General features: G+C 53.7%; 44 protein-coding genes across 44 annotated transcripts in view; 21 read left to right on the top strand and 23 right to left on the bottom strand.

The window, feature by feature from the left end:
* Nucleotides 1-982, bottom strand: part of LY79DRAFT_555641 (iron-containing alcohol dehydrogenase) — a 2,068-nt gene extending 1,086 nt beyond the window's left edge. The window contains exons 1-2 of the mRNA XM_060557945.1: nucleotides 677-982; nucleotides 1-627 (exon numbers count right to left, since the gene is read on the bottom strand). The exon at nucleotides 1-627 is cut by the window's left edge and continues 412 nt beyond it. Of these exons, the coding sequence (XP_060413545.1) occupies nucleotides 1-627; nucleotides 677-706 (657 nt within the window). The 5' untranslated portion in view covers nucleotides 707-982. The remainder of the gene's footprint in view (nucleotides 628-676) is intronic.
* A 574-nt stretch (nucleotides 983-1,556) lies between these two features.
* Nucleotides 1,557-2,702, top strand: LY79DRAFT_516564 (peptidase family S58; the record flags this gene model as incomplete). Its single annotated transcript, XM_060554831.1, has 1 exon — nucleotides 1,557-2,702. One exon carries the CDS (start codon nucleotides 1,557-1,559, stop codon nucleotides 2,700-2,702), a length of 1,146 nt encoding a protein of 381 aa, XP_060413544.1.
* Nucleotides 2,703-4,874: 2,172 nt separating this feature from the next.
* LY79DRAFT_516771 (lysyl-tRNA synthetase) lies at nucleotides 4,875-6,949 on the top strand (the record flags this gene model as incomplete). The annotated part of the gene is made up of 3 exons (XM_060554858.1): nucleotides 4,875-5,143; nucleotides 5,204-5,250; nucleotides 5,307-6,949. The coding sequence occupies 3 exons, from the start codon at nucleotides 4,875-4,877 to the stop codon at nucleotides 6,947-6,949; spliced, it is 1,959 nt and encodes a 652-aa protein (XP_060413543.1).
* Nucleotides 6,950-7,244: 295 nt separating this feature from the next.
* Nucleotides 7,245-8,760, bottom strand: LY79DRAFT_516685 (cytochrome oxidase assembly protein; the record flags this gene model as incomplete). The annotated part of the gene is made up of 2 exons (XM_060554846.1): nucleotides 7,245-8,319; nucleotides 8,384-8,760. 2 exons carry the CDS (start codon nucleotides 8,758-8,760, stop codon nucleotides 7,245-7,247), a joined length of 1,452 nt encoding a protein of 483 aa, XP_060413542.1.
* A 449-nt stretch (nucleotides 8,761-9,209) lies between these two features.
* Nucleotides 9,210-12,071, top strand: LY79DRAFT_516701 (Utp14 protein-domain-containing protein; the record flags this gene model as incomplete). Its single annotated transcript, XM_060554848.1, has 3 exons — nucleotides 9,210-9,677; nucleotides 9,733-11,787; nucleotides 11,889-12,071. The coding sequence occupies 3 exons, from the start codon at nucleotides 9,210-9,212 to the stop codon at nucleotides 12,069-12,071; spliced, it is 2,706 nt and encodes a 901-aa protein (XP_060413541.1).
* A 570-nt stretch (nucleotides 12,072-12,641) lies between these two features.
* On the bottom strand, nucleotides 12,642-14,192 carry LY79DRAFT_516633 (calcium/proton exchanger; the record flags this gene model as incomplete). Its single annotated transcript, XM_060554839.1, has 3 exons — nucleotides 12,642-13,331; nucleotides 13,391-13,839; nucleotides 13,928-14,192. 3 exons carry the CDS (start codon nucleotides 14,190-14,192, stop codon nucleotides 12,642-12,644), a joined length of 1,404 nt encoding a protein of 467 aa, XP_060413540.1.
* Nucleotides 14,193-19,603: 5,411 nt separating this feature from the next.
* On the bottom strand, nucleotides 19,604-22,430 carry LY79DRAFT_516769 (family 81 glycosyl hydrolase; the record flags this gene model as incomplete). The annotated part of the gene is made up of 4 exons (XM_060554857.1): nucleotides 19,604-20,176; nucleotides 20,229-20,527; nucleotides 20,580-20,724; nucleotides 20,775-22,430. 4 exons carry the CDS (start codon nucleotides 22,428-22,430, stop codon nucleotides 19,604-19,606), a joined length of 2,673 nt encoding a protein of 890 aa, XP_060413539.1.
* A 1,055-nt stretch (nucleotides 22,431-23,485) lies between these two features.
* LY79DRAFT_633153 (OB-fold nucleic acid binding domain-containing protein) lies at nucleotides 23,486-25,124 on the bottom strand. The gene is made up of 2 exons (XM_060562209.1): nucleotides 24,706-25,124; nucleotides 23,486-24,641 (listed from the first exon to the last, which is right to left on the bottom strand). Exons 1-2 carry the CDS (start codon nucleotides 24,830-24,832, stop codon nucleotides 23,830-23,832), a joined length of 939 nt encoding a protein of 312 aa, XP_060413538.1. The 5' UTR covers nucleotides 24,833-25,124; the 3' UTR covers nucleotides 23,486-23,829.
* A 3-nt stretch (nucleotides 25,125-25,127) lies between these two features.
* On the bottom strand, nucleotides 25,128-26,495 carry LY79DRAFT_555624 (DnaJ domain-containing protein). Its single transcript, XM_060557944.1, has 2 exons — nucleotides 26,121-26,495; nucleotides 25,128-26,062 (listed from the first exon to the last, which is right to left on the bottom strand). Exons 1-2 carry the CDS (start codon nucleotides 26,254-26,256, stop codon nucleotides 25,275-25,277), a joined length of 924 nt encoding a protein of 307 aa, XP_060413537.1. The 5' UTR covers nucleotides 26,257-26,495; the 3' UTR covers nucleotides 25,128-25,274.
* Nucleotides 26,496-26,719: 224 nt separating this feature from the next.
* LY79DRAFT_580214 (cytidine deaminase-like protein) lies at nucleotides 26,720-27,256 on the top strand (the record flags this gene model as incomplete). Its single annotated transcript, XM_060560088.1, has 1 exon — nucleotides 26,720-27,256. One exon carries the CDS (start codon nucleotides 26,720-26,722, stop codon nucleotides 27,254-27,256), a length of 537 nt encoding a protein of 178 aa, XP_060413536.1.
* A 1,718-nt stretch (nucleotides 27,257-28,974) lies between these two features.
* On the bottom strand, nucleotides 28,975-29,298 carry LY79DRAFT_670191 (uncharacterized protein; the record flags this gene model as incomplete). Its single annotated transcript, XM_060563751.1, has 1 exon — nucleotides 28,975-29,298. The coding sequence occupies one exon, from the start codon at nucleotides 29,296-29,298 to the stop codon at nucleotides 28,975-28,977; it is 324 nt and encodes a 107-aa protein (XP_060413535.1).
* On the top strand, nucleotides 29,077-32,450 carry LY79DRAFT_555621 (piwi domain-containing protein). The gene is made up of 2 exons (XM_060557943.1): nucleotides 29,077-29,294; nucleotides 29,345-32,450. Exon 2 carries the CDS (start codon nucleotides 29,352-29,354, stop codon nucleotides 32,295-32,297), a length of 2,946 nt encoding a protein of 981 aa, XP_060413534.1. The 5' UTR covers nucleotides 29,077-29,294; nucleotides 29,345-29,351; the 3' UTR covers nucleotides 32,298-32,450.
* A 248-nt stretch (nucleotides 32,451-32,698) lies between these two features.
* Nucleotides 32,699-34,579, top strand: LY79DRAFT_555619 (lactoylglutathione lyase). Its single transcript, XM_060557942.1, has 5 exons — nucleotides 32,699-33,028; nucleotides 33,083-33,110; nucleotides 33,173-33,609; nucleotides 33,664-33,922; nucleotides 34,007-34,579. The coding sequence occupies exons 1-5, from the start codon at nucleotides 32,981-32,983 to the stop codon at nucleotides 34,168-34,170; spliced, it is 936 nt and encodes a 311-aa protein (XP_060413533.1). The 5' UTR covers nucleotides 32,699-32,980; the 3' UTR covers nucleotides 34,171-34,579.
* On the top strand, nucleotides 34,577-36,135 carry LY79DRAFT_555615 (SelR domain-containing protein). Its single transcript, XM_060557941.1, has 2 exons — nucleotides 34,577-35,260; nucleotides 35,327-36,135. Exons 1-2 carry the CDS (start codon nucleotides 35,023-35,025, stop codon nucleotides 35,725-35,727), a joined length of 639 nt encoding a protein of 212 aa, XP_060413532.1. The 5' UTR covers nucleotides 34,577-35,022; the 3' UTR covers nucleotides 35,728-36,135.
* A 1,218-nt stretch (nucleotides 36,136-37,353) lies between these two features.
* On the bottom strand, nucleotides 37,354-39,362 carry LY79DRAFT_227309 (uncharacterized protein). The gene is made up of 2 exons (XM_060551646.1): nucleotides 39,211-39,362; nucleotides 37,354-39,159 (listed from the first exon to the last, which is right to left on the bottom strand). Exon 2 carries the CDS (start codon nucleotides 38,988-38,990, stop codon nucleotides 37,371-37,373), a length of 1,620 nt encoding a protein of 539 aa, XP_060413531.1. The 5' UTR covers nucleotides 38,991-39,159; nucleotides 39,211-39,362; the 3' UTR covers nucleotides 37,354-37,370.
* Nucleotides 39,363-40,321: 959 nt separating this feature from the next.
* LY79DRAFT_670187 (arid/bright DNA binding domain-containing protein) lies at nucleotides 40,322-43,298 on the top strand (the record flags this gene model as incomplete). The annotated part of the gene is made up of 3 exons (XM_060563750.1): nucleotides 40,322-41,288; nucleotides 41,342-43,188; nucleotides 43,245-43,298. The coding sequence occupies 3 exons, from the start codon at nucleotides 40,322-40,324 to the stop codon at nucleotides 43,296-43,298; spliced, it is 2,868 nt and encodes a 955-aa protein (XP_060413530.1).
* An 814-nt stretch (nucleotides 43,299-44,112) lies between these two features.
* On the top strand, nucleotides 44,113-44,761 carry LY79DRAFT_555609 (uncharacterized protein). Its single transcript, XM_060557940.1, has one exon. The coding sequence runs from the start codon at nucleotides 44,126-44,128 to the stop codon at nucleotides 44,573-44,575; it is 450 nt and encodes a 149-aa protein (XP_060413529.1). The 5' UTR covers nucleotides 44,113-44,125; the 3' UTR covers nucleotides 44,576-44,761.
* A 693-nt stretch (nucleotides 44,762-45,454) lies between these two features.
* On the bottom strand, nucleotides 45,455-46,766 carry LY79DRAFT_580208 (short chain dehydrogenase; the record flags this gene model as incomplete). The annotated part of the gene is made up of 3 exons (XM_060560087.1): nucleotides 45,455-45,932; nucleotides 46,030-46,281; nucleotides 46,414-46,766. 3 exons carry the CDS (start codon nucleotides 46,764-46,766, stop codon nucleotides 45,455-45,457), a joined length of 1,083 nt encoding a protein of 360 aa, XP_060413528.1.
* Nucleotides 46,767-52,222: 5,456 nt separating this feature from the next.
* Nucleotides 52,223-53,121, top strand: LY79DRAFT_227159 (uncharacterized protein). Its single transcript, XM_060551645.1, has 2 exons — nucleotides 52,223-52,836; nucleotides 52,887-53,121. The coding sequence occupies exons 1-2, from the start codon at nucleotides 52,373-52,375 to the stop codon at nucleotides 52,966-52,968; spliced, it is 546 nt and encodes a 181-aa protein (XP_060413527.1). The 5' UTR covers nucleotides 52,223-52,372; the 3' UTR covers nucleotides 52,969-53,121.
* A 2,381-nt stretch (nucleotides 53,122-55,502) lies between these two features.
* On the bottom strand, nucleotides 55,503-57,518 carry LY79DRAFT_555589 (mRNA capping enzyme-domain-containing protein). Its single transcript, XM_060557939.1, has one exon. The coding sequence runs from the start codon at nucleotides 57,146-57,148 to the stop codon at nucleotides 55,673-55,675; it is 1,476 nt and encodes a 491-aa protein (XP_060413526.1). The 5' UTR covers nucleotides 57,149-57,518; the 3' UTR covers nucleotides 55,503-55,672.
* Nucleotides 57,519-57,696: 178 nt separating this feature from the next.
* Nucleotides 57,697-59,836, top strand: LY79DRAFT_555586 (26S proteasome subunit RPN7). The gene is made up of 3 exons (XM_060557938.1): nucleotides 57,697-58,284; nucleotides 58,341-59,152; nucleotides 59,207-59,836. The coding sequence occupies exons 1-3, from the start codon at nucleotides 57,826-57,828 to the stop codon at nucleotides 59,403-59,405; spliced, it is 1,470 nt and encodes a 489-aa protein (XP_060413525.1). The 5' UTR covers nucleotides 57,697-57,825; the 3' UTR covers nucleotides 59,406-59,836.
* A 376-nt stretch (nucleotides 59,837-60,212) lies between these two features.
* On the bottom strand, nucleotides 60,213-61,732 carry LY79DRAFT_670183 (aminotransferase class I and II; the record flags this gene model as incomplete). Its single annotated transcript, XM_060563749.1, has 2 exons — nucleotides 60,213-61,264; nucleotides 61,327-61,732. The coding sequence occupies 2 exons, from the start codon at nucleotides 61,730-61,732 to the stop codon at nucleotides 60,213-60,215; spliced, it is 1,458 nt and encodes a 485-aa protein (XP_060413524.1).
* Nucleotides 61,733-61,920: 188 nt separating this feature from the next.
* On the top strand, nucleotides 61,921-62,789 carry LY79DRAFT_555583 (uncharacterized protein; the record flags this gene model as incomplete). Its single annotated transcript, XM_060557937.1, has 2 exons — nucleotides 61,921-62,089; nucleotides 62,159-62,789. A coding segment is annotated over exon 2 (233 nt), but the record flags the coding sequence as incomplete, so codon positions are not given.
* A 1,641-nt stretch (nucleotides 62,790-64,430) lies between these two features.
* On the top strand, nucleotides 64,431-64,806 carry LY79DRAFT_670182 (ribosomal protein L33; the record flags this gene model as incomplete). Its single annotated transcript, XM_060563748.1, has 3 exons — nucleotides 64,431-64,443; nucleotides 64,527-64,643; nucleotides 64,760-64,806. 3 exons carry the CDS (start codon nucleotides 64,431-64,433, stop codon nucleotides 64,804-64,806), a joined length of 177 nt encoding a protein of 58 aa, XP_060413522.1.
* A 416-nt stretch (nucleotides 64,807-65,222) lies between these two features.
* LY79DRAFT_516739 (uncharacterized protein) lies at nucleotides 65,223-69,305 on the bottom strand (the record flags this gene model as incomplete). The annotated part of the gene is made up of 6 exons (XM_060554855.1): nucleotides 65,223-66,882; nucleotides 66,970-67,071; nucleotides 67,122-67,350; nucleotides 67,403-68,027; nucleotides 68,099-68,256; nucleotides 68,303-69,305. The coding sequence occupies 6 exons, from the start codon at nucleotides 69,303-69,305 to the stop codon at nucleotides 65,223-65,225; spliced, it is 3,777 nt and encodes a 1,258-aa protein (XP_060413521.1).
* Nucleotides 69,306-71,665: 2,360 nt separating this feature from the next.
* Nucleotides 71,666-72,211, top strand: LY79DRAFT_590677 (uncharacterized protein; the record flags this gene model as incomplete). The annotated part of the gene is made up of 2 exons (XM_060561187.1): nucleotides 71,666-71,864; nucleotides 71,931-72,211. The coding sequence occupies 2 exons, from the start codon at nucleotides 71,666-71,668 to the stop codon at nucleotides 72,209-72,211; spliced, it is 480 nt and encodes a 159-aa protein (XP_060413520.1).
* Nucleotides 72,212-72,397: 186 nt separating this feature from the next.
* Nucleotides 72,398-74,374, bottom strand: LY79DRAFT_670179 (WD40-repeat-containing domain protein; the record flags this gene model as incomplete). The annotated part of the gene is made up of 2 exons (XM_060563747.1): nucleotides 72,398-73,322; nucleotides 73,374-74,374. The coding sequence occupies 2 exons, from the start codon at nucleotides 74,372-74,374 to the stop codon at nucleotides 72,398-72,400; spliced, it is 1,926 nt and encodes a 641-aa protein (XP_060413519.1).
* Nucleotides 74,375-75,054: 680 nt separating this feature from the next.
* On the top strand, nucleotides 75,055-79,654 carry LY79DRAFT_516579 (mediator complex subunit 13 C-terminal-domain-containing protein; the record flags this gene model as incomplete). Its single annotated transcript, XM_060554834.1, has 2 exons — nucleotides 75,055-75,093; nucleotides 75,146-79,654. 2 exons carry the CDS (start codon nucleotides 75,055-75,057, stop codon nucleotides 79,652-79,654), a joined length of 4,548 nt encoding a protein of 1,515 aa, XP_060413518.1.
* Nucleotides 79,655-80,071: 417 nt separating this feature from the next.
* On the bottom strand, nucleotides 80,072-81,160 carry LY79DRAFT_516725 (methylthioadenosine phosphorylase; the record flags this gene model as incomplete). Its single annotated transcript, XM_060554851.1, has 3 exons — nucleotides 80,072-80,472; nucleotides 80,538-81,029; nucleotides 81,133-81,160. The coding sequence occupies 3 exons, from the start codon at nucleotides 81,158-81,160 to the stop codon at nucleotides 80,072-80,074; spliced, it is 921 nt and encodes a 306-aa protein (XP_060413517.1).
* Nucleotides 81,161-81,491: 331 nt separating this feature from the next.
* On the bottom strand, nucleotides 81,492-83,195 carry LY79DRAFT_688128 (tRNA synthetase class I; the record flags this gene model as incomplete). The annotated part of the gene is made up of 6 exons (XM_060564690.1): nucleotides 81,492-81,984; nucleotides 82,037-82,275; nucleotides 82,329-82,460; nucleotides 82,513-82,594; nucleotides 82,645-82,994; nucleotides 83,072-83,195. 6 exons carry the CDS (start codon nucleotides 83,193-83,195, stop codon nucleotides 81,712-81,714), a joined length of 1,200 nt encoding a protein of 399 aa, XP_060413516.1. The 3' UTR covers nucleotides 81,492-81,711.
* An 874-nt stretch (nucleotides 83,196-84,069) lies between these two features.
* LY79DRAFT_516690 (uncharacterized protein) lies at nucleotides 84,070-86,935 on the top strand (the record flags this gene model as incomplete). The annotated part of the gene is made up of 3 exons (XM_060554847.1): nucleotides 84,070-84,284; nucleotides 84,345-84,739; nucleotides 84,792-86,935. 3 exons carry the CDS (start codon nucleotides 84,070-84,072, stop codon nucleotides 86,933-86,935), a joined length of 2,754 nt encoding a protein of 917 aa, XP_060413515.1.
* Nucleotides 86,936-87,434: 499 nt separating this feature from the next.
* Nucleotides 87,435-88,590, bottom strand: LY79DRAFT_590671 (Clr5 domain-containing protein; the record flags this gene model as incomplete). Its single annotated transcript, XM_060561186.1, has 2 exons — nucleotides 87,435-88,284; nucleotides 88,475-88,590. 2 exons carry the CDS (start codon nucleotides 88,588-88,590, stop codon nucleotides 87,435-87,437), a joined length of 966 nt encoding a protein of 321 aa, XP_060413514.1.
* A 1,216-nt stretch (nucleotides 88,591-89,806) lies between these two features.
* Nucleotides 89,807-91,433, bottom strand: LY79DRAFT_580197 (PH domain-containing protein; the record flags this gene model as incomplete). Its single annotated transcript, XM_060560086.1, has 2 exons — nucleotides 89,807-91,219; nucleotides 91,341-91,433. The coding sequence occupies 2 exons, from the start codon at nucleotides 91,431-91,433 to the stop codon at nucleotides 89,807-89,809; spliced, it is 1,506 nt and encodes a 501-aa protein (XP_060413513.1).
* Nucleotides 91,434-93,799: 2,366 nt separating this feature from the next.
* Nucleotides 93,800-96,303, bottom strand: LY79DRAFT_226050 (arrestin domain-containing protein). Its single transcript, XM_060551644.1, has 4 exons — nucleotides 95,972-96,303; nucleotides 95,693-95,836; nucleotides 94,865-95,627; nucleotides 93,800-94,808 (listed from the first exon to the last, which is right to left on the bottom strand). The coding sequence occupies exons 1-4, from the start codon at nucleotides 96,034-96,036 to the stop codon at nucleotides 93,957-93,959; spliced, it is 1,824 nt and encodes a 607-aa protein (XP_060413512.1). The 5' UTR covers nucleotides 96,037-96,303; the 3' UTR covers nucleotides 93,800-93,956.
* A 3,252-nt stretch (nucleotides 96,304-99,555) lies between these two features.
* Nucleotides 99,556-100,518, bottom strand: LY79DRAFT_580195 (uncharacterized protein; the record flags this gene model as incomplete). Its single annotated transcript, XM_060560085.1, has 2 exons — nucleotides 99,556-99,980; nucleotides 100,500-100,518. The coding sequence occupies 2 exons, from the start codon at nucleotides 100,516-100,518 to the stop codon at nucleotides 99,556-99,558; spliced, it is 444 nt and encodes a 147-aa protein (XP_060413511.1).
* A 3,339-nt stretch (nucleotides 100,519-103,857) lies between these two features.
* LY79DRAFT_580194 (WD40-repeat-containing domain protein) lies at nucleotides 103,858-105,776 on the bottom strand (the record flags this gene model as incomplete). Its single annotated transcript, XM_060560084.1, has 5 exons — nucleotides 103,858-104,200; nucleotides 104,248-104,624; nucleotides 104,672-104,839; nucleotides 104,892-105,591; nucleotides 105,772-105,776. The coding sequence occupies 5 exons, from the start codon at nucleotides 105,774-105,776 to the stop codon at nucleotides 103,858-103,860; spliced, it is 1,593 nt and encodes a 530-aa protein (XP_060413510.1).
* Nucleotides 105,777-107,208: 1,432 nt separating this feature from the next.
* On the top strand, nucleotides 107,209-109,619 carry LY79DRAFT_608096 (EF hand associated-domain-containing protein). The gene is made up of 2 exons (XM_060561904.1): nucleotides 107,209-107,481; nucleotides 107,568-109,619. The coding sequence occupies exons 1-2, from the start codon at nucleotides 107,472-107,474 to the stop codon at nucleotides 109,439-109,441; spliced, it is 1,884 nt and encodes a 627-aa protein (XP_060413509.1). The 5' UTR covers nucleotides 107,209-107,471; the 3' UTR covers nucleotides 109,442-109,619.
* Nucleotides 109,620-111,378: 1,759 nt separating this feature from the next.
* Nucleotides 111,379-112,256, bottom strand: LY79DRAFT_516605 (short chain dehydrogenase; the record flags this gene model as incomplete). The annotated part of the gene is made up of 2 exons (XM_060554836.1): nucleotides 111,379-112,047; nucleotides 112,164-112,256. 2 exons carry the CDS (start codon nucleotides 112,254-112,256, stop codon nucleotides 111,379-111,381), a joined length of 762 nt encoding a protein of 253 aa, XP_060413508.1.
* An 812-nt stretch (nucleotides 112,257-113,068) lies between these two features.
* On the bottom strand, nucleotides 113,069-114,076 carry LY79DRAFT_555536 (uncharacterized protein). Its single transcript, XM_060557936.1, has one exon. The coding sequence runs from the start codon at nucleotides 113,887-113,889 to the stop codon at nucleotides 113,329-113,331; it is 561 nt and encodes a 186-aa protein (XP_060413507.1). The 5' UTR covers nucleotides 113,890-114,076; the 3' UTR covers nucleotides 113,069-113,328.
* Nucleotides 114,077-114,867: 791 nt separating this feature from the next.
* On the top strand, nucleotides 114,868-115,610 carry LY79DRAFT_555533 (uncharacterized protein). The gene has a single exon (XM_060557935.1). It carries the CDS (start codon nucleotides 114,881-114,883, stop codon nucleotides 115,241-115,243), a length of 363 nt encoding a protein of 120 aa, XP_060413506.1. The 5' UTR covers nucleotides 114,868-114,880; the 3' UTR covers nucleotides 115,244-115,610.
* An 802-nt stretch (nucleotides 115,611-116,412) lies between these two features.
* Nucleotides 116,413-120,020, top strand: LY79DRAFT_225983 (uncharacterized protein). The gene is made up of 3 exons (XM_060551643.1): nucleotides 116,413-116,625; nucleotides 116,820-119,348; nucleotides 119,404-120,020. The coding sequence occupies exons 1-3, from the start codon at nucleotides 116,620-116,622 to the stop codon at nucleotides 119,629-119,631; spliced, it is 2,763 nt and encodes a 920-aa protein (XP_060413505.1). The 5' UTR covers nucleotides 116,413-116,619; the 3' UTR covers nucleotides 119,632-120,020.
* A 1,261-nt stretch (nucleotides 120,021-121,281) lies between these two features.
* Nucleotides 121,282-123,394, top strand: LY79DRAFT_590664 (uncharacterized protein; the record flags this gene model as incomplete). Its single annotated transcript, XM_060561185.1, has 3 exons — nucleotides 121,282-121,393; nucleotides 121,465-121,576; nucleotides 121,639-123,394. 3 exons carry the CDS (start codon nucleotides 121,282-121,284, stop codon nucleotides 123,392-123,394), a joined length of 1,980 nt encoding a protein of 659 aa, XP_060413504.1.
* Nucleotides 123,395-124,509: 1,115 nt separating this feature from the next.
* On the bottom strand, nucleotides 124,510-125,515 carry LY79DRAFT_516705 (ubiquinone/menaquinone biosynthesis methyltransferase; the record flags this gene model as incomplete). The annotated part of the gene is made up of 2 exons (XM_060554849.1): nucleotides 124,510-125,176; nucleotides 125,238-125,515. The coding sequence occupies 2 exons, from the start codon at nucleotides 125,513-125,515 to the stop codon at nucleotides 124,510-124,512; spliced, it is 945 nt and encodes a 314-aa protein (XP_060413503.1).
* A 980-nt stretch (nucleotides 125,516-126,495) lies between these two features.
* LY79DRAFT_590662 (fungal-specific transcription factor domain-containing protein) lies at nucleotides 126,496-128,799 on the top strand (the record flags this gene model as incomplete). Its single annotated transcript, XM_060561184.1, is given in 8 exon segments — nucleotides 126,496-126,589; nucleotides 126,607-126,653; nucleotides 126,684-126,816; nucleotides 126,852-126,914; nucleotides 126,995-127,432; nucleotides 127,472-128,097; nucleotides 128,122-128,210; nucleotides 128,310-128,799. The coding sequence occupies 8 exon segments, from the start codon at nucleotides 126,496-126,498 to the stop codon at nucleotides 128,797-128,799; spliced, it is 1,980 nt and encodes a 659-aa protein (XP_060413502.1).
* Nucleotides 128,800-129,666: the final 867 nt, after the last annotated feature.

Below are 129,666 nucleotides of genomic sequence, written 5' to 3'. Positions count from 1 at the left end.
CTCGGAGCCGGTTCCCGCGGTAGTGGGCACGGCGATAAGGGGCTTTAGCGCTTTATCTACGGGACGTCCGTTGCCGAGGGGCGCGTTGACAAAGTCAAGGAAGGGGGCGTCTGGGTAGCAAGAGTACAAGTTCATCAGCTTGGCAGTGTCAATGACGGAGCCGCCACCGACGGCCAAGAAGGCGTCCGGAGAAAAGGGACGGGCCCAGTCAATGGCTTCGCGGATGCTGCTGTCCTTGGGCTCGACGCGGGTCTGATTGTAGACCTTGTAGTTAATTCCCTCGCTTTCAAGGGCTTCGCGGACCTGCTGCATGGCGAAGAGACCATCGATGACAGGGTCGGTGACCACAGCGACGCGCTTGGCGCCCATATTGGCGAAGTCCATGCCGACCTCCTGCGTAGAGCCCGGGCCGAAGCGAATAGAGGAGGCTGCCATCTCGAAAGCATACTCCTTCTGAGTTCCATCCACCGGTGTGGCAAAGCCGCGGCTGCTGTTCCTTGTTCGCAAGGGCCGCGGGGTGAAGTTCAATGGGTTATGGTGGTGGTGGTGGCCAGGGTTGGTGTGACACGGGCATGACGGGGGATGGGCCTGGATCGTCCGCAGAAGGGAGACGGCACGAGATGCGGCCTGGAGGCATCGTAAGCGAAAATCTGGGCCGGGAGTGGAAGAAACGTACGTTGGGAACGACTCGAAGTGAGGGCGTCATGTCTGAAGTAGATGCGTGTGATGGCAGTCAATGGTCTACGCGATATGTCAGATTTAGGTGTAAGGATTGTGGCCAAAGACTGCTCCCGGATTTGAGGTAAGGGACGAGAGACGAAAGGCGAGAGATAACGGCTCGAGGGGAATGTGAAGCAGCAACGCGCGATGAAAGGAGCGATGTCGGTCTTGACGCCATGCGCCTTCTCCGCACAGAGCGCTCAGACTAGTCGTGTTGGGACCTATGCCATGGCCAGCTTCCCCAGCTTGGAGCAGCTTCCCCGCATACTGACCCCACTTGCCGCCCGAGCGGTCAGTGTGGGTCTCCTTTGCCGAGGTATATATGTACCTCATTTCGCCCTGACACAAATCTCAACTCTGGGATAACATAAATAAGGCCTCCGAAAGCATACAGTAGAACTGTACGGTTCGACTCATTTGCATTACCTAACCCCGCTGGAAGCGCAAGCCGGTAACGTAATCAAAATTGATATCTTGTATCCGCAACGTTTCTCCAACCCACCTACCCAAAAGAGCTCGCCGAGCGGGTAAACTACGCGAGGCTGTTGTCCCCACGCCTTATTGGCCAATGGACCACAACGTACTCTCCGTGTGGTGATAAGCTATGAGTCAGATGTGGGTGTCAATTTGATCCTTCAGCCAGAAAAGTTGAGTTTTTGCAAGGAACGCGATGACTGTTCGGTGAGAATGAGTGGAAATCAAAGTATATATCGTACTGGTTGGTATAAAATGAGCCGCAACCCGACACAATTGTGATCGGAGGTTGAGGAGTTGAATTGCACGGCCATTTTCTTGCATCTCGGTATCTCAATATCATTCCAGCCAACAGCGTCAAAATGACCCTCCAGTCAACTCCCCGCGGCCGTATCCGCGATATCCTTCCGGATCTTCACCTAGGAACATGGCCAGCGGGACCCAAGAACTCCATTACGGACGTTCCAGGCGTGCTGGCCTCCACGCAGAGTATCCACACCGAAGACGGAGTCAACACCGGCGTGACCGTCATCGTCCCTCGCCGGAACTGGTTCAACCGGGCCTGCTATGCTGGTGTCTTTCGCTTCAACGGATCTGGGGAGCTAACCGGCTCCCATTGGATCGAGGAGACCGGCCTCCTTTCCAGTCCCATCGTACTCACCAACTCGTTCTCAGTTGGCGATGCCTATCGTGGCATCTACGAGTACGCCACAAAGCATTTTTCCAACGACAAAGGCGAAGTGGAGTGGTTCTTGTTGCCGGTAGTTGGCGAGACGTTTGATGGGTACCTGAACAACATCTCCAAGCTGGCGGTTAAATCATCCGACATTTTCAAAGGAATTGAGGCAGTGACAGATGAACCTGTTTCCGAGGGCAACACCGGCGGTGGCACGGGTATGATCTGCCATTTCTTCAAGGGCGGAACAGGGTCCAGTAGTCGTCTTGTTGAAGGCTTCGACAGCGAGGGCAATAAAAAGAACTACACCGTCGCCGCGCTCGTGCAAGCCAACTATGGAAGGGCAGGTCACCTACGTATCGGCGGCTTCCCTGTTGGTCGTGTACTCGAGAAGGAGAGAGCCAAGGCGCAGGCCGATGTGGCACGTCATAAGGACAAGAAGGATGGTTCCATCATCGTCATCATTGCGACCGATGCTCCTCTGACACCGATCCAATGCGAAAGACTTGCCAAAAGGGCAACGGTTGGTCTGTCGAGGGTCGGCGGCTATGGCCATAACCCCTCAGGCGACATTTTTCTTGCCTTCTCAACGGGAAATCATATTCCCGTTCAGAAGGAGATGGATAACCCTTTTAAGGCCAAGGCGCTGAAGATTGAGGCGATCGAGGACACCAGTATCAATGGACTGCTGGAAGCGGCAGCAGATTCAACGGAAGAAAGCATATATAACGCTTTGTGCTCGGCCGAGACAATGACGGGTTTTCGCGGACACAAGGTTGAGGCACTGCCTCTTGACCGGTTGAAGGAAATCATGAACAAGTATGATTCGTAAGATTCCATGGAGACTGCCTCCCAAAGAGTTCTTGTTCTTGAAGAAAGGAGACGAGGTTTTCCTGCCTCACTTCTAACTTCTTCCATGTTCTTCTAATTTATTATTTTGTTCACCCACCCTCTGTCATTTCGCATGCCTGAACATCGTCTCCTCTACCACCGCCTCGATTCAAGAATGTAACCCCCCCCCCTCCCCAGCTACTTGTGTCTGTCGACTCCTTTTCCCTTGCCGACGAGGCAGTCGTATAGCTCCTGGGCCATGAGAAGGAATATTCTCTGTCGAAGATGAATAACATCACTCATCAATTGCTCATGCCATGCGGCATCAAGGTGGTTTTCAGTGGCCGATGCCATGATGAGAATTGCATCAGCGACATCGTAAAAATACAAAACTTGCGACTTGAGGGCTTGGCGATTCGCTTTCCACACATCTGGAGCAGTTTCGTCGTTAGGTGGGATTGCTGTGACATTGATGTTCATGTTCAGACCGACAAGTATATGGTGAAGAACCCGAAGGCGGTAAGAGATGTGATTTCTGATTATTTTGTAAGACGGGACGTTTAGCATGGGGTATATTAAAGGTATCTCACAAAACGTGATATGCTTGAGCAATAAAGTCGGCAACTTTCTTTTCTTCATGGCTCTCAGACGGGCCGCAATTGTCTTGTTTCCTTTCCATTAGCAATATCTTGCTTTGAGGCAGTCTGACCGATGTCAGATGCTGTTATTCGGGCTGTGTGTTTTGTTGAAGTGTGGATGGCAATTCACATGGGTTGATCTGATTGAAAGATCCCTGGTTGGATAATATCTTAGAGGCACAGTTGTGAAGTTAGGCCTAGAGATGGATCGTTCTTTCCGGTTCTCTCCTCCACGTACCTACAACTGAAGTTGTTTCACAGTACACAATTTTCTCAATGAAGTAGTGAGGGAGAAAAGAGAAAAAGAGGAAAAAAAGTAGAGAGAGAGAGAGAGAGAGAAGAAGAAGGGGGAGGAATGATCTTATGTCTAGTGATGTGTCTAATATATGTTCCGATGAGGCAAGAGCTTCTCAGATGGTACTCGTATTGCAAAATCACAATTTTTCCATACTAATTAGAACGACTGTCATTCGAAAGTGACACTAAAAACTTGAAAGACCCTGGAACGGAATTTCTATTATTAAGGACGAGAGTTTCTGCCCCTTAGTCTGCGTCGTTCTGCCACTGAATCATGGATTGCTTATAGTTTACGTCTACATGCTCATTGAGAAGTTACTGTTGCTGATGGTTGATAGGAAGTTTTATCTGGTGTGATATATATTTGGCTTGATTGTGAAGTCCTAGGATCTGCGTGGCAGTAGAACTGAACAGCGAGCATCGGTAATAGTCCGGCTTTTATTAACCCCTGTACCAACAAAATCTGGTAAACCTTATTGTAACTTATCATATGTATATATCCAATTGGAAGATTTCAGCTCATAGAAAAAGCCCTTCTAAAACCGCAGTGGGAATTTGGGGTGAATGCGTGACTGGCATGCTCACCACTGTCCAACAGAAAATATGTACAGTGTCGTCCTTCTCAGCGAGAGATTTAATTTTGAAGTAGAAGAAATAGCACCATAAAATCGACACAGAAAGTCGTCCATTTGCTGGTAAAACTCTCTGATGATGACGTCTCGTACGACAAGTCTTTACGCGCAGCACCTCTTTGGCTTACACAGCAAGAAGCCAAGGTCGCTCGTAAGCAATGCTCTTTCAGAAACTAGGCTTACATAAGTTCAAGGTACAGCAAAGAGCTTTAAATAAAAGCCCTTGGCGGGTTGGTCGTTGTTATCACAGTTAGCTGGACCGGAATAGACATATTTCATCCCTCTCAAGTGGCAGTGCGAAAAAGACAGTGTCGTAGGAAGGACGACACGGTAAAAAGTACCCCTCCCCCACTCGGGTCACTGCCCCTCCATCCAGGGCGGTGAGTCAGGGCAAATGAGTCAATGGCACTACCCCGCTGTAACCAATGCACTGCTGCTGCCCCTCGTCCCAACTGGTAACTAATTTTTTTACAAAACTTCGACCGCGAGACGCAGGAAATTTTGGTGAGTCGATTCAATACCCGGGCATCCCATTCACAATACCCAACTTCTCCACGGCATCGTCTTTTATTGACAAGGTTTCCCGTGACACAGCAAATCGCAATCATGGCCGACCCCAGCGCTTCCGAGACCCCCACCGAGCAGGTCAAGGAGACCGTCAACCTTCTCAAGGACGATGTCACCGGCGAGATGGTATCCAAGACGGAGCTGAAGAAGCGCCAGAAGGCCCGTCAGAGGGAAGCCGAGAAGGCCAAGAAGGCCGCTGCCGCCCCTCCCAAGCCCGCCGGCAATTCCAAGAAGGGCAACGCCGAAGCCGACGAGAAGAACCTGGACCCTAGCCAGTACTTCGAGAACCGGTCTCGCGCCATCAACAAGTGCGTGTTATTAAAGAGGCCTTCGTGCTACGTGCATTAGGACTGACGATATTGCGACAGACTGCGCGAGACTAAGTCTCCCAACCCTTACCCCCACAAGTTCCACAGTGAGATCTGCGCAACGTGACCCTGGGCGAAGTTATATACTGATCCCAATACATAGCTGACTACGACTTGCGCAACTTCGTCAAGGACTTCGGCCACCTCAAGTCCGGCGAGCATGACAAGGAGAAGGTTATCCGTGTGGGCGCTCGTATCTACAACAAGCGAGCCTCCGGCAACAAGCTCTTCTTCTACGACATCCGCGCCGAGGGCGTCAAGGTCCAGGTTATGGCCCAGGCGCAGGAGGTTAGAGAGGGCAGCCCGTCTTTCGAGGACCAGCACATTCACCTCCGCCGTGGTGACATTGTTGGTATCATCGGATACCCCGGCCGCACGGCACCCAAGTCCAAGATTGAGAAGGGTGAAGAGGGTGAACTGTCCATCTTTGCCACCGAGTTCGTTCTCCTTACCCCCTGCCTGCACACTCTCCCCGACGAGTACTACGGCTTCAAGGACCATGAAGAGCGCCACCGCAAGCGCTACCTGGATCTCATCATGAACGACAAGAGCCGTCAGATCCTCATCACCAGATCCAAGATGATCACCTACATCAGAAGATTCTTCGACAACAGAGACTTCGTCGAGGTTGAGACGCCCATGATGGGCCCCATTGCTGGTGGTGCTACCGCTGCTCCCTTCGTCACACACCACAACGACCTGGATATGACCATGTTCATGAGAATAGCTCCCGAGCTCTACTTGAAGGAGCTTGTTGTCGGCGGTCTCCACCGCGTCTACGAGATCGGTCGCCAGTTCAGAAACGAGGGCATCGATCTTACCCACAACCCCGAGTTCACCACCTGCGAGTTCTACCAAGCCTTCGCGGATGTCTACGACATTATGGACTTGACCGAGGAGCTGGTCAGTGGCCTTGTCAAGCATCTCACCGGCGGTTACAAGACCAAATTCCACACCCAGCACGGCGAGGTGTACGAGGTCAACTGGGAGAAGCCCTGGAAGCGCTTTGAGATGATCCCCGAGCTTGAGAAGGCCACGGGCGAGAAGTTTCCCCCAGCCGACCAGCTGCACACCGCAGAGACCAACGATTTCCTCCAGAAGGTTCTCAAGAAGATGAAGCTCGAGTGCTCGCCGCCCCTCACCAACGCCCGCATGATTGACAAGCTTGTTGGTGAGTACATCGAGGAGCAATGCGTCAACCCCTCCTTTATCTTCGGCCACCCGCAGGTCATGAGTCCCCTTGCCAAGTATCACCGCGAGACCCCCGGTCTGTGCGAGCGTTTCGAGGCTTTCGTGTGCAAGAAGGAGATTGTCAACGCCTACACCGAGTTGAACGACCCCTTCGACCAAAGACTGCGCTTCGAGGAGCAGGCCCGCCAAAAGGATCAGGGTGACGATGAGGCTCAGCTCATCGACGAGAACTTCTGCATGTCGCTCGAGTATGGTCTGCCGCCTACTGGTGGCTGGGGCATGGGAATCGACAGAATGGTCATGTTCTTGACCGACAACTACAGCATCCGTGAGGTGCTCGCTTTCCCCTTCATGAAAGAGGAGAAGCAAACTGAGAAGAAGGCTTCTGCCGCCGAGGTTGTCGGTGTCAAGCCCGTCCCTGAGGAGGGAATTCGTGAGTCAAACCCCCACCCCTTCGTCGTTATGAAACCTCGACTAAAGCCAAGTTACAGCCCACAAATAGAATATTCGTCCGGAACAATGGGATTGGATGTCAAGACAGATCGTCTTGTATGATTGTCTACTCGTGAGAGCACATCAAGTAACTACCAGTGATATCCGGCAGACATTCCATAGTCTAGGAGTTGAGCTTCTCTTTCAAAACAAAAAAAAATTGAGATAGGATAGACAGGAATTGCATAAAGGCCACCTCAAAGGGTCTAGCCGTGCCCATCCAACGTTTGGTATTGCCACAGTGTGTTGTTATACATATTTACTTGTGTGAATCAGGTGCCATAATGCAAATGCTGTTGCTGCCAGAGTGCAGCTAGCCAAGGCAACTGTAACTTTTAGAGATCGCTCAAACGAAAGCTTATTGGGACTTGGCAGACTTGATCCGCCTCTGGATCATGGCTAGCGTGGACTTGGGCACACGTAGGCGGTGGCCCAGAACCAAGGCGCCGGTGAGCAGTGCCAGGGCGCCGGCCTGGTGAGCCGCAGCCAAGGGGACGGGGACGATGTAGATGAGGGTGCTGATGCCGAGTGCGGCCTGCATCAGAACCAGGTGAACGGTGCCCAGAACACCCTTCTTCACGTCCTTGGGGAGAGCGGCAGCGACACGGCGGGTACGGGAGTACGCAAAGAGGGAGAGGATGGAGCACAGGGTGGTCATGGCAAGGATGCGGTGGTCCAGCTGGACGGTGCTGGGGTTCTCGAGCATGTTGCGCCACCAGAGGTCAGAGCCATCCTCCTTGCGGGAGTAGAAGTTGTCCCAGAGCTCCTTGGACGGTGGGGTCAGGCCCAGGCCCATGTAGGGGAACTCGTTGTAGATGAGGCCAGCGTCGAGGCCAGCGACGAGGGCACCGGACATGGCGGTGGTGAAGACCAGGGCGACGAGACCAAAGGAGAGGCGGCGGAATGTCTTGATGGCCGGATTCTGTAGCGCTGCAAAGGCCTTGGTGGCGGCGACGGGGTCAGCCAACAGACGGCGGGTGCGGAAGATGGAGAGGGCCGAGAGGAGCATCCAAGAGTAACAGATGAAGGCCGTAGAGAGATGGGCGGTCAGGCGGTACTGGGAGACGCGCGGATGGGATCCTGGAGCGAAAAGGTCGTCCTTGAGGCCCGACTTGACCATCCACCAGCCAATGAAGCCCTGGAAGCCGATGAGGCAGGAGATCCCACAGAGGTTGAAGGCCATCTTGGGGGTAACACGGCGGCGGGCGATGAAGTACAGGGTGGGCAGGACAAAAGACATTCCGATGAAGCGACCCCAGAGGCGGTGGGACCACTCCATGAAGTAGATCTTCTTGAACTCGGCCATGTCCATGTGTGGGTTGAGGAGCTTGAACTCAGGGGATGCGCGGTACTTTTCGAACTCGGATTCCCAGTCTTCGTGGTTTCGGGGCGGGAGGGAGCCGGTTACGGGACGCCATTCGGTGATACTCAAGCTGCGTTGGTGTTAGCTACAGGTCGCAGAAGTCATAGATGGGCCAATTATAGAAGGAGACATACCCAGATTCAGTCAACCTCGTGAGGCCACCCCAGACAACAATTCCAAAAACGCTGATGGCGCTGCCAACAAGCCAGTAGCCAACGGACTTGGAATTTGTCTCGGGCCACGCGCTCTTCTTAATGCCCTCCTTCGCCGCCGCGGCAGCCTGCTCGGCAATCGGGGAGGCCTTCTCGGCGATGGCATTACTACTGAAGCTCAACGGCGCCTTGGTCTGGTTGAAGCTTCGGATCTGCTGGGATCGTGCGATGCTGTCGATGATACGAGACGGGGACGAGCGCTGCCATTGAGGCTGCTGGCGCTGGCATTGTCGGCATACAGAGAACGTGGGAGATGCCCTCAGTGCGAGCCTCCGCAAGCTGGGTGCGAAAGACGCCATGTTGGGTGGTTGCTGTGTTGTGTTGTTTGCGCAACCGCACAGAGAAATGCGCCGGTGGTGTGAGGTTTCTGGGCGTGTAGATGAATCATCGAACAATTTATTCACAATGGAAATCCAAAGCAGCCGAGTGGCTCGGGGCTCCCTAACCAGTAAGTTCCGGGCTCTTTCGGCCTGCACGCTGTGGAAAGTAGGCCCACTCGTTCGATCGCAGGGTCCCCTGAACGCCGAAGGGCGGAACAGACAGGGGTCATTTCTACCCCACTGTAAATTCTCGTTCACCGCCCTGGCGCCCACCACGGCAGAATCAGAAAAAAAGTTGCCCATGCTCTTCTCAAACGGGTATGTGCATTGCGTGCGAGCGTTTGTGGCGGGACAAGTCAAGATTGAAGCCCACGACCACCCAACACGACCGCCTCCCCCGTTTTCCTCTTTCATAACGCACACACAAAATGCCCGGCAGACAATCCCACGGGCGGTCGCTGCTGGCCTCGAAACCGGCGCCGAAGAACTTGCGCAAGTCGAAAGCCAAGGCCCAGGCCAAGGCTCTCGACGCCTTCACCATTGCCTCTGAGCAGTACCCGACTAGGGAAAAACGCACACCGCGGTTTCGCGAAATCGTGGCAGCACCAGATACTGGGAAGAAGCACAGCCGAGAGAACGAGGACGAGGATGAAGACGAAGACGATGACGACGAAGAGCAGCCTAGGCGAAAGAAGGTAAAGCCCTCTGCTGGTGGTGCTGGTGGCGACGACTCGGATGAGTACGGCAGCGACAGTGAGGGGAACGAGTGGCATTATGGTGTGAATGAGGATGAGGATTCGGAGCTCGACAGTGACGAGGCATTCGGAGAGAGCGACGAAGAGGACTTCCAGAGTCATTCCTTTAGAGGCAGCAAAACTGCCAGGAAGGGAAGCCAGGTTTGTGGCGATCTGGAATTTATGTCTGCTGGCATTTGACTAATACCACGACTAGGATGATTCGGAAGAGGAGGACGATGACGACGATGAATCCCTTGGCGAGGATGCGATAGACCTGGCGCAAGCCCTCGACGAATACGAGTCCGACGAGTCCATGGCCGATCAAGATGGGGAGGACTCGGACGGCTCCGACGAGTCTGATTCGGAGGCCGAGAGCCCGCCATCTTCAGACGAAGACGACGACGAAGACCAGGAAGCCGATCCATCGAAACTCGGCGACCTCCAAAAATTCATCGCCGGTTTCGGCGGCGAAGACGACAAGGACACGGCTCCGACGAAGCAGAAGCAGAAGATCAACCTCAAGGACCTCGGGCTGTCGGGTGTCAAGGATGCGCAGATGCGCAAGTCGGTCAAGCTCATGGCGAAGGAGGAGAAGGAGACGTCGCGGCCGGGCGCAGGCAAGAAGCTCGAGGTGCCTCTGTCACGCCGGCAGCAGGACAAGCTGCAGCGAGCGGCGGCGTACGACAAGGCCAACGAGACGCTCACCCGCTGGCAGGAGACGGTCAAGCAAAACCGCCGCGCCGAGCACCTCATGTTCCCGCTGCCGCAGACCGCCACTGACGCGGGCCTCGACAACCACGAGCTGCAAGCCATCACGGCCAAGAACTCGGCGTCGGAGCTCGAGCAGACGATTCTTGGCATCATGGAGAAGTCTGGGCTCGCGATGAACAAACAGGAGGAGAACAGGATGAAGAAGGCCGAGGCGGAGGAAGGACTCTCACAGGAGGCGCTCAAGGACCTCGTTAACCAGCGCCGGCGCGAGCGGGAGCTCAATTCGCGGGAGGCCAAGCGTGCGAAGCGCATCAAGAAGATCAAGTCCAAGGCGTACCACCGCGTGCACCGCAAGGAGAAGGAGCGCGAGGAGATGAAGCTACACGAAGCCATGGCGGAGAACGGCGAGATAGACTCCGAGGCGGAGCGCGACGCGCAGGACCGCTCGAGGGCCCTGGAGCGCGTCGGCGCCCGGCACAGAGACTCCAAGTGGGCCAAGCTCGGCGCCGGCAACAAACGCGCCGTGTGGGACGACGACTATCGCGCTGGCCTGCACGACATGGCACGGCGCGAGGAGGAGCTGCGGAAGCGCAAGGAGGGCCGCGCGGGCGGCGACGACGAGGAATCGGACCGGTTCGCCGACGAGGGCAGCGACAGCGACGGTTCGGACGAGGAGGGTGGCGAACAGCGTAAGCTGCTGAGGCAGCTCGACCGCCTCGAGCAGGAGGATGATGGCCCTGCGTCAAACCTGATGAAGATGAAGTTCATGCAAAAGGCCGAGGCAGCGCAGAAGAAGGCCAACGACGAGCTCATCGCGCAGATCCGCCGGGACCTTGACTCGGACGCCGAGGAGGGCGAATCGGACGCGGAGATCGCCGAGGTGGGACGAAAGAAGTTCGGCAGCGCTGCGCAGCCAGCCATCGCGGCGCCCGCCCTATCGGCCAGGAAGCAGCAGCAGAAGAAGGTCACACGAGGCGACTCGGACGACGGCGACGCCCTCGACAACAGTGTCGTCAACACGGGCTACTCCCTGACCGCAGAGCCCTCGACGACAGGTTCAGCGTGGTCCTCGGGTCCACGCAAGAAGTCCGCCAAGACGGGCGGCAAGAGCGGCGGGCCGCGCGTTGAGGACCTAGACAACACCGTCGCCATGACGGCGGCGACAGTGGCCTCGTCTGGCAGGTCCAAGCCCTCCAAGTCCAAGCCGTCCGCCGCCGCCACCCTCGCCGACGAGGACTCGGACGACGGCTCCGACTCTCCGGACGTCCACCTCCCCCTCGCGATCCGCGACATCGCAGCCATGGACAGGGCGTTCGCGGGCGACGACGTCGTCGTCGACTTTGCGAGCGAGAAGGCCAAGGCCGAGATTGAGGACGACGACAAGATCGTCGACAACACCCTTCCCGGGTGGGGCGGGTGGGTTGGCGAGGGCGTCAGCGGCCGCGAGAAGAAGCGCCAGCAGGGCCGCTTCGTGACAAAGATCGAGGGCGTCAAGAAGGCGGACCGCAAGGACGCCAAGCTGGACAAGGTCATCATCAGCGAGAAGCGCATCAAGAAGGTTGGTTCCCCCTCCTCTTCCCCTAAACCTTCGGCTTTCCTGCTTTCCTTTCACAAGTTCTCTCATCATTTTTTGTTGGGTCTTGCTAATCGAGGATCCAGAACGATAAGTATCTCGCCACGCAGCTCCCCCACCCCTTCGAATCCAAGGCGCAGTATGAGCGCTCGCTGCGCCTGCCCCTGGGCCCGGAGTGGGTCACCAAGGAATCGCACCAGGAGGCGACGAAGCCGCGCGTTCTCAAGAAGCAGGGCATCATCGCGCCCATGTTGAGGCCGACGATTTGATGGAATGGAAAGAGCTGTCAAAAGAATTGATTGCATGTTAATGTACACTGCTTTGAACTCTCGAGGTCGCTGGTGTGGATAGAACTCTTTACGAAGGTATTCAGCGTGGTACCATAGGCGCCGTTGGCAATACAAAAAAGGCAAAAGATTTCCCGATACTCAGATAATATCTTATTTTTACCCTCATGCTTGTTCACTCATTTGATCGAAACACCTAGTTGAGACCGAAACAAATCGTCGTGTTCCCTTTCTCGTCTCTCTGCTCCTACTAATTTTACCGTTTCGCAAAAGAAACCTGGAATATGAGCCTCTCCAAATCCAGCCGAAGAAGTATAGTACAGTTTGCACTCAAGTACACAAAGAAATACACGGGGGGTGGATAGCGCAATTGTGGTCTAGGGAGTGGTTTGTTTGCTGACTTCAATTCAACAACCACGGTTGATAGACGACTTCGCAATAATGCAATGGATGCCAAGGCGCCCTACATGGGTATAGTGGGCCATCCTTAGTAAGTTGATTCTTGAGTTGCAAATCGCAACCCTGTCTCATCATCCTCAGCCCTTGGTTCCTTCAAAGGCTGACAACGGACAAGACCCTGTCCAACGCATCGCTCGGGCTAACGTAGAAAGCCAAGGCGATGATGGCGTAGAGGCCGAGCAACATGGCTCCCTCGAGGTAATTGGACTTGCCGTCCTGCACAGTGTACGTAACTACCAGCACAGAGAATGCGAAGGCCACAGTCTCGAACGTCTCAAAGTGAAGCGTCATGGGCTTGTCGAGAACAGCCCATCCAAGGATGACCAGGAATGGAGTGACGAGAAGGGCTATCTGGATGCTGGAGCCGATGGCAACACCCATAGCGAGGTCCATCTTGTTGCGGATAGCCACGACGACGGCTGTGACGTGCTCTGCCGCGTTACCGACGATGGGAATAAGGATAAGTCCGATAAAGTTCTTGCTGATGTGGGCCGTCTCAACAATGGGGTCAATGCTCTCAACGAGGTAGTCGGCGCAAATCGCAACCAGAACAGTTGTGACCACAAGCACGGCGGCGGCGGCGATAGGACCCATAATAGGCTCCTCGGCCTCCTCCTCATTGTGGTGTTGGATCTCAGCATCAAAAAGGTTGGGGTGAGTGCGCAGCTGGAACCAGAGGTAAAGGACGTAAAGTAACAGCAGGATAATGGCAGTGCCACGAGACAGGACTAGAATGCTGTGCTCCTTCTCAAGGCTGTCAGCCTTAGCAAGTACAGAGTAAAGCTGTCATGCGCCGTTAGTTAATGAACCAGGGTAAGTGAGCGTATTAGGATACTACTTACCGTAGCAGGGATAACAAGCGAGGCAGAAGAAAGCGTCATCAGCGAGCAGGTGGTTTGCGCCGTGGCAGAGGCAAAGCTCTGCTCCATGCCCTGGCCAGTAACACGGTCGCGCATGTTGACAATGCCGCCAAAGAAGAAGCACATGCCCATGACGAGAAGCAGATTCGAGAGAATGGAGCCGAGCATAGACGACTGGACAACCTCGATCTGGCCCTCCTTCAGAGCAACAATGCTGACAATCAATTCGACTGCATTGCCAAAGGTAGCGTTAAGCAATCCTCCGAGGGCCTCTCCCAGCTTCATAGAAATTTGCTCGGTTGCGAACGACAAGACAGCGGCGAGCGGGATAATGGCAAAAAAGTTGATGGTGAAGACGGCAGTCGGGCTCCAGTGAAGCTTTCCGGCAACAATGCCCAAGGGAACCATGATAAGAAGAAAGTTGACATAGTCTGTGACAAAGAGGGAACTTGTTAGCAGTCGCGTCGCCATGTCGCCAACATCGCCAGGGCAAGACAAGATATGAACGAAGCTACTTACTGCTCAAGAGGGACACCTTGGTTACGTGCCATGCCTGGGAGGAGTACCTCACGGCGATATTGGGGCTGTCGGTGCCCGGGGTATGTGTCGAATTGAAGAGGAACTTGAGCGTCTTGTTGCCGCCGTCGCCATTGGCGACATGGGTTTCATGGCTGCTGTTTACAAGGAGCGGCGAGTTCTCGTTGACATTGCCATTGGGCTTGTTGGTGGTACCCCAAGAGCGGACCTGTCCGCGGAAATGCTGGTTGACTGAATTGTCGGACATCGCACCCTCATAATTAGCCAGAGCCCTAATAGATAAGGTAGAGAGATATGTCTCCTGTCGCTGTCGCGCGTCTCGTGGTGGGCAGGCGTATCTCAGGATAAGGCAGCCAGAGGGAGGGCGAAATCGAAGGCAAGGAAAAGGGAATGTACAGGTGAGAAGGGAATGACGATAGACGGGTAGAAGAATGTGCGCCGCAGTAGCCAGTGGGTGGGAGAAGAAGAATGGAAGAAAAAAAAAGTGGTGGGTAGTGGTTACGATGCCAGAGAGTGTGGCTTGGAGGAAAGAAAAGAGGTGAATGACTCTCTGGCTGCGGCAGAGGGAAGAGATGGCCCAAGACTGGGCGTGCCAAGCTCAGGGTAGGTACCCGGAGGTGCAGCTCTAGGACATTGGGGGACGAAAGGTCCAATGGGGTTTTGCCGGTGTCACACTAAGGCAGGTAGCAGTGAATGGTGGGAAAGTGGAAGAAATGCGGGTGTACGAATTCAAACAAGGCGGGCTCAAAGTAGATATGTACGAATAGGTAAGGCAGGGAGGCAGGCAGTGAGATCATGAGCGGGCGCAAGTACTTACACAACATATCGAGTGACTCGGTGCTTGTTCTTTTTGCTCAATATCACAGACGGGCGGCACACACGTACCCAAAGCTCAGGTATCTCCGATGATAGTCGATAAGGTAGTCTAGTCAGTCACCACGGACCGGACGAGGTTTACCGATGAAGGCCCTATGCCTGCGGCGCCTGACGGTATATAAAAGTGGGGTAACGGTCGGTCAGTGGACGATGTGGTCCAATGATGCGAAGCTATGAGGAGCACGTTGGGCGCCAAGTCCAAGGCACGAGGGATCTGTATCGAAAGGTGGTCCAAGTGGATTGGATCAAACGTGCAGAAAGGGCGCGAGGATGCTGTAGTAACGGTGCTCGAGGGTTAGCAGGTAGAGTGGAGTGAGCGTGGGAAGGAGGGAGGGGGAAGTTGAGGCGAGGGAGTATCGAGTCGGATTTGGATGCTTGCCTACAAGTGATGTCTGTCCGTTTGGGGAGATGGTGTGCGGGCGAACGCAAGGCCAGTTGGTAGTCTCAGCGCGGCGATATAGAAGAAGGGCGAGACAGGCTCCAAGCAACGGCGTAGTAAATTGCTGGTGGGATGGAAGCAAAAATAAGTAGCAACGGCAACGATCCGTTGGACAAAGCCGTGTTCCAGGAGTTCAGGCGATGGCGAAATGGGTGCAGATACTGGGTTGGAAGACTTGGGAGAGTGCTTAGACAAGAAACGAACACAGCCCCCTTTTCCTGTCAGGCGATATGGAACGTGGGACGGACACCGTGGTACCCAAGAGAGAAGTGGGTAGTATGGACGGGATGAGACGAGACTGGCTTTCACACACTCGATTGCGAGAACAGGAGGAAAGTGACAGTTTGGTGGGAACCACAGCTTTTGGGTGCGCGGGCGGCCTCCCTCCCAGAGTCGAAAGGATAAGAGGACGAACCGGATGGGCGGGCGGGCAGGCATGCGACGGACCAGTCACTTAGAGCACCGGTGGGCAGGGCTTTCAGGTTTATCCTTGGCTTTCAATGACAATGACTGCATTCAATTCCTGCCGGTACCTACTGCGTGTCTCTAGCGCTTTGCTACGCTGCCATGACTGCATCCAGCTGTCATAATGATCTACGGAAGCCCTCCACGTCCATGACAAGCAGCAAAGCAGGAAACACAAGCTTTAGAGGGGCCGCCCCTTCTCTCTTCTTTCTCTGCGAGCTCCTCCCAAACGTCATACAGCAACCCAGCCAGTCACGAGCAGGTTTCAGCCTTCGGTACGTACCTAAGTGGACTCTGTGATACCCAATGGGGAGCTTTCTGAGTGGTGCCAAGCGTGGCTGTGTTGTCTGGCGTTGCTTCTGATATTTCTCCGCTGTTTCCTGTCCGACGCTCGCTCGCCCACTCACCCACATGGGTTGAGAGTGCCGTCCCTCCACCTCCATCTGGATCTTTTCTAGGTACAGTATCCGTACTACAGGTACCGCTTCTACCAGCGACGCTAGTGGACGGAACACTTTACTCTCCCGACGCCGATAAGCGCTTGTCTGTTTGTCTGTCTGTCTTGCCTGCCTTTCTCATCTTGGAGGACTCTCGCCGTCATTCCGGCGTCTTCATACCTAATTTGTTTCTCCCTGGAAGAATTTGTCCCGCTCAGGTAATTGAGCACAACAGCGATCACACTTTTCTAGCTATGTCCGAACTCCACCTCGGTTTTTGCATAGTCGCCACGCATTGCCTTGGCAACCTATAAAGTTTTTTTGTTTTATATTATTTCCATCCAGAAAAAGAAATAGAAAAAATGGGGAGTGGGCGGGGGGAGATTGATCGCCTTGAGGTTTGGCTCGACAAACCTTCCCCTTAGAACGTATTAATCCGTCCTAACATTCGGCTCATAGACCGGACGATGTGCGACAAACAGCTCGAGCTCCTTTCTTCCAGCCGCTCATCACTCTTCCAGCACAGTTCCACCTGCTGTTCCATTTCTGGTATGCTCGTGTTAGGTTCTCTTCAAAATTCCAAACCGAGGGGCCGATTCCTGATCTCATCGCCCTGTCGCCTCCGACCAAACAATGAGTTGCCACAGCGCGTGCTTCGGGGAACTCTCAAAATTTGGTGTAAATCACGGGCCCTTATAAGTCTGCCTCCTTGCTCTCTCTTCAGAATGTCTCGCGACCGACATCCCGCAAACAAGCTCTAGATCAGAACAGCACAATAGAGCAAGAAGGTCCCAGAAACGGTGTTTGCAGTTATCCTACAAAACGCCTTACTGGCTTGCCGGGAGCCGGGGGCCCACTCTGTCCACTCGGGTTCCGAGCCCCATGCCCGATCTGCGGGCCCCTCCCCCCAAAACCACATCGATGCTGTGTGCCATGACCAGAAGTGGGGCCCTGCTCGACGCGCTACTACATTACCCCCCCCGCCACACCCCTGGACCCTTATCGACGTTGCTCTTATCGAAAGAAGCTTGCCTGCCGTCTCGTCTCTGTCCCTCTTTCTCACGGACCCTCTATCGCTCCGCATACCTGACCCCTTTCTGCAAGTCGTGAGTCGACTCGTGACCATTCGCGGATTTTGGCAGAAGCTGAACTATTACATGTGGCGTGCCTCTCTATGGCGAATGCGGCTATTGATACCGTAGATGTTCATTATTGGCCGTAGCCGCTACAAACGCCGTAGATTAGGATTTGCGTCAGGAGTGTAACCGGACTCCTCTGCCGCAACAGAGATTCCCCAACTCTGAAGTGCGGGGGGACAGGTACATAGGGATCTAGGCGATTCATTCTCAGCCAGCCTCCGAGTCATCCATCCTCTATACTCTGTTTAACGCGCGCGCGCGCTCTCGATGCGGGCGGCTTCGTGCGCTAGCATTTCACAGCCACCACCACCATGCAGCCATTCAACAGATCTAGCGCTCCCCCCACTGAGCCCCGACCACGTTCTCTCGCCCGACTCCGACGGCATCTGGAGGCTGTTCCGTCGGGCGCTTCGTAATACACACGTAACTTGGCTTGCTGTTTCACAGAGCAAAAAGAGGCGGTGGCAGCTTGAACGCAACCAACCGCCTGGGCGCGGGATTTGGCTGTTGAGGAGCGAGCACCTTGATAAGCTGAGAAGCCAAGTATCTTTGGGCTCACACATATTAGACTTGGCAAATCACTACGGATGGGATGTAGCCCCACACTCACATAAGATCGCAAAGTAATAGTCTACACTCTCAACAGGCTGACTGACTGTATCCGGTTCAAGTACCTAACGACAGTCTCCCGGGGTGGCTTGCGGTTGGGAAATGCTGCCGTTCCTATCCTCTGCATAGTACGTCAGCTTGAGCGCCGCAGCTTTCGTAAGCACGCGAGCCGCGACTGCTTGACCGTTAACCATTCGTCTCATATTCTACCCCAAATGCAGGTTGTCATCTAGTGTGGCCCAGCCAAAGCCTCAATGGGCTGAAAAGCACCGAAGTTTTTATTTTATTTTTTTATATGTGCCTGGCGCAATGCGCGGCATTGTACGGAGTACCATACCTATGCAAACCTGAAAACCGTCGCTGCGCCCTCCATGAGTCTCGGGCAGGCCCTGGGCGCACTGCATAAGCGCTAATCCAACAGGCCATGGCCCTTTCGTTTTCAACCATGGCTTCGGAAATGCTTGTGCCACTGTTGAAGAAGTGATACATAAAACTGCACGTCTTTGAGGGCACAGTGTTTGGTGACGGTCCGCGGGGTAAGAACACGGTGTTTGCTACCATCTCGGACAGTGCCACGCAACCCATATGAGAGAAGCCCTCGTCCCAACACCAACTTTTGCTGTGTTATTGATTCTGCTTATGCATATTGTCGAGATACCCCTGCCCTCCCCCCCCGTGGTTACAGACCTCGACCGTCCGCAGCCTGATTTTGATTAGCAGTTACAATAAGCATTTGTGGCGACCTGAAAGCTAAGCTTTCCTGGCCCCCTAATTTGTTTCGTTTGATTCTATTTTCCCCTCCCTCTTGTTTCGCGCCGCCCACCATACAAAACACCCCTCCGCTCCCGAGTCCCCCCCCTCTGAAAGGCGGCAGAGATGCCGGTCACCCAATGGGTGATGCATCATACAGGGACGCCAGAGACTAAACCACCGGATTCCTCCTGCGAGTTTCCCTTGGCCCCCTTAATTCTCCGGAGAGTGGTCTGATTGTGTCCGTGCTCTGGAAATGTCCGGGTTTTTCTTCATGTCTCGCTCTCCCCTCCGTATCTGACCCCACCCTCGAGCATCGAGCTAGCGACGTGCATCCGTCTTCTCTTGCATGGCTGAGCCTGCGGCCGGAGGCTAGGAGGGGTCGGGACACTCTGATGGGAAATGCAGGGTCGAGTGGCTACGTCGTTCTCCAGACGCGTCAGGTCACGAAATCTGCTAGATCAGACTCGGGGAAGTTCAGACCCAGAGTATTGGGACTCTTTGCGGGCCCATTGCATATCATCAGTTCACTGCATGGCCGTTTCGAAACGAATAGAAAGATTGGTCACTTGGTTGATGGGCTGAACGATGCTCAGGTTCAAAGTAGTAAACTCGCGTTTTCATTGAAAAATATGCTGTCCGATGGTGTGTGTTGTCGTTTTCGTAGGTGTTCAAGTGTTGTCGTTTTTGTGGTCGTGGTCGTGGTCGTGGTCATCGTCGTCGAAGAATCACTGTATCCTGCTCGTCGCGATTGTTCTCCGTCCCGTCATTACTCGTCTGCGTTGCAAATGGAAAGGAAAACCGAATACAAATGGTGCCACCTCCTAAGCTTCATGTCTCATCCACCAATCATAAGGGGTTCATAACAATCTTGGTGTTTCTAGTCGTTATAGTATCTCTTTGTACGCTCCTTCCTGGGTGGGGCATCAGACGTTGCCCATCACTAAACATCGAGGTCAGTAGCCGGACTTCTTGGCATGCATGGACTAGAACTCGACATACAAGCAGCGTACGTCAAGTACCACGTCAAGCTAGCACCGCCGTCGATCCAGCCAGGATCGAAGTTGGTACTGTTGAAAAAGTCCCACGCCGTCCTGCCATCAATGGTCGCCAGGTTTCCGTATATGATGCCCCTCCAGCCGCCCGCAATGCTGTCCGCGCGGCCTCCGCTAAAGTACACGTCCCACTCCTCGCGCACAAAGTCGGGAGTGCGGACAAAGGGCGAGGGTGCGAGGAGGGGGATCATATGGATGCCCTGGATGAACTCGATATTAGTGCCAAAATAGGTTGTGTGGTCGATCTTGTTCTCGAAGAGGATACCGGCCACCTTGTTTCCGATAAACTGGGGCGGCTGCACGACGTTGTCGCTCTTGTAGAGGTAGTAATTCTGGAGTGCGCGTGCGATGATAGAGAGCTGCAGGTTGCTTCTCATCGAGAGCATACTGTCTCCCGAGGCGTCTCCCCACATCTTGAGCGCGTATGCGTGCATCATATCCTCCGAGCTTGACTCTTGGTCCTATTTTCTATATGTCATTTGATGCTCTTCGTGCGCGGGCAATGATGTTTACCTTTCCATCGTACGAAGCGTATAGCCCATGCGCCCAGCTGTGGCCATGGTACCAGTCGAAGGCTCGCCACATAGGGAAGTATGGATCCTTTGTGCTGGGATTGGCGACATCTCGTACCAGTGTGTTCACATAGTCCCTGTTATTGTTCAACCAGCCCGGATCCAGGTGAGCAATGGCGGCCGCGGCCAGGATGTGATAACCGTAGTGGAAGTGGTGGTCGTTGTATAGCGTGTTGCCAAAATCAGCGCCATCGTTGCCCGTGACGTAGGTTGCTGAAGACACGACACCTCCCCAAGCACCTGCAATTCTGGTTAGTCCTAGGACTCATCTCTTATGCGAAACACAGCTCACTCTCATGTACTAATGGGTACGTCTGCTGGTTAGAAGCAAACTTTGCAAAAGCCGCCTTGAGTCTATTCAGACCCGACTGTGCTAAGGCTGGGTCTTGCAGAATGTCATTAATCACGACAATCACCAATGCAAATTTGGCAAGAGCCTAAACCCGTGTCAGTCAACATTGTGCAGTGTTATGGGAAGTACACAAACCTTTCCACTAAAATACATGGAGTCCAAGTCGCACTGGGCCATCATATCTTGGGACACCTCCTGGGCTGCTATCCCGCGGATCACGGCCCGCGCATTGTCAGACAGCATAGTCAAACTACCTCTATCAGGACTCCAGGGAGCAAAGTTCATGTCAATGGGCATGTTTGCTTCGGTCATTGTCCACCAATCAGCCAAGACCGCAGTCGCGATGCCCTTGGTAGGGGTCATCATCTGCACCGGCTGAACGGCGTTTCTTGTCGTGGAATCAAATGAGGAGATGTGATGAGGCAGCGCGAACATGACCAGCTTTCCCCCGGGGTGGCCCTCTTTGGAGAAATTGAAGCTGTACGAGCCTGTAGTACCGCTCACGGAGCCAGCCAGCTCGATCGTCGTTGGATAAACACCAGCAGCCTGGTCAAGCAAGGCCTCGCCGTTTCCCGGGTCCTTGGCAACTTGAATGATACCATAGAATGGCTGCGTCGATTGGGCAAGTCCATTGTTGACAACCTGCAAGTCAAGCTGGGGTCCAGTGGTTGCATAGGCATACAGCCGCCAGATTTTGCCATCTTCAAGCTGAAAAGTGAACTTGGCAACGCCGGGCTTTGGATCCTGGGTTACTCGTGTGACTGTCTTGAAGAACACCCCCGTTTTGATAACCGGGGTCCCGCCTGCGTACCGGGCTGTGACGAAGGGCATCCCTTGAACGAGGGGAAATGATACAGCAGGCACAGCTTGGGCGTTTGGCTTCAAGTGAACCGTTGCAGAGAAGGCCGTGATATTGTCGATTCCAACGGCGGTGTCTGGACCAAGCTCTTGGGCGCTGATGACCATTGATTGAATACCTACCGGGTTGATAAAGTAGGCCGCAGCACCAGAAGGCCCGGTAGGCCCAAAGACACGTTGATTCGCCTCGACGTGGGAAATGGTCATGCCGAAGCTGGCAGCGGCCCCTCGTCCTGCTCCCCATGCTATGCCGTAAGGGTAGGTATAGGTCGGCGCAGTCTGGTCCCCCAAGAAGAAGTTGGAGAAGAACTTGTTTGTCTGGAGCGGTGAAGTCGACGTGATGCCCTTCCTCGGAACGGGATGGTCGCTGCGAGCTGGAATAGAGCCAGGAGGCGCCCCCGTGGCGATAGGCTCTGCAAAGATGTTTCCAGATGGCATTGGTGCAGATGGAACTGGCGCAACTGTTGTGACTGGCGATGTTGAGTCAATCAAGCTGGTAGGAACCGGAATACTGTTTGACATAAGAGGACAAGATGTTGCCCTGCCAGAGGTGTCCAGACTACTGGGGATGAATCCGGTTGTCTGAGGGATCTTGTCAGTCAAGGAAGGTAAAATCACTACTGTTCCCGTGGGATCCGCGGTGGTAATAGCGGAGATATCGTCGATGGTCCCAGAAGCTGATGCTGAAGCTTGCTGCGCCCCTCTCGTAACTTTGACTGTAACGGTGAAATTTGCCGTTTCCGTGACGCAGGTGAGGTCGCGTCGGTCTTGTAGCAAGGAGTGGACGTTCAGCTGGCCAACAATTTCCGGGCCTGGGTGCGCGGGGTGAAGCCGAACGTGTTGCTGGTGGGATAAAGCGTAGGCACTCTCGCACAATAAGACCTGTATCAAAGTCAGCCCTACGATCGCCGATTTCAAGGGAAGGCTCGCCATTGCGGCAGAGAATGGTGGTGAGTTTTGTTTTCTTCGTTTCGGCAAATGTGTATTGAGACTTTCAAGCCCAACTTTGGCCCCTGGTACGTGATAGAGCGTTGTGAAACGAGGAGAAGTTTCTCAACTTGTTAGCAAGCACATGGGCAGTGCTCCTAGGTTCATATAAACGGCCATGTTGAGAGCTGGCAGATCAATAATGGAAAGTATCGGCGGCGTTGTGGTTCCTTGACCCGCATACCAGAGCCCAGGGCATGATAAGTTTGGCGGTTACCATGCAACACGAGAGTGCAGGAATGTGGGTGTTCCAGGAACAATAGAGAGGTCTCACCTGTCGAGAATGTAGAACGTCTTGCCAGGGAACTCAGCCAAGTTCGAGAGCAAATCGGGCAGTGCAATAGGGCAACGAAGGGGCTTAGGTACTGAGGAATCGCGATCGGGCAAGACAGACAGGCAGGCTTCCGTGATAAGTCTGTCATGTATCGGTATCGCTGAAAGACACAACGCCTCTTCCTAAAACTAGTTGGTGACGCTGAAAGAAATAAAAAAACGATACGAGGGGCGTGGTATAAGAAGGAAATTGAGTGTCAGCTGCTAGTACAACGTAAAGTTACAGGTGCTTTTGATGTCAGGGCTAAGCGATGAAGAAGCTGCGATGTGAAGGAAGTCCGTACACACACGAGTAATGTTGAACCGAGTGACCCTCTTTGGCTGACGCGTGCTTGCCCTTGGCGTGGGTACTCCTCGGCATCCAAGCTGCCGTTAAATAGCCCTGGAACACTGTTGAGGAAAATAGCCAATAGTGGGAAAGAAATCGTGCAATCGACAGAGCAACTGGTCACTTGGCCTCAATTGAGATCAATGGCATGCATATGGGATTAAGAGCCGTTAACAGGAAGTAGGTTGTCTCTTCCGGAGGGCCAGATTGCCAGCCATGGAGAGGGGGAACCCGTTGAGCCATTTGGCACTCGGGCCAGTGACGTAGGTACTGCCTCCTATGTCCAGCTCAGCTGTACGGATATAGGGGTGGTATTTGCAACTTCAAGTCATGTTCGAAAGGCCTGCAGAGGTTCTCTACCGGTATTTGATCAGCGACGATACCACTATACTGATATGCAGGCAGTCATTTTGATGCAACGAGGTCTTGCCAGTTTGTCACCTGTCAGTCAGACTCTTGGCGTGTTTCTCGGCAAATAAGATTTGGCTTGATAACAAGAATATGATGATAACAATCAAGATGAAGTGTGTTTGTGTGAGAGAGCAAAAGATGCCACAGGGCCGAATGAAGCTTTCGAAATTACCGGCTGGAGCACAACCATTGTTTGAAACGTATCTCAGAATCACCCTCAGGTATCAAATACAAAAGCCACCTCTAGAACGCCTATACCGTCCGCATCAGCTGTCAACGTCCCAAGGCGTCGACCTTTTCCCTGATGCTGTCATCGAGGACCTGCCGCAAGAGACCGCCGGGTGCACCTGTTCTTCTATCGAAGCTCCTGGCCCCGGACCTCCTCAACTTATGGATACGGTATCTATCCTCTTCTACGGTCGGACCCGTAGCTGCAGAAGCCAGCAAAGGCTTCGGCAGTCTTTGCGATTCCTTTCTCAGCTTGTAGGCGCGGTATTGGTCTTCTTTCGCGGCCGCCGCCACGGCATCGGCCTTTTGCCGCATCTCCTCTTCCACTTTCTTCCTCTCCGCGCGCCTCTCCTCCTTCTTGCGCCTTTTCTCCTCGCTATCGTCACCCGTGGTACCCCCCATCTCTTCCTTCTTGCACTTCTGCATTTGCTTCTGGCTGAGCACCCACGGCTGTAGAAGCACCTCGTTCCGGAACCGTGTACGGCGTTCCCATAGCGCCACCTCCTGCTCCGTGGACTTGAGGATCCTGACCTTTTCGACTTTAATCTGCATCTCCTCGCGGAAGGTCGCGAGCCCCCCCTTGACGTCGACGACGCTGCCCACGTCTACGTCCACGCAATCCGCGGGCGGCTGCGGCTGCGGCCTGTTGCTGCTGAGCCATCCTCTCGTGTCGGGTTTCGGAGCACTCGCGTCCGACGGCGGCGGCGTTTTCAGCGCGACGACGCATTCAATGCAGGCCCCGCTGCTGTCGTCAACCGTGTAGATGCGCCGGCCCGAGAAGTCATCGATGGCAACTACAATGCCGACGATGCGCGCCCATTTGATAGGTAGGTTCTTGTGAAAATAGAAATTCTGGACTGCAAGACCAAAGGCCTGTCAGCATGAGCTCGCAATGCCGTGCCAACTTTCGCTGCGGCTTACCTTCATATTCGGGCACGGATTCCAGGGCGTGGATGTCGGATGCGTACAGGAGGCACCATGTGTTAAAGGTTGGGGAGAGGTGAAGGCAGTATCGCGGATAGAGGCCTGCAGATCGGTCGTTCGTCATGGCATGGTCCGCCTGGGTCAGATGCGCCCTATCTATCCGGATCTAACCATGACCTCGATAATGAGTTGCTACGGATTACGGGTGGCTCGTCATGAGACTCGGGAACGCGTCGCGGCGACGTAGGGTGGCACTGGGGAGTTTACTGGTAAATGGTTGACCTGGGGACGTGTACATCCTCCAACACAACGCTAGGTGGCGCCCCGCATTGTGGCGCTAGGCAGCATTACAGGTACCTGAACCACCTGCGCCTAGATTCGGTTTAAGGGAGAAAGGCGAAAAAAGAAGAAAAAAGGGTAAAAAGAAAAAAGGCCGAAAAGCGCGGCCATTCTTGATAGTCAATTCACTTCAACTCCGTCATACTATTGGGTCGAATCCAGCCTTTCCCGTGACCCCTTGCCTAATGTGACCCAGTTCCCAAGACGCCAAACCAACAATGCCAATTCTACCGCTTCGATCTTCGACCTGCCTTCGCGGGTTTACTCTCCTCCGGCTTGGCCTTCTTCAATCGCGCAGCCGCTGCCTGGAAGGCTTCTTCTGACGGCTCTTCTTCCTCGACAGCTCTCTTCTTCCCCTTCCTCGGCTGACTGGTGGCTCCGTATTTGGCGGCGAGATCATCCAGGAACCCAGCACGCTTCTGCTGATTACTCTTGATGAGCGCCGCCAGGTCATCTTCGCCGGTGTCCTTGGCTTTCTTCTTTCCCTTGGTCTTCTTGTCGCCAAAAAGTTTGTCATGTACGCCTAGTTCCTTGGCGTACTCCTCGGCCTCCTGCGCCTCGCCCTTTGCTGCTGTGACACGGGCCGCTTTGGACAGTCTGCTCTCCATTGTGTATCGCTTGAAGCGTGGGACGTCTTCGTTGGCAATGGCATCGTCAATGATCTTACGGAAGCGCTCGTCGTCCTCGAGGACGTCGCTCAACATTACTGACTCGTAGATCTTGTCCATGTCACCCTTGTGCTCTTCATAGGCAAGCAGGACATCGTCCTTCTCTTCGTCGGAGCCTTTGTATTTTTTTGCGAATTTCTCGATTGCATCTGCAGATATCGCATCGCGGAACTGCTCGCGGTAGTAGTCGGACCAGTTGAAGCCTTCAGAGTCGACAATCGACTCGGAAGTTGAGCCGGTGGTATCGTAGCGCTTGCGTCTTGCCGGGTCAGAGAGGATGGCGTATGCGAAGGCAATGGACTGGAACTTTTCCTTGGCCTCATCTCTTTGGTCGTCTGAGACCTTGTCTGGAAGAGGAGAAACGTCAGCTACGACGCAAGATGCGAGCACACCTTGATAGCTTACCTGGGTGGTTTCTGAGTGCTGCCTTCCGGTAGGCTGATTTGACTTGGTCAGCCGTGGCCTCACGCTCGAGCCCGAGAATCTCATAAGGATCGATCACAGGGGGATCGCCGTCAGCCAAGTCATCGGAAGATGGCATTTTTCCAGGATACGATGTTGATATCAACAACGAGGTGATGGAAGACGGGAAGTGGGAATGAGCCCTGCGACGCGTTCAAGTTGGTAGAGACGCGCCAGCTAGAGTGGTCGAGTAGCCCGAAGGTGCCTGCTGCGCCAAACCCACCCAAAGGGCCGTGCGCCACGTGGGGTCTTGAAAGTGGATCATCGGTGGGACGGGGCGTACAGCACCAATACCTACATAGTACTCCGTAGACTTTGACGAGATCTTAAGTCAGAGGCTTCTCTACCCCTCCTACGCTGACCTCGTCGTAACACATATTTTGCCCACTTAAGCTTGTACGCCAGAAGTCTACAAACGTATCGACCAGTTTGGATTCAAAGAGAAACACGAACACAACGCATAGAACAGCAAACCCCTGCCAGTCTCATATACCAGGCAGGCACTTGCAGCGCTCGTGGCACGCTTCTCGAACAGCTCGAAGATGACATCAGAGGTCGATGACATTCAGCGTGTGTCGATAACATCCGGCGACCATTCAGCGTATCTTCAATATGCGCTATCACTCGCAGAGAGGTCGCCACCCAAGCCTACGAACTACAGGGTTGGGGCTGTGCTTGTCAACCCTGCCAACAATTCGATCGTGTCAACGGGGTACACATTGGAGCTTCCTGGCAACACACATGCCGAGCAATGCTGCTTCATTAAACTAGCCGAGAAGTACGGTGTGACCGAGGAGGAGCTTAATTCGGTGGTCAAGACACCTCTGGTTCTTTACACCACCATGGAGCCTTGTTCAACCAGGCTCAGCGGAAATCTGCCTTGTGCTAAGAGGATCCTCCAGCTACAGCCTCTCATCAAGGCTGTCTACGTTGGTGTTCAGGAACCGAAAGAGTTTGTCAGGGACAACACCGGGCGGGGTGCTCTTGAGCGGGCTGGTATCGATTTCGTTCACATCAAGGGTTTAGAGGGCGAGATCCTGAAGGCAGCTACGGCCGGCCATATCAAGAGTCCGTCATGAGAAACTTCTTGGAGCCGTCATTGGCCGAAGCTCCTCCCAAGTGGATATTCATCAATACCCGAGCTGCCGGCGTTGGCAAGTGCAACAGAACGTTTGTTTTGATTTACGGCATACCATACATTGTGGATTCTAGGGCAACTGGCTCAGCAGTAAACGAGTCAAACGGCTAGCGACTGATACCAATCTTTACTGACATGCACACTCTTCTCTGGCAGGAAGAGAAGGAAAACAGATTGCAGACACCGCAAAGGCGGGTACAGTTGGCATAGGCAGGCAAGGCAAGAGCAAACGGGGCAAGCGGCGTAGCAATCCAAGGGGGTTGGAGAAGTACGGCGGGTAGGACCAGAAGCCAGAAACTCTTTGTTGTGGTTGAGAAGAGAGGGTCTGTTACTTTCTGTCGTCCACAGCCGGTGCTGCTCCCCCATCCTCAGTCTGAAGGTGTTTTCAAAAGTGGAAAGTAATGCTCTAGAAACTGTTTTGCACAGGCCCGTCGTACATAATGAGTATCGTATGGTGAGTTGTGAGGGCTGTCAGCCTGATAGCTTCTGCTAGATGAATACAGCAGAGGCAGCTGTAGGAGGACCTTGCCGCAACTGTAAGGTTTCCTATAGACCCAAAACAATCCACATAAACCAAATCTGATCGCAGCGAGAACAATCATCAATGAGAGGGGGACTGTCTTGCAATCATTTCATCATTATTACATGGGCCAACTAAGGAGCCTACCGGAACAGCTGGGGTTGTCCATGCAGCTAACTCACGGTCTCCCCTCACGCATCCATGGACGATGGACGGCAATCACATGCGAGTGTCATGCGGCGTTTCTATGTTGCCATCTTTGCCAGGTGTCTACAGTACGCCGGCAGAGCATCAATCAGAGCGACAGCTGAGCACTCTGGCGAAAAAAAAAAAAAAAGAAAGAAAAGAATGGACGGTCGCTCTCACATTCACTGTCATTGAGAGCAGCCTTGTTTTTCCTTTTTTTTTTCCCCCCACCCGAGTGTTGAGATAGCGTAGTCAAGGCAGGGTTGTTGTGTACTGCGCCAAATACTTTAACAACTTATGATACCGTAGACACTCGCGAGATTGATAAAGCGCTAATTAGAAGGCTAACCGTAAGAGGTAGTAGGCTAGCTAAATTCAGCTAGCGTACATCTACTGCGCTAAGCCTTCATTGGAAAGCGGTCAACTACTTGACCCCACCTACCTTCTTGCCAGCCAGCCAGCCAGTCCATCCAACCTATTCAGCCCATCTAGATCCCTGCTTCTGCCAGCAGACTATACCCCTTACAGCGGCCGTCAAAGCGGCTGCCATGCCCCTTGCCGATTAGCGTTTTATCAATCTCGCGAGTGTCTACGGTAACTTGGCCCCTACTTGGGTACCTACTGCATAGCACATCTCTAGCCAATCAGCTACAGACTCGCTGCAGTGAACGGCCTCCCGCATTTTTTACCCATCTTGACTTGCTTGTTTGCAGCCGCGTCATTGCCAGCAAACAGGCTTCTGATCTTCCATCCAGCGTTTGGTAACAATCGACTTATGCGCTCCTTCCTCCGGCGAATTAAACGATATCCAAGTAGATATACCGGCGTTTCCATGCCACAGCTCAGTTGAGCCTTCCACTTCCACTTCCACTACATAGAGCCCAATCGCTTGATACCCCTGCTCTAAAGCTCGCCCGAGTCGCAATTTTATGCTTCGTCGGACCTTTACTTATCTAATTTGAATCCATCCTATGGCGGACTCTGGACGTGGAGGCCGTGGCCGCGGCCGTGGCGATGGTGAGAACCGTGGCCGCGGCCGAGGAGGAGGATTCCGTGGTGACCGCGGCGGTGGTGGTGGGTTTCGTGGTGATCGAGGCGGCGGTGGCGGTTTCCGTGGTGATCGAGGCGGCGGTGGCGGGTTCCGGGGCGACCGCGGCGGCCGTGGTGGTGGTGGTTATGGGGGAGATCGCGGAGGCCGGGGCGGCGGTGGTTTTAATCGTGGTGGTCGCGGCGGTCGCCCTCCTCCGTTCGATGGCGAAGGTCCATTCTACGGGCATGTTCACCATCACGTCCTTGACACAAAGGGTCAGCTAACAGTGATAGTCACAACATGCCCTCTATTCCCCAGCCTGACAACAGCATCACCGAGCTCGAGAACAGGATCATCAAGTCCCACCAGGTCAAGGACACCGACCTCGTCAAGAAGATGAGCAGCATGACCATTACCGAGGCAAACACAGCCGCTCTTATGCCCCGTCGTCCCGCCTACGGCACCTTGGGCAACAAGGTTCTCCTTTGGGCAAACTACTTTCGCTTGACTGTGAACCCCAACATTATCTACCGATACAACCTCGAGGTTCGCAAGGGTGAAATCAAAGAGAAGGAGCCCGTCAGCATTGAAAAGGGCAAAGGCAAGGCCAAGGAGAAATCGCAGGGTGGCGGCGGCGGCGGCGGCGACGGCCCTCCTGCTACGATTCCCGCTCGCAAGCTGAAGATCATCCTTCAACATGCCATCGAGGAGCTTCGGAGACTCGAGCCCGGCGCCATTGTCGCCACCGAGTTCAAAAGCCAGCTCGTCTCGCTCAAGAAGCTCAAGTTGGCCATCAACCCTATCGCCGTCATCTTCAAGCAAGAAAGGTCCGATCGCCAGGAGTCGTACATGGTGACTATCGTTGGCGAGACGCAAGCTCCTTTGGACGACATGAAGGACTATCTAAAGACCATGATCGACAAGAGTGACACGGACGAAGCTCATTTCCCCAGGTTCGCGACCTCTGTGGACGCTCTTGGCGTCATTCTCGGCTACGGTCCACGGAGTAGTGAACAGGTCACTGCTATTGGCAAGGGCCGTTTCTTCCCGTGGGGTCCCGGAGCAGCCACCGCCCAGCTTGGCTACAATGACCCGCTCACGGCTATTAGGGGCTACTTCCAGAGTGTCAAGCTTGGCACTGGTAGGATGCTCCTGAACGTCAACGTCACTCACGGCGTCTTCAAGACCTCGGTCAATGTCAGTGAACTTTGCCGTTGGTTCAATGTCGCCGTATTCGGTCAGGGCGACCCAGTCGCAGCCAAGAATGCAAGAATGCGCCTCCGCACTTTGTCCAAATTCCTGGCTCGCACTCGAGTCTTCGTCAAGTTCCGTGACTCCAACAACAAGGAGATCACAGGTAAAAAGACCATTCTCGGTCTTGCGGATAGATTCGACGTGTCCCAGCCAGTCCTGGGCAGAGATGTGCTCTTCCAACCCGAGTTCAATCATGGCGGTCCTCGAGAGGTCAAGTTCAACCTGCAGGCGCCAGAGGGTAAAGACAAAGTCATGGGCAATAAGCCGCCCGGCTTCTACACCGTCGAGCAGTATTGGACGTGGAAATACGGCAAAGCTCCCGACAGGACCATGCCCCTCGTCAACCTTGGATCGCGCGAGAAGCCCATGTTCTTCCCTGCTGAGCAATGTACCATCATGCCCGGCCAAGCCGTCCGCTCAAAGCTCACTGGCGACGAAACGACGGCGATGCTCGACTTTGCTTGTCGGTCTCCCTTTGCCAATGCCATGTCCCTGACGGTCGACAGTTGTTCCGCTCTGGGCTTTGACAGCGACCTGCTCAGCGGATTCGGTCTGGAGGTGGACAAGAAGCTTCTAACGGTCATTGGGCGCGAGCTCACTCCACCTCCTGTGTCCTACAAGAACAAGGACATTACAGCCAGAGCAGGTTCCTGGAACATGAACGGTGTGAAGGTCGCGAAGTCTGGACGGAAGATCGATGCCTGGACTTGGGTGCGCATCATTGACGATGACAAGGGCTCTTACGTCGGAACCGATGACGTGGGACGTATTGTCGGAAACTTCTCTCGGTTCCTTGAGACTAGCGGCATTCCAATCAACCAACAAACTGCTGCCACGCCACGCGAGATCCACGTCCGTCACGGCAATTACGACGTGCCCATCGACAACTGGTTTGCCGGCTTGAAACGACATCTCAAAGGTAACACCAAGAACTACTTCTTGCTTGTCGTCCTTCCACGTCAAGACACAGCGCTTTACGGCACCATCAAGAAGCTCGCAGATACGCAGTACGGTGTTCACACGATATGCGTGGTAGAGAAGACTTTCATGAAAGACAGCCCACAAACTTACGCCAATGTCGGACTCAAGTGGAACTTGAAGAACGGAGGCGTCAATCACATTGTCAAGAACCCAATCGACATTATCAAAGCCGGCACGACCATGGTTGTCGGATACGACGTGACTCATCCCACGAACATGCCGAACGACAAGAATGCTGCGCCTAGTCTGGTCGGGTTGGTGGCCAGCATCGACAAGGATATGGGACAGTGGCCTGCAGTGGCGTGGGAGCAGAACGGTCGCCAAGAGATGCTTGGTGATGAACTGACCGGTCACTTCGAGGATCGCCTGCGTCTTTGGATGAAACACAACCAGAATAAGCTGCCGGAGTACATCGTCATTTACCGCGACGGCGTTTCCGAGGGCCAGTTTACACAGGTTCTCGAAATCGAGCTGCCCATGATCCGCAAGGCGTGCTCTAAGCTTTACACGGCCGGCCGCAGGCCCAAGTTATCGATCATTGTATCCGTCAAGCGCCACCAGACCCGGTTCTACCCAACTTCGGAGCAGACCATGGACCCCAAATCACGCAACATCCGCAGCGGCACTGTAGTCGACCGCGGCGTCACCCAGGCCCGCTACTGGGACTTCTTCCTCACGGCGCATACGGCCTTGAAGGGAACCGCCCGCCCGGCACACTACACAGTCCTCTTGGACGAGATTTTCCGCGGCAAGTACGGCGTCGGCGAGACTGCTGCGAACAATTTGGAGAAGCTGACGCACGACCTGTGCTACTTGTTCGGCCGAGCGACCAAGGCTGTCAGCATCTGTCCGCCTGCATACTACGCTGACATTGTATGCGAGCGAGCCCGTGTGCACCGTCCTGAGCACTTCGATGCACCGGACACAGCCTCGACCATTAGTGGTGTATCGGGCCTGACCACGAGCAGACGCGTGCATGAGAACTTGAAGGACACCATGTATTATATCTAAGGGAGAAATGTGCTGGATATTGCGAAGACAGATTGGATCATGCAATTTGGAGAGACGGCGCGCAGACACCAGAAATACTACACAGCAGTCGCGTGATAGATTGAATTGAATCTTACTCAGGAGTTGATGAAATGCACACCGTAGAATATTGCGACTCAAATTGTAGTGATAACCATGCCGTGCCGTGCCGCGCCTATAGAGCCTCTGCCGCGCCCGTGTCCGGGCCGGGCTTCGTTACCGGCACCAATAAGGTGCACGGACCTTCTATAGGCTTCGGTTGACGTCAGTGGGGCATGGCGAGGGGCAGCATATGCACTAGTGCCTAAGCAGGTTGGTACTGGTAGCGGGGTGATCCGACTGCTATGTAATAATTATTGGAGCTCGACACTTCGTCATGCACTACTGACACAGCACATGTTATGTCCGAAAAGCGCTCCGTCTCACCAGCTTCAATCCCCGAAACCCATTCCCCGCTGCAACTTCTTCATAAGACCTATTGCACGCAAACCCATTGCTTCTATGAACACCTCCAGAGCTCTGCAGAGAATCAAGCTAGTTCAGAAAATACTCACAGCTAGGCCATCAGGTGAGGTTCAAAAACCTGGGTCTATTCATGTTCATGTTGAGAGCGTGTGCACTTACTCCTGTCAACCCCGTTAGGACGAATCAGTCAATTTGCAACCATGGCTACCACGACAGATGTCAAGAAGTACAAGTTCAACCACTCGATGGTGAGTATTCCGTCCCAGCTCCGGAAACCGATTTAAGCTAACAATGTGCCAAAGATTCGAGTGAAGGACCCCAAGGCTTCGGGTATGATGAAAAAGAAGCCCCGCCACTGGCGTGCCTCGACTCCCCTTACTGACCGCTACTAGTCAAGTTCTACGAGACCCTCGGCATGAAGGTTATTAAGAAGATCCCGCAGCCCGAAGCCAAGTTCGATCTCTACTTTCTGGCCTACGACTCGCCTAACGCTCTATCGGCGGGCAACGACGCCTTAGACCGTGAAGGGATTATCGAGCTGACGCACAACTACGGTACCGAGAATGACCCCGAGTACAAGATCAACAACGGTAACACGGAGCCACACCGAGGCTTCGGCCACACTTGCATCAGCGTCGACAACATCCAAGCGGCGTGCCAGCGCCTCGAGGACGCCGGCTACACCTTCAAGAAGAAGCTTACAGACGGCAGGATGCGCCACATCGCGTTCGTGCTGGACCCGGACCAGTATTGGGTCGAGATCATTGGGCAGAAGCCGATCGAGCAGACGGAGAACGTCAAGGAGACGGATGTGACGACATACCGAATGGTGGGTTGTCTCAGCATCGAGGAGCGGAAAGAACAAAGGTTGACGGTCTAACAGAACCACACGATGCTCCGCGTCAAGGACCCCAGGAAGTCGCTTAAGTTCTACCAGGAAGTTCTTGGCATGTCGTTGATCCGCAAGAACGAGTCCAGCGATTTCACGCTCTTCTTCCTGGCCTACGGCGATCTCAAGGAGGGCGAGAGCCAGGCGCAGCGCGAGGGTATCCTCGAGCTAACGTGGAACCACGGTACCGAGAAGGACGAGAACTTCAGCTACCACAACGGCAATGACCAGCCTCAGGGCTTTGGACACATTTGTGAGTTCACCTCTGTCATGGACAGATGTTTGGGGGATTCGGGTGGGGTAAAGGGTGTGAAAGCTAACAATGGACGGGAAACAGGCGTCTCGGTCGACAATATTGAGGCTGCATGCGCGCGTTTCGAAGCCTTGAATTGCAACTGGAAGAAGCGCCTTACCGACGGTCGCATGAAGAATATTGCTTTCCTGCTGGATCCCGACAACTACTGGGTTGAGGTTGTTCAGAACCAGAGCTTACCAGCTTAATTGGATAGGGAGGAACAACCGATTGTGACTCGGGGAAGCGAAGCGGAACGACATTCGAACGAAATGGTGGGGCGGATGAGTCGGTGCAGGGTGGGGGCGTACTACAAATGAGTTGTACATTGTATTTGACTTCCAGTCGACAGAGCCATTCCGGCGGGTCCTGGGTGATTGCTGGTCCCTAGATAGGTCGTGAGCCCCAGCGGATACTCTAGGACGCTCGCATATACCTGCCGATGTATTCTTGAATTGAGATAGGCTCCGAAAGAAACTGATTTGGAATGGCCAATCCTGATGATGGGATAACAAATTTTATGTGGCTGGCGCTGTGTACACGGCAGATAGGTAGTTAAATACGTACCTCATTACAGTTGGGATCCGAATGTTAAAAGAACAGTCCGCCGATCCTCGGATAACCACGCGGTATGGAATCAGTCTGGAATCAATCACAGCGCATGATTCCACACTATGATTCCACACTATGATTCCATACTGTGGCGTTGCAGTGCCGCTGTGGCGGAGGGGCCTTCAATTGTCTGCCACCCCACCAACCAAAAGTCGTTGACGCAACAGCCGTCGCCGAGCTTCCTTGCCGTCAGTGGTCACGGGCCCTGTAAATATCCTTCAGGGATCCTATTTGTCACTGACCTCACCACCCCTCCAACGTTGTGACATTCGATTGAGACGCACGGTATCGAGACGGCAACGCAGTTCCCTTATTTAAACCTCCCGACTCCCAGCTCAGGCCCCTTTCTGCCTCGCTTATCATTGCAAAATACTTGTTCAAACTAGCAAACCCGCCGACTACCAACCGGTGAGAAACTTACAAAAGACAAGACGGTTGACGAATTGCAAATGCGATTCTCACCCTTCATCTCCACGCTCGTATACACGTTCTCCAACCTTACCCGTGTTCGCGCCGCGCAGTATCCTGGGGCCCTCCCCCCCCTCGCTACCTCACGCCCGCTCCGCGCTTCTATGCCCTCGATCCCGTTCTTTGGCGCTCTATTCGGCTCTTCCGCCTCGCAGCAGGACAAGATGTCGTATTCTGTCAAGAAATCCGACGATGAGTGGCGGGCTGTCTTAAACAAGGGTGCGTAGTTCCGCTTACGGTCGCCGTGAGGTTTTGCAGCGGGATAGGAACTGACACCGCCACTAGAACAATTCCGCATCCTCCGCGAGAAGGGAACCGAGCCCGCGGGCTCCGGAAAGTTCGATAAGCACTACCCCGAGGAGGGTGTCTACGCCTGCGCCGGGTGCTCCGCGCCGCTGTACAAGGCTTCGCACAAGTTCAAATCGGGCTGCGGCTGGCCAGCCTACTTCGACTCGCTGCCCGGCGCCGTTGAGCGCCATGAGGACCGTGCCTTCGGCATGTTGAGAACGGAGATTGTTTGCTCCAATTGCGGCGGCCACCTGGGGCATGTGTTCAAGGGCGAAGGCTTCGACACACCCACGGATGAGCGGCATTGCGTCAACAGTGTAAGCTTGACGTTCTCGCCCGATGAGAAGAAGGCCAGCGAGGGAAGTGGCGAGGGTGCGAAGGGCGAAAGTAAGGTTTGAGGCTCGATGGATGGATCTATCAATGAATTGGGGTGATCTGTCTAGGGCGTTGACGATGGCGAGGTTTGGGTCGGTGTTGTGATGCTGAGAGGGCGCCAGGGGGGCATGCATGAGATGCTACTATAAGATTGAAGACTACGGTTTCGAATGTTTTTACATCAACGGACATGGACGAGGTAGCCAAAAACATTGCGCAAAAAGACCATAGTCGTCGAATCTGACACTCAACCATATTGGCCAAGTGTCTGTCTCAGTGATTTTCCAAACTTTCTGCCTTGTATTTTATTGTTATGACCGTGCCGTTTTCCTCGCATCATCTTTGGTGACGGATAGGTTTGGGATTGGCACGACTTTGCCAATGAATTACTAATACATTACTTGTCGCCCAGACCAAGGGCCTAACCATGCGCCATATACTGCTGTCTTTATTACTTTGGTCTACAGTTTGTTCCATGGAAGGAAGATTATGCACCCTTCTGACTTAGTTTCATAACCGCATATGTCAGTCAAAGTCTATGTGGCTTGTATACCTTCTTTCTCTCCAGATTCGGTTCATGGCACCCTGGGACTTGCGTTAATGTGACTGCGAATCAAGGGACAGGAACGTCGGTGAGTTCAACATCATAGCGGACAATTATTGCCAGAACCATGGTTGCCCAGACTCTTTCAGTGCTTTAGCAAATATGACTGTTTACCGGGAATGGCATCTCAACGACCAACCATTCTTAAACATTAACGCCCTCAAAGTCTAGGCAAGCCCTGTGGCTATTCATCTAACGCTTCCTACACCCCTATCTCCGAAGAGTCGATGTTTGCAGCGTATATAAAGCAATGCTGATCTTCCGCACCTGGTATTCTTTTCTTTTCTTTCTCTATCATAACCTTGCCCATACCGGCAACAACCTCGAGGCTGAAAGCACTTTCTCGCCGTCTGTCATGGCTTCGCTCATGAAACCCTCCCAGCCCGGAAACAAGCGCGGCATCGACTTCTAGCCCACGCCCATCAGCCCCCTAGTCTTCTGTCTGAACACAAGGACAAGTACCGCAAGTCTCGCAGCTGGGATTGCAGACGCGGCCCCATTGCCGTCTCTGGGGAATCCGCAAATCTGTTCCAAACCATGTTCTAGACTGGCCCTGTCGATGAGCTGGCTGTTGACGGTAGCGACGCATAGTCGCCTCATGGCACATACACTGCCACCGAGAAGCACTTGCCGTATAACATGATGTTTATCAACTCTGCTCCGTCTGGTCCCATCCAGGTCAAAGAGCACATTTTCACCGAGAACGCTAACGGATAGACTTATTCTATCTCCTTTGTCGAGTTCATCTACTACGAGACTCAAACCGTCCCGTCTCTTGATCTTGATCACTCTGAAGAAGTTTATACCACGGAGCATATTATTAAAGGGACCAATGAGGATGATACCTCCATCTTTTTTTGGTTGAGTTCACTTACTACAACACAGGCGATAGCGTGCTTGAACGCTGGCTGCGTCTCTTATCTAAACACCTCGAGCATACACAATGTCTATGCCATCGTAGCAACCCAGTTAATGCTGCATAATATCAAATGGCACCCTCCAACGTCAAATAACTGCCTTCGGCGCTAACGTACCACTCAACGCATCGCACTGCTTTCAGTATCACGGGCGTGTGATGGCGTTCACGAGCTTCTCGTAAGGCATATCGCACATAGCTAGGCCATGCCGGTCAATGGCGGTCTGGCACAGATAAATGATGTTTTGCTCCAGTTCCTCGAGGGCTTTGGTGTCCTCCATGCGTTGTGATGTTCCAGTAGCGGTCAGTAGTCGCTGGAAGCAAGCTTGTTGAAGATTTCTGATATCCCACATAAGTTGAAATTTGGCTACGAATATATCTTCGTCTTTTGCGGAAGTACCAGATGGAACTGGCAAAGTTTGTGTGCCCTGATCCATCTTCTCAAATGTCAGCTTAGGAAGCACATTGCTGCCATCCGTTATCATCGATATCTTTTCTGGCCTTGCCACAACAAAAGTCGAGTCCAATTCACCCTCTGCTTCTGGCGCCTCTTTCGGCAAGGTTAAGCTTGAGTCTTCAGCGGGTGCCTCAGTGGCGTCCTCATCCTCAAACCCCTTTGCCAGAAAGGTCTCCGTAGGATATGTCGTATTGGATGAAGACGCAGTGACGAGGCCTTTACTTCCGAGTTGTTCGTTGACCTTCTGAACGGCATGACTGGGGTTTTGATTAATCGTGGTAATAGTGGGTGCGTCCGTTTGCCGTACTATGGCCTTCCGTCTAAAAGGTACAGAAGGAATAGTCGGCAATTGTATCGGTGAGGTGGACACGGGTTTTTTGCTTGAATCAGACTTTTGTTTCTTTGTGACCGGCTTGCTGATGAGGTCGCAATTCTTTCGTTTGACTGTGAGTACCCTTTTCTGCACTGGCTTTTCAGCTTGTTCACCTGATAGTCGAGGCCTAGAGATGGTCTGTGGTGTGGGTTGTTGCGAGGCTTCCTTCCCCTGGCTCGATTCCATCGAACCACTTCCCTGGTCTAAAACCTCAGACTGTTCTTGTGATCGTTTCTGAACAGTTGGCTCCGCCTGTTTTCCTGACAAGAAAGGCAGCTCACGCCGAGGAGGGAGCATGTCTCGAAATGCGGCACCGGAGCTGGGCCTCGATCTTGGTTGATCGATCATGTCGAGTAAAAGGCTCTCGGCGACTGGACTGAAAGCCCTACCTAAGTCGACGACTGGCGGGGAAAAGCTCTGGAGCCGCCTATGGTGGGTGGTAGGTGTTGATTGGAGAACTGGTGCATAGTGCCTGTTTTGAGAGTATGTAAAATGTGTTCCCATACCCTGGTGGTCTGTAGATGCAGTATGCGCTCTCTCATATGTATGAGAGGATTCCATTGGAAGAGAGGAAAGAGAAGTCTCATTGCGGTGCCTTATAGAACTCATGGGCTGATGGTCATTTCCATATACGTTGCGGGCTCGTGATGATGGAATTCTCTCGTCCGGGACAATGTGATTATTCAGAGACGAGCCCGACCGCCCAGAGTAGTGCTGGTACAGAGGAGCAGTACTTCTTCCGGAAGTGAAAGGATGGTTTGTGGACGAGGATGGGTAGCTACCGGTCACTGATGATGACCGGAATGGTTGTTGAGAAGCCGCTTGACGCGTAAATCCACGCAACGATTCGACACGTATGGCAAGATCGTGAAAGAGTCGCAGCACCTGGTCCTGGTCATTTCGGTTCTTGAACTGGAGTACCAAATCTCTGGTCATCTGTAGATAGTAAGTAAGCTTTCATACGTAAATGATGATGGAATGGCTTCAAAACTACATCGTGCGACTTCGCTCTGATACTCATAGACCCCCTTTCCTGCTTGTATCGAACGCCGTAGACGAACTCAGGGGCCACTTTGCCATCACGACTACCGAGACCTAGTTTGAGCTGAAATGCTAGTTAAGACCAGAATATTGTATATGGTATAGGCCGACTTACTGCTGGGCGGTCTTGCAACGGGACGACGAGTACGTGGTTTGGCTCTTTAGTTAGTTGACCCCCTGGCCCAACAGTATTTGCAAGAAGTTTCTCCTGTTTGATTGTAATAACAGCATTGTCTAACATTGAAATGGTATCCCATTCGAATGCATCGAATAGTTTCTGGCGAACACAAGCCTGGCTCAACGTGAAAGCCCAACTCTGGAGTTTGGGCGCCATATTCTAGGGCCCCCGCGAAAATTCCTTGAGATCGCGGGATGTAGAACCGGGAACTGTCCCAAGAATATAATTGAGAAGGAAAATCTGTAGCTTTGCGACCACGTAGCTTACATGACCGCTGATGACAACTTCAGATCTCAAGTGCGGGGTTAGTGAAGGAGGATGGTAAGCATAGCATTGATGGCCTGCGCTCTGAATGAAGAGATTCTTGGCCGTCTTGGAGTAAGATATAGCAGTACAGAGCGTTGGGAGCTTCAAAGTTGTCGTTCGGGAACCAGAAAAGATTGAGAGGAAGATGCAAATGTTGATTTCGGGTAGAGAGCGGAAAGTGCCAAGCAGCGATCTACCTTATGTAGGTAGGTACTGTACACCCCTGCTCGCGCAGCTTCTGGGGAAAATGCAGCTCAGGTGGGTCTCGTCCAGATACGGGCAAGTGTCTGCTTCGTTAGCTCAGGCACACAACTGCCCGATAAAGCCAGATTGATCACGTGGAGATAAGACTGAAGGTGACAGGGGAATTTTCAACGTCGCGTAGTGCAAGGCAAAACACGGTTGTGTTGGTTGTCATCCGGCGCATCACTGACCGATCGCAAAGGGCCTCGAACCTGCTTGCGCAACAGCCCATTCAACCCCCTCCCTTCATTGGGTGCTGCGACTTTGCGACTTTCCATATCAGCATTGAGCGCACCCCTCGATTGACTGGCCTAATCCGGAACAGCATCGCGCAACTCTTCGTTTGACTCCCTAGCGCGTTCTGGAACCTCACAGGCCACGGCCTTCAACAAATACACGGATCCATTCAAGTGATCCGTTAGCTTCCTTTGCATCACGACTGCTACCCATCGCACGTGTCTGATAAATACTGCTCGACAGCCTTTCCGATCGACCCAACATGGCGCCCTCAAAGGAAGCTGAGGTTGAGCTTCACTCCATCAACCGGACCCCCGAATACGAGGAATTTATGGCCAAGCTGAGAGCTTACCACCAGGAGCGAGGTACAACTCTCGAGGTCGAGCCCAAGGTGGGGCCGGTCTACCTTGACCTCTACAAGACGTTCAACCATATCGTTGCCAATGGCGGCTACGACAAGGTGTCCGATGAAAAGCTGGCTTGGCGCCGGATGGCCGAGCAGCTCGGTATTCACTCCTCCAACGTAGCCTCGACTGCCTTTTCATTAAAGGAGAAGTACTACAAAAACCTCGCTGCCTACGAAATCAAGTTTGTTCATGGCAAGGAACCGCCTCCGAAGGACATCTTGGAGGACGTGTCGGCTAAGGGTGGCGGCCTCTTAAGCCGCACTAGGGAGAACTTCCGAGGAATCAAGCGTGATAGCGGCACAGTCGGCGACTCTGCAGCTGCTTCTGGTGATGATGGCACTCCTACCCGAGAGCGGCCAACACCCGATGCTGCTCCCACGTCCAGTGTTCGAGCTTCGCGAGGCCTGCGCGAAGCTCCGCCTCAGAGAGTCATCTTCCAGCCAGATACGGGCCCATCTAGACCGACTCGCCATGCTTCCGGTCAGCAGCTGAGCCACAGCAACACACCCACTCCCGTCAGCCAGCCAGGCAGTCATCATGCAACGTCCCAGCAGGTTCAACACACTCCAGTGCCTCTTCCTCATCAGCCCAGGGCCCCGCCTCGTGGACCTAGCGGCAGCTTCAACCCGCCCGATGCCGAGAACACGTCGATCGGTGTTGAATCCTTTCTCCCACGCTCCTTGCAGCCCCAGCAGCAACAACATATTCTTCCGATGCGCCCTGTTGATACGCCGAGTAACAATCCGTCCGAATTTGCTCGGCGCCGTCAGATCAGACGCTCTCTTATGGAGGCCCCTCGTCGTAGTGGACCCTATCCTGGAGGTAAGGAACAAATCTAGTGAGCGGACCATGCGTATTTGCTGACTAGCTCTTAGTCGGTTACGACGGGCCGAACATCTACATCCGTTGTTTGTACGCCTTGCGCTCAGGCACTTTCGAAGAGCAGCAGTTTGCGCTCTACCATCTCGTCAAGATCTCATACGAACGTCATGACAAGTTTAAATTCGAAGGATTTCCCGGGCTCAGCGAAGGCCTTGTCGAGAAAGTCTTGGAGGTTGGCAGCATTTTCTACAATGTGAAGTGGAAAATCTCTTGGGTATCACAGGTGGCCGCCGATAATTTCGACACCCTCGATGGCAATGAAGGAACTGAAGACATCCTTGAGCGCATCGACAATCTCGAGCCGAAGGAGGTCAATGAACACATTGTGCCCGAGGACCTTGCGGATCAGATGGTTCTCATCAACGAGGCGGCTTTGACGCTGAGAAACATGTCCCAGCTACGAGAGAACGCTGCTCATCTGGCCGACTTTCTGCCGATCAAGGACCTCATTTGCATTGTCCTGAGTCTTCCAAAGCACGAGTGGGTGGTTGAAGTGAAGCATGCGATGCTTGACATTGCCGAGGCTCTAACCCCCTACATTGAAATCGACTCTAGCGACCCCTTGTACCAGGTTCTCATGTGGCAACTGAACGAATCGGACGACCGCGGCATCATACTAACGGCTCTTCGCGCGCTCGGGCGCATCTCAATGAACCTCGAAGCTACCAACCGTCTGGATAAGGTTCCTACAGCCGTTCTGACTAAGATCGGCGAACTGATGCTGCTTAATGATGATGAGCTGAAAGATGCTTGTCTCGATTTCCTGTACCAGTACACAGCAGTCGTCAGCAACGTTGACAACCTAGTCAAGGCCCTCAACTGCGAGCATTTGGTCCAGCACCTGGTTCGCCTCCTTTCCCATAACGCTAGACGATACCAGGAGGAGACGCTGTTGAGGCCCATGATGAAACCACCCTCGACCGATGAGCCTGCTGCCATGCCTGAAGACCTATTGCAGGATCTGCTGAAGCTGGAGGAACCTGAGCGATGCAATCAATGGGTCAAGTGCTTCTTTGAGGAGGACAAGGATTCCTTCGTCACTCAGATTGCAGCATGGCAGGCATACCAAAATGCTTTCAAATCGGCACTCCAGGCCATTGGTCAACCCCTCATCACACCAGCCGACTTTATCAGAAACAGCTGCTCGGTCTATAAGGGCTCCAAGGCTGAAGTCTGGGCCGGCAGCGGTGTTCCTGGAGAGGTGCAGCAGAAATTCATTATTCATGGCATCCGATGCCGGGTCCGACCTGTGGGTATCAAGGGCGAGGTGTTCCTTCGGTGCCTTTGGGACTCGGCGTCTGGTCGACCAAACGAGAAGTGCGGCCATTTCTTTGGAAACAAGGAGACCATGTGGAACCATGTTGTCAAGGTTCACCTCGGAATAACTCGCAACGAAAAAGGTTACTTCGACAATAAGGAGGAGGATATTAGATGCCGGTGGGCCGACTGCACCAAGTACCCGAAGCCCACAAAGATGAAGCTCGCCCTCATGGGTCATCATCTTCAGACGCACTGCTGCCAGATCTTCAATGGCATTGCCATCAACGAGAGGAAGGCGCAGGCTGGACCTCAGCCTAGTGACAATCTTGTGGTCCACTTCGAAGAGACGGCCACAGCCCCCGACGAGCAAAACCCTTCGGCTCCTCCTCAAGCGGCTGGCATCCCCCTCAGTGCGGTGTTGATTCTCCGCAACATCGCCCGCAACGTTGTCAAGACACCTGCGCAAGAGGATCTCCTCAAACTCCATGAATTGGGTGGTGAGGCTGGGGGCTGGAATGAGCGACTATTCCGGACTGTGCTGCCCCGTCTCTACGAAGTCATGACTGAAAACAGGGTTTTGGTAAGTTTGACCTGCATCACAATTTGCCACCCGAAGTTAACATATTTTGTGCACAGCGACCCCACGTGTTTTCACTCATCCAGCTCGCCGAGTCCGAGAGGGACATCTAATACAGATCACAGACCCGCACAGCCCTGCCCTTTTGGAGGCCCTAATCTCTGCTCCTCAATCTTGGATTGTAAACAATCTTGAGCTGGTGTGGCATTGCAAGGGCGCTCGCTCATGGTGGCAGTACGAGTGACCTTAAACAAACTCTCTCTTTGTATGAGACGAGTGATTGTTCCGTGGGGTCCATGTTCCCGATTCGTAGCCATGAACTACAGCCTAACATGGCATGGAGTCAGCGAGTGACCGGGGCATGGCACCTTTGTGCTTTTTGGGATGGCGAATACCCAGGCGTTGGGGAGGGTTGACCACAAAACTGTTTGCAAACGTGGGATAAGCAGGCAGTGTGGCGGTGTATTTCCTGTTTTTGTCTTTAATTCTCCGGATCAGACAGAGGTGCATTTCTCCTCGATGACCCTAAGACCAGTGGACATTTTCCAGCGTTCATTCGCCTTGATAGTGCTTCGGCTGGGAGAACCTTTACAAGAGAGAAAGCTGCGGAAGAACAAGGCCAATTGTTGCGCAAGGAACATGTCTGACAGAGACGAGTCATCTCGCACCAAACGTTGCCATTGTGTAGTATAGAACCAATCCTGAAAAATAAATTTGATGGGGGGCACAATTTTCCTTCAAAATCGAGACTTGGTGCTACCGTTGTGTAGGTATCTCAGGAAGGGAGGAGCTGCAGAGGTTTGCGAGTCGCGGAATCTTTGCCGGCGGCTTGTTAACGTAGTTAGCTACTGTCCGCTTCACCAACGCAGGCGGATCGGGTAGTAATCGACCCCGTTTTTTGTTGTCGGATGAGCTTTGTAATTTCAACCCCCCCCCCCCAATGATATCGTCTCCACGATGGCTACTATTGGACATCGTGGAGTCAAGGGAAGCCCCAGGTAAGAAATCTGGGCCCTCTCTCGTATCGTGGAGCCCCCGTCAAGAGGGGGGGAAGGGAAGGGAATCCGAGGAAACGGCAGCCCCATCCCTGGGCCTGGGCAGGGTTCACGATGGTCAGCCCCGGTGCTTCTTAGCCGCGCCGCCCTCGTGGGTAATGGTGGCCCAGTTGAGTGCGGAACCAAAGAGGGGGAAGGCCCGGGCCGAAGATTTATGGCCCTTCCACCCCGTCCATCGGATCCATCACGCCCTGTCATCATCTCACGATGCACCCGTTGTCTTGTCGCTCGCTTTGACAGGCGGGGTAGTAAGATCGACAACAACAACAACGACCACCACCACCACCACCAACGTCACCACATACGGCGCCAGAGCTCAAAATATTTGGTTGTAGGACTGCTTTTTTGTGCGTGGGTAAGCTCTTCAAATTTTTGCTTTTATTCTTGATTTACAACACTCACTTCACAATCGGTACGGTGTCGTTGATACTCATAATTTGGACCATTGGTCACAAAGCTGGCATAGGGAGACAACTTTGAGGGCAGAGACAAATCTCAAGGTGGACTGTGCCGGAAGAGTATGGTTTCAAAATCATTTTAACACTGATAAAATATACTTGTCACACTGCATTGATTCCATTGGGTTGGTGACCCATAAAACACTCCAAGACGTGTCCTCTTCTGTCAGAATCTATTGTGATGTATGCTCTCTCTCATCTATCAGGAATCCCAGAGTCCAAGCCCAAGCTTCTCTCCTTCTTATCCTCTGGATCTTGTTCCCAAAGTCACCAACAGCCAAAAGCCTGGAAGAACTCAAGTCCAAATTCTCAAATGGTTGGTTTGTTGTGTTGACTCCTGTAACCGCCTTGCCTGCTTGAGAATACATACGCGATAAGAGTCAAAAAGTCAAGGGTTGATTAGGTGCTGTACCCCCCTCGGGCCGCTGGAGAGGGTATAGTCCCGAATGTTCTATCTAGTCGACCGTTGAGAAGAATATTGACACTAGGAAATCGGCACGAAGTCACGCGTTGTTGTACGCGACCCTGTCGGAGCGGGGGTGTTGATGCCACGGGTACCACATCTGCCCAAGGCAAACGTACCGGGAGTGCGGATCAACGATGCTCGTCATTCGTAACTGCATACGTCGATTGAAACTGGCAACAATGCGCCACAGACGATGCAGACTGGAAGCTCATAACTCGCCAGACTCGTACAGTCACCCTCCCCACAGCAAAGGCGAAGCTCTACGAGGGAAGGCGTTCTCATGCACGAGCTTAGAGGCAAGTGTAACCACCGTCGATGATGACGTTGGAGCCAGTCATGAAGCTGGAGGCATCGGAAGCCAGGAAAACGCAGAGACCGTTGAGGTCGTCAACATTACCGAGGCGGTCCTGGGGAGTCATGGACTTCCAAATCTTCTTCTGGGCGTCGAGGGCAGGAACACGGTTGAGAGCAGTGTCCATATAGCCGGGAGAAATGCAGTTGACACGAATGTTGTACTTGGCCCACTCAGCAGCAAGGGACTTGCCGAATTGAATGACACCAGCCTTAGAGGCGTTGTAGCAGGACTGCTCCTGGGGGTAATTGACGATGCTGCCAGACATGGATGCAACCAGGATGATGGAGCCAGGCTTGCCAGCCTTCATCATGGCACGGCCAACGGCCTGGGACATGAGGAAGGAGCCAGTAAGGTTGATGTCAATGAGACGGCGGAACATGGCGGGGTCGTAGGTCTCGGCCTTGATGTTGGAGCTGTTTAAAGGCGTGTGTTAGTGGGTCCCGCTAAACAAAGGGGGGAGGGGGGGATGCTGTGCATCGGGTGCACATTGCATTATGTGAAATGACGTACTCAGCGATACCAGCAGAATTAACCAGAACATCAGGAGCACCGTAGAGCTCGACCACGGAGTCAACTGCAGCGTTAATGGCAGCGCCGTCACGTACATCCACCTTAAAGAAGGTGACAGGCAGACTAGTCTTCTGGTGCAGCTCAGCAGCGGCCTCATCGCCCAACTCCTGGTTAGCGTCGAAAATGACAAGGGCCTTAGCACCGGCCTCAGCACAGGCGCGAGCCATGTAGTTGCCCAGACCGCGAGCACCACTGTGAAATCCCAGTCAGCCGGAAAGAATAAGAAAGAAAATAGAAGCGGTTTCATCCAAGCGCGTGTTGGGGAAGGTGCCAATTGGAGTGGGAAATTATCATCAATTGATTTGGGGAGAAAGCAAAACGTACCCAGTGATGACAATGGTCTTGCCCATGACGGAGAGCTTTTGCATCATGGGAGGCATCGAGTCGAAGGTCTTGCGGGTAAGAGGAACGACATCGTCGTTCTCGGGACCAGGAATTGGTGACTCGGTGGGAGGGCGAGAGTCATGCTCGCGAACGGGGATTGAGAAGTGGTCGGATTGACCAGCGCCCTTCGCGTCAGGAGCGTAGACGGAGACGGGGATCTCCTTCTCGCTGACAACGTCGCTCTTCAAGGTACGAGCAGAGATGGAGAATGGACGAGCGGCCTGGCTGCGGACGGCAACGCGAGGGGCGGCGAAGCGGGTGGTGAGACGGAAGGCAGAGCGAGCGGCAGCCATATTTGCGATCGTTCGGGTGATGGTAGGGATGTGAGATACAGCTGTTCGTGTGGTGAAGAAGGAGGATAGAGGAGGAGGGCTAGATTGGTAGACGAGTGGAAGTATGTGACCGCTGATGAAGGCGCGAGGGTGGAAAGTCGGTGCAGAGGTCAAGCTTGATGGGGAGAGAAAACAAGAATAAAACGGGTGGTGGATGGGAAAAAGTTGGACGGGCAGGTAGAATAGGGGGGAGGGGAGCGTGTCCAAGTTGATATAGGTCCGAGGGGGGTGGCGTGGCCCGTGTAAGCTCGACCTTCTGGCAAAGAAGGAAGGAAGGGACCGGCCAAGACGGTGAGAGGTGAGGGAAGCTTGGGAAGGCACGGTACGGTACGTATCCGGATGGGAACAGGTGAGGTCAAGGTTGGTACAGCTCCGGAAGACAGGTAGACGTATATACAAGCGCCGTGAGGTAGGCAATGGGCAAACTGCTGTGCCCGTCTTGCCTCAAAACGCTGTCCCAAGCTCAAGGGAAGGGAAGGAAGGAAGGGGGGAGGGATCCGTATCGATACCGTCGTACGTACCTCCCTTCTTTCCAACCTAGTTCCTAGTCTAGTGTACCTACACGTAGTGTTGCAAGTGATAGACGTGGAGAATGTGGGCGTGGCGTGCGGCGATTGCGGAACCGCTCTAGCGTGGCTGCTTGCTCCAAGGGCCCCGGTCTTAAGTCGAACGCTGAGGTACCTCATAAACTGCATGGGAGGGCAAGAAAACCGGCTGCTGGGCGCGCGCTGCTGGTGTTGAAGCTCATGTGGGTGCGGACTGTGAATGGGATTGTTTTGGGCCGGCCGGGATGGCCATGTCAATGATATGAGATGGCGATCCGACCACACAGCTGCCACGTACAGGGGGCGGACGACGAGAACAATTCAATTTTTCCGTCCTCTATCGGAGGCGTCGTTGCAGTGTCTACGGCATACGCCTGAGCAGTAGATGGAGAGAGTCTGGAAGCAACCCGTACAGATATGTCAATCTACATCTGCAGTACGTTCGCTGGCCGGACAGCTCTGTGGATGGAGAAGGGTGTGCCAAATCCGTTAGACTAGGTAGGTAGACAGCTGGTCCCTCAGCCATCGCATGCAAGGCGGGCGGGCACGTCCATCTGTCTGCGCTCGTCAACGTAACGGGTCGAGATGGGACGAGGGACATCGCCGCTGTCACCCAATGCGCGGCCCAAAGTCAAAGGAGGAGGAGGGTGAGAAATGTTCGGGTTGATGCGACCTGCCTTTCACGAGGAACGGGAGGTTGCCATCATCAGCTGGTGCGGGTGCCGCAAACCTGGGAAGGGACGGCTCTGTGCCTGGGGGCGTCATCGTGTGGGCCGTGGAGTTGAACGGAGGGGCAACAGCGACATGTTGCAGCAAAGTTGCCGGGGTCTTGCTTGCTGGTAGGAACTCTCTGACAGGACTGGCCGTGCCCATCCATCACCGTTCTGGACGCTTAAGTTGTTGACCTGACTGCAGAGTCCACCCAACAACATGGCTTGTCCGTTGTCTTCTGTTTCTTCTCTGTGTGTGGTTTGTTTCCGAAAAAACTGTCTGGACTCTAGAACTTGGCTTTCCAGGAGATAGAGAGACCACCTCTTAGAGTTTCTGCCACCAGCAGAAACTGTCCTCCTTGCTGTTTTCCAAACTCCGGCATCTCTTTCTCCAAATTTGTAGCATCAAAACTTGACAATCAAAGGTTTCTTTTGCGTCATAGTCAATCCACAACAACGACTTTTTCTCGCTGTATTGTGTGCCTGTGACGGTCCCCTGTTTCTGGTGGAACCCAAGCGCTTCTGGATTAATTCCAAGTCGGTTTGGGAATCCTCCATTTCAACGTACTGTACCTAGCACAAGGGACGACATACCTAGGTATCTTCCCTGAGAACGGTCGGAAGACGGCAGCAACGGTGGCATCTTGGAGGCAAAAACAACCGCTAGGTGGCAAAATAGCGGCGTGTCGATCGTTGCTGTGCTTCCCCATTCAACTGCTGCTTCAGCTAGTCAGTGGGGCGCTATGATGTAGATGACGGGGTTTTGAAGTTTCGAGTCGCTCGAAATCTTTTCCGCAATTGCCCCTCCGGTCTTTGGCCTTGGAGAATGACGTCGGACGCATCGAAACGCTTCATTATGTTGGCTTACAAGGGCTAGTTGTTGTGCGTTGAAGCGCGACGGAAGAGAGCCATTGTTCCCGTGATAAAGTTCCTCATGTTTGTACGTCGAATCGTCAAGACTCCGAAGTGGATTAGGAGCCCTCGGCGGCTGTCTAGGAGAAAGTTGCTCTTGGATGCGCGCACGTCGTCGTCTTGTAGGCCTTTCAGAAATGCCGGCGTTACAGAGGCGCTAAACAGCCTAATCCATCATATAGGTGCTCACTGCTGAACCGGGCACCGTCTCACATGTCTATGCGCTGTGAGCTTGCCATGGTCTCAGATGGATGCATATCTGCTTCTGGATAAGCTTGTAGTGGCATGTGGAGCGGCTACAGTGCCAATAATGAAGAAGTACGGTGTCAACAACTGCATTCGTTGGCAAGATGGTCTGTCTCTAACAACTAAATCCCATGCCGGCAACTCGAGAAAGGAAACACTGCAGATTCGCTACGGTTTAGCTAGGTCTGGGAGATTAGTAAGACATTATGCTACGTAGATAAGGCGTGCGTAATTTCGCAGCCAACAGCAGCCGAACAACTTCCAATGTTAGGATCATGGCCAAAGGCTATGGAAATAATGCCTTTGGCCAATACCATGATTGTTGGAAAGGATACTGCCAGGTTGTGGTCAGAGTGCGTTCGCTCAGTTGCGTTGCCGAACGGCCAGCTTGACACCATGGTGAGACGAGGGACTCTCGTATCAACTAGGAGATGGTCTACGAGAACAGAACCCCACGCCCGGACTGCAACAACGCTGCGACTGTATGTGTAGGTAAAAGGTGAGGGGGGACGACGGGGCACAAGACTCGAAAGTCTTGGCTTGATGGCCCATGTAAGTCTCAGTGCCTCTCTCGGGAGCACATACCTGACGGTGGTATAAGCGTCCATGGCTCAAAAAACAGATCTCATCGAGGCACGAGAAAACGTGGAGCGGACAACTCGCCGTCAGACAACATCGGGGTACAGATGAGTGATCAGCCAAGTTGATAGTTGGTTTCCCTGAGCTGGTACGGAGCAATTCCGTCCGCTCCCGCCCCTAGCCAGCTCAGCAGGGAGACAGATTTTTGGCACATTAGCACCCAAGACAACTCCAGAAGTCTAGAGTGCGGGTGCCCGGAAGCTTGTCTGGGCGGTGAGCCGGATAGCATCCCGCTTCTGTCAAGTGTGTACCGCTAAGTTGGTCGTTTCCAGCCTACCGGGGTGGCAGTTGCTCTAAATCCGGAACTGGGGGAGAGGCCTGCAGACGTCCTAGCGTTGACGGCGGTAGTAATGTTTAGCCAACAGAAGGCCCATCGAGCTCGCTGGTAGCTTGCGGTGTTGAGCGACAGGGTACAGTAGCTAGCTCTGGCATGGCATGGCATGGCATGACAAGTCGCGACTGAGCGCCGCGGGTGCTGTTCCTATCCCCCGGCAGGAGACGACGGTCTGGAGACTGGGGCTAGCGTACCGTAGCGTGCTCTATTAAAGTACCTCTGTAGTGTATTCGTACTTAAAATAGTGTACACTACCTACCTACCTAGGTACTCTGGCGACAAGGCATGGATAAAGGAGAAGCTCCCCCGGCCGGCCCCTGGTCATCGTGGGGCTCATCGTGGGGACTTGGGGGGGAGCAACTGCGCCTCCCCAAGCGGCTCATCTGGCAGCAGTTGTCTGGTCGCAGATTGCATAGGAGCTCGGGCAAGGAGCTAACTTCCGCAGGTCGTACGTTCTCACGGTACTGACGGGAAATGGGAAAGGCTGGGGCATGGGTGTCTTATTTGAAATGGTCAGATGACAATAAGACTTTTTTTATTGTCATGACTATCATTTATTTTTTCGGTTTTTGGCTCAGACACCCCTGAAGAGCTCCGGCAGCTAGGACGCGATGGCTTGCCGTCCTGGAGTCTGGAGTCGCTTTTGTTTTTCTTCTTTCTTCTTCTGAAGGAGGCAGGGAGATAGATGCCCAAGTTGACGCAAGAGCCGCGGGGGTTGTTGCCTGACATAGGATGTACATACTCTGGTATCGGATAGGTACCGCAGCATTGAGCTTCACATCTTCACAAATGGGGTAGTGCCACCGACCAACTCCAGTTGCAACTTGCATTAGCACCGGAGCGATGCGAAATTGTACTTATTGGCAAATCGCAGTGATACCCGAACAGTAGTAATATGCGGTGCCGGTGTGCTAAAGCTGAGTTGTCTCCAAAGGGGATCAGGCTTTCTTAGTCCTCTGTGAGAGTTCGCCGCAACAATTGTAGCTTGGCGACCCCGCCCGACGCAAGTAAGGTCTAGTATTCACGAAGTTACATATGTGATCTATCTCCCAAGCTCTCGGGGTCTGGAGTTTGGAGTTTGGACTTGCAGCAGCCTATATGGCGTTGGTGCACAGATCACTATCCCCGAGGCTAGCTACCTATACTACCGTAGGTAGTTTACCTAGCAGCGTACCTCCCTTACCTAGCTAGGCAGGTATTTTATCACTCCTTTCCGTCTGTTCGTACACGTGTACTAGTCTAAATGACCTAGGTATACATAGCGCAGCCAGGTTAGATAAAGACTCCCTTCCCTACCCTGGTCGGCCGGGGCTCACCGTTGCTACGCTTTCTGTTCCCCGCCTAACGTTCGCGGTCCCCATTCGCCGACAGCTTCCCAGTCACTTCTCTATTCTCCCGGAGAACAATCGGCTAGATCCGTCCGAGACTCGTTCCTAGGACACAAGGAATATCCCGTTGAGCGTTGACACCACCTACATCCTCAATTACGGCACTGCCACGCTCCGCGGACATTGCAGCATCAAGGCTGAGCTCCGGCGCTTCCGTCATATTCGCGGCCAGATGGGCTGTGTACTATTTGCATAACTGAATCTGATTCGACGACGATGAACTTTGTGGTGGTATTGGCACATTTTCATGATATGAGCTCGAAGCCACTCTAGGCGTCCAGACTGAGTTTTCCCATGATAATGGGACGAAAGTAGCAATTTGACAAATCAAAAGCAATACCAAAGTTGCATTCTCATCTAACCGCACCGAATGGCTTTGAACCCCCACTCTCTGGTGACTGCAACATAAAGACTGGTAAGCTGATAAATCAACCCGGGGTTTTGGTTTTAGGTAACCGTCGTTGAGACTTCGTACCCAGGTCCAAGAGTCATGGCTTGGGTGGGCTTCAAACGCTTCGAGAGCAGAGGCCGGTGCCCATACGGATTCTTTGGGCCGAAATTAGCTTGATCCTGGTTTAAGCGAGCATTCAGTCCCGTGTATCTCCTCCTGAAATCGAGTAAGGGGCGTTGAGTAGATGTTGCTATAAGCCAGATCTACATTGTTGCGGTCATCCTGATGTTGTATCAGGCATAGGTCTGAAGGTGACGAAGGTGTTGCTAGTAATTGGATTTGAAGCTTGGCCTGCTCGCAATCCCCATCTGTTCCGTGCCTCTGCGTAATGATCTCCACAGCATGTGTATTCATCTGTGGAAGATAAAGGCGTATCGTAGCGCTGCTGTCTACTACTGTGACATACACTGGTATCTGAGGTGGCGATGCTCTGATAGGGTCTGCAGCGTCTGGCATCGTTCCCAAACGTCTCTGACAGCTCTGCTCATGATGATCTACATCGGCTCAGATTTTGCGTTGTCTGACGAGTTTGGATTTTTAGGTCACCGGCACTTCTACAGGAGGCAAGACAGCTGGCAATGTCTGGGAAAGCCCCATCAACCACACCCCTGGTCAATGAAGTATGCCAAGGTTGATTGCGGTGCGTCGGATTTCATCCAGCACCTTTGGGCATTACTAGTACACTATACTGTGTGTATTTCCCGCTCGTTATTTTCTTCTAGAAGTCCGAAAGGCGAGTGGCAGGACACCTCACGTGTGATCTGCGGACTTGTCTTCCATAAACTCAATGACAGCTTTGCATTGCCGTTCGTGCTGTTATGTCCACTTGATGTGGTTAGCCGGTTAACGTTGTTAGCTATCAACCCGATGCGCGTGCACCTCTTGTGCCTGACTACTCATTGGGTTCGCCCACTTCTAAGTTGTGGCCCTCTATATAGAGCCTTGTCACATCCGCTCGCCCTACACTACCGTTATATTCTCGTCCATATTCGCCACTTTCGGTAACGATACGGCATACACTCCGCACATTAGCATTCTGCATCTCGAACCTGTTAATAGAGAGATATACTCCGATAAGCCTGCTCCGACAGACCGCCCTCACATTCTAGTCTGCAGGATGAGGCTTCGTGTTGCCTTGGATAGGTGTCTTGAAAATCACCACACAACAAACCACCTTTGAGGACAGCAGAGGGGCTATCTCGCAGAATGCGGGGGAACTTTCTGTTGAACGGCGTCTATAATTATGCCGTTCAACAAAACGACGCCCCTTATGCCGCTTAGACTCGTCTGCAAGCTATATAAAACCGGTTCATGAGGCGACAGCGAGTATCCGTACTGACAGTACACCAGACACACATTCCGAAGGAATCATCAATACGAAACAAACGTCGCCCAGTTGCAGGAAGAGCTTCTCCAAAGACAGGCTCCAGGCGTCAATCAATCCAAGCCGTAAGCAGCCCAGACAGATCTTCGTAGCCAACCTCTTTACACATCTTATTCCCCGCGCGTACAAGCGGCAACATGGCCAACTTGTCCCTGGCGGACCGCATCAGACAACAAAGAAAGAACTCAACTCGGCGTGGCATCCATCTCAACAGGCACACCGGAGGTCTTGACTACGACTGCTTGTTGGTCGAACTCGGCCCCCAAGAACCTTCTTGCACTAGGCCCTTTCGCCTCGCGGCTGCGTGTAGTTCTGCACTGAAACGCTGGTGTCAATCTCACTTTTCAGTAGCCACGGTCTGGAACTTATACCATGGAAACCAGGAGACCTCGAGGTGAGAACCACCGAGGGCTGAATTTCCATGCTGGAACTCATCAGGGTTAATGTCCGAGTGCTATGGCTGCCAGCTGATCTGGGTTCTTGCAAACTCGCTGTTGTAAATGATGGCCTGCTGGCAATGGACGGCAGAGATATACTTTATGGCAGAACTATCATCGAACGGCTCGTGAATGACTGTGGGATGTCCCGGGATGAACGTACAAGGATTGATCGGAATGCCGAGAGGGCAAGGGAGCAGGCAGCGTGCTCGGCAAGCCTGTTGTTGACATTCGATGAATCTTGTAAGTGGTTTCTACTACACATACACATGGCCGAAGACTGGTAATAGCAGACATTCTCCCCACAGAAACAAGCTCGCTTCTCCATCCCAGGAGGTCGACAGGCCTTCTTCAACCTACATTCGATCAACGAACCTGCTCTACTGCAAGCAATGAGCCGAGCTACCTCACAATAACATTCCCTTGTGCAAGCACTGTGCCATCGTATCTCACCCCAGAAACTTCGATCAGCATTAACCAAGCCCAGACCGCGATTGAGGGTCAGAATTTCAACCATGGCACCTCTTTTTTTCTCAAAGTGGGATTGCCAGTACTTTCTACGACAACACCTCAGAGCTTAATGTCACAGACTTCACTGAAATACTTCTAAACAAATACGGCTCAAATGAACTTAGCTTCAATGGCTATGCAAATCCAGACTATGCTATCGACTCTTTCGCGGTTCCGATGCGATATGATTGTCGTCAAACCTCAAACAACACATTGCTTCCACCACAAACAATATGTTCTCGAAACCACAACGACTAGTTTCCATGGGTTTAAACAATGTCAAATCATTTTCAACACTCCAAACCAGACAGCCAACTCGGCCAAAGTCAGCTTTCAGTACAATCCTCACATCAATTGCTTCCCCAGTACCACAAGCTCGGGGGGTCTCCCTTGGGATTAGAATGGATTCTTGTCCGCTATACGTTAGTATTACTACCAGACCATGCTAGGGCCTGGTGCAAGTAATGCTCACATTTTCTGACGTACGTTTCTGGCTTATAGCCGTAGGATGACGGCCTAAAGGTCAGCATGACATAGATTACAAGAACAGCAGGGTTCCAGAAGCCAGTATGACGGAAATCGCAAAGCGTCCTTAAGATCAATTTTTCTTGATTGAAGGGAGGCTTCAGGGTCAGGTTTGACTTAGTGTTGTGCGCTGCAGGGTTTGTTTGTCAGGATCAAGACGAAGTCCAAGATCCACTTGTTGTCAAAAGCGGGCTGCACTGTTCTGTTGGTTAGCGTCGTGATTCGTTGTACCTTGGCGAATTGGTCCATTTAGGATTGGAACTCCCTAGTGCTTGAGTCAAAGTTGTGGTACTTTCCTTGGATAATCGACAGTCTGGCCGTCTGTCAGGCAGATTCCAGACCGACAGCAAATGACTTATCGGTATTCATGCCCCAGTAGTAAATTGCAAGACTGTTGACCCCTTGAACGTGGGAAATCTAATTGGGCGTGCTGTTCTTATCCCTGCTCCTATTTGCGATGCCCAGAAAGATCAAGAGAGATAGTAATAAGAAAGACAACAGAAAGAAAATGAACATAAGTGAGAAAGGACTCTCTTGCCCCCTTTTTGACATGTCTTGTGTCCAAGTATTTTCTATTGTTCCTCAACTGAATGATGTGTGTACCGCATCAACATAGCACCTTTTGGTAACCCAAACACATAAAGTCGGTAGATGTTGATCACTTGCACTGTTGGATATGCATTCAGACCGGTCTGTGAGTCTAAACGATAAATCTAACCTCAAATGTTCGCCTTGGTTCCTTTGAGGTACCGCGAGCCGTCCTATCATTACATGCTTTCCCCAAGCTTACACCTTGTAAAAACAGAAAGCGGTGTAGAAGCTTGCCGCTTCCAACTCCTCTGGTGAGACGAGTAGGCGTCCACCACCCCGCTCTCGAACGCCCATTCTCTCACTCAGAGGACCAAGTGTTTCATCGTCCTTTTCCGACTCCCAAATCTCCATAAACGTCTTGTGGTACTGCAGCTCGAGATTGTAGTCTTCGGCCAGGGCTCTGAGTACTTCCCATGGGACGACGTACTCAGGCACCTCCTCCACGGCTTCATCAAGGAAGAAGTTGTACTTCCAGCCGAATGCGGGCCGGAAGACGCCATCAGCTGGTGTCTTGCCCGGGAATCGGACTCGATAGATGGAGTTGCCCCACTCCGCCGACTGCTCCGCTTCACCATCCTCCAGTTCTCCCTCTTCTGCCTCCTGAGGCGGCTCCTCGGCAGCCTTCTTTTTCTTCTCTTCCTGTTGCTCGTTGAACTTTCGGACGTGCTCGCCCAGAACGTCGGAGTTGGGAATACATCCAATCAAGCGCCCTCCCTTCTTCAGTGAACCGGCAACGTTACGCAGCATGGTACGGGCCTTCTGCTCTGTCTCGAACGCGTAGTGCATGCAGAACATCATGCTTACAACGTCAAATCCTTGCCGGCTAAGGGGGTTGGTGTCGAATCCGACCCGTCTGATGATTTCAATGTCCTCGATGTTTTCGCCGTAGCAGTCCTTGACGTGGAAACGTGCCTCAAAAAGTCGCGGAGGCGGTCGTCTGTATCCACCTCTGCCGCCCCTACCACCCCCTCCGCGACTACCCATCTGGCGATAGCGCTCCCGAGCCTGGTCGATACTAATATCCGCGGGATCCAGGCCGACGTAGAGCTCCACTGGTTGCGGCGCTTGCTGCCATTTGCCCAGATCGCCTCCCTTTCCACAGCCGATGTCGAGTACCAGCAGCTCTTTCTCAGTCGAAAGCCCCTGCTCTCGAGAGCCGGGGGTGTGGTCCTCATCCGGCGAAAACTTTTGGATGATGCAGCTCTTGACCCAATTATTGAAGGCGCGAAGTCCCTTGATCTTACTGTCTGTTCGTCTCCAGTCCCTGCCTCGTTCTGGCACACTGTTATAATGCTGCGTAACGACGTTGTTACTGGCAGTGCTACGTTGGCGTTCCGCGGCAGCCTGAGCCTGAGCTTCCATTTCCTTCTCTCGCTCCAATGCTCGCTGACGTATTGCTTCTCGTTCGGCTTCGGAGATGCGAGCTCGGGCGCCGGGTCTCTTCAGCTTGCGAGGTTGCTCTGAGGGAGAGACGGCTCGTCGTTTGGCGGGCTGAAGTTCCTTTGCATTGTAGGGCTGCGGGAGTTCATCGGTGCCGCCGTCTTCGCGCTTTTCACCTCGGCGAGAGGAGGACTTTCCATTTTGGGATGGCGATTGGGATCTCTTGCGTTTCTTCGCATCGTAAGATTGAGACTGTCGCTCATACGAGTCGTCGTCGTCGTAGCCCGCCATTGTCCCCGAGTTTCTGGACAAGACTGGATATTATGCTCCGAAATAAGTGTTTTTTTGTCAGATAAAGAGAACAAGGACCTTGGAGGGCTTGTTTGGTCGAAAATATGTCGCCGACTCGAAGGGTTGGAAATGGGATAACGGATGGTCGGAGAAAGGAAGAAGCTGCTGAGCGTCGCGAGTACTGGGATCTTGCTAAGGATGGTAAGGACCCACCCACCTTGTTATGGTTACCGAAACGGCAGGTGTGTTTTTATAATAAAGGGCAAGAACATGTCGTTTTACAGTTCGAAAACTGAAAATGATAACAATTGGGAGTTAGGCCTTCAACGATGAGAACAATGAACTTGAATGAAAGGGAAAGAACAGCTCTTAGCGAATGAATACCTCAGTGGGCAAGCTGGTACGGCGATTCCAGGCAGGTCCGGTACGTGTCGCACTGCAGCCTTGCCAGCTTGACTAAGCTCACCCCCGCCACGGGGCCAATCAAGACTGACTGTATGACTGGCCGCTTGCGGGTTGCAGGGGGTTTTCCCAAGCTCCAGCTCCAAGCGCCTCCAAACAACGACATTACTCTCGTGCTCACCCAGGAAACCCATCTCGCAACCTCATTTTCTTCCCTCACGCACCATAACATAGAACCCTCGATTCCCGGTGCCCCCGAAAATCCAACCGCAAAGATGGGCTCAGAACCCCAGTACGCAAAGTACCCTCTCCTCCCGCTCGCCCAGCATGTCTTCGCCCTCACAAATGCCTACGCCTCCCGGTCATCTCAACAAACCGCCGCGAAAGCCCTCAATGATGCCATCACCGAGCACAAGATGGCGCCGCTCTACCGCTATCTTGCACACCCCCTCGAGGGCATTCTGAACCAAGTTGGGGAAGGTGGCAGCCAGACCCCCGGCAAGCCGCTGAGTCGGAAGTCGAGTTTGGCGGGCATGATCGCTACCAAGAGCACGCCAACCACCGTCAACCTGCCCTGGGACGAGGCTCGGTACCAAGAGCTTAAGGCCGACAACGATCGAGAGTTAGAGGAGTTCCAGAAGGAGGAAGATGAGGCTGTCGAAAAAGCGGGTGATACGGAGATCCAGGCTGCGCGGGGCAAACGAGCGGAGTTCTGGGCCAGAGTTGGTGACAAGGTGCGTGCGAAAAAGGTGGATGCGAGATCGAATGGGAACACTGACGTTTGATTTAGGATCGGGCGATCGCCGCATACGAAGACGTTTTCGAGAAGACCGGTATCCTGGGTACCAAGATCGACCTGGTTCTCGCAATAATCCGGATGGGTCTGTTCTACGGCGACAAGCTCCTTGTGAAGAAGCATGTTGAGCGCGCAAAGACCCTGGTTGAGTCCGGTGGTGACTGGGACCGTCGCAACCGTCTCAAGGCCTACGAGGGCATCTACCTTTTGACCGTTCGGTCGTACAATCTAGCGGCCCCGCTGTTGCTGGACAGCTTGTCCACCTTCACCAGCTACGAACTCTGCACTTATTCTTCTCTCGTCGTCTACTCTGTTCTCGCTGGATCCGTGTCCTTGAAGCGCGTCGACTTCAAGAGCAAGGTTGTTGATGCTCCTGAGATTAAGGCTATCCTTGGCGACGGAGATGATAAGATTTTGGCTCTGTCTGGTGCTCTCAGCGCCGGTCCCGGTGCCGACGACACAATGCAAGACGCCCCCGCGCCTACCGCAGCTGCCAAGACCGCAGTGAACCTGACGACCCTCGGCACAGGCACTGACCAGCCCGAGGCTGAGATGGCTATCGACTTCTCGCCTCTGGCCCAGCTCGTCTCAAGCTTGTATAATGGCCAATACAAGTACTTCTTCCAGGCTCTTGCCGAGGTCGAGGAGAACTTCCTCACGCAGGACCGCTACCTGCACGAGCATAAGAACTGGTTCATTCGCGAGATGCGCCTCCGCGCATACCAACAGCTTCTTCAGAGCTACCGTGTGGTTGGGCTGGAGACGATGGCGACCGACTTTGGCGTCACCGTTGACTTCCTGGACCGGTATATTTCTTCACCCCTGACTTGACTACATTTAGAGAGCTGACTCTTCATTAGCGACCTCGCCAAGTTCATCGCGGCTGGTCGCATTCCTTGCACAATTGACCGCGTTAGCGGCAAGGGCGTCATCGAGACCAACCGCCCCGATGATAAGAACAAGCAATACCAGGATGTTGTCCGCCAAGGCGATCAGCTCATTACCAAGCTCCAGAAGTACGGCCAGGCCGTGCGTCTGAGAGGAAGTGAGCGGGCGTAAGCTGCCGGTCGGGTCGTTAGAATATAAGAGGGCAGACGCGCTTTCTTCACCATATGCTCACCCGGTTGTATGTCTCGGTCAGGCTTGGAACGGCCAAAGTGGTGATGTAGAGATGGCAGGCGGCGAATAGAACTGGGGGGCTGGGTAAGCAAATGTGTGCTACTACAATAACTCTGTATGATACCTACGGATGAGACGGGCCAATATGAGGAATCTTGGCTTGAACCAAGTTCGCCGACCACCCTCTTGTGATGCCAGATTACCTAGTGTTCGATAACCTTTCCGAGTCTCACCGTTTACTCCTTGGCAGGATTGTGAGAATACCTTGTGCATGCTTGATCTGGCCTCTGACCGAGGATGGCCAGTTCGTAAGCAGACGTTGTTTCGGATAACTTCGGAAGACTCAATCAAGGCTGAACGACGGGCCACTGTTGGGAGCGGAAAGTGTTATATTCTCGCAAGCTATGCCAAAAAGAAGCATTGACGATAATATGTTAAATCCAAAGGAATACCCCCTCGCGCTATGCAAGCTGTACCGCGTCCAAAAAGAAGTCTTCGCTCCCTGCCTCACGCACCGCTTCTTTCGACCCATTCAATGTTGCCCACGTGATATTTATGCTCTTCTATGTGCCTTCAAGACCGCCCAATGAAGTCTTGCAACATTACAAAACTCCCAGCCGCGCGCTCGCTGTCAAGGCGAGTCTCACTCCGCCCAACGACGGCTGGCCTCCTCGCACCCCACTGGTCCCTTTCCCATATGGCCCCCGTGGAAAAAAAAGACGGTAAAGGTAGACCCGCAAGCGTCGCTCACCGGTACTTCTCAACAAAGTCCTTGTGGAAGTTGATGATGCGGCCGACCCAGTCGGTGCCGGGGGCGAGGAAGGTCGTGCGGAAGTGCAGGGTGCCCTCCTTCTGGCCGAACCCACTGCCGGGCACGACGCAGACGCCAGTGGCCTCGAGCATGCGCATGCAGTAGAACTCATCGGCGGTGCGGCCCTCCTTCTTGGCGGCCTCAGCGGCCTTGGCGGGAAGCTTGATGGTCGGGAAGAGGTACATGGAGCCCTGGGGCGTGCCGCACTCGACGCCCTCCATCTGGTCAAAGGCCTTGTGCAGCGCCGTGGCACGCTCCTTGAGGCCGTTGAAGATGCCGTCGTACTCCTTGCGGTACAGCTCGTAGCTGGGCTCACCCTCCTTGGGAGGGTTTACCATAAGCTCGACGATGCACTGGCCGACGACGGGGGCGCAGAGGGTGATGGATACGAACTTGTAAATGTTGGCCTCGACCTCGGGGTCGAAGTTGACGAGCTCGAAGTAGCCACCGCGGTGGCCGCACTCGCCAACCATGCCCTTGGAGATGGAGTGCAGCGAGGCAAGTTCGACGTGGTCGTACTTGCCAGGGGTCTCCTTCTGCAACTTGCAAAGGACGCCCTTGAAGGAGTGGAACTTGCCAACAAAGACGTTGGTCTGGTAGACCTCGTCGGCCATCACGACAAGACTCTTCTCAGCCGCGAAGTCAAAAACGGCGCGGATATCATCCTCGGATAGGGAGGCACCGGTGGGGTTGCCGGGGTTGATGATAACAATAGCGCGAACATCAGTGCCCTCCGAGGTGGCCTTTTCATAGGCAGACTTGATGGTGGCCAAGTCGGTACCCCAGCCAGAAGCCTCATCGAGGTAGTAAGGAACACAGGTAGCGTCGAGGACGGAGAGAGACGCCGTGTAGAGCGGGTACTGGGGGATGGGGACCAGAACGCCGCTTGTAGAGTCCTTGGCAATAATGTGCAGGAGCGTGTTGACGCCGGAAGAGGCACCGCCAGAGAGGTAGATGTGAGCGGGATCGGCGGGGAACCCGTCTCGGCCTGCAAAGGGTCTTTGTTCAGTTTTCACTTGCGGCACAAAGCAACTAAAGCTTGCAACTTACGCTCGATAAACTTGGCCACACTCTCCTTGATAGCAGGGACACCGGCGCTGGCGCTGTAAGCACCAACAGAGCCAACCTTGCTCAAGAGCCACTTGGCGCGAGAGATAACGTCGCTCTTGTAGCCGAGTTGATTCAACAGAACATCCTCGTGCTCGAGGAGCAAGGGGTTCTCCAACAGACTGACAACCTGGCGGAAGAAGGTAATGGGCTTCTGGTCAAGCTGCTGGGGGTTTCCGATGTTGGCCGAGATGACAGCATCGAAGGGGAGGTCCTTATCACCCTTGGCTAGCTTCGCGCGGTATTCCTCCGACTTTACGGCTAGCTCGCCGCGAACCGCGTACTCGGCGGCAACAACATGTTGGTTGATGTTGTGCACGTTCAACCGACGGGACTGTGTGGTCGACATGGTTCGATGGTGGGGTGATAAATGGCTGTTGCTGTTGCTGAAGAAAAGTTGCCTCTGCGATGGCGGGGTATTTGAGAGGAGGACCTTAGGGGACCGCGGGGTATCTGTGCAAGAGTCATACATATAAAAGTTAGTCAAAAGGGCTTGCACCGCGCAACAGTGGAGATCAAGGAGGGACAAATGGTAACCTTGCTCTAATTAACCGATAACACCGGGAAGAAACCGAGCAAGGGTTGTAAGAGATAGGAAAGGTCGAGGGAGGAGTAGAAGATTAAGAACTTCCAGAAATTCCCGAAAACGTAGACAGCCAACTCGACTGCTATTCAATTTACTCTTTGCCGGCAAGAAGAACAAGCAGTGAGCAATTCAGTCTCGGACGCGTGTGCGCAATGTACAATGTCTTATTGACGGGGTATCAACGGGCAGAGGCAAGAAGAATTGGACAGCGACGGAGGAAAAAACCAGCGCGCTTCCTCCCCGTCATCATCCGATGCAGCCGGCATCTTATTCAATACCTTTAACAGCCACGGCCAACTAGGCCAATACTGAGACTTGTGACATTAGGCACGAGACACGGGCCTGCACCATGAATGGTGCAAAGGGGACGTGGCATCGGTTCTGTATTGCCGCGGGATGTCTTCTATGACGGGCTGTGTTTGCCCCTCCTCTTGCGGGACGCCAGCCGAGCACTTGCTGGTTGCTGGCGAGTCGAAGACGAAGACAGGGGATCAAACACGGCCGTGCCTGGCGTGGATTTGCTTCAAAAGCCTGTGTCCGAAACCGGAGAAAGCCGGGCCTAGAGCTTCTGCCCCAGAGCGGATTGAAATCCTGAGTCTTTTGAGAAATAATTGGCAACCATTAGGTAACTAGCAAAACAGGGCAACAGAAGAAGAAAGTGCCTAGTTCCACGTGGAATTCCTGAGCACTTGACTCGGACCCGAACAACTAATCGGGCGTATTGTCCGTCCTTTGTTTGCGTTCGGTGAAGGCTCGTTTGCAGAGGGGAGAAAACTGAGGGGGGGGGGGGGGTGCAGCTGAAGATAGGAGCTCTCCCACTTGGAGGGGGGGCCGCTAGAGAATGTGAGATCGGATGGCTCTAAGCTGTACTCCACCGCCAACACAGCTAGCTACTGGCATGGAAGATGGAAATAGCACCAGCCTGAAGCAGAATGCAGGCGCGGGCAACAAATACCCCTTGAGGCAAACAAGATCGCTCTGAAGCACCAAAGCAAGAAGATGAAAATAATGTGGGGGAAAGCTTCAACAACACCGCGACGTACCGTTTGATCTGTGACTGCCATTGTTTCCACCGCTCAGCATCCGGGCCTGGCTCGTGACGACGGCCTGCCTCCTTGGCGTCCTCAGCAACCTAGCTGCGCCAGCCACTCTGCTCGTTGCCATTTTTCAGAGCTAATTGCGCCCGCCGACCGTCACAAGGAATTATGGCACAGTTGGTCTCGTGGCGGGGGAACTATCGTGAGGGAACCGCCGTTTCCGATGCCGTGGGCTTACACTTTGTGTTCTTCGTCAGCGCTGATGGGATGGAAACAATCGAGGTCTGAAAAATACCTATAAAAAAAACGTGTCAAGAGAAAGATAACGAATGTCTGCTCTCGGCGTGTCAAAGATGCCCCAATAGCCCAAGTGCGAACGGCTGAACATCATCAGTTGAAGAGTTGGGGAGAGGAAAGGAGCGAAAGTATGAGCGGCAAGCCCATCTTACCCTCCTTCCCCTCTGCGGGAAAAAAGCAAGACAGAATGTCCGTTCGCTCCCCTTTATTTGCCCATCACCCGTTGCTCACTCAATCCAGCACACCCTCCTACTTCGCTCATTTGGCACACTGGGCTGCATCTTCTGTTGAGAACCGCGACCCGAGCTGCTGCGAGATAACATGCCCGCCTAGAGGCCCGGCCGCCGGCCCAGTCGGGGGAGGGGCCGTGAGAAAAGCTACTCTATAATATCAACTGCGGGCTGGAATCCAAAGAGGGATGCGTGCAGCACGAAAAGGCGCGAAAACCCCAGTCCAGTCGCCGAAAGTGTCATGGTCTATCCGTCCGAACACAGGGCGGTGATGCTCGATGCTAGGCCCCTGCAAGCTCTAAAAACATCCCGGGTAGCCTTCGGGGTAGCTATCGATGAGGGAGCTCAACGACAAAGTGTTTGAGATCCCGGAGGGTCCAGCCGATCAACTCCTTTCATCGAGTTCACTTCATCTTACGGTGTAGACATCCTCACCGCATAGTCAACATAGACATGATGGACGGTGACTTGCAGGCCCTGACCCTATAGTCACCCTGCCATCCTCGACTACTATTCTCAAAGGTTCTGCTGCTTGGCTTCTCCCAAACGGTCTCACTTGACTAGTATTATATCATAAGAATATCTCTACTCGTATCGACAGTAACTAAATGAAACAGTTCACTATGTGAGACACCTGCATTACGAATAGTGTACGGATACTCCATGCAGCCATCCCGACGCCAGTTGTTGCCACTGGAGTACAAAAGTCGACCCACCCAGACCGAACCTTCACCGGGAGCAGCTCCAGCCAGATCTCGGTGAGCGGCCCGTTTCCCTCCGACAGCTTCTCACCACCGCAAATTTACCATAACGCGAAGCTCCCTTGGCCTCCCAGATCGTGTACAAGCAGCTTCAAGCTCCAACCCCACTAACCGCGCGGTGCAATTCCCCTCCAAGATGGCCAAGAAAGGTTCGTTGCTCGATCTCAGGAAAACTCGTTACACAAGGCCGCGTCTCTTGGATTTACCAGGCTAACTGTGGTTTCTACAACAGCCAAATCGCGTGTCATGATCGTCCGGCTCTTGTCCATGGCCGCGACTGGATACTTCTACACCTTCAAGCGCCTCCGAACCGCGTCGCCTATGAGCATGCTGAAATACGACCCGATAAGTAAGACGACACCTCTAGCCCCTTGTATTCCGGCATCTTTGTACCCCTTTCCACCAACGTCACCCGCATCACGCCGCAAAATTGTGAATAGGATGGCAGAGCTGACGATATCACAGTTCGGAGAAAGGTTTTGTTTCTCGAGCAAAAGAAGAAGGGCAAATGATCTCGCACTTCGGCTCATCATTCGATCAACAACACATGTAACAACACTGATATCACCATACACGGCGTTAACGGCGGCATGCAATCGGGTTTCGGAAACCACATGGACGATATGTACATCAGCATGCGCACCCTCAGAGACGCCACGTCCTAGGGAGGACATTGGCACGTCGGACCGGCACGATTGGTCGATTGGAAGTAGAGGCTTCGGTTGCCGCGATCTAAATGTATATTCTACAACAAGGAGAAACACCCCAAATTCCTTCGTTCCATCGAAAGACTACGATCCGTTTCGACGTCCCCCAAAAAACCAATTACCGATGCCAAAATGTTCCCATAATTTGGTCCTGCCGGAACCGCGGCGCGAAGGGACCCTTTTCGAATAGCTCCAGTGCTGCCTTGTTTCTTGGCTGGCTGTTACTTCTGCTGCGAATCCATGTCGTCTCCTTCGTTCTCCTGGCAGATTGAATCGGCACCTGGCTTGTGCGTACTTTGATGAAAATGACGTGAGATGTGGTCGTTGTCTTGGGAGTCCTCTTGGGAACTCTGAGTGCTGTCGATCTCGGCTTGCTGCGATGACTCGATCTTCTGAGAGTTGACAATCTTTTGCTCTCCAGCCATTGAAGACCCGTCGTTATCATCATCGTCAACAGGAAAGCTGGTCTTGGACCGTTTCGGACGTTGAGTGGATAGTGGAAGATTACTGCTCCTTTTAGTCCCTTTCCGAACGCTTGGGCTTTCGTGCGTAGTTATCTTCTGCCAATCACCGTGACTCGTCAAATAGGATAATTGAATCTTACGATTACCCAAAAGGTTAGATCTGACGTCTGAAATAGCAGTTTGACCGGTCATTGAAGCGCCCTGGACAGGTCGATTATACGAAGAGTGCCCGGCATGCCGAGTAACCAAAGGCTCTGTCGAAGCATTCAATGACCCTGTCGCCATCCTTTGCTGACGAAGGATTGGCTTGGGATGGGGACCATGGTTTTTTGACTCCCTCCGATGAAGTTTCTCCTGCGCAACTGAAGGTACAGGCATCTCTTGATACGGTTCCTCGACAGGTCTGCGGAATACTGTCTTCTTGCCGTTTTGTTGAACGAGCGCGGTTTCAGAGGAGGTGACTTCAAAAATCTTCAGTGGATTGACCGGATCGCCTTGTTGCAAATCGGGAAGATCCGGCTCTGGTACCACCATACTGTTGGGGGCTAGGATGTCGTCGCCTATTGCGTTATCTTGTTCGAGGAGCATAGTTGCAAGCTCTTTGCTGACCGTCGTATAGGTCTTGCCGCTTGTCTTGAGTTGCCTGATATCCTCTTTCATGTTGTTTAGCTGGGCAAGCTGTTCAGCCAGCTGATCGAAAACTCCAGCGCCAACAGCCGGTGTCTGTGTTTCTCGAAGCTTGAGAGTAAGATTGACAATTCTCTGGTTTGCATCGTCGAGCTCTTTCCGAAGGTTTATGACCCCGGAGTTGTCTTCCAATGTCTTGAGACGTTTAATCTCCGCCTCGCTCTCAGAAAGTTGCTTCTGGATGTTCTGTCGAGAGTCCTCTGAGTGTCTCAGTCGAAGCTCCAACTCTTGTTTTTTCTCCAGTTCCTTTGCGGCGTAGCCGTCCTTTTCGGTAAGCATCTTACGCTGCAAGTCTTTGACTAGCTCGCTCTTTTGACGGACATCGTCCTCGGCTTGGCGAAGCCTCTCTCGCAGCTCGTGAAGCGTTATCTCTTGATCTTCACGCTGAAGTTTGATCTCAGTCTGAATCTCAGAAACCTGATGATCCCGGCTGAGCAAAATTTCCTGCAAAGACCGGATTTCTTCCGAGGTTGTTCCAGTTTGAGAAGCAAGGACCACGGATGCGTTCAGTTCTTGGAGCTTACGCGCCAGCTCGAAAACAGCGTTGGAAATTTCCGTCATTTGATTATCCTTGGACTGGAGAGACAGGAAAAGGTCTTGGTTTCCCTTCTTCCCTTCGGAGATTTGCTGCAGTAGTTGCTCTTGTTGTTTTTGGCGTTCTGTTTGAGCCAGCACCGCCTGGTTCTGAACGGTCTTCTCGAGACTCTGAAGCCTATCTTCAATTGTGGAACTTTCAGTTGCCAGGCTCTTCGCCTCTTGCAAAAACCTGAGTATAATTCTATTAATTGAGGAGCATGAAGAAGAAGGCAATACTCACTGTGGAATGATCTCTCTCTGGAAGTTATTCAGCGCTTGACGCATCTCGTCCCCAAGATCCGCCCATGATGCTGATTGCATATATGCTGTGATCTTGTCAAACCTGTGCCTGTTAGTTTGGCACTGTTCATTGAATTGGCAGACCGAATTTACCTTTCAGTGATACTGGTTGGCAAAGCATGTGCTTGTGCTGACTTGAGGTTCATTTCGTTTAGTTTGTCGGAGATCTGTCTGATGCTGTCTTCGACCCGCAGCAAGAAAGCCTCCCGGTCTCTGCTCTTGCTTAGCTGTTCCTCCAAACCTTTGGTTTTGTCTGCTTCGGCAAGAAAATTCCGCTCGAGATTTTCCATTGCCGACTCCAAACTCTTGGTCTTTGAGGCAGCTGTCTATCGTTATCCATACCATCCTGATGCTATCGCGCCAACTTTACTCACCAGCATGCAGTTCCTTATAAAGTACATCTCTTTTGTCGTCGAATATACGATTAAGCTTGTCTTGAGCGGCTTCTTTCTCCTTCAAAGTCGAGTAGAAGTGCTTTTCGGACTCCTGATGTTCCTTTCTCATGTCATCGATTGCCCTCTGGCTGATATCCCTGGATTGCTGCCAGAGCTCCTGGTGTTCCGCAATGGCCTTATTAAGATGATCTTTGTATCCGCGTCCTTTCTCTTTTAAGATTTCCAGCTTGGATTGTTTCTCTTCAAACTTGATTTTCAATTCGGACATCTCCGCGGCATGCCCCTCTCCCAAGGCTCGAAGTTTGGCAACCTCTGCTTCCAGCTCTTGCTCTCGACCATCACGTTGAGCTATAATGGTAATGAATTCGTCGTTCCTCTGCATCAGCGAAGAGATTTCGGCATTGAGGGCCTTTTGGTGCTCTTGATCCTGTTGATGGCGTAGGTAAGATCTCTCCACGTGTGTCTTCAATGCTTCTATTGCCTGCTCATGACCTGCGATCTCGTTTTTCATATTTTTTTCCGTCAGTTTCGCATCCTCAAGAAACCTGTTGTGGTGAGTTATCATGCTCTGAAGTACATCGAAGTGGCTTCTTTGCACGTGGTTCTGTTTTTGGGGTTGGCCAAATCGACGATCGGCCTGACCTTTGGACCCGAGTTCCTCTTGAATTATCTGACTGTGACTTTCTTGATGATGAAGGCGCGACTGTCGATTTTTTGAAATATTTGACTGCCGTGAAAGTGTGCGTCGAGGAACAGATTCCCGTTCTTCGTGTCGGAAAGGCCGAATCGGCTGCTGTCGAGTAGTACGATGCCGTCGTCGCTTGCCCACGGTGCTTGGAGTAGTTTTCTGCGGCAGTTCGAGATCACCAACAGGAGTACGTGTAGGGGACGCATTTTCTTCGAGGTGCTGGTTGTTATAGTTGGGCGTGTGAACTTTCTGTTCACGTATGACTCTCTCGAAAGTGTTCCCATTGTGGGTTTGTGGCGTCTTGACTGATATCATAGTCTCCATTCTTTGGTCCGATACATGTGCGGGCCTGGCCATGCCGTTTGTTGCTCCTTTGGGACTGTTGAGGCACGATATGGCAACTCTGTCAATGACTGGACTCTGGCCTGATTCCTGGGCAGGTGTTCGATAGAAACCAGGAAAGCTAGCGTCGGCATCAGCAAAAGGGCGACCCTTGACCCGGCTTTCTACGGTGGAACTCGGACGGTAATCGATACTGTTTCTTCGAGATTGCGAAACGTCCTCTACAGCTAGATGGTTTTCGAGCGGAGGGCTCATTCCACCTGAGATATGCTGAGTCGGCATCCCAGCCTGAACGCTTACATGCTCCAGTTCGGGCTGGACAGAGTTCAGATCCCGATCATCAGTGATTGATCGGCTTTGCTTCTCCTGACAGATATAGCTAGATGAATTGCCTGTCTGAGAACCGGCAGTTTTGCGACGTTGATCACGACTGTTCTTGGGAGAAGTCCGTTCCCAATATTGACTTGGTGTGCCGTACTCAGGAGGTGGTGTGTCGACGACAAGCCTCTCTGCCTCACCTTTTGGAGATTCAAGAGTCTTGAAATCAATGTTTAGATGTTTTTTGCGGCCAGAGAACTGGTTAGGCTTGTGCTTTGGCTGCGGTGCAAAAGTGAACGATTCGTTCGCCTCAAGAATCTGTTTCTCTGGTTTTTCTGACTGTACTACGAGATGTTGGCTCTTTTTCTCATTTTGAGAGACACAGGTGGTGGTCGACTTCGAGTCTTGGAGTTGGTTTAGCAGGCCTCGCTGCGATCCCACGCTGGAAGTGGAGTTGTCGCTTGGAGTATTACCCCTCAGAGGGTGATTGTAGCCGGGCTCCTGAAGCGGATCAGGACTGGATTCGCCAGCCATGTTGAAGGTCAAGGCGAAGGCTGTGGCGATGCTGCCAGTGGTAGAAGCCAGTTCCTGTGCTTTGAGGAGCAAGTATCAAATGAACGCCAAACTGGCAAAAGGAAACAAGAAAATAAGAAGGGAAAAGGCCGTCGATAATCGAGGAGACCCGGATTGTGAAGTCAGAAGTTTGTGGTTGGATGGCTAAATGCGCATGAGGGTAGCAGATGGGGATCACGAGCAACAGAATGCATGATCAGGCGATGGTTCGACTACGCACTGTGGAAAGCACTGCTCAGGACGCCTGCCACGATAGAGCTGTTGCTAATCCCCCGGAAAGAATGAGTGATAAACTACTTATCGCTAGGATCGAGGAGCAGTAGCCGTGAGGCAGATGCTGTGGTGATTATGGAAGGCGCCGACTTTTCAAAGACACCAAACGGTACCTGCCCGGTTGTACAAGTCCATCTTCTTCATCATATCTTGAACAACCGAGCCGAACACCTTTTAAAGGAGAGCGGCGGCTCTTTCTGAATAGATACAATTGTTTGATTAGTTGTCATTGCTCACGAGAACTGACATACGATGGCAAGCTGTAGGAGGTTTTCGTCACTCTTCAATGATACTGAGACAAGGTGAGGTTTTCTATCTGCTAGTAGTCTGCATAACCGACGTGTCCAAATATGTCCTTGGGATAAGATCAAGGATGGGGAGGTGTGGCCCAGTGACAGACATTAGAGAAGAACTCTAATAAATGTTGAACCTACCGAAGAATCTATGCAGGAATCCTGCCATGAATCAATGTCAGCACTTTCCCCGTCGAGTCCTGTGTCTGCGGCATCAAGAGGCTAGGCAGACCGACTGCTACAAATACAGGTTAGAAACTAGACTGCTATATGACAGCGATGACGCAGGAATCCAAAGCTGTAATCAATAAAAGGACGGTTCGGTCCCAGACACCGTCTCTGAACGCCGGTGATAACACCAAAGACATCTCAATCGACAGTTCCACGGTGTAATGGCCTTGCAGGGCAAATCTGGCCACCGGAACTCCGTTCCAACTCCGAGCAATGAAGCGCGGCAGAAGAGGCCACTCACCCTCCGGCCCTACGATCTACTCCCTGGTGCAACCTGCTGAATGGTTGATGCAGGCCCAGCGACGAAACCCCGCGGCGGTCACATGGCATACATCAAAATCTTCCAGGATAGGTACAAGCCAAGGCCACTATCCAATTTTAGAATCTCTCCAAGAGAAAGCCGAGTAACTCCGATGTCCGTCAAGAGAACGGGATGAGCAGTAAGGAGAACAAGCGGTAACTGACACCTCGGCGGCATCATCGTCGGCATCGGCATGATCCGCGCCTCCAAGGAGGGCTTAGGCCATGGCCAACCCCTCGCCGGATATTCCTCCTCGTCAGCAAAAGCGTGACAGTGACGATGTGTGCAGATGCCATCACATGAAGCGAAGCTACAGAGCGTGCCTCGCTGACAAAGGCCTTCAAATCAGCCCCGGAAGCTCGCTCGTCACACTGCATAGTCGAGTTGATACCTGCGCATTCCCATGCCGATCACACGATTAGACTTGCTGATATAGCATCCACTGCCATAACCGGCGGCTCTAGGAAGGTTCCTATCAAAGTATTCCAGCCATGAGAATGTAGAACCGACATACATGCAGGTGCCAAGAGACAGCCACGGGGACTGTGATAGTGTAGTTTCGACGCACGTCTTCGTCCCCTGCGCCCCGTCCCCTCAGAAACCAGCCGAGCCGCTCATCCCAAACCCCGCCCGCTGATTGGCCACCATACCCCTGCCCCCTAATGTGAAAGCGCCTTATGCCGGCGCTTCGAGGCCGTTCAACGCCAATGAGAGAGCATCGTGAGCCTAGCTTAACCATCTGGGACTCGAGTCTGCTCAGAGTAGGTAGGACAAGGTGTCTTGATACGGTTCCTGCATTTGTCTTCGTGCGCCCCACTGCGCACGCCCACAAGTGCCGTCCGAGAGGTTGTGTAGAGAAGGGAACTCGCTTGTAGCTTATCACATATCCTGCCCGATGTATCCGTATCTTCTGGATGGTTGCCGCTTGCAGCAGGGGGGGGGGGGGGGGGGGGCAACGACTGGGGCTGGACGACCATTCAAAACGAGACCATCGAGGCGCTTGAACAATGTATATAGTGAGTTGGGCCACATCCGTGGCGCCGGGTATCCTTTCGATTTTGTCCAACGTTGTTTTCTTACTCTACTCATGCGATTCTGACGCCGTTTTTCCATTTTCTCTTCGACCCATCTAGTTTGCCTGCGTATCTTGAACTTTCCCCGATCCTCCAAAACAACGACTCCATCTCCTCTCCGCGAGCGGTATTTTGGCCAATACCACGACCATGTCAGCCACAACCCCCAGCTTTTTCCCACTGGCGACCGATACCTATTTTCCAGACACACCCGGCGATGCCAGCTCATCTGGGAATGGAGTCAACACCGAGGCAGGCGCATCTGGTGACAGCCCTGGAGCAGTCGACTTGTCCCGCGAAGCTATGATCGCTATCATCGTAGTCGTCTCCGTGGTTGGCGCTCTTGGAAGTACGTGTGAAACGAATTAAAAGATGCAAACTCCTGTGGAACGCCATTTTGCTGACCCAGACACAGTTGGCATGGCCATTTTGTTCTATGTTGCCAAGAAGCGTGAATGGAAGATCAGGGAGACCATGCGCAAGTCCGCCAGGAAAGTCGTCACTGCCCTCACGCCGCGGAGGACAGAGTTCCCCCGATCAGTCAAAGAGTCTTCGCCCCCGCCACGCAGCCACCGCGGCCTCGCGAGACTCGCTGATGACGTGCCGCCCACACCCAGAGTCCGTCCAGAAGATCTCGAGAAGGGTCTCGCACAGGCTGAGTCGAAGCGTAAGTTGATGAGGTGGGGTCGGAAGTGAGCACGAGATAGAGGGTAGCAGGACCCGGGGGTTACGGGCCGCCAACTGGCTTGGTGCTGGTGTAATGGGTTCATCTGCCAAGGTGGTCGAGCTTAGACGATTGATGAACATGGTTCTGCGTGTGGCGTAAGGAGTCCTCTTCTTTGTACTATTGTGTTACCCCTGGATATCTGATGGCGGTTATACTTATAGCCTTCGGAATGTATTTGTGCTCGCGCTTCTTCTCGAGTTGTTCTTGTGATCCCGAGGTCTTGAGTCGTCGTGATGATCGGGTTGTTGCCCGCCATGCTTCTTCTTGCCATGCGGAACAAATGTGACCGTCTTCTCGCCGTACGCATCTCCACGGTTCGTCTTATTGATGCGGCCCGACTTTTGTACCCGGGCACCCAGGGCAGTGTCCCTTTCTTTTCCGCCCTTCATGTTGGAAGAAGAGATCTTCATTTCGTAATCCTGGGTAGCCTTCTTTCCGAGACCCTTGGGTCCCGAGTCTACGACAGGGCGAGCAGCAGAACTGACACCGACCTCGTGAGTATCCTTTGCGGCAACCTTCGTGCTAGGATTGAGAGCACGGAACTCGTAGGTGGACTCGTCGACAGCGAAGGCCTCGTCCTCGAAGAGCTTTCTGAAACGATCGTCGCCGAGGAGGCCGGCCTGTGTGTCCACAACCTCTCTGTTCTGTTGCTTGTTGAGGAGCTTGTCGGCGAGCTTCTGGTTGACCTTGACCTTTTTGTTGCCTCTGATTCTGCTGGCGCGCTCCTTCTCGACCTTCTCCTTGATGCGCTTCGTCCGCTCCTCCTCCCATACATAGGGGTTCGCGATAAGACGTGCCTGCTCGTAGAGCTTCGACGCCACAAAGTAACCATGCATGTACGGTCGGAGTAGGTTTGTCTTGCCAATCAAATGCTCCATGCTCAATTGCTTAAGCTCTGGAAGCGTCAAGAACTTGTAGTTGTCGTAGGTCTCTGAGCGGACCTCCTCCGCCATCTCCTCGACCATGTTGTCCAGGAACGAACACCATCTCGGGGCCGGTCCCAGGCTGGGGATAAAAAAGGAGTGCTGTGATTTGCCTTCATTGGCCGTGAGAAGCATGCCAGTGTCCTTGCACCAAGCACTAAATGTTGGTTAGCGAAATCCTGAATATGCTTGGAACTCCATCACTTACACATCGTTGAGATCTACGATGGGCTCAACCGAGGTCCAAGGCGTGCCGTCGGTCTCATCCCATATTTTGATAATCCTCTTGTCGGCAGAAAGAATCTTCTTTTCTTGCGAAGCAGTGGTCATGTGAATCAGCTTCTTGATCGGGAACCCGTAACCTTGGTCCTTGGTCAAGAGAGGAACAGGGCGACGCAAATCGAACAGCTGAACCATGCCGGTCGCAGAACCGGTGGCAATAGAGAGTCCCGAAGCACTGAAGTCCAAGGCGGTGATGGCACCCTCCTGACACCCAAGACGCGCCACTCTGGACTTCGATCTAGGGTCCCAGAACTCAACTGTGCCGATGGACGTACCAAAAGCAGCAAGGCCATGGGTGCCCTCTGCCAATGCAGCAGCGTTGACACTTCCCGCCTCAATACTTCCCTGTAAACCAGCCCCTTCCTCGTCCCCACCGACATCAATCTGGAAAGACTTCATGAATCTGCCAATCTCGAGGTTCAGTCGGAAAACCTCGCCCAAGCCATCCTGGTCCACTCCCACTGCCGGGACAAGTGCTTCAGTAGACTGTCTGTCATAAAGCAAGTCTCTCCCGTAACGGGGAATGCGGATTGTGTAGTGACAGCCCATGGGAGTGTGAAATTCAAGGCGTCGGTCGTCTTGGAGAAGCAGAGTTTTCGAGTAGTCGGAGGAGAGGATGGTCAACTTTTCAGTAAGAGAGTTCGTATGGCGTGCGAACGACAGTGATAGCTGGGGAAGGTTGTGAACGTGAATTTGAGGCTTGTAGGTTCCTGCGCTGACGGCCCAGTCGCCATCTTCACTGACACGAATGCAGGTACTGGCCTCCTCGAACTCAAAGTCCTGGAGAAGCTCGACTCGATTTTGGTATTCGGGGTCATTCTTTAGCGATCGCTTTCTCCGTCTCGCCAGCCAGTCCGGTAAAGGTCTGGCTGTTGACGCGCCGGAGACGGTGTAGACCGGAACAGTTCCTGGGTTTGTCAATTTCATCGTGTTTGTCGGAGACCACGATCGAGAATTTCCGGGTGTGTTCTGCGCGACGATGCGACGACGAGAGTAAGAAATCCTGGGGCCGAGGGGAGTCCGCAAAGGAACTTTTTTCCCTTTCTTATCGATAAGCGAGTCGATGCGGGAGCCGCGCTTCAAGGACCCACCCACCCCTAATGTTGCACTTACTGGCTGGGCCTGCTGTTAGTGCACTCAGTGGCTCCAGTTTAGCCTCCGCCATCTTGACCCGGCCTGGCCATTGTTGCCAAAGCTTCGACAACATCCAACAACGTCCGACAACGATTACATCGACAAAGGGCGAGCATCGGCGGCATCTAGGCTCCCATCACCTTGCGGTTAATTGGTAAACACTACTCATTAGACGCTGTCTGATAATTCTGGAACGGTTCAGGACTCGGTTGATGCCGAGAAGCCGGTCCTTTGGTCGCGCTTTGGACCCACGGAGATGGAGTCGATGACTTCGCGAATTCGAACAAACCACTTTGCCGATATTCCTTTCAATCACATATCCACTTCCGACCGATGCCGAAGCGAAACGAATATTTTATGACTGCCGATATCCAGCTGTGAATCGGCGCCTGTGGCCCCTGGGAGCATTAGCTACCGCGAGTTGATGTTGCGACACGGAAGACATCCTGCCGTCGCGAGATTCGACCGTCGATATGGACACAAGCGAATACGATACTAATACCTTATTAAATGTGCGTTTGGGAGCTGGAAACTGTATGTCTTTTGCTGACAAATTACTGCTAGAATAACATCTCGTCAATCGTTTACCGAGTTTATGAACCGTCTCAGGAACACGCGCAAACGTTCCCTTCAGCGGCGGCGGACGTCGAGACCGAGCTAAGAAACTGCGGCCACATTGTCTACTACGACGCAACTCGACGCGTTCTGTGGTACTTTTACATTCCGAGCAAAGATGCGGTCTCGGGCGACGAAAGCGATGGTATACTGGGCAACAGTGTCAGTATCGCTGGCGCAACACTGTTGACGGCTGACGAAGGGTCTTTCGAACCAGTCAGCTTATTCAAAGGGCGGGCGCCAGGGCAGCAACCCGTGAATACACCGACGAGTTCGTCTTCGAGCAACTCGGCTCTTGACTTGTCGCTTCGAAACCAGCAGACGGGGATCTCTGTCCCACCAACCTCTTCTGACCCTGAGCCGAAGGGCACAGGCTTGATTACCCTGCCCGACACATATGAGCAGTTCATCACGGCAATTTTATCGACGATATCGGCGGCCTTTTGCAGTCGCGTCTCGGCGATACCCCTGAATCACCGAACCGTTTTGCTGCCGTCAAAAGTCATGCGAGATGGCCACGCTGAACGGGCTCTGGACACGGAAGCCGCTGTTGTTGGAACATTCCGGATCTATCTTACCACGACAGGGGCGTTGGTTATGAGTTTGTCTTTGTTCTGCTGCGAGGGTCTTTTGTCGGTGAACGAGCCATCCTCGCCGAGTCAACTTGTGCTGGGTTCTCAGATTCTGGCCGCCCCCTTCGGTGTTCTGGCAAACTATCAGGGATTCGTAGGCGGAGGCTTGTCATATCCCGAACTTGGCCTAGGACAAACGCCAGATACGCAGCTTTGGAGAGGCGCGGACGCTAGATCCTCACAATGGAGAGACACCTGCATCAAAATTCTCCAGTCCCGCGGGCTGTCCCCCACCCTCCTTCAGTCTTGTCCATGGATCGCATTGCAGATGCTTCGCCGAAAATCTGGCGAACATAAGATTGAGGGTAAAATGACGCCATTTCCTTCCACATTGGCTACGATATCTTGGCCTGCAGTCCTCTGTTTCCGTAAAAAGTCCGTTATGCTTGCGCGAAATAACGGTCTAGGGGATCCTGTGCTACTAGCCCAAGATGAAACGTCCGATTTCTTGAACGAAGCGAGGACATGGTTTCAGCTCGGTACTGAACGGGATGAAAAAGTCTCTAAACGGAAAAAAGAGAGGGAAATCGCGGCTTCAAAAGAGGCTGCCGCGGCAGCCCCGGCACAACAAGCGAACGGGCATTCACCATTAGGATTGAGACGCGCAAGCAACGCCGCTGCCGCGGGTACGATGTACCCCACACCGCCGGATGGAGTTCAAAACCCCCTGGGTATAACACCTTCCATGGACGGGACGACTTCTAGCCCGGGTGCCCCAGGGACTACAATGGCGGTAGTTGACATAGATACGACCATGGCTGACACAGGCACGCATGACGCATCCGCGATGAACACCAGTCAGCACAACGAAGCATACGGCGACGGATGGCATTCGAGCGATAGTAAAAGAGACCGGGCCGACTCATTTCTGGCTGGCGACAATGACAACCTGTTTGGTGATATGGGACCAGACATGTTTGGGGATACGGACATTACCGACGCTGATTTTAGCTTCTTCGACGAAGAGGGCGGCGATGATCTCGATCTGTCGGGCTTGCCTGACTTGGGTATGCCTGACGCGCCACCTGCGCCACCTGCGATTCCGGTACCTGTGCCCGAGCCTGCAAAATTAATCCTTCCCGTAGGGGAAGCTAAGCCGGTACTCAGTCCTCCGATATTTGCGAAACCGGAATTGAAGCATGCGCGAAGCACGCTGTTGGATGAAGGGAAGCAAAGGTCCAACGTGGAAAAGACAGCTGGTGTCAAACGCGAATCAAGTCCGTTCGATCCAGATACTGTCTATAAAAGAGTTCGGGCTTCCCTGGCGGACATCCGCTCTGCCCCACAGAGAACACCAGCGCGGAAGGGCAGTGTCTTCGATAGTGTGGACTTCGACCCGGTTCTGCCTCTTGTGAACAAGAAGTATGAACAAGGCGGACGTTTTGACTGTCCCCCGATATTCCAAGGCCGTTCGCAAGACGCAAGCAAGCAGACCGTTTCGCAGGGCCCTCCAACGACTGACTACCTGCGAAGACACGGAAAACAAAGGAAAACATTGCGACAACCGGAGCGTACAAATGCGCTGATTCGTACAATTACGGGTAATCTCGACAACAGCCCCCTTGTTGCGAGCCCCGGAAAAGGGGATGACTTGGCATCTGATGCGGACGATGTCAGCCTGGTATCAGATCAGGATGACTCGAGCACATCAGAGGATGAGCCAGCATCGCCCTTCAAGTCTAGTATCCGAAGACTCAACCTGGACGATGACGTTGCTTCCCATGTCACCTCCTTAAAAGACATCGAATCTGTGGATGACTCTGACCCGGCGTTAGCTTTGGATCTCCCGAAACTTGCCAAGGCTGAGGCGTCGGAAATACTGATACCCAAATACTTTGAAGATGCAGAGTCGCTCCCTATTTATCTTTCGCTCCCGGACGAAGATACAATCACGATTGCGCAGATCGTGACCGAGCAGGCCGCGACGGGTAGCCTGAGAATACGCGATGCGCTTGCGAATACATTGAATACCGCCGTTGTATCAGATACGCGACGTCAGCTGTCCTCCCTTGGCCGGACTGCTCTACAGGCACTGCGCGAAGTTATTCCCCCTTGCCTCGGAGAGTTCAACGCCTGCAACTTTAAAGGCCTTGTTGAAGTCCCCGACGTTCCTTTGATTGGACCGCCCAGCCGGCTTCATCCGAGGCCGGTCAACCCGCGAGATAACGCGGAGCCACCAAAGCCGAACAACCTCTTTCAAATTCCAGCTCCTCACATGGAGCTTCGTCGTGCAGAGGCCAGGCTGTCGATTCTGCCCGCAAGTGTTCAGTTTTGGGAAAGCCTGGGACTTGGTCCTGCTCAAGGGACGAAGGACGTCAACGTTGTGTGCGTATTCCCTCATTGGGACGGGATGTCAGATGTTGCTGCAGCATTTTTGGATCGCATGCGAAACGTATACGAACTTTTGAAACTGGGCTCCTTTGAGCGTTTGCCGTCCGGTCCTAAAGTCGCTGATGGTTTGGTGCCTTTCGAAGCAGACAAGGTCGCAACTTCGCCAGGCACTGTTAGCCCTCACATTGTTGCGGGCTTGGGCGATCGTATGGAAGCACTTAATCAAGGCCTCCTTTCGGCTAACGTTAAGGAGAAGAATTTTGTGATATACTTTGTATATCCTCCTGACCATCCTGGCTCCATCGTTGAGGCCTGTACCGCTTTCCAGCAACTTTTTGAGATGCACAAAAGGTCTCTAGCCGACAAAAGGCAAACGCCGACCAATGAGTTGGTTTTACAGCTGGTGCCCTTGGACTTCTTGACTTCCTCGAAAGGAATGGTGGAGCCGACACCAAACGACGCGATCAAGTTGGCAATCGAGACATACGATCGTTGCACGTTATTCGGCGGACCGATGCCGTCGCCTGCCATCATACTCGAGCAGTCATTCCCACGAGGCATCGACTTCAAACTGTCCGCCACATCGTCATCGTCGCTCATGCATGAGAACACTTGCATTCACATCGCCTACGCACAAAGCATCGATGAAAGGTGGATCACCGCTGCATGGACCGACAATAGGGGCTCCCAGCAGATGACAGCGTCTTACAACCTTGGTCGCAAGGGCAAGCCCCTTTCGACGTCGCTGAATGATGTCTGCCACGAGATATGGGAAACTACCCATGATTTGATCTCCAAATGGAAGGTCCATTGGCGTGTGGTCATATCCAAGTGCGGGTTCATGGATGCGCACGAGATTGGATTCTGGCAGGGGCTCGCGCAGACGGAGTCGGTGGCAACTGTGAGCTTAACGTTGATATCGGTCGATACCAATCCGTCAATGCAGTTGGTTCCGCCCGCTATCAAGGTCTCGGCAACGGCGCCATCGGCTTTCTACACAACGCCTGTTTCCACCCCACAGGCATCCATCGTATCGCCGGAGCAAAGTGGCACCCCAGTAACGCCCATGAAGGAGAACAACTCGGCGAACGCTGCGACCCCGGGCGGCACTCCTGGTGATGGTAACGCAGAGCCAGCCGAAGGAGACGCCATCCTCCTCGATGTCACGGATCAATCATGGGGCGCCGTCCTCTCGCACCGACTGAGTAACTCATATTCGCTAGGCGAGCTGAACCCGGCTCTCATCAGCGGCTACCTCGTCAAGCGCGGCGGGACAAAGCTTGAAGACCCACCTGTGGTCATGGAGGTCAACATTGTACACGCGGACAACAACCCACGCATGTACGAGGGGCTGATGCGCGAGATGCTCACCTATTTCAGGGGTCTCGGCACTCTGGCTCGCGCGAGGGGCGTTATAGATAGGGGAACGGATGTACGGCCTTGGCACATTGCCGCGGCGGAAAAGGGCGTTCGGACATTGTATCTTTTGATGTGATTAGGAAACAACGACGGAAGTGTAAACGTAGATTTTTCTTTTTCTTTTTCCTGGACACTAAAGAGCAAGAAGGTGGCGAAGCGTGGCGTTCAAGCATGTAGTGAAATGTTGCTGGCGCAGAGAGCAAATCGCATTAAACAGAAAACCCATCGACCGTTGTGTCGACGCTGTTGCATCACTTGTTGCATATAGTTTGCTTCTTCTATTCTGTGACCTATCCCGCTTCTACCCCAAACAGTCGATGTCCAAGCGGTTCTTACATACCATCGCAAACTCATGAAAGCGTCGTTCATTGACTGGCGTTCACGGTCATTTTTATATTCCCATATGAACACCGTTTCTTCCCACATTTCTTCATTCAAATAATCATGAAAGAAAATATCACATTGTTGTACGAGCTACAACGTAGGTCGCACTCTAGTTCCAGAAGCCAGGGAAGAGGAACTCAACCCTCTTCATGGCCTCAGGGTCGCGGCCCTCGGGCTTGGTCATGAACTTGACGGCGCCCTGCGAGGAACCCTCCCATTGCTTGGCGAGAACTAGGTTGCTGTTGTCCTGCTTAGACAGCTCGTCAAGGACACCGCCAATGAGGCGCTTGGCGTTCTCGCCGTTGGCGGTCATGTACTTCATGACCATGGCGACGTCGACGTCCTCAAATGAGTGCCAGCAGTCGTAGTCGGTGGCCATGCAGATCATCTGGTAGGCCATCTCGGCCTCGCGGGCGAGCTTGGCCTCAGGAAGAGCCGACATGTTGATAACGCTGCCGCCCCAGGAGCGGTACATGTGCGACTCGGCGCGGGTGGAGAACTGAGGGCCCTCTGTATCGTTTCATCAGTATACAGCTCACACTCGACAGCGGCCTCGTGTGACAGAAACAACTCACCTATGCAGATGATGGTTCCCTTGTCATGTAGAACGACCCCGTCACCCTGCATGTGCGCCGCGCACTTCTTCACGATCTCGGCGAGCCCCTTGTCGAACGGGTCCGCGAACCCGACATGCCCAACGACACCGCCCTCGAAGAAGGTGAAAGGGCGCACGCCCTTGGTGCGGTCGATGACCTGGTCCGGGACCACAAAGTCCATGGGTTTGATCTCCTCGCGCAGGCTGCCGACCGCCGAGAAGGCGATGATGCAGCGCACGCCAATGGAGCGCAGGGCGGCGATGTTGGCGCGGGCGGGCACCTCGTGAGGCGCGAACTGGTGGTGCAGACCGTGGCGGGCGAGGAAGGCGATGGGCACGCCATTATGTTCAAGAATCTGGATGGGCGATGAGGGCTCGCCCCACGGCGTCGTCGGGGTCAGAGACGCGACGGGGGTGTAGCCCTCAAGCTTGCCCAGGCCGGTGCCGCCAATGACGGCGATGTGGACGGGTCCTGTTAAAGGCAATCAATTGTTAGCTGGCAAGGCATGGCTTCATGCACGCGCAAGATCGCGCGCGGGGTTTGGAGGCTTGGAGCAAACCCTGGGGATGCTTACGGTCAAAGGTCTCAGGAAGGCTGGCCATTGTGTTTCTTGATATGGTAGTTACGAAGGGGGTATAAATGATTCAGTGGGAAGAAGGCGAAGAGAGCAGGAAAGAATGGGAACTAAGAGCTGATGACGATCGGCGCAAGGCTTGATTGGGATCGCGATACCTTGGAGTTCTGACACTTTTTTCGAGTGACCCCGCCGAAAGTTACCCCGCCATCCTCCCATGCTCGGTCTACATTTCTTCAGTGCCCCGCCATGTCAGCATCGCATCCGAGGTGTCCCGCTCCCTGAAACCCCCCACACAAGCTCACCATCTGCACCACGTGGGAGATTATCGTAAGGCGTCAAGGTCTCCTTGGTGAATTTTTGATGTCCAGACAAGAAGTATCATCCAATCATGAATACATTTACTTGTTGATATCCTGGTTTTGGTATGATTAGGAACTTGGTTCTTTGGCATGCTCTTTTCATCCAAGGTATCTAGCTTTCTAGACTCTGTCTCCTTTTTCTGCCAGTCTTCATCCGAACTCCAATGCATAGTAGTACGTACAGACAAAAACGCTTTCTTTATGCAAGAAATGAAAATCACTGGGCGGCATCCTCAGCCGGTCGCACAGGCAGCTCCGACTCCTTGGCGGCTCCATCCTGGGCGGCAGCGCCGCCCTTGCTGCCGCCAGGGTAGCGGGAGCCCTTGTCCTTGGGCTGCTTCTTCTTCTTCTTCTTATCATCCTCTACCACGGGGTAAGCCTTCAGCGTAATTTCCTTCCACTCCTCCGAGTCCTGGAACGCCTTCTGGATGGGCGCCAGGAGTTCGTTAAGAGCCTTGGTCACGGCGGGCTTTAGTAGCTGAGGCGTCAACTTGGTTGATGTTAGTACCTGATTGCTGTATCCCATGCCTTGCGCTACTTACTACGTCGTTCTTGTAGTCTGTGTGCATCTCAGCGATGTCGGTGTACACCAGGGGCTCCAGACCGTCGCGCTCGCGCTCGACGCGGAATTCCTTCTTGCCCTTCAGAGCCGCGGCGGGAAGCAACACGTACTCGACGAAGGCCAGAACACCATTGCCCTCAGCAACCTTGGGCACACACTCAGCCTTGCGGAGCTTCTTCTGCACGACCTCAGGCGCATCGAGAAGGTCAATCTTGCTGTCTACGCAATGAAAGTTAGAGGCAGTTCATGAATTAAGGTGGCTCCAATCCTACCAGGGTCACTCGAGCTCATCTTGCCGCCGTTAAGGCCGGGAACCATAGGGTTCAGTAGATGTGCGCGCACCTGGTATCCGACCTTGGGCAGCCACTCAGTTGCCGCCGCGAACAGCTTTCTCTGGTCCATGCCTGGAAATAGTCAGCATAAGAGCGAGTCCAAGTTCTAACCGCCGATACACACCTCCAAACTGAGCATCAACACCCAAGTGTTCCTCATCACAAACCTGGAGCACAGGGTAGAGTAGACCACTCATGGGGGCGTTCTGTCAAATGGTCAGCTTCGTCCACGTACCAAATTTACCAGATTTCTTACGTCAGACTGCTTCACGACCTCCGCACCGGCCTTCTTCGCGTCCCTTTCACTGATGAGCGAGCTCATTTTGTAGACATCCATAATGTACTCAGGACTCTTCTGGTAAGAGCTGCCCAGGACGAACTTGAGCTTCTCGGTGGAGACGCCAACGGCGTTGAGGATGTTCGTGATGGCGAACTTGTAAAATTTTGCACGCTGCTCGACGAGTTCGATCGGGGCCTTAAGATTGTCGAGGAAGCCGTGGATGTCGGCAAGAAGAACGGTCAGCTCGCAGCCGGCGGCGAGGAACTGGGCCAGTTTGATGGCGGGCACGAAGTAGCCGCAGTGCGGTCTACCCGTTGTCGCGGTTCCTGGAGCGCAGAAAGACGCATAGGTTAGCCAATGCGCCAACGGGAGGCATTTGGATTCGGATTGGGATGACACTTACCCCAGTAAATCTTTGGGTTGCGTCCCTCAGCCAGGATCTTCTCGATGATCTCGGGGTTCATGATCTCGGCCAGGTTCTCCTGGATGAGGGCGAACCTCTCCTGGGCCTTGGTACCTTCCGCCATATTGATATTGGTTTTCTGGGTCACGAAAGTCGAAATCGGAGCAGTGCGCGTATGCTCGGGGAAGCGGAGTACCGGAAGGGTCGCGGCGACGGGGTCGGTCGAGATCTGGCGGTCGTGGGGGAGGTTTCTGTCAGAGTGAGTCAAACCGTGACTCGTCACCAAATCCGCGTTGGAAAGACTACCCCGCCGAGGGGACGTCGTCGGGGCGCAAAGATGGACAAAACCGATAGAGGGGTCTACAGTGCACAATCCCTGAACCATTGGTCGAGTTTAGGGGGGTCTTGTGGGGGGTGGGATTAGCACCAGAATTCCGCAGGGCTCTCAACGGAGGAGCAGTTGTATCCTGACATGTTTAGCTGCACTTTTTTTTTCCCACACGGCATAGCAAGGAGATGAGAGAAAATTAAGCTTTCAAAAACCTTCTAACTCCCATAAACCTTTGATTTGTTAGGTTCCACCTATATCAAGCGTTGACGACCTTGAAGGATACCATGAATATTCAACCAAGGCCCAACTGCGCAAGTCTCAAATGGGCAGTTGGTCTGTGTGTATCTGCTGACCAATTTGTGGTGCAGAGATACTTCGGGGCTGCGGACGGGCGGAAATTTTCCTTGCTGACCATACGACATCCTGGTGCCGCCGCCACCTTGGATTCTTCAAGAGAATATTCCTAGCAGCACAACAATCCCAGTCTCTCCTTCTCTTCTCTGCAATAACTTTGAACTTTGCCCGAACCGAAATTGCATTTCCAAGATATTCTGATCCAAAGTGCAACCGTCTCTGTACCATCCACCGGTCGTGAACTCGTTCACTCACACGCGTGCCTTGGGCACCACCGTCGAATCCCACGGCCGTCATCTAAGAAACCCCCACCATGACGGCCGACACACCGCCGCCATCACTGCCAGACCTGGACCTGGAGGATGGCACGCCCGGATATGAGACCATCGAGGAGCGCTGCTTCTCAGCCGCCCTCATCTGTCTCGAGGGTCACTACACCATCCCACCCATGGGACCCCAGACCGCCGCGAGGGTCTCATCCATGATCGCGAAAACCCTCGAAAAAACTCACACCTTCAAGCACGTCAGGTATGCCCCCTCGCCGCGCATCATAGTTTCGTACTTTCTCATTTGCCTAACAAGAATCAGGGAAACTCTCTCAAGAAACGTCGAGATATGGATCTGGTTGACAAAAATCTTTGGCGCCGCAATCCCCAGCCTCACTACGCGCTCAGTAGGCCCCCTATCAAGCCTAAATGACCCTGAGAAAGGGGTTACCCCCCAGGAGAGCACTGCTCTTATCGTGAAGAACCATCACAGCCTCAAGGATGACCTTTCCATTCTGAACAAGCTCATGCACATTGCCAGGAATTTGCTGGTGACTTCGGAACCGGAGGTGCCTCAAGATATCTGTGCCGCCGTTCACTTTGACCAGATGGTCTATCAAACCATAATCCTATGTGTGAATGTTACCAGCAAGGGATATGATGGCGAAATATTGGATGAGACGTCACGGGCGAAGCTGAATGAGATCACCGATATGTGTAAGTCCTTGCTCATCCACCATGGCAAGACAGTTCGCTCACTCTTCAAAAGACAAAAAGCTCCTCGTCACATCCCTCCAGCAGGCACACAACTGGACGGCCAAGAATGATCGCAACAAGATGTCGTTTTGGTACGACGTGCTGTTCGATGAAGACGCTCAGCTCGACGACCCCCAAGAAGGCATGGGCGACGGCTCCGGGTTCCGCGTCGACATCGCGAAGACGGAAATCCAGCACTGGCTGGAGCGCAACTCGAGGATGTGCGACACTGCACGGAAGCTCCTTACGGAATATTCCCAGAATAAGTCTCATAAGCCGCCAGGCGTCCTTGCGCCCATCGCACCGCTGGCCTGGAACTGGTTCCCCGAGGGCCAGGTCAAGGTCCGCGCCGACAACTACAAGGAGGGCGAAAAGGTGAACCCTAGGTGGGACCCCGAGATTCAGGACAAGTTTGAGCAGGACCGTGCCTACTGCCGGGTATCGCGAGAGATCGACACGTGGTGGATGCGCGCGCGCGATGCAAACTACGAGGGATGGGTGGTACCGATGCCGTCCGTTGACTTCGCCAAAACGCGGACGGAGCACTGCAAGAACAACCTCCTCAACCGCTACACGCCCGTCATGCGCACTGAGGACCATCACGAAGTCGTCGAGATCGAGGAGTCGGAGCAGGACCTAGGTCCCGACGACGGGGGCTCGGTGGGCGGGACGGGCGCGTCGGTAGAGGAGGAGTACGCCGAGGGCTATGACGACATGATGGATGACGACGACATTGATGACGACGAATCCTACGGCGAGGGCCCCCTGACTGGTCTCCTGACCGAGATCCCCAACATCCTAGACCCGAAGCAAATCGAGGCTCTCCACATGATCGTCAAGTCGTGCATCCTCGATTCGGCCGGCACCGGGCTCACCCGTGCGGGCGAGAACCTCCAAAAGACGCGCTGCCGCATGTTCCTTGCCCTCGACTGCGGCAAGTCCCTGTTGCGCGAGATGCTTGTCTTCATCGCCGTCTGGGAAAAGGATGAGCAGTCTCTCATCTTCCAGATCACCTCCCAGCTCATCGAGGCCCTCCACCATTCCGCATTGGTACCCTACGCCTGGAACTCCCTCCGAATCCCCAAAGACATTATCTCGCCGGCGCAGACCGTTCTCCTCCGCCTCGTCAACCACATCTTCCGCAGCCGCATCAGCAATCCGCCCCAGGACAAGAAGGATCAGGAGCGCGATGTCAAGCTCGTCATGTTCTTCTTCAGCTTCTTCCGCAGCCGCATCGTCCCAGAGTGCGTCGCCCTAATGCACCTCCAGGCCCAGATCCGCGAGGACAACGTCGACCCGGCCGAGTTCCCTGTCGATACCTGGGACATGGAGCGTGCCAAGGACGGCCTTGCGCAATACCTCGACTTCCTCACCACCGCCTCGGAGATCGCCGAGTCGAGGAAGAAGCTTATCGAATGGGAGGCTGTCTACGACCTCATCACCCTCCTCAACGGTCTCGAGGCCGGCGTCCCAAAGAAGCCTCTTGTCGACACCATTCCCAGCCGCAATCGCCCCTCGGCGCCCCCCTCGGACCAACAATCCCAGTCCTCCCAGACGACCCCGATCGTCGAACGCCCCTACTCCACCAGCGAGTCCCTTCCACCCTCTCCTCCGCCTCCGTCCCTATCCGACCCCGCCCACAAGTACCCGTGGTCCGGTATCAAGGGCCAAATCTTTACCATACTCGCCACCCTCCTTCAACCACCCCCCGGACAGTCCACGCCCGGCAACCCGGACGTACAGACGCAGATGGTGAACCACAACGGTATTGTCCCGCTTCTCAACTGCTGCGCCTACGACGACCACAACCCCTTCGCTAAGGAGCGTGTCACAATCTGCCTCAAGTGGCTCCTCGACGGCTGCGAGGCCGCCAACAACTTCTTCCGCGAGCTCGTTAATCTCGGCGCCCCGCAGAACCTGCGCCCGCCGCCCGGTGGCACCACCGTCTCCACGATCCGCGTTGACGGCATCCAGGGCGAGGTCAAGGTGCAGGTGCGCTCCAACTCGGCCCCCGCCGGCGACGGGGAGGGTCAGGAGGGCGGCGGCGGCGGGCGGCAGCATATTCACGACCCGTACGGTCTGGCCGAAGGCGCGGCGAAGATGAACATCCGGTCCAACGCCAGCAGTGAGCCTTTCACTGACGATGACTTCATGTGAGGGGTCTGAAAGAGCGGCACGAAAAAAGAATATAAAAAAACCTTTTTCGGTCTTTCAGTTTATCGGGAACAGAACAGGTCGTATTGGGATCTGGGTGAGGGAAAGGCTCAGATTTTCTCCCATATAAAGTCATATCAACGAGCGAAATACCTTGGCATCAAGCCGACATTCAGCTACCGAGAATCTGCTAAGTAAGAATACCCAACAGAAAGAAAAGGGGCGGGGAAGAAGGGGCCTCGTCAAGTTTTTGTGTGCTGTGTTTCATCAAAAATACGTGTTCAACCCTTTCCGGCCAAAAACTCAAAACCACCCTATGTGAGTTACAAAAGTAGAGAAAAGAAAGAGAATGTACAGTCGTGATATCCAAACAAACCACTGCAATTTTTCTTCATTACTTTTAATCTCTGATCAAGATTACAATGGCAGACTGGAAAAAAGGGTACTTCAATCAAGAAAGCCGAAAGAAACCGACACCGTCAATCAAGACCTTCCTCGTCATCTACTGCTGCGCCGGCTGGCGAACAGTAGCACACTCGACGCCGACGTGGTACGGCGCGCTATCCCGAAGCGCGCTCATCAGCGGCGCCGACGAGTACATCTGCGACCGAGGCAGTTGCTGCAGCAGCTGCTGTTGCTGCTGGCGTTGGCGGGACTGGTACTGGGATGGGGGCTGTTGATGCAAGTAGCTCTCCGGATGACGGGGGCTGGGATGGAGGACGGGATACGTCTGAGGGCGGACGGGCCGGTGAGACGCGCTCGCCTCGTTGGCGAACAATAGATAGTACGAAGAGTCGTCGCGGAGGTCCGCGGGCGGGCTGGGCAGCGTGCCATGGGGGCTCTGCGCCATCTCTTGCTGGTTCCACGATGATCGGCACCGACGCTGATGCTGCGGTTGTTGTGTGTGCTGTTGGTCCTGTTGTATCTGCTGCTGCTGGGTGTACTGGGGGTAGGAGATGTTCTGCTGCTGCCGTCGGGCTCCTCCGCTGTACGGCAGCTGCGGCGGCCAGTCTCTTGCATACGACGCATCAGGAGCTTGTGAGCCTGTGGTCGTGCCAGTAACGTCAATTATTTCATCCACGAAGCCGCCATCCACTGCCGACTCGGAGCTCAGGCTGCTGCCACAGCTCCGAGGACTCATGGGCTGGTCGTAAGCATGCAGATCCGCGATGGTGAAATCAATGCCCCCTCCTCCTCCTCCGCTGACTTCCTCAGCGAAATAGTCTTTTCCAGTGCTCTGGTGGTGGAGTTGGTGGCCGCTAGTATCCTGGCTCCGACGACGCGCCGTCCGCTTCTTGCAGTTGTACTTGGCCAGACCCCATTTGTCGAACTGCTGGCGGTATGATCGGGTCCTAGATAGCAGGTTAGCATGCGTTATGTGGATGATTTTCCATGCCTTGTGTCCCACCCAGAGCGCGGTGGACTCGGCATTGGTATCATAGACGAACGTTGCGGTATTCAACGAGCAGGAAACATCCAACGGGCACCAATCCTGGGAAGGGAACGAGATTCAGGGTTAAAGGAGCACGTGGAATGACTGACGAGGCCTTGAAATCGTGGTGCTCTTCCATGATCGCCTTGACCTCGTTCAGGGTCTTGTTCTCGTCGATGTAGAGCCTCGTGATATCGGCCCGCTTCTCTCCCCACGCTTTCGTCATTGTTCAGGTTGCAGACGGGCACGGCCGGGAGGAATCTGAATCATTAGAAGGAAGATGAGGCTGGGGGAACCGCGATGATAGGCCAAGGCTGGCTACATTGTTGACGATCCACAGAGTTCGACTGGGTTCAAGCAAGTTTATTCACAGTGAAACGGGCAACTGCTTGCGAACTCCGTATATATGTCGCGGACGGCCAGGCTGGACACTTGTCCGTATGCACTGCTATGGTCTATGACGATTTGGGGGATGGGGGCTTCCCTGGGTTTTACAGGGCTGACGAAAGGGTACTATTCTGCGTGTCTCAGCATCTCTCTGCCTTGAAGAATCATCATTGCCTTCCGCATCCTCGAGATTACCGAGCTACTCGAGTGCGTCAAAGATGCAACTTCATCTTCAACTGGTCTCTACTGACAACAAGCCAATAACACACTCTATGCCCGATGGCACATACAGTGCGGAGATCATGGCGAACAGGCAAAGTCTGCCTTTCCGAATGGGGACTCAAGAAAGATCCAAGGGATGCAGTGGTGAGTGAGAGAGGCCTAGGAGCATCTGGAGGGCGCCTTGTGTACCACACCACCCTGCCGCCAACCCTCACCGAACTTCAGCGAGGTGTGCAACCTTCACTGTTTTGAGCGGATGCCTTCCTTGCTCAGAAGTGTAAGACAATCGATGCCGACGACTTGCCTAAACTCAAGATTTGTGCGAGTCTCAGCGCCGTGTCTCGAACGGGAGGAGGGCAGTGGTGAGGCGCAGCCCTTGCCGAGGCAGCTACAACCCCTCCATAAGCGAGTCACTGTCGTTAGTGTCATTTGTGAGCAACGGAACAGCGATGAGTCTGACAATAAACGTCTCCGGAAAATACAAAATATTAAGAAAGGTGTTTGATTAAGGCTCATATATATCATAACCATGAAACTAGAATGGTATCCTCCAAACGCGCGCGCCGAACGTGGCCGGAGAAGGAAATGGACGTAAGGCTCTGGGTGTTGCTGGGAACCGACGTAGCCAATTAGGAATGGTGTGTCGTGTCATCGAACTCATCCACGCTTGTCCGCCTTGCGGACCGAACATTAAGGCAACCAGAAGGGCATATAACTCGTATCGGCGCCATGGCATCCGCCTCACTTTGAGAAAAGCAGGGCGGTTGACCGGGCTCTCGACGTTGTGGTGGACTGTACCTGCAAGTGTAGAGATCCCAGAAGTTGGGGGTGTTCTAGATTTTCTTCTCGCCAATCGGTGCCGTCGCAGCAGGCACAGCCGCAGGAGCAGCCGCAGGAGGAGCAGCCGCAGCACTGGAAGAAGGCTCATCCACCGGGCTCAGCAGCTCCGGGCTTGCTGTAGGGTCAGCGCCAGTGACGCCGGCCTCTTGAACTGAGTGGCCAGATTGGGTGGTCGCGGCGGGCGCAATCGAAGGCATCTTCTCGTCTGATCCGACAACAGGAGAGACGGGAGTTGAAGTAGGCGCCGAGTTGGGCTCAGCAGGTCCAGTCGCTCCCGCCACGTTTTTAATAATCTCAAACCACTTTTGTGCGTCGTCAGGAGTGTGCGCCTGAAAGGCCAACTCCGAGGACCCGGTGAGCTTGGAGCTGATGGACTTGCTCTTGTCCTTGCCCTTGACGTTAAATTTGTTTCCGTTGGGTGTTCCAATGACGGCCTCGGGCAAATAGATGGAAAGCTCCGGCTTGGGATCAGCTCGGGCATCATCAGAGTCCTTGAACTCGTGCAAGAACTTGGCAGGAGTAACAACATAGTAGCCGGTGGAGTAGCCCCAGGAGAGCTTGTTGCGCGACTTGCGCTCCAAAGAGCCCTCGATGAGAGGCTTGACAGCGGAGTGGTCCATGTTGGGAAAGCTGACGGACTCAACTGAGCGGGGAGGGTCGTTGGCATTGACCAGGCGATCGCCACTGCGGCCGACGAAGCCCTTCCACTCAAAGTCGGCTGGGACTCTTTGGATCGCGCCGAGCATGTCCGAGTAGAGGGCGCGAGTTTTCTCAGCCTGACCGCCGGTCAGCTGGATAAATGCCTCCGTCGCTTGCTGAATGACACCGATAACGTGAGCCTCGAAGGCTTCAAAGTTGTTCTGAATAGCGATGAGATCGTTGCGGTTGTTGTTCTCCTCAAGGACCTGCTTGTGAAGCCTGTGCAAGACACCCCGGTGGACGACGTAGGGGTCGTCGGTTCCGTGCATCTTACCGCCAGCCGACTCGAAGGCGGCGGTTTGTTGGCCGAGGAGCTCAATGTGCTTCTGGGTGGTATTGCGGGCCTTCTCAACCTCCTTGGCGCCCTTGCTGGCACCGTGTGCCAGCTCCTTGCCTTTGTGTTTGATCTCCTTGTGCAGGCGTTCAAGAACGGGGAGAACGGATCCCTTGATGCTCTTTTCCGTCTCAAGATTGGTGTTAATAATCGCCTGAGTGTTGGAACGCATGTTCTCGAAGTAGCCGGCGACACCGCCGAGGCTCTGGTCAAAGTGGTGACCTTCCTTCAAGGGGTTGGAGATGGCCTTGAGAGCCTTCTCATACTCCTTGGCATGAGCCTTGTGAATCTTCTCAACGACCTCCATGTAGTCCTCCAGGTATCCGACAGCATGTTTCCAGGCTTGAAGTCGTTCTGCAAGGAGTCCGGCGGTCTACGCAAGTTCTGTTAGCCGAAGTCCGTAAACGGTGCTCACGATTTTGCGGAATCCAAGAGACCAATCCAAACAAGTAATGACCTTCGCTTGTTGGGAAATGCAGGACAGCTGTACTTACGCTAGTGGGGTCAACCTCGGGAACGGCTTCATCGCTGGACGTGTTGGTCATGATGGTGCCCGACCTCTGGGGCAGCGTCTTGGTGTCAGCCATGGTCGTGATGCGCTGAATTGACTTTGGGAAAGAAGAGACGGGGTTTGGGTTTTGCGTATTCAAAGTGCGAGACGAATAGTGTGTGGTCGTAGACCGCGTTTGGGGTGTGTTCAGCCGTTGCTTCGGGATGAACTGGAGGGAATCCGACAGGAAAGGGCAGGAAGGATGTTATATCGCGGGTCCAACACACGACACTGGATGCGCTCTCCCGAACCTACGTACCCCCGCACAACTGGTAATCTCAACACCCGCCCAAGCTTCTCGCCAAAAAGAGACGAATGACGTTCTCCACCAGCGCCAGCAGCCAGATTGCGGTACTAGCGCCGGGCTCATGCACAGAGACCTGGTTGCGCTCCCCTCAAATGTGGAACTAGCTGGGAACCACGCCCCCTGTGACGATCTCGACTGTTAAAGGAACGAGAGGCACGAAAGGGGAGACGCATCCAAGCGGTTTTTTTCCCCTCCTGTCGGAAGCTGAACAGTCCAGCTGCTTTCCCACTGAGACAGGCATTCATCGAACTTCTCAGCTGAGCCGCGCAGGGCCCTCACTAATGCTCCCTGAACTACACGTGCACTTGTGGCATCATCGACTGCTTCACAAGGCACTAAGGCCTGGCGAGAAATTTTTTTTTTTTGATTTTTTTTTTGGAACATGACGTCAAGAGTCAATTGAAGCGTCCCTTGGTTTTCTAACGTACGGTGGCGTTACGGTCCCCGTTTGGCCTGTCATCGGCGATGTTAGTGAGACAGCCACGTCGAGCTCACGCGCTGGCTGGCACAATTGTTAAATCGACAATTACAATGTCTCCACATTCACAAGGTTATCTTTCCCAGATGGAAATAAGCTTTCCAGTCATCCAGCGACATTGATGCTGAGTGACGGCTGCAATAATAGCAAAACAGGGTTGCGGCCCAGACACTGACAGACTGGTGGTATTGGGTGGTTACAGTCACATGTAGAAAGTCTGGGCCCACCCCGCATTTGCACTATCAACCGTCTTGTAAAGTCAATCCCGCGGCGCTTACGAGCTGTACGGCGGGCCCGGGAATGGTATACACGATACTGATAGGCAAACAATTGGCTTTTAATTGACTATAGTCTTGCCATATATATTATTCATTTTGTGGTTCTATTCGTAGTAAAAGTGATGGGGTAGATGTGTGGGCTGGAGGGAAATAAGGGGTTGGACCGAGACTTTTTGCCCCTCACTGTACTTACAACGGACATCTGTGTGGATTGATTGGTCCCTACGCTCGAGATGTTCCAGACCCAAAACATGGAAATTATGAGTGATGTCAGTTGTGGACTCGAGGGTACTCGCCGTTAAAGGGCAAGACTGTTGCTCATGGTATACGACGGCCCTCGCAAATTACAGCGTAGCTCATCCCGTCAAGCGGAGACCACCTGGCACCGACTATAGGAAGAGTTGCCGACTCGACACGCTTCGTCCTGCGTCATCTTCTATATTCGCTTGGGCGTGCCTCTCAACCGCATGAGTCTCGGGGCTTCCACGATATTTGACCTTCTTTCAACAGACCCTGCCGTGCCTCCATCACCCTTGGCGTAAGCAAACCACGAGACATAATGCTAGCGATAGATTTGCAATAAACGACAAGTGGTCCCATGCGCGAACCTCATGCGCCTCATGCCGGTACATCTCACTGACCAGAGTGGGAAAAGGTGGCGATAACTCTATCCCAGAGTGGATCGGTCGGATTCGGGCATCAGGCATGAATCCAGTAGAGTGAGTGCCGGACCAGATCTGGCGCGACGCAATGGCACATTGGCGGCGAAGGCCCTCCTCGGCCGAACCGAACGGCATCTTCTGCACGGCGCCGATACCCAGGGTGCTTCACGGCACCCAAGACGCGAGCCCGTGATAACTTATGCAATTTCCGTCGTCTGGGCTTCCGAAATCGGCCGCCGACCACCATCTCGACGCCGTGTCGAGGTGGTGGATACCAAGGGCCTCGGTAATACGCCGCCATCTCGGTATTGCGAGCGGCGACTCCATGTCCGAGTCATTGTGCCGAGGGAACACCGTTGGAGGGCGAAGACGGCAATGAGTCGACAACAAGGGCTAACCATTGCGATGCCATGCATGTAAACAAGGAAGGTAACTCGGACGAGGCAAACAAGCCACGGAGGGGGCGCAGGATCGAAGCTTGATGTGTAATATATCTTCGTCATCTTGTTGTTGTCTCGCATTAGACATGCCGCGCTATAAGCGGTGGGTATACCTTAAAACTATGAATGCCTTCCCAAATACAGCCCCAGTAGCAGATCCTCTCTGAAATATCAATCATTCCGTATACAAGCGTGTCGTGTCCGAGCAACCCAAAGAATTCTGGTGCCTCTCCACGGCGCAAATCTATAACCCGTGAAAACCCAAGAGCCCCACCCACATTGGTTTCCCTTTCCCTCCTTTCAACGCCAATACCATACCTGGACTAATGACCACCGCCCTCTATAGCCATAATTTAATGAAATGAGTAGAGTAAATCGCCTCGTGCCGGTGACGCTCAGTACACTCTCTCTCGGCCCTGAATAAGGTGGAGTTGCCGGTCGTCGTTGCCTTGAACTGCATGGAGCAAGTTGCTCATGCTCGCAGGGCGATGCCACGAGCGGCGCAAGCCGTCCTGTGTGGCGGGCTCACTGCCAGCGCTCTCCTGAGACTCGGGAATCATGCTCAGCGGGTCCGCAACGGGAACCTCGGTCGCAGGTGGTGTGTTTGGAGCGCTCATCGCGGAGAAGTAGTCTGGCAGCGCGTCGCTGCTGCCGGCACCTCGTCGGAGAGGAGTCTTGACAGCCGTCGTATAACTGGGCACCTTGCTCAATGTGGCCATGTCCGTAAAATCGAGATGTTCCGGCGAAGCGCGGCCCGAAGAGTGCGCATTAGGGTGATCCTCAGCGCTGTTCTGGCGCGTTAGTGCAGTCGAATGCGACTGCGAACTTGCTCCCGTAGGGATGGATGTTGGGACGGCCACGTCCTCCGTGATAGCGTTCAGCGAGTTGAACGAAGTGTTGCGATGCGTAGGATCCAGAGAGACGTTTTGCAGGCGTGAAGAGAGAGCGGCAGGGGCAATACCATGGCCGCCCATCATAGCTAGGGAAGCAAGGTTTTCTGACGAGCCTGCACGGGATTGGGCGTAGAAAGGGCTGCTGAAACCAGACTGCACACTCGGAGTCTGGAAACCGCTCATGTCGACGTCCTCGTAGAGTTGGTCGAGAACGTGTTCGCCGTAACCAGGCGGCGCAATTCTGGTGGCCTCGGCCTGAACCGGCGCTCCGGGGGCCTGGTCAACGAGAACACCGTGCTCATCGAGAGGCATGTTGGGAGAAATGAAGATTGAGACGGGTAGTGTCGCGCGCAGCTGGATGTCGTTAGTTTGATTTTAACGGTCATCGGGAGTGGCATTTAGTAACTTACCTCTGAGATGTGACCGTCAGGGTTCTTCAGGGCAACAACGAGCTTGAGTTTGTGGCGGACCTTAATACCGTTGTGATTCAGGTCCTGAACACATTGTCGCAGTCTCTTGGGCAGGCTCAACTTCTTCTCCACCAACCACCCTTCCTGGCCGGTATCTTCAATCGTGTCGTGCCAATGCTCCTCTCGGCCAACTTCGAACTTCCAGTTGGAGACTTCTCTTTCGGTTCTGTGCTCCTTGAAAACGTTGCCCGTGGGGCCCTGTAATGTGCATTCGCGAATTTCCAACATCTTAACGGATATCTCTCCCATTTCGAGGCCCTTCAAGAGGGGTGTGAATCGCATATGGAGGGGGACGGTGGCACCGAAGACGACGGCCTTTTGCGGGATGATGATGGAGTAGTCGACCTTGTTCGGCCAGATATTCTCGACGCTCATGGCATGCAGGTATTCGAGTGCAGCTGGTTCGAGGGTGCGGATGATACGCAGCGCCTTGTAGGCGTGCAGATCGTATGCAAGCTTGCCGCGGGCGACGGTCGCCTTGAGCTTGTAGGTGATGCTCGCTTCGGGAATGCCTTCGACGCTCTCGGGGGTATTGCCCGGCAAGGTGTACTCGAAAGGCCACTCATAGTTGCCGGCAGGCAAGAGAGTGTTCTTGCCGCCAGGACCGCCAACGAACGGAGCCCAGCGATGATGGAGCAGGGTGGTGGTCTTGTCGACTTTTTGGGTGGAGACGCCAGATGCGACGGTCTTGTAGTTTTCCCATCTATTTTCGACGCAAAGGTCAGCTGACTGGTGTGCAATGAGAAGCAAAAGTCGAGGGACTCATACGTTAACCGATGGGTGCCGGTCAGGCGGAGATGGACGTCCTCAATCTTCAGCGGTGTGGGTAGGCACAGCACGACGACGCCCTTGAGAACCTGGCCAGCAGACTCATCCTCTCCCCCACGAAATACAATAAAGTCATTGTCTAATCTGTGGAATGTCCAATGTTAGCGAAAGCCGCCCGAAAAAGAGAGAGTGACGCCATAGTGAGACAGAAGTATCTAACGATGGGAAAGGGAAAATGCTGCAGTTGGAGAGAGAGAGACGTGGAGAAAGGGCGCATACCTGATCTCGAAGAGCGAAGCGGCATGCTTGCCCGTGACAGTTGAAAATGGATTGAATGACGGCATCTTCAGACGTTGGGGATGAAGTGAACCAAGCAGTATGCCTGGTCAGAGAGAAACAACCTAAACATATAGAAAAGGGAGGTCTGGAGAAGGGCTTGTATTTATCGACGGGGCGACTTTCCTGGGTACGTAGTACATCGATCTGATCAGTGGGCAGGGCAATCAAGCAAGCGCAAGTAAAAGACTCGCGCGTTCATCTTCACAAATAGGCAGCCCACCCTCGTCTAAAGTCCACGCCCGCCACGACAAAGACCACGCCCCTCGCCAGCGGGTTCGCTCGTGGTGGGGGGTGCATCCATGGCCCGAGATAAAAGATTGGGCGAGGGGGTGAAGAGGTTCCTTGTTCAGGGTCCCCTTGGAGGGAGTAAGGATAAGGATACTTCGTAGTGTATACTACCTACCTAGGTAGTAGTACGTGTATTCGTATGCAGAAATGGAATCAGAGGAAAGGAAAGGGGAGCCCAGGCCCGGTCAAAGAACGGCGAGTACGTACTGGACTGGATCCGTCGTTGGAGATTCTGGTTGAGGATGATGAGGGTCAGTCAGAAGGTGACAGCCACCGGGCCCATTGGCACGATTTGCAAGGAAGGCGGGCCCAAAACGGAGCCGGGAGGGGCCACGGCATGGGAGCAATGCAAAGGAGGAAAAAAAGAGAGAAAAAAAAAAGGTGCAGGGCTGGTTCGATGCGCAGCGCGCTAGGTGCAAGGCGAGAATGAGGTAAGGTACGGGTAGTACGTGCGTCCTGCCGTGCGTCCCTGTCACAGGCCATGTACGATGTACATCGTACCCAGCCCCTGGGAAAAGGGAAGCTGTACGGATATACGTATCTGTACGGGAAAATAATCCCGACTCTACACCCACCAATTGATGGGACTGGATGGGCCTGTCGGATTAGAGTCAGAGGGAGAACACACACACACACTCTCTCTCTCTCTCTTTCTCTCTCTCCCACGGGGTGTGTTTCTGACTTGTGCCCTGTGCAGAGAGCATCGGTAGGCTAGGTAATTTACGTTTGGATTGTAGGTGGCCGCTGGTGGATGGAAAGTGGGATGGATTTCTCTCTGTGTGTGTGCGCGCGCCTCAGGCTGATTTCTCGCCCGTCTCGATAGTGCTCGTGGTTCATTCGCAGGAGAGGGGGTTGAGCATGATCAGTCTATCAGTCAAACCAGGCATCAGGACAAATTCATGACGAGCGTGCGCGGAATTCATTCGTTCGCTATTTTCCCGTGCCTTGAGTTGGATTGGTCCTTGTCAAGCTAAACCTCGTTATATATCTCCAGCAATTATGACCTGGTCGCTTGTTTTCATCTGGATTGGGCGTTTAGGCTGACTGACTGGTGCTGATGTTAATGCCAGTGCTGATGCTGATGCTGATGCTGATGCTGATGCTGACGCTGATGCTGCGTCTGAACTAGAGCTTGCCGTCGGCCTGTTACGCTTTTCTCTGACAGAGTGACTGCCTGCCTTGGTCTTGGATCGGTTAGAAAACACGCCTGGCACTTATCTAGTACTCATCGTGCCAACGGACAGTCGACAAACCACATCGTTTCGCCTTTGTCTTTTTCTTCTTCGGGAGCTCGGCTAGATTTACCCCGAGACTGCGAGGGCGGTCACCCGACCCATACATGTCCGATGAAAACAGGAAACTATCAGAGATTTGGCATGTCATGGGGTGAAGACGGATGGATAGCAAGCAACAAGCAACGAAGAGGAGAAGGGGTGGGGGTAGATGAAAATCAAGTTGGAATTACAGCTCGTGGTCCAAGCGCCTACACTTGTACATCGTTGCTCGGAGTGCACCCAGACAGTTACACAAAAGCGACGACAGATGCTACATAACAATGGGTAAAGTCCGCATGCACCTTATTTACGCGCAATATCTGCACGCATTGCTGCTGGTACACACTGCATGTGGTAATTAAGGTGTCCACTATCCGTATACCTTATAAGTACAGGATTATCTGCCCATTCTTCAGACTGTCGTACCTACCTAGTTGATGCGAAAAAAGAACCAAAAATGCCCGATGCAATGCGCTTCGTTGCATAGCAATTCCAACGGACGCCCGCTATGATGGTCGGTTGGTACGTTTTTGCAAAGGTTCATGGCGGCGCCGAGCTGGAAGATTCTGAGTTGGCTAGCGATAAGCGATAGAAGTACAAAGAATTGAGATACCTAGGTAAGTAAAGCTAAATTGAGAGAAAACGGAAATCGCAATGACGGCGTTGCCGCCGCCCGCCGTTCGTCTAGCGGATAAGGCGATGGATGACTGAAGGCCGCCCGACGCCACTGATTGGGTCTGCATGAGTCGTGGGGTGGGGTGGAAGCCCAATAGAAGCTATGGCCCCGCACTCCCCCCTGTTGGTTGTGGTTGTGGTGGTTGTGGCTGTGATGTGCCGCGTGCGTGTGTGAGCCTCCTTCCAAGTCGCTCACTGTCTGCAGCCACAGCTCAAGGAACGAGATACCCGTTCTTGAACAATCTCAGAGGCAACACCGGCCCAGTGGGTCCTCGCGTGGGATGGGCCTCCAACCCATGACCCTGTACGTGATTGCAGATTCAGGCGGTCTTCCTTCCGTCCATTACGGAACAGGAACAAGGAAGACTGTTTGTTAGTAGTACACTACCTGATTACCTACCAGATAGTTACGTAGGGCTATTGTCTCCTTGGCCTTGCTGCGTATAGCTTCGCTCGTTGGCGTGCGCCCGATATCTCACCTCGGCGACAGTCTGCGGCCAATGCAGCTTACACTACCTAGCAAGAATACGCCAACAGACCGCCTCGAAAACGCCTTCGTCATCAAACGTGGCTTTGGTATCCAGCTCCATGCACGAAGCTATACGTGTCGCCAAGACTCGTGCACTCGATTACCAAGTTGATCTTTTACTGGTCTGCTGCAGTCTTGCTCAAAGCCATCGCCCCCCACCCCATCTCCAATACGCTACGCCTCTTGTCGCCCTGAATGGGCAAGATTGGCAAACCTCCCACAGCCGCTGTCGACGATAGGCATGAGCAAAGCTATGTTATGTTGCCTGACGTTGGCGCCTCCCGACGTGATCGTTTCCCAGATGCAGCCAGCCGATTATTATGAATTTCATTCATCACAAGACTCGCGAGAGGACCACCACGGAGTAAATGCTGCCCGCACATGAGCGATGGCGGTCTGCTCCATGCTCCGCCGTTGCCTGGTTCAAGCAGCATGTGCAACATTGAGACCTGCATTTAAATGTATGGCACAAGGCAGGCCGAATGCAACGGCCGTGCCGTCCCCGCAGCACCAGGTGCACCTGATGGTCAGAATCTCACGATTTTGCCGGAAAAGGGGCATTAATGTTTGCGACATCCCGCGCACCATCATACGAGGAGCTCACCATCGCTCATCTTACTCGTCTCCGACCCTGCGCCTCATGACAGTCTTGGAGGTCTTGCTCCTTACTGAATGAGGGGCCGTCTTGGTCTCAGTTGGGGGGCGTGACTCCTCCGTATAGGCACCTGCCGATTGCCGGAAGCCCGATGCAAGTCAATTTATCCAGCTTCTCTGGCAGGCGCGTTTGGACGGGTCGGTCTGCCGCATGCAGCATTCTCAGCAGACAAAGGCCTTTCAGACCCCTTCCAGGCCTTACGCCCAGTTAAACTGATGGTCTGGGCATCGCATCTTTTACGGATCCAGCGTCTATGGAAATCCGCTGAGTCCACAGTCTCCAAGCCCCCCCCACCCCCTACCCGGGATCCAGTGGGATCGTCGCCAGGAGAGAAGCGGAAACACTCTGGCAACTGGAGGCCCTGATCCCGAGCCCTGCCACGAGAGCACGCACAGGAGGCGTTCTTCTGAACTCCTGAGGGTTTACCAATGTCTCCACCGATAATTTCCAGCTCGAAGCGAAGAGCAAACTCCTGAGATTTCCGAATCCCAACACCGAGACCGAAGATCCTGCTTCTGGACTGCCGGCCTATTAACTCACGATGCCGCGGTTACAGCGCTTCCGTCCACACTTGGCCCTGCATGAGAAATCGTATGAACCTCAACCCGAAATCAATCCATAACCATACGATTCGGCGGCTAACACCGTCTGCACTACAACTCTCCTCCCTTTCCGAAGGCCTTCAGCCCCTCCGCCAAGAACCAACAGGAGACAGGGAGCAATGGACCTCTCACCGACTCGACCGTGTGGATTCTTCGCTGAAATTTTGGCCATGGCGCCTTCAACCCTGCTTTTTCCTCCAACTGCAACTCTTATCCCCTCTTTGGTGGATGGCAGCCAATAAGCGTCGCCCTAGGATGAACGGCTCCGAGATAAGGAAAATTATACCAAACCGCAAAACCCACGTCCGAAGCTGCACCGAACCCGGACCTACGCCTACAAGAGCTCTTCCAGATACGTCTTGGCGATTGCCAACGGCGGCTATGTCGCAATCGCTCAGCGCCCGGCACAAGTTCCTGCGATCCAGATGATCTTGGTCAGACTTACTGGTGTCGTTTGGGCACATGTTTACAGAGGATTAAGTCGGGATTGTGTCATCAGCAAACCTCGACCTGGGACCTAGACGGCGCCCTCTGGAGTTTAATCAAATGAACTGCAGCCACCCGCCGCGGCGGTCAACATTGCAGTCACGGAATGTCGGGTCATCCCAAGCTGACCATGCTACTATGCACCGCTTGATCCTTGCAGCTCTGGAAAGTCTGAATAGTTGTTTTACACGGCGTCGTCTTGGTGTCTGTATCCAAGAATCCCAGTCGAATAGCCCGCACAACTTGCTCCGCGGACGGATAGCTAGCAGAAGCGAGCTCAGCCCATTATCCACCATGGCTCCGCTCTGCAGAAGGTGGTTGTCCCGTCGAGCTAAGATGGCGCTACACAATAGAAGGGCCGCGACTTGCTAGGGGCTAGAGTGCAAGATACCAAGATTTTCCCAAGGCTATGTAAACTACGGATACAATGAACAAGTTCGCTAGTTTAGTTAGAACTTAGCGTCGACTGCCGCAGCCACACGGCCCCACCCAGTCGACGACCCTGGGCGTGTGCAACAATATGCAGCATCATGCCTGTTCGTGTCAGATCACACAAGAGGCCCACTGATATCAACATGACATCTCTCTTTTCTGTTGCATACTCCAATCCCTAGGTGTACCTACCCAGCCGTCTCGCCTGAGCCAGTCTGTCTCGCCCCAGCACACATCATGGCCTGAGCCTCATTCACTGCTCATACATGCCAGCAACGAAAATGGACTGAGGATCATCGGAACCGATCGGCCCGATCGGACGCGTTGAGCCGCAGTACCTATTACTACTGTCTTTCAATACTGTCGCAGCTATGTGCGAAAGGCTTGCTGACAATGGCCCGATTACCCAAACGGACCCATTGTTTCAATAATATTGTACTTCAATGGCCCATTTCGGGCACCGAGCTAATTAGTGTACAAAGTACAGAGTACACTAGGTTGAGTCACGACGCTTGGGCCCGAAATATCTCGCCAACTGCCGCGTACCGATATCCACTCACGCCGAAATCTCTCACCTTCGGCCCTTTGCAGTGGTGGAAGGGGGGGTACAGGGGGCCGGCGCCTTAAGTCTCACATACCGGTACGAATTTCTCAAATGCCCTGCAGGCGAACGCTGATACCACACCCTCTAGTGTACCAACCTCTAGGACGCTTGCGTTGGACCACGCTTGTGGAGCCTCTTCTTCAGCCTTGCCTCCTGGCTCCCGACATCTGAAGCTCCCTGGCGAGCACACACGCAAACCACTCAAAGTGGGCCGTCTACCCGTTATCTACAGATGGTGGATACGCCAGCACCCTGTTACCGAGAGGTTGCTTTACAAGGTGCATCGACCACATATCGAGGGAGAAAAATTCTAAACGCACTTGTACACATATACATATCCCACATGCCTGCGTACAACTCAAACACCATGTACTTGGTAGGTTAACACATGATGACACGCTGCTACGGAACTGCGGCATAAAGCACACTATGCGGCGGCACTTTTCAAAAAGCCTCAGAAAGTACCCTCCGACGACTCAGAGAAGCCCCCCCCCCCATCACCAGTTTCGTTATCACCGCGCGCCGCGTGTCGAACTCGACGGGCGCCAACATGTGAATTTGGAAGAAGGCTCCGCCCATACAGCAACGAGGTGTTTTTCAGTGGCTGCGACACCCTTTCCCGGCTTCCTGGCAAACCTGTCGTGCAGGGTGGCAGGTGAAAGTTTTATGGCCCTAGTGATGTAAATCGCCACACAGTATCTAAGTATCCTACCTATCTCTTATAAAAATCTATAGTGGTGGTGATAGGTAATGCGTAATAGCTAGATGGCGTTGACAGCTGGCGGACTGGAGGGGGGTACCTGACAGGGGCGATAAAACTTCGGCCTGGTACCATAGTATATCAAATCAAAGGTGGATACCTCGGGAGTTTGGTTTCCCTGCTTTTGGAGCAGAGGAAAGGAATAGGTTAACAAGATCCATGGGCATCATGAGAGAAACCCGCTCTGTTTTCCCCTTTGAATTATGGACCGCGTTCCAGAATCATGTCGTATTCTGTCTCCTCGCGTGCATCTATCAACTCGTCTAACTTTTCACCCGACTTCTTTTCGTTGACGTGGATCAGGAAACTCATCGGCCGGGTTCCCATCCATTTTATCCCGCCCCTACCCCCTGTCAGCGGCTGGCAAGCTTGGTTCCCGTTCCAACTCGCCGTTGCCACCACCGTGGCCGGCCTCACACCCGGTAAGTTCCCGTTGACATGGGCTGGCATGGCAGGCAGAAGGGCAACAAGCTACCTATGCAGCGGCAAGCCAGCTCGGCTGGTGGAACGAACCCCCACGCATCGTGCACATCTACATCGACGCGCACAACTAAACCAAGACGGATGACTGAGTCGGATGCAGGTCACGACATGTGAGTGACAAGGTTACCCTAATGGGGGTATTGGGCCGCGTGGTATGGCCAGAGGAGATGCAGTCGCAGTCGCAGTCGCACACCTTCAGTCCACCGCGGAGCCGCATATTGATTCTCAGCCAGCCAATGCAGACAGGTGCACGTCTCCAGTGAAAGGTTACTGGAGGGTAGGAAATTTTGACCTCTTGATCCTCAAATCACATGCCGATCACACGTCATCATCACCGCTGTCTTGCTCCTCCTTGGGAGAGGTGCAGATTAAGAGTTTGCTGCGGCGAAAAGAAGTTTCTGCACGTTCAGGGGCTGTATGGCCAGATGGAAGTGGAATGAAGCAGAAGTGCCTGGTTTATTTACGTTTTTTCAAGATGCTAGAGGCGCAGTGCAATGCCGCTTGATTAGGTAGTTTTACACCCTGGTTCCAGTATCTGCGAAACAAAATCCCGCCGAAGCCTAAGCTGGCTGAGATGCGCCCTCTGTCGGCACCGGTGCATCAGTGGGCCTGTTCCAGGTCCGAATATGGCCTGAGGCAGGGTATATTAGCAGCGTGATACTTTCCTGCTGGTGAAAAGTCAACCTACCGTTCTTGCAGCTCGTGATGATGGCCTCTTCTGTGAATTCAAGCCAGCATAATGGGTGGGTATCAACTGCCTTAGACTAAGGCGACAAACGTCAGCAAACAAACTCTCTTGACTCCATCGACGGGAGGGTGATTGGTGCAGCTTACGGAAACAGGGGGGAGCATGGCGATTCTCGCGCGAGGCTCGACAGGATGGATGATGCTGCCTTCTTCGTCCACGGCGCCGCCAGACAGCGTAGAATTGGAGCGGATCCGGCTCGTCAGAGTGTTCGCTGTTTCTTGTCTCTGTAAGGGGTTGGCGAACCGTGACGAGACGGAACCCCGATGGTGGACAGAAGCCTATCTCGACAGTCAGCCTTTTTCGTGCACATAGCGCTCTCCGGCGCCCAACTTAAGCCGGCAACGTACAGCCTTGGGACGATGCAGCATGCCAACGTTGAAATCCCACAGGCACAACCTGCAGTCCTCGCCGACGCTTCCGAACCGGTAATTCCTGTCGTCGCAGCGCCACGGGTCGAACGCTACCGATGTCACCCAGGATTGGTGACCCTGACAGCGTGCTACGATGGCCGACTCTACGACGGACCAGATAGAGATTAAGTCATCCTGGCCTCCCGTCAGCACGTACTTGCCATCCGGAGACCACGTAACGCAGATGAAGCCACCGTAGTATGAATGGTAGAGGTCGAGCAGCCTGCGATTCGTCAGTAAAGTCACTGCACCTCCGGGCAGCATACGCACTCTTCTTTCAGGTAGTCAATGATACGGAGCGAGCCGTCTTCCGAGACCACTGCCAGATGTCGGTTGTCAGGGCTAAACGCAAATGCATTGATCCGCTGGTTGGACAGTTTCCATGATGCCACCGGGTTGGTCTTCTGGTTCTTGGAGTGAACCGACTTGTTGATCTGAATCTTGAGGTTGTGGTTGACGCCGCTTGCCGAGTCGCTCTCTCCGTTCATCGAGCTGTTTGTTGGCGACTCATCTTCCGGCGAGAACTGCGCATCCTCCTTGTCCTTGTCGTAGACCACCAGCGAGCCGTCCATGTGCGCTGCCAGGAAGAGAGACTCGGAGCCGGGAATCCACCTAATCTCAGAGACGGGCGTACCGTTGATGATGCCCTACAATGTCAGTCCGTTGTACGAGCATGTTGAACAGTCCAACGTACATTCTTGTTCAGCCGAGTGTACCGCTGCGAAACGGGCTCCCACCAGATGATCTCGCCGGTAGAGAAGCCCATGATGACATCAATATGTGCAATGTTCTTAGTGACTGGGTTGACGTCGTGGCATAGGCAGTGGGCCTTGGTAAACAGAATCTTGGTCAGGTAGTCGGCCTGGAGCCTATCAGTACGACGCTCGCATCAGCCGCAATGTCGGGCTTCTAACCTTTGTTGGCGACGACAGGTCCAGCCATTGAAACGCTCGGTTGATGTTGGCAAAAGCGAACACACCGTCTGTCGGCCGTTCCTGCAGCTTCTTCGCCAAGCTTTCATTGATTATCACTCTGGAAATGAAGGAAGAATTACTCTTAGTCATATTGTTCTTCGGCTTAGCCACCTTCTTCTTGGCAGCGTCCTTGGTATTGGCCGGTGCCAGCGCGGTATTACCGTCGCCAAACGCCGGAGCCGAGACCATGGTCAAGGATGTCGGGGGCGCATCGCTAAGAGACCCGCCGCCTCCGTCACTGCTAAGCCCAGCCTCGGTCGAGTATCGGCCCTCGCTGGGATGTTCCTGGATATCGCCTCCCAGCGATAACGTCGTGGCGGAGGAGCCCTTGTAGAAGAAGGGCGGCGCGGCGCGCACATCAAGGCTTATCAAGGAGAGCTTGGTTCCCGAGGTCGCGGGCTGTGGGTTCGTCGCAAGAGGATTCGGGTTCACGACTGGGGCTTCGGAGGGGTGCGGCGGCGGCGTCGCGAGGTGGAGGTCTTCTTTCAGCACGTAGGTGCCCTCGCCGACCAGGAACTGGTACTCGGGTCCCTCGGGATTGGAGAGGACGTTGTTCGTTTCGATCATGGGAGCAAGGCCGGCGCCCATGGCCCCATAGGCGCCCGAGTGCGAAGGGTATCGCGGAGGGGGCGGAAGAACACTGGGATACCGCAAGAGGTGCTAAGGTCAGCCGTGGTCTATGTCGAACCATTGTGGACGTGATGAAAGGCGCGACTTTGCGCCTGAAGAACGGCCTCGGGGCATGCTGTGGACGTCGCACAACTGCAAGGTCTGCGGACAAGGCAGCCGTGGCAAGGCAAGCGCTCTTGAGGGTACTTACAACATGATGGGCTAGCTATGATATATGGTCCGGTCTACGGCTGATTCGACTGCGCCGACGGCGATTGATTACAGGCGATGAGCCTGGCAATCGGCAGCGCGCAGAGTAAGGCTGAATGTTTGAGGTGGCTATCCTCGGACGTTCGGGACGGACGTTTGTCGTCGGCTCCGCCTCACGTCACTGGCGGCCGCGGTGGGGGTTCTGGGCCTCTGGTAGCTGCCGGGGCGGTGGAGAGAGGGTTGAAGGCGATAGTGACAACCGACGTTTTGAGAAGGTCGCCGCACGCCCGAGGGGTATCGTTGGCTTTCGGGGACACCTGGACCGGATGACAAGGTGGTCGGGGGGCGGGAGAGAGGGCGAGTGGTGGGCGCCAACGACCAGATGAACTCAAAGGTGGCCGTTAAGGTATCTGCGAGAAGATGTGAGGCGTGTCACGAGTATTAATAGAGGTGAAATGGTAGGTAAGAGGCTGGCACACAAGGCAAGGCAATGCAGGGTAGGTTGACAAGTCAAGGTAGGTTGGTTCGTGGCCAAGATGCACCAATCCCAACCCAGAAAACGCAACTCTCGTACAGGCTGAGGGCTGCGTCTCGGTGTGGTTCTGTTTCCGGTTCAGTCCCCGCCCTTCCCAGTTCCCCGGGGCCATGTCCATGTTCTGAGATGAGCCATCCTAACATGACCATGAAGAAGGAATAGGTAAAGAAGCAGGTCAGCCTGGGGTCCGGAGACGGATTACTGCGACGTGAGTGGTGGGAAGAGGAACTGGAGGGGGGGCCAATACTCAACTGTGGGGAGAGGGTGCCGTGTACCTTCGTAGTTGCATCAGCAGGCTGCAGCAAACGCCAGGCGAGCTGAGACCGGTCCATCTCCGTGGAAGTGTGGGGTAAAAGTTGGACTCGAGGGAGTTCCGTGTCCTTCTTTCGGATCGCTTGCCAGAAGAGAGAATATTTGGTAGGACGGTCAGCCGTGAAGAAAGATGACCAATGGAACGTGTGATCATGTTGTTCGGCCTAAGCAACTGGGCACATGTCGCTGTGATGCTCCGTAGCGACGTAGATCCACCGTTCGCCGATTAGGTAGCCTAAACTTAGTGAGAGAACATATGCATTGTTTGCCAGCTTGATACCGATGCTTCACAAAGGCCAGACTCTAGTATTACATGTTTCGGCTCAGACCTCGGAACTGCCTACAAGTTATTGTTCAATTCCCCAATTGTCTTACTCCCCATTCTCAAAGCGAATAAGGCGGCACACATTTCACCTCACTCGCCCACAACGGCCTTATGTAATCTGCATATCCCTACCTAGGTAGCTCGTTTATCATACCCCGAGCACTGATCCGCTAATCGGCTTCTCGTCTCAGCGGGTCTTGTGTCGCCGACGCGCTGATGCCGCTGAGCTCCGTCAGTACCTCACAGTGGCCCCCACCGGAGTTATCCTTGCAATCAGGTCGTCGTCATTCGAACTTCTACCCCCGTCCACCTGCCGAGTCCCGTACAACCCTCTGCGAAGCTGCTCTGAGCCCGTCGGGCCAATTCGACCACAACTGCAACTCGACCCAGGAAAACGGCCCCAACTATCAGCTTCCATCTCAAAGCTCTGCTTTAATTTATCAAGCAGGTCCTCTTGCAGAATAGTCAACAGCAAATTTGTCATGGCATCGCAATAGAATCGCTTCTCTGAGCTCCAACGATATTGACCATGGCTTCTGGTAGGTGGCCTGACGGGCACTTATGCTGCTGCACCCCGGTCCTCGTGCTCCTGAGCTTCAAACTGACCACTTGCGTCCTACTCTAGTTCGCATCTGCGTTTGCGGTGATGAGGGCACTGGCAAGTCTAGCCTCATCGCTTCGCTGGTCAAAGATGTCTTCATCTCTAACAAAATTCAATCCGTCCTCCCCTCCATCACGATCCCTCCACAACTCGGCACGCCTGAGAACGTCACGACCACGATCGTCGACACCTCCGCCCGGCCTCAGGACCGCACTACCCTACGAAAAGAGATACGAAAGTGCAATGTCATCCTTCTTGTCTACTCGGATCACTACAGCTATGAGCGTGTTGCTCTCTTCTGGATGCCGTACTTCCGCTCCCTCGGCGTCAATGTCCCCGTCGTCCTATGCGCCAACAAGTCCGACTTGACGGGTGAGGGGAACACACCGCAGGTTGTCGAGGGCGAGATGCTGCCGGTCATGTCCGAGTTCCGCGAAATTGACTCGTGCATCCGCTCGAGCGCGAGGGAGCACCGAAATGTCAATGAAGTTTTCTTCCTCTGCCAAAAGGCCGTCACACACCCCATCGCCCCGCTATTCGACTACAAGGAGGGGAACCTGAAGCCGGCTTGTGTCGATGCGTTGAAGCGCATATTCTACTTGTGTGACAAGGACCAGGACGGGTACCTCAATGACCAGGAAATGCACAATTTCCAGTCCAAGTGCTTCGACAAACCTCTAACCGCCGAGGACCTGGAAAACATCAAGCTCTCGATCAGCAAGACAGTGCCGAATCTGTCGACTGAGAAGGGCATTGACCAACCAGGCTTCTTGCAGCTGAACAAGATATACGCGGAAAAGGGCCGACACGAGACGATTTGGATCATATTGCGCAAGTTTCGGTACACGGACAGTTTGAGCTTGGAGGATAGCTTCCTGCACCCCAAGTTTGATGTGCCGGAGTATTCTTCGGCGGAGCTGAGCCCTGCAGGATACCGCTTCTTTGTAGACCTGTTCTTGCTGTTTGATAAGGACAACGATGGCGGTCTGAACGATAAGGAACTCGAGGCTCTTTTTGCGCCGACACCAGGACTTCCCGCCTCCTGGATCGAGACCTCATTCCCTTCTTCGACCGTGCGCAACGAAGCCGGGCACGTCACTCTACAAGGGTGGCTCGCTCAATGGAGTATGACCACCTTTATGGAACCAAAGACGACGCTTGAGTACCTAGCCTACCTGGGATTTGAACCCGCAACTGCTCGCGAAACGACCACGGCGGCGCTCAAAGTTACGAAATCGCGGAAGCGGAGAAGACGCCCTGGTAAGGTGGAGCGTAACGTCGTGCTGTGTTATGTTCTGGGTGCCTCAGGGGCTGGCAAGTCATCCTTGTTGGACGCCTTCTTGAATCGACCGTTTGACACCCTCTATCGGCCAACAATCAAGCCACGACGGGCTGTCAACAGTGTAGAGCTTCCCGGCGGCAAGCAATGCTACCTGATCCTAGAAGAGTTGGGTGAGCTCGAGCCTGCTATCCTGGAAAACCAAGCCAAGCTGGACGCCTGCGATCTTATCTGCTACACGTACGACTCTTCGGATCCTGACTCCTTTTCTCACATTGTCGAGCTGCGTAAACGCTACCCACAACTAGACGACCTCCCCAACATTTACACAGCCTTGAAGGCGGATAAGGACAAGACGACACAGCGTAGTGAAATGCAGCCCGACACATACACCTCGAGTCTGATGATGAGCACTCCTCTCCATGTAACTGTCAAATGGTCCAGCATCAGCGAGCTGTTCATCGCGCTGGCGGACGCGGCGACGAACCCAAGCACAGCCTTTCCGCGTAGCGAGGAGCCGCCGCCAGACAGGACCAGCCTGTACCTTGCCCTGGGTGCCACGGCTTGCGCTGGCGTTGCGGCGTTCATGATTTGGCGGCGGTCAACAACGTCAGCCTAGAGAAGGTCTCCATTCCAGGCTTGTTGTTTCCCCACTTGCATCTGCTCGGAGTTGGTGCAATTTCATACTCTTTGCCACCCACTTGTTGAAATATAAATGTGATACCCGACTCCACCCTACACATATAATGGGAATCTTAGTGTATAATCAAAGTAATATAAATGTTCTTCTCGTGTTGGTCACTCGAACTTGACTGTCGTTGAATTCCGACGTTGTCTAGAGCGTGTATTTATCAGAGCTGTGGCAGAGTCGATACGCCCAGTCGTTTAGAATTCCTCAACAATGTGCCTTTGCCGGAAGAGTCCTATAAAGATGATCTATCATGCCAGGGTTTTGTTAGAAACCTCGACTACCCAACTGGACTATGATCTAGCATTCAGTGCTGCCATCGGACGACAGGAAGGTTGCTTGTTCCCCCTTTGGTCTTCCACCATCGTTGTCACTTTGTGGACCATTTAGATACTGCGGCATGTGCAGGATAGATCTGCCATGAAGTACGCAAATAGTTATGCAAAGTTAGATCCAGTTGAATCTTCGTCTTCCTCTATGTCCCAGTACTCTGACATCATTGACTAGAAGACTGTTGTCGGCTCGACAACCTCATGTACATCAACTAGTTCGCTACTGCTGATGGATTCCAGATATCATTGTGACCACGATTTTGGATCGTTGCCCACCACGGAAACATGTGAAGATGCTCGCGTACGAGTAAAATCAGGGACAGGTATCCCATGCCTTACACTGGTTTCGAACCAAGCCTTGGCAAGCCCATAACGACCGGAACCCGATGTATGTACTCTCCTGTGCAGATCTGGCTTCCTCTCGTATTGACTACGATGACCCAATGATGGCGGCGACGCGCACTTGTCAAGGCCCCCCATGGTTGGCGACCTGTACGAGAAGAGCCCGTGCGACCCAAAATCCTGTTGAAATCAAATTGGACAACCCTGGAACCTTAACCTCATCGGGCAGGGCTTTGGCGAGTGGCTCTCCCCATCAGTTGGGAGGGATGATGTGCATGGCCCTTGAAAGTCAGGGGCGATGGATGGGTACATGTGGCAGAGTTTCTTGCCGTGAGCTTATTTCTCTGACTAGCTTTGTTGTGGGCTCCCGGAGCATATATACTACAGGCTAGGCGAATACGCAGAGCTGCTCTGGCAGGCCCCAAACGAGTCCCTCAGATCTTTACAACATTCCAGGCGAGCGTGTCTGTCGCAACAGTTCACCCATATAATGGGACCGGGTCGTTCCCCCAACCTCACGACAAGGCCTCAAGGCTCCCCGCGGCCGTCCTGTCGCTCACCATAGAATCTTGAATGGTCATGCAATATGCCTCATTACCCAGCCACTTGCCGAAGGCCAGGGAAGCTGACGGCCCATGCAGCTTCTTTATCGAAGGAATCGTATTGACACTACACCGCATGAGTCAAAACGAGGGCGCCTGGAAGAAGAAAACAACCAATATCATAATGGTATCTGGAACTTTCCGGCCGTATACAGAAAAATCAAACTCGTTTCCATACATGCAAAAGTGGAAAACCCCGATACTGGAAAGCGAGAGGAAAAGGAAAAAAAGAAAAAAAAAAACTGGAAAAAAAAAAACTCCAGAATGGCAGCTTCGTGCTTCTCAAAAGGAAAAAAAGGGGGGGAGGGAAAAAAAAGCGTCGCGTCCACTACCCAAAGCCTGAACCCGAACCAAACCCGTTCCGTTACCCAAGATACAGATAGTAGGCAGCCAAGTATACAGAAAAGCCCCAGTGTCTCAAACCCGCATCGTACACCTCTTGACTCATTATACAGCCTCGTCAGAAGTCCTCGCCCAAGCCGTCGTATACCTAGACACAGTCCTGTTTTTTCGTTTCGTTTCGTTTCGTAAGCCGCACATGAAGACCGCCACCACAATGCACCGGACGTGAGACATGAGTTCCACCCGTTTCTCAGTTCATCAGCCGGCCTCCATTGACCGGGATAACCGTCCCCGTAATCCACCTGGACTCATCACTCGCCACGAAGGCAACGACGTCAGCGATGTCCTCGACGGCGCCCAGCCTGGCCTCCGCGGGCGTGAGAGTCGCCCTCTCCAGGTCGGCGCTTCGCTGGTCGTCCGGCAGCGAGTCAAACATCTCCGTTTTGACCGTGCCCGGACTGATGCAGTTCACAGTGACGCCGTGAGCCTGCCCCATTTCCCGCGCCGCAACGCGCGTGAAGGCCTCGACGGCAGCTTTACTGCCCGCATACGCCATGCTACCGGGGCTGTCAGCGCGAGCCGCGACGGACGAGATGTTGATGATCCGACCGCCCGGGGCGATGTGGGGCTTGACGGCCTGCATCATGAAGAAGACGGCGCGGGTGTTGGTATCGAAAATGCGGTCGTAGTCCTCGGTCGTCGTGTCGTCGAGCGTCGCGCTGAGCGTAGCGGCGGCGTTGTTAACGAGGATATCGATCTTTGTGACGCCGAAGGCCATCATCGTGCGCTCGATGACCTTTTTCTGGTGCTTCGAGACGTCGGCCTGGATGGCCGTCGCCGAGGACCCACAGGCCTCGATCTCGGATATGACCTCATGGGCCTTTGCTATAGATGATGTGCTTACAAACGTGAAGGCGACCTTCAGTCACGAGAATCACAGAAATCTAGCCTTAGCCGTGGTTCTTGAATTTGATCATGAAAGAAGAAGGGAGGATAAAAAAGACATAAGGTAGCTAGTGAAATCGGGAGACGCACCCTGGCTCCTTCTCGTGCGAGCTTCAACGCGATCGCGGCGCCGATGCCTCGCGCGCCGCCGGTGACGATGGCGACCTTTCCTGACAAGGACATGTTGGGCGGTGGCAGCTGCGGGAGCGGTTTGGTCCAAAGAGCAGATGAGGCGCGCCTCGCGACGCTTTCGCTCGTCTCTCCCTCGCTTATCTGGGGTGACTGGCTTTGCTGATGCTGTTGCTGCTGGCTCAACGCGTTGCTCAGGTGAGACTGTGATAAAGGTACACTGTCAGCGACGATGTCCGATGGCATCCTCGAACGGAACGTCGGTGTAGTGCAGCAGAATACCGGCAGAGTCTGGCTCTGGAGCCAATGCGTAACGGCTCGGAAAGCCATTTGACTGGGATCCGTAGTCATGGCATTATCCTCAGTGCGTGCGACGTCCATGCAGTTATGCTGCGGCGGTTTGGGAGGTGTGATGCGATGACGAAGACTGGTCGACTGGCAAGCAAGAGGCTAGTACACTGAATGTCAGCCTGGCCTTGCACACATGCGCACACACACCCACCCGAAGGTCTCCCGTGCATTGGAGATGGTGTGCTGGTGTGGCGGCGCGGGGAACGCGAATGTGTCGATCTCAGTGGATGACCAATGTGAGACAACGGTCCAGGCCATGCCGTCGACTCAAGGTCGACGCTGTCGGTCGGTAGCTCCTGTGTTCCGTTGGTCAAGCAGCCTGCAAAGAAGGACGCAGACCCCAGCCGTTGCAGCTGTAGTGTATTGTTGCAAAGGTGGAAATCTGGACATCAAGCCACACACCATCGTTTGGGTTTGGGCTTTTGGGGGGGGGGGGGGGGGGGGTTGCGGTGTTCCTTTGGGGGTCAACAGGTCCTCTGACCTGACATATGGTACCGAAACCAATCGCTGCAGCCCATCTCTGAAGGAACCAGTAAATTCAACCGCCAATTTCACTGCTTCGGTGCTGATCGCTCGATCGCTGGCATTTGCGGCCGGAATGCATCGAATCAGGGGCATATTGTACCACCATCAGGCAGACGGCTTCTGATAGTATCTGAGAAGCGGATGGCTTGCACGTTTGCTGTGTGGACTCGGAACAAATCGCTAATATACAGTACTGCCTTCATAGCAGTAAGAACAGAAACAATTCTTAATGAACGATGTCACATCCTAACTAGAAAGCTCGCCCGTAACCGGCTATCCGGTCTTTTTCCTGGCGGATGGCGAACAACCTTGCTAGGAAGCGGCAGATGGGATCACAGATGGGCAGCCTCTGGTTGGCTGTTTCGCAGGAATGGCTTTCAGAGCTGGGTTGAGCGCGCTTCACTTTGGTCTTGATGGCGGACAGGGGAGAGCGTCTCGACATCGAAGAGGATGAAGGTAGTGAAGCTGTTGGGCGTTGAAATGAGATTTGGCATTCAGGTCGCTCTGGCGTAGTGGAGCCAGCAGGGCAATCAGGCCATGAAATAAAAAATCTCAAGGCACAAAGGGTCTCAAGGGGCGAGAGCGGGAGATGACCCCAACGATACGACACGCCGACGAGGGCCGGCAGCGCCGGTGGTGGATAGACAACCGAGGTGGTGACGATGACCGTCAACTTGCCAAGAATCCGACCAGCCAGCCCCCTAGACCTCTCAGGAGTCCAGCCTCTTGCTCTCCAGTGCTCAGTTCTTCGAGAAGGGTATGGAATAACAGGGGCCACCTCGGCTTCGTGGAACCCAGCCGTGGGTTGCATACCTCCTAATCACTCCCTTGGGGCATTCTCTGATTCGGACGGTCTCGGTTTCGGCGGCACAAAGAAGGCTAATCGTGCGTCGGGCAGAAGCAGAATGAGAAGGGAGGCAACCCTTGTTGAGAAAGCCAAAGTTTCCTGGCATAAAGTGGTACGTAGTAAGTTACCTATTCTGGGGAGGTTGAAGTGCGCTGGGTCGGGGCCGGGGTCCTGGGATCACCCTGTATGGTTTGGGCATACGAACCGGATTAGTGTCGATTCTCGGTAGTAGCCATCAGCGCCGACCGATTCTGTTACAACGTCGGCTCGATGCAATGAGCGTCGGAGAACCCGCTGACTGGAACGGCTAGGCTTGGTATGTAAACGTAGTATTTGTATATACGATATAAGATTCCTGAGCACAAGACGGAAAGGAGCGAACGGTGGAATAATAAGTGATATCCCCTGAATGCCCCCACGCATAAAGGACGGACTCCGTCCTTGCTGCGCATCATAGATCATTTTTCTTGGGTAAGCAGTCCCTGCATCTTTCGGAAGTCAATGAAGTAGTGAGGACACTGAGGGGCCAAGAGAAACCCGCTCCAGATTCAGCTCGGGTTAGAGATAAGAAGCGAGAGAGAGCCCCGGACTCGTGTTGTAGTTTTTTATTGTTTCACAGCTCTTTTGGGTAACTCTGGACGGTGATGTGATGTGATGGACATGGACTGATTGTGCAGGCAACCATGAAGCCCTTATCCAGGTTCCATGCACATCCAATGTACCGGAGCCAACTGACAACTGACTTGGTTCAGCTCATCACCCAACGCCCAGTGTCGGGGTCCTTGGCTTGGGACCAGGAATGTAGAGTAGTAGCGGAGTTAGGGGTCAGGTAAGGCGCCGTGTCCAGGCCACTCTAGAGTCCGAGTGTGCCACTGACAAAGTGGGCATGATTAGGTGCTGTTCGGTCGAATCGGATGGTTACTCTGCTGTAATGGAGATGGGGTGAAGGCGAGTGATGGGCCGGCTAGCCAGCCCTCTCCTTTTTTTTCTCTCTCTTTTTTTCTCTTTGTTTTCTTCTTCTTCTTTCTTACTTTTCTCTCTTTCCTATCCTCTCGTTTCCTCCTCTGTTCTTTCTCTTTCGCCCCCCGCAAGCTCAAGCGCAAGTGCAAGCACCCGTCGGCAACGCCACGATGCCAGAACGGTAGCCCGTCAGTTGGTAGCACACGAGCCAGGGGCTCTTACCGACGAGCGACGACGGGGAAACCGGACGATTTGTGTGTTTAAGCTTAGGCACGCAAGCACGGCACCGAACAGACGACAGCCTACTGTGCTGTGCTATGAGGTAAGGAAGCTGGCTGGCGCATTAGGTAATCTTTAATGTGCCTGGTCGGCATCGATTCCACTCCTGTTTCCGCCCCCGATCTGGGCCGAAGCAGGCAGGGTACCTACGTAGTGTACACTATTTACAAAGAAAAAGTCCATTATTTAGTTCCATCAGCTCCTCCCTTCTCTCCCCTTTCCCATCGTAGAGGACGGGTTGCTGGGCCTTGGTAAGCCACTTTGAACTACCTAGGTAGGTAGGTAGAAAGTAGCTATCTACCATCGACGTACACACATTGGCGGTCCATTACCACTGGCAATTGACATGCTGACAGGGCACGTGACGGGGCGGAGACTACACTGTATTCTTGCCAGACCACTTTGACTGGCCGCTTGAGCCTTGAGGAGTCCGGTTTAATTGACGCTAATGCAGCCTGAGTGGCGCCCTCTCCTCCGGTAGGAGTACCTATCTATGTATGTCATCCGCCGATTAGGGAGTACCTGGTACTTCCCCCTCTCGCGCCTCCACTTGGTTGAATCAAGCAGACCGCTCACTTCCGACGGACGAGACGAGACGCTGTTATGGGTTGTCTCCGCAAATAGCCATGTACCCATCTACTTCGACCCTCAAGTATCTGATCTCCACGACGTGGCCTTGACCTGGTAGCGCCTCTGTCTACCCATTCATTCGCCCGTTCAGACGTTTTCTGTGCGTGCTGTGGTGGTCACTGCTGCCGCTGCCGCTGCCGCCGCCGCCGCTCTCTGACCTGCAGCAGAGTAGGGGGTAATTGCCTGGCCTGGATACGCCTGTCCTGTCTGTCTGCACCTGTCCTGCACTGCCCTGCCCAACCCCATTTCTCCAAGGTTCACACTGACGGTGAACCATTGACACTATTGGCCTTACCGAGTCGTACAGATATCTACCAACGACTTCCACCACCACCAACTCTTTCTGCCTGCCTTACCACTACGGCCAGCATAACATTGCAGAAAACCCGCCAGCCGACTGCCCGCCTTTGACGTCCTGGTTCTGTCTCCATCCTCGCCTGTCAAGTGCTCTCAACAGCACCTTTCGCCGCTTGCCTTTCCCCCCCCCTCTCTGTTCGCAACGGCCGGCTTCCACAGTCGTTTTTCCCAACTCTTATCGCACGCTGTACATACCGGGTGCTCCATCACCTCCTCGCATGCGATACTGAACATCGCGGCCGACTCGAGAATCGATACCTGTATCCGTATCCCAAATCGACTCACATCAGCGCTCACTCTGGTGAAATCCCCGCCTCCTTTCTTCGCCGCGCCTATGCTGCCCCCTACCCTCGACAGATGAGACTTCAACGACGCGGTCTTTACGAACGACATTCTTTGGATCACAAGTGGTGCATTCAACGGAAACCTTGGCTTTTCGGCCTCTCTGAGGGTGATTCGCTTTTCTAGATGATGGTGCGTACCCTCGTCAGCAACCTGCCATACTGGCTGGACCTCGAGTCTTTCGCTTTTCCAAAGGCCTTGTCCCACGACTCGTTGAACCGGTCGTAGCCCCCCCTCGAATCTGGTGTCTCGGGTTGCCTGCTTTTTCCCACTTGAATTCCCTCCTGTAATACGCCTCGGTTGCTGACTCTCCTTGCTATCCACAGACCTCATCTAGACCCCGCGCCGATGTTGGCGGCAGCTTTGCGAGTCGACGCGGTCATGCTGCCCAGCTGTCAATCTCAGACCCCAGCCACCATGTGACTGAGACTATTGGGACTCTGTACGGAGACGAAGAGGATTACTCAAATGACCAGCGGCCTTCAAGTTTTTTTGGATCCTCCTACTCCGATCAACCCAACAAGCAGGTCGACGCCGACCCCTCCGCCGAAGACCCCCGTAGACAAATGTTGCGTTCAGCCTCGGACAAGACGGGCTTAGGAGCGGGACAAAACGGACCTCCCGCGCTTAAAAAGTCCCAGACGATGCCGACGCGCTCGCCGAGTCAGCGAAGCAACTCACACGAAAATGGACCCAAGTCGCCGCCAATGTCCCTGCGGGATGTCAAAAACGAGTCCTCCCAGTTCCCCCTGGGTAGCATCGAGAATCCGAACGATATTGCGCAGGAGCTCAGCAACTTGCAGGCCCTAAGACGCATGTCTATGGATGTTGGAAACAATGCTGACCCTGATATGCTACCCTTTTCTGGTCTCTCCCTTGTGGCGATGCCTCCAATCGCCCCGACAGGAGATGATGACGAAAACGACCCTTCGAGATTGCTTTGGGTGCCTGCAGCCGTTCATCCAGAGCTTGCGCCAACAGAGTTCAAAAATTTCTTGGAGGACCGCGTTAAAACTATCAGGAGACGATCGGGCGAATCCAACGACAGCGGTATGATTCGGAGCGACTCCAGTGGTGGTCTGAGGCGGAAGAAGAGTATGCTCTCACGGCAGATCGACAATTCTGGAGGCAGAGGAGCTGTGGGCTACGTCGACGGTGCCGAGAGGCTTGGACGGAAGAGCTCCCTCAGGGACTACTCGACCCCGGAGCTCAACCTAAACGAATTGGTCAAGGACCCTACCAAGGTAGTGCGAGAGCTTGCCCAGGAAGGCCAAGCTGAGGGTGCTGCTGAAGATATGCCTATTCTGCCCGTTGCCCCCGGCATGGGACTTCGTCGATCGACCAGGACAACTTACCGAAAGAACGGCAGTGTACGTTCTGGGGACCGTTTGCCCTTCTCGAAAAGGGTTACAAACCGGCACGGTCAAACGGACTCGCCCGACTCGGCTGATACGGCCCCCCCTCTGCCGTCCGATGTGCCCGAAGTGCCTCCCTTACCTAGCCTTCAACGAGTTCAGTCAGAGCCGGTAGCGGAGAATTTCTCACGTCCTAACCGATCGGTACGCCGGCAGCACAAATTTTCCCAGGACATGGGCGCATTATCCGATGGTGCATTGTCAGAGATCGAAGAGCCTGCGTCTCCTCTCAGCACTCGTTCCGAACAACAGCATCCCACAAGAACATCGTCGTTTTCTGCCGACGCGAAACAAGCTGTTCCGTCCATTGTTGAGTCGCCAACAGTGGAGGAGAATGGACAAAGGCAGCAGTTTCCCCAGCGATCGTCTTCGCAACATGCAAGTCAGCAGACCCCCTCTCAGTCTCCAGTGGAGGAGCCTCCTGCTCGTTCGAGCAAGCGGCCTGGGCCAAACAACTCTGTACAAAGCCCAACGACTCCTGCAGCACCTCCACAGCCACAGGTACAACACCCGAAGCACCCCGCCGCCGCTCCCAACCAGACGCCGAACGACGTGGGTTCCCACTCATCCGTCTTACCTAGCGGCGGTGCCTCTCGAACAGACACTTTAACTTTCATTCCCACCTTGCCGGCAGAAGAAAAGAAGCCGGAGGAGAAGAGGACTGGGGGCAAGCTCAGGAAGGAAAGAGATGACGACGCGTCCAGCGTCTCATCGACGAAATCTTCTGGGGGGTGGTCCAAGTGGCTTAAAGGCGGCAGTGATGACAAGGACAAGAAGAAGAAGGATGAGGAAAAGAAGAAGAAGCATTACGCAGAAAAGGCACAAGATAACACCCGACTGGATGTCCTACAGAACTCGATCGAAGGTGCCTCTACCACCAAGGGTAGAGAAAGCATCATTGTGGATCGCGACAACGTGGACACCAAGCTCGCAGAGGAGCGCAAGAAGGAGAGCAAGAAGACAGAATCTAAGAAGGAGAAGGAGGGCGGTCTCTTCGCAGGTCTCTTCGGTGGCGGTAAGAAAAAGAGCGAGAAGGAGAGCAGCAGCAAGAAGAACCAGCACTTGCGGGTGTCGGAAGACGTGCCGTATCGACCTCTCAAGCCTGATGTCGATTACCATTGGACCAGATTTCCACTCCTTGAGGAACGAGCGATTTATCGGATGGCTCATATCAAGCTTGCAAACCCGCGTCGGTCGCTACTGAGTCAGGTTCTGCTCAGTAACTTCATGTACAATTATCTCGCCATCGTCCAAGCCATGCATCCTCAGATGCAGGTTCCACAGTCACCGCAACAAAGACGGCTGGAGGAGGAGCGCCGCCGCAAGGAGCAGGAAGAACAGCACCTCGCACAACAACAACAACAACAACAACAACAGCAGCAGCAGCAGGATGGGGCAGAGCAAGACACTACGGGCCATTACAACTTTGAGTACCATCGGGTATGTTGAGCCACAATTGCCTATATTGGATTTTTGAAGCTGACTCAATTTCCAGAGTGACCCCCAGTACGGAGACCATCCCCACGATGAGGTGGACTACGTGGATGATGCTCAGATTTACGAGTATGATCACGGCGGCGACATTGACAATGGACGCGGCAATGGCTACAATGGCCCTGACAGCTACGAAGCTCAGCCTGGCAAGCAATATTATCACGAGCAGTACGGGCGTGATGGCGGCGATGATGCAAGGCGTAGAGATGACCGAGAGGACATGTGGTAAATCTCGGTGAATGGGTGAGAAGTGAAGAGGGCGGCAACGCCAAGCCGGGGCATACATTTGACGAGCAGAGAGGTCCCCTGGTTTGGTCCGGATCATCGAGCGAACCCTTTTAAAGGCGCTGTATAATCTTTCAAACGCATGTGCATAAGGCGGAGTTCATGGATTGCAAGTTCGACATATATTCAGAAAGGGCTTTTGCTGAAGGTTCGGCGGAGTCTTGGGTGGCCCTCTTTTTCCTTTTTCCTCTTCTTTGTCCCCAACACCTTTGATCTCATTATAATTACTATCCCATCGGTTTGTATTGTGGTGGACGGAGGTATGTTTGGCGAGGCACATGTAAACAGATAGCATAGCGACCGGGACGATGTGAAGGCTGCTTAAGTTCGATGATGTTGCATGGGGACGAAGAATAAAAATATACTTTAAGTACGTTGATATAGTGTACGGTGGATCCATATATGTTAACCCCCAATTGTTGTTGGGCCGTCGTTCTGGCGTTGGCGTGGCCCGCCTAATACTCAGGATTGGACCTCACGTGCCCAAGGGTGGTGTCCAGAGCAGTAGTTGTATACCTATAGTGTCGGTTTATGTATGGGACGGGACAAGAAGACAGCCTGCAATGGAGTTGCGACAAGACTTGCAGGTTATGGAGGGGCCCGAAAGCCTCAGTTGAGTTCTCTCATTTCTTCTAGGTGTTGCCCATGAAGGTGAACCAAGGGGCTGGTCGGCGTCGTGTTTATCCCTGACAGGTCCAATTTGGGGCGCCTAACTAATGAATTACCTATGTAGCAGCCACGGAGAAAATGGAACCCAGAGGGAGGTATGGATTACGGGAGATGGAATTGGAAGAAAGGAGCCGTGTTGATTTAGCGTGAGGCAGGTATCCAGTCCCCGCCGCGGTCGATACCTGGAGGTGGGTGCCCCAGTACAGGTGCTGGTAGGCGTCTACCCAGCGAGCTTCCCGCCGTCCTGTCTCGCTTGCCACCCCCCCCCCCCCCCCCCCCAAAAGGATGCTGAGCCTGAGGGCTGCTCTGAGAGAAAGAGCACGTTGGCCCCTGCCAGCTGTAAGAATCCACGCTAAACCGTTTGGGGCAACAGCAGCCTCTTCTGGCAGTGCGCCAATTCGTCCGTTCGTTGCTTCCACCTACACCTTGCACTTTTCCTTAACCTCCAGAAAAATATCACCAGCCTTGTAAGGGGAGCTTATTCCTTGTCTCGTCGCAAACATCACCGGCTGCTTCTTCCAACCTCTTTTCCATCTCCGTTGATACCCAAACCTCCCTCTCTACGACCTCTCCGAACCGAGCGACCGGTCAACCACCTGACGATAACACCGAGCCCGATCGTCCCCTGTGACCTCCATCGCCTAATCGACATCTCGCGATTACCCCGACAACAACCTAGCATGGCTGCCGTGAGTGCCTCCTTTTTCTCGTCACATGGAGCTTCAGATGGCAGTGGAATGTCTTCATCGGCGATTCATCTGTTGTTGCGCCCCCTCCTTCTTCATATCTGTCCTCGTTACAGCGATGCTCCTTCGTCGACCCCCGGCCGGATCTTGACAGCTCCTACCTGTCCCGCTTTCAGGCCCTAGTACTGACATGCCATCAACGTTGATAGCCGCGTCCATACAACAACAACCCGGGCTACATGCCTAACGGAGCTTCTTCAATCCCTCCTGGAGCTGCGCCGCTCCTCCCCAACCAGGGTCGTGTTATTCAGACTGGCCCCATCCGCGTCCTGTGCATAGCTGATGTTCGAGGTATGTCGCTATTCCATCAGATCCCATCCCCAGGCCAGCCACGGGACTCTAGCCTGATTTGTTTGAAATAGGAAACCTCACATCTTTGAACGACCTGGCAAGACAAGCACGAGCCGATCACATCATCCACACCGGCGACTTTGGCTTCTACGACGACACCTCTCTAGAGCGAATTGCAGAAAAGTAAGGAATAAACACTCCACGATTCTATACCCGACCGCTGTCATTCTGACATTGGTACCAAGGACCCTCAAGCATGTTGCTCAGTACTCTCCTCTGATCTCGGAGCCCGTCAAGAAGGCGATCCAGCAGGGCGGCCCTGGGCCCGTCAAGAGCCGATTCCCCGCAAATGAGCTCCCCCTTTCCGAACTTCCTCTCCTCTTGAGCGGCGAGATCAAGCTCGATGTTCCGGTATACACTGTCTGGGGTGCTTGCGAAGACGTCCGCGTTCTGGAAAAGTTCCGATCCGGAGAGTACAAGGTGCAGAACCTGCATATCATCGACGAGGCCCGTTCGATGCTCCTCGAACTCGGTGGGGTGAAGCTGCGCCTTCTGGGTCTCGGCGGTGCTGTTGTTATGCACAAGCTTTTTGACAACGGCGAGGGCAGAACCACCATTGCTGGAGGCCAGGGAACCATGTGGACCACCCTTCTCCAGATGGGCGAGCTCGTCGATACCGCCCACCGAGTCTACGATCCCACCGAGACTCGCGTCTTCGTCACCCACGCCTCTCCCGCTCGCGAGGGTATCCTGAACCAGCTCTCCGTCACCCTCAAGGCCGATTTCTCTGTCTCCGCTGGACTCCATTTCCGATATGGCAGCTCCTATAACGAGTTCAGTGTAAACCCCACCCTCGACCACTACCGCGGCAAGCTTGCCGCTTCCAAGGCGTCCTTCAACGACGTTTGGGAGACTGTCAAGAACGAGGTTGAGCCGGCCATCTCCCAGAACGAGGCGCAACAGAACCTGCTCAAGAATGCCCTCCAGATCGTCGAGAAGATGCCCACTACTGCCGCCGGCGGTAATCCCTTCGGTGGCCCTGCTGCTGGCCAGGCTCAGCTCGGTCAGGTTGATGAGAGCGCCTTCAAGAACATGTGGAATTTCAATTTGGCAGATGCCGCATTTGGCTGGTTGGTGCTCGAGATCCAGGACGGACGTATTGGAACCGAGATGCGTGCCCAGGGCTTCAATTTCTCACACAGAGGTGCTAAGGCGGCCGCGCCCGTTCCCTCTGGACCGGCTAGTGCGAGCAACCTCCCCGCCTCGGCGCCTCCCTCGACGCAGACCACAGCTCCTCCGCCTACCAGCAGACAGTCTTCCTCCCAAGCACCCTCTAAGCCTGCTGTTGCAACGCCTCTACCGCCTGCCAAGCCTGCGACTCCTCAGCCCTCTACTACTCCTGCGCCGCCCGCCGTACCCCCCAAGGATGAGCGTCCTGCACCCGCAGCCGCTAACGGATCGGCCAACGGCCCTGATCCTGTCTCGTCGCCTGCACCCAAGACGCCTGCTCAGGATATCATCGGTCTGTTCATTATGAATGTCAGTTCCGAAGAGCAGGCGCGCGAGCTCTTTGACGGCGAGCATAGAAACAATATTCTCAAGGTCGAGAAGTGGGGCAACTCGAACAAGGTTGTCCAGTTCAAGACCGGCGAGGACCGTGATGCCGCTCTCAACAGCTTGCCCGAGGACCTCAAGACTCGTGCTCAAGAGGACCGGTCCCGTCCTCTGGTCAAGGTCTTTCAGCACCGCGAGAGCAAGTTCCAGCCTCGCGGCGGTGCTGGCAACTGGGGCAGCAGCAGAGGTGGTGGCAACTCGGCGAACACCGGCAGCGGTTACCGCAGCGCAGGTGGCGCCAGTGACTCTGAGAGCACCCGCCGTGGTGGCCGTGGCGGAGGCCGAGGAGGCCGCGGAGGTGAGCGGGGACGTGGCCGTGGCCGAGGCGGACTTAAGGGTGAAGGTGGTGCCTCGCCTGCTCCTGGCCCTGCCACCCCTGCGGAGTAGGACTCTTCGCTCGAACCCTTTGATGAACTATGGAAGATGGCGCGGGCTTCGGGATCGAAGCGAACTCAACCATCGAATGAAGTATTTGGAGCCGTAATGGCCAAGTTTGGCCCCTCGGGAGTAAGGGAATGAAGGACAAAAAACAAATCAGTTTTTGCCCAGTAACGAAAGGAGAAAGGGGAGAGGCCAAAGAAGAAGAAAAAACAAGTGCTACCAATTCTTGTACGCGTACCTTAATGAGACAGCTTGAGTGGGAGACGGGGGTATTTTTCTCGAGTTGGACGGCAGTCTATCCGAGAATCTTTTTCAAAAGAAACCTTTCTTTCTCAATCACTCTCCTGTTTATCCTTGCTGGGATTTCTTTGATCGATAAGGGACTAAAGGGGCATTTTACGGCTTCGGCTGGGAGTTGGGAGAGCAAAAGGGAAGGCGGACTTGAGGGGTGATGATATTTCGTCTATTCCGGTTGGTTCGTCCCTCTCGGAAGGCGGGAAATGGCTGTTAGGGGTGTCGGAACGGACAGATTCCAATTCAACGTCAAAACAAAACACGCTTTTGTGTATTGCTGCCATGGGCTGAGCGAAGTCTCGAGGGCTTATGTGTAAGAGGGTGCCCTGCAACTATCACAATATCGTTCGTGTAGGGGAGTGGCCCATTCCTTGCGCCCAGTGGTTCGCGCAGTCTACCTAGGTAGGGAATGCTTATAGCATCGCTCCAGGAAACATTGAAACTCTATGATGAACGGGCATTGCAGGTTTCGAGAATTACTAATTGTCGACTTCTCGTCCTTTATCGTTCTTGGTGAAAATGCAGTGAGGCGTCAAGACGTGTCCTGACTTTGACTCAGATTAGCATGGCCTTGGCCCGAGAAGATGAGCAACATGTCATTGACACTCTGGTTGCAAGTGGCTGTTGTACAGGGCCAGCGGCCGCCTTGATATACATGCTTTTTCGTGTGGAGTCTACCTGGGTGCCCACCGTCTATGCAGCCATGCCATTGATCCGTCTTTCTTCTCGTATTGTTACAGATACACACATTGTACATGAGCCTTGCCGGCTCAACCCGCCCCTTCATGGGGCCCTCCTTATATCTCGCCTCTCTACCCCTTAATCGCTTACGCGACAGGCTTCATACCCTTGTGGATGGCCGCAACGCCACCTGTGAGGTTCTCATAACCGTCACCCGAAATCACAAAGCCGGCATCCTTGATCATGTCCCTGAACTCTTCTTGGCTCGGGAAGCGCTCGATACTCTCGACGAGGTATTGGTAGCTGTCCCTGTCGCCAGCAACAAGTTGGCCGATCAGGGGAATGGCGCTGAAGGACCAGCGCTTGTAAATGGTGTTGAAGAGCGGGTAGTTATCCGCCTTGCTGAACTCGAGACATGCAAAGACGCCGCCGGGCTTAAGTACGCGGTAGGCCTCGCGCAGGGCGGCGGGGATGTTAGTGAAGTTGCGAATACCGAAGGCGACGGTGTACAGGTCGATCGAGTTGTCCTTGATAGCGCCCTCGGGCAGTTTCTCGGCGTTGGCCTCGAGCCAAGACATGGCGGCCTGCTGGGAGGCGGGCAAACTCTTTGATCGATCGCGGCCGACAGCTAGCATGGAAGGGTTGATATCGGAGATGGTGACGCGCACGTCGGGGTTGTGGTTCAGGTTATGTGCCGTGTGAAGCATGCGGAAGGCGATGTCGCCAGTGCCACCGGCGATGTCGAGGATGTGTTGAGGAGTTGGAGGGTTTGAGGCCGATAGGCCCGGTTGGAGGCCCGAGACGAAGTGGTCCCTACGATTTAGGTGTTAGTGGTTGTGTGATGGGATGCACTGGGTAAGGGTGGGAGACGTACTTCCATACTCTGTGCCAGCCAAACGACATGAGATCGTTCATGCGATCATACGAGTCGGCGACGCTGTGGAAGACGCCGGCAACACGGTCGGCCTTCTCGGATTCGGGCACGGTCTTGAAGCCAAAGTGTGTTGTCTTGCTGTCAGCGGACGAGTCGGACGTGTTGATGGACCGTGAGGCGATTGCGAAGGGGCGAGAGACGGGGGCAGGTGATGTGCTAAGCCGGCTCGAGAAGGATCGCACGCTCCATGGTGAGCGGAGGGCGCGTCGAGATGCCATTGCTGAAGAATGGCTTGGTGTCGCGGGAGGGGAGGTCCTAGAGGCGCAACGAGGTCAGTCGATCAGTGCTTGGGAGAGCTTCCGAAGATGGATTTTTTGGTGGAGAAGGGAGATCTGGTGTGGCTGATGCACACTACTTCGGTGACACCGGGGTCAAGCCACACTGTGAGAATGATTGGGGTATTGGGTGATTACCCCGAATTCTATAAGTGGTGGGGTCGACTGGTATCCTACCTTTAGACGGTGGTCTCGTTAGATGCGTTTTCAGTCGTCTCCTCCTTGCGTGCTGCTCGGTGATGGGCGAGGACCTTGGCGAAGGTGTGAATTTGTTGGCGGGCGAAATAGGCAATAACGCAGATGAGCAGTGTGAGCATGAGGACCAGAACGGCGATTTTGGCAGCGGGACTCATATTTCAGGACTTGATTCCCGTAGGTGAATGGTTGGGTTCTTGTATTTCGAAGCTTTCACACGATGAGAAGGAGCTGTCGAAGGTTGGTGGTGAAGTCTAGACTCTAAACTTGCTGGTTTCGTTGGCGGACGGAGAAGGTGAGTAAGTAATGGCTGTGATACCTGGTGTCTTTCTCAGTGGCGGGTATGGAGTAAATGCCAGCGAAATCTCTTGTTCGCTATGAATAATACTTCTCTCAGTATCTGAGCCCAACGGGTATATTCTAGCAAGGCTGCTTTGTAGAACGAGGCACCCAAACCACCTCATTTACACCAGCGGCATCATTCACCGAGACGCCACTCACCGAACCACCTACATGGAGCTGACTTACATTGTTAGGCAGGCAGGTGCCTACTAATATCGGCAAGTGGGTCCATCATGAGGGCCCCTTCCATCGAAACCACAGACACACGGTTTTCTAACACGCATTGATGTCCTGTATGTGCACTGTTGGGCAATACCCTTCAAGACTTGGGCACCTCCCGGCCCTGGTGATCCATTCTACCGCCATACGAAATCGATCTACGTATTATGAAATCATTAGTTAATGGATCCAAGCTGAGAAACGCGTTTCCCACCGACAGTGTCAAAGGCTTGCAGTCGCTGTCATGCACGAAAAGTCAAGGTGAACCAATCTCGCAGAGTACTGCGAGAAAGACCAATTGACCATTCTGAAGTGTGACCTTCGGGTTCCTCGATGCTCAGCATGTTATCGATAGAATGAGCAATGCAATATCACCGATCGCGTGACATACCCTTACGCAGCTGTCAAAAGCTTACAAGATCGGATCGCCGAGCTTCAAAACAGGCTCGATATCCTTTCTCGAAACTCATCTGACCAACCTCCAAGGCGTCTGAGCTTGGTCACTTTAACGATGTCCGTAAAGAAGCCGAAGAGATCGGTGTTCTGGCTATCGGAAGACCTAACAGCTACTCCGAGAGGATATACAGTGAGTTCCCCCCAGCCTGAGTCTCGTGTGCCGGACCGCGTCTGTGAATACTGGACATTGATCAATTTTATGCCTCCCAGTGGGTAGTGCCACTGGCTCAACCTTTGCCCGAATCTTCTTCAAGCAGATCAACCTGGAATCTCTCCCCTCAAAATTGCAATCAAAGCGTGGAGACTTCTCTGGCTTGAACCAACAGCTTCTTCGAAGAAATGCAGCGCTCCCGCCACAGCCAGTTGCAGTTTTCCTCTTGCAAACGTATATCCGCCGCGTTCATGTTTGGTGGCCATTCATCTCGCTTCCGTTCCTGAGGAGAAGCCTCGCAAGCATATATGAGGAACCGACACGATGTACTGCACACCCGAAATCTCTAGTTCTCTTGGTTCTGACTTTGGCCTCTGCCACTTGGCCCGAAAGCCAAGAATATCGGAGAATGATGGACTTGAACAGCCCAGCTGATCACTTTCAGACAGGGTTTTGCTTCTTTCTCGATTTCCACGACCACCCGAGAGACCTTCGGGGTTTTCATTCTGTACTCTTATTGGGCTAATGGATGCTAGAATCGAATCTTAGGAGCCATGGCGATGACCTTTGGCAACTGAGCCGCTATGCCATGTCAATGGCCATAGAAATGGGGCTTCATCGGCGTTTCGTCACTGCGGGAGACTTTACTGCTGAGGATCGTGAGATTCGTAGTCGCACCTGGTGGTGCGTATACAGCTTGGAGAGACAGGTCGCAGTGATCACAGGTCGAGTACTATCGGTTCGAGACCACGCGATAGATGCGCCAAAGCCATCACTTAGCAGCCTGGACGACCTGACAACTGCTAAAGTGCAGGCAGCACCCGTATTCAAACGCCTTAACGTGAGACTTTCCTACCATCTTGTAAAATTGCGCCAAATAGGCGGGCATGTTCTCGAATCTGTCTACATCGCCAGGGCGCCGGATGGGCGAGCGTCCAGAACTACATTCCAGCAGATCCGCAGCGAAATCGAAGATGTACAAAAAAAACTTGAAGGATGGGAGGGGGAGATGACACTTCTTGAAATTAGCGGCACGCGAGAATACTCTGAGATGAAGGTTGAATATGGGCTTCTCCTGCTTCTAATGTACCGGCCATCTCCCACCTTCATGATACCCTCCAGCGACATAATTGAGATATGCTCTCGATCTGTGTCTAGCATAGTCCGCTAATGGCTGGATTTGGAGCTCTATCATGGCATCATGGCCGTCTGTTGGTACGTCCGTCATGTACACTCCGTCTTGATGCTAGGACTAGCAGGCTTGTATTGTGATTGGTAAGCTCCTTTCTTGTCCAGTATTTGCATGAAACCCTTTTACAACAGGAATCTTTCTACTGCCCCCTCGTATACCGGAAGCTAATGGAATACATCCAGGCATATCAGAGCGATGATCCGTAATCCTGACCCCACCCTCCTTCACTCCCATGGGAGTGATGTGTCTGCATGCATTGATCTTATCGAGCGCGGTACTAGCCGTATGAAAGAAGAAGGATTACTCAAGTATCGCGGCCTTCTTCGAGCGGCACGGATCAAAGTGTACGGGCCAACAACTTGTGAGCCACCCAGCGTACAGACTCATACGACAGATACCCCGTCCGCGCCACCTACTAGCTCTCCTGACACGCTTGGCATATTCGCTTCAGAATGTCTACAAATGGGACGTTTCCGTCGCAGATCCATGTTTCTCAGGTTGATAATCGTAAGATCAGTGATGGAAAGAGAGGGCCCCATTACTGAGGCAACCCAGAAGTTGTATGCAGCTGAAGTCGAGCGGGATGTGTCGAGCACCAGAGAGCAGATTTTGACGGACCTCGAGCAGACTCGAGATTTGAGTGTGTTGGAAAGCTTGAAGTCTAAGCTTTGATTCTTTGAGTTGGCATCACAGCAATCGAACATCAACTCTCGAAATCATTTATTACACTCCAATCAGGCGCTTATACATACAGACTCACAATCAGTTCATATAAGATAGTTTTGGTCTTTCTAGGAAAGAAACGTTATCGCCGCGAAGAACAAGAGACAGCATCCACATGATTAATTAAATATGCCGATAGCTGAAAAGTCTACCAGTCTCGAACAAAGACGTGCAAAGCAATCCGAGCTCTCTAAAATCGTCCGGCACGGAGTAAACCATGATCTTGTCGAGCATCCATAAAATCCAGATGCCGCCGCCGTTGCCGCCGCACCTCTGTCCAAGGCTCGGTTCGTTCTCGCGACCGCAGATGTATTTGCTTAGCAAGGTTCACTTGCTGTTTGCTCGCCTAGCATTCCCAATAATACGTACACTGAGTGCCGGGGGGTGTACAGCTTGTCTTTCCACCGTTGCCTTCGCCAGCATAGTGGCCGGGACCTGCACAAGATTGAGCCGGATCGGCTAACTTAGTGTCGATATTGCAGGTAAAGTCTGCAGCGCAAGTGCCTGCGCCGATGAAACGACTTGCTTGCACCAAAGCTACAGGCATAAAGATGGCAATGAAAGTGTTGAGGTGCATCTTGTTGTTTAAGTAAATGATTGTAAAAGGTCTTGAAATGGTAGAAGTAGGAGTTAGATGTAAATTGCAGAGTTAATAGAGGTAGAGCTTGACAGGAGTTGTTCCTCCTATGTTGGTCGGTAGCGACTTTGTTTAAATAATAAAAACCCCTTATAACAATAAAGTTTAACCACCTCGTAATAAGAAATAGTATTAAAGGTGGGACGGTTATATTTAGGTGCGTAATTCCAGGTGTTATA

This window comes from Colletotrichum navitas (assembly GCF_030913465.1).
Source record: "Colletotrichum navitas strain CBS 125086 chromosome Unknown LY79scaffold_34, whole genome shotgun sequence".
In the NCBI taxonomy this organism is placed as follows: domain Eukaryota; kingdom Fungi; phylum Ascomycota; class Sordariomycetes; order Glomerellales; family Glomerellaceae; genus Colletotrichum; species Colletotrichum navitas.
This window is presented reverse-complemented; position numbering and strand designations above follow the sequence as displayed.

Bases quoted from the DNA above. Each gene is read 5' to 3' on its own strand.
- LY79DRAFT_555624 (XM_060557944.1), bottom strand. From the start codon at position 26,256: ATGCCATCTTCCGATGACTTGGCTGACGGCGATCCCCCTGTGATCGAT. The intron at 26,063-26,120 runs GTAAGCTATCAA...CTCCTCTTCCAG, and splicing joins AGCACTCAGAAACCACCCAG to ACAAGGTCTCAGACGACCAA.
- LY79DRAFT_226050 (XM_060551644.1), bottom strand. From the start codon at position 96,036: ATGCCGTCATTCAATCCATTTTCAACTGTCACGGGCAAGCATGCCGCT. The intron at 95,837-95,971 runs GTATGCGCCCTT...GACATTCCACAG, and splicing joins GCTTCGCTCTTCGAGATCAG to ATTAGACAATGACTTTATTG. The intron at 94,809-94,864 runs GTAAGTTACTAA...AACGACATCCAG, and splicing joins CTGACGGTCACATCTCAGAG to CTGCGCGCGACACTACCCGT.
- LY79DRAFT_555615 (XM_060557941.1), top strand. From the start codon at position 35,023: ATGCGATTCTCACCCTTCATCTCCACGCTCGTATACACGTTCTCCAAC. The intron at 35,261-35,326 runs GTGCGTAGTTCC...CACCGCCACTAG, and splicing joins GCGGGCTGTCTTAAACAAGG to AACAATTCCGCATCCTCCGC.
- LY79DRAFT_555586 (XM_060557938.1), top strand. From the start codon at position 57,826: ATGGGCTCAGAACCCCAGTACGCAAAGTACCCTCTCCTCCCGCTCGCC. The intron at 58,285-58,340 runs GTGCGTGCGAAA...CGTTTGATTTAG, and splicing joins GGGCCAGAGTTGGTGACAAG to GATCGGGCGATCGCCGCATA. The intron at 59,153-59,206 runs GTATATTTCTTC...ACTCTTCATTAG, and splicing joins ACCGTTGACTTCCTGGACCG to CGACCTCGCCAAGTTCATCG.
- LY79DRAFT_555536 (XM_060557936.1), bottom strand. From the start codon at position 113,889: ATGCAACCCACGGCTGGGTTCCACGAAGCCGAGGTGGCCCCTGTTATT.
- LY79DRAFT_227309 (XM_060551646.1), bottom strand. From the start codon at position 38,990: ATGACCAGAGATTTGGTACTCCAGTTCAAGAACCGAAATGACCAGGAC.
- LY79DRAFT_555609 (XM_060557940.1), top strand. From the start codon at position 44,126: ATGATATCGTCTCCACGATGGCTACTATTGGACATCGTGGAGTCAAGG.
- LY79DRAFT_555619 (XM_060557942.1), top strand. From the start codon at position 32,981: ATGGCTACCACGACAGATGTCAAGAAGTACAAGTTCAACCACTCGATG. The intron at 33,111-33,172 runs GTATGATGAAAA...GACCGCTACTAG, and splicing joins GAAGGACCCCAAGGCTTCGG to TCAAGTTCTACGAGACCCTC. The intron at 33,923-34,006 runs GTGAGTTCACCT...GACGGGAAACAG, and splicing joins TCAGGGCTTTGGACACATTT to GCGTCTCGGTCGACAATATT.
- LY79DRAFT_555621 (XM_060557943.1), top strand. From the start codon at position 29,352: ATGCCCTCTATTCCCCAGCCTGACAACAGCATCACCGAGCTCGAGAAC.
- LY79DRAFT_227159 (XM_060551645.1), top strand. From the start codon at position 52,373: ATGTGTATTCATCTGTGGAAGATAAAGGCGTATCGTAGCGCTGCTGTC. The intron at 52,837-52,886 runs GTTCGTGCTGTT...TAACGTTGTTAG, and splicing joins AATGACAGCTTTGCATTGCC to CTATCAACCCGATGCGCGTG.
- LY79DRAFT_633153 (XM_060562209.1), bottom strand. From the start codon at position 24,832: ATGACGAACGACCGATCTGCAGGCCTCTATCCGCGATACTGCCTTCAC. The intron at 24,642-24,705 runs GTAAGCCGCAGC...TTGGTCTTGCAG, and splicing joins ATCCGTGCCCGAATATGAAG to TCCAGAATTTCTATTTTCAC.
- LY79DRAFT_555533 (XM_060557935.1), top strand. From the start codon at position 114,881: ATGGGCCGGCTAGCCAGCCCTCTCCTTTTTTTTCTCTCTCTTTTTTTC.
- LY79DRAFT_225983 (XM_060551643.1), top strand. The intron at 119,349-119,403 runs GTATGTTGAGCC...CTCAATTTCCAG, and splicing joins ACAACTTTGAGTACCATCGG to AGTGACCCCCAGTACGGAGA.
- LY79DRAFT_555589 (XM_060557939.1), bottom strand. From the start codon at position 57,148: ATGGCGGGCTACGACGACGACGACTCGTATGAGCGACAGTCTCAATCT.